Source organism: Squalius cephalus (assembly GCF_949319135.1).
Source record: "Squalius cephalus genome assembly, chromosome: 18".
In the NCBI taxonomy this organism is placed as follows: domain Eukaryota; kingdom Metazoa; phylum Chordata; class Actinopteri; order Cypriniformes; family Leuciscidae; genus Squalius; species Squalius cephalus.
The window spans coordinates 14,941,560-15,085,738 of NC_137139.1; the positions used below are offsets into that span (position 1 = coordinate 14,941,560).

General features: G+C 38.4%; 4 protein-coding genes across 13 annotated transcripts; 2 read left to right on the plus strand and 2 right to left on the minus strand.

Moving 5' to 3' along the window:
• Nucleotides 1-2,252: 2,252 nt before the first annotated feature.
• eif4e3 (eukaryotic translation initiation factor 4E family member 3) lies at nucleotides 2,253-8,663 on the plus strand. The gene is made up of 7 exons (XM_079850123.1): nucleotides 2,253-2,608; nucleotides 3,797-3,869; nucleotides 4,338-4,432; nucleotides 5,646-5,706; nucleotides 5,873-5,939; nucleotides 6,487-6,642; nucleotides 6,823-8,663. Exons 1-7 carry the CDS (start codon nucleotides 2,433-2,435, stop codon nucleotides 6,867-6,869), a joined length of 675 nt encoding a protein of 224 aa, XP_079706249.1. The 5' UTR covers nucleotides 2,253-2,432; the 3' UTR covers nucleotides 6,870-8,663.
• A 387-nt stretch (nucleotides 8,664-9,050) lies between these two features.
• On the plus strand, nucleotides 9,051-54,151 carry foxp1a (forkhead box P1a; the record flags this gene model as incomplete). 4 transcript variants are annotated; one of them, XM_079849666.1, is made up of 17 exons in its annotated part: nucleotides 9,051-9,389; nucleotides 27,991-28,142; nucleotides 31,322-31,435; nucleotides 36,904-37,041; nucleotides 40,269-40,358; nucleotides 40,651-40,777; nucleotides 41,425-41,590; nucleotides 46,696-46,800; nucleotides 48,557-48,644; nucleotides 48,908-48,991; nucleotides 49,103-49,310; nucleotides 49,495-49,571; nucleotides 49,734-49,835; nucleotides 49,922-50,043; nucleotides 50,116-50,179; nucleotides 50,747-50,910; nucleotides 52,861-54,151. In XM_079849666.1, the coding sequence occupies exons 2-17, from the start codon at nucleotides 28,005-28,007 to the stop codon at nucleotides 53,018-53,020; spliced, it is 1,947 nt and encodes a 648-aa protein (XP_079705792.1). In that variant the 5' UTR covers nucleotides 9,051-9,389; nucleotides 27,991-28,004. The 4 variants fall into 4 exon arrangements, with proteins under 4 accessions (XP_079705792.1, XP_079705793.1, XP_079705795.1 ...); XM_079849667.1 differs by having other exon boundaries at nucleotides 9,288-9,389; nucleotides 40,654-40,777; XM_079849668.1 differs by lacking the exons at nucleotides 9,051-9,389; nucleotides 27,991-28,142; nucleotides 31,322-31,435 and adding an exon at nucleotides 31,951-32,071.
• Nucleotides 54,152-55,313: 1,162 nt separating this feature from the next.
• Nucleotides 55,314-108,005, minus strand: tns2a (tensin 2a). Of its 6 annotated transcripts, none has more exons than XM_079849661.1 (28): nucleotides 107,697-108,005; nucleotides 90,051-90,156; nucleotides 88,842-88,879; nucleotides 75,834-75,872; nucleotides 74,980-75,018; nucleotides 74,415-74,464; nucleotides 73,012-73,195; nucleotides 72,866-72,916; nucleotides 72,627-72,749; nucleotides 72,166-72,230; nucleotides 71,089-71,172; nucleotides 70,876-70,988; nucleotides 70,587-70,647; nucleotides 69,224-69,299; nucleotides 68,965-69,094; nucleotides 68,386-68,451; nucleotides 68,046-68,162; nucleotides 65,358-66,809; nucleotides 64,999-65,158; nucleotides 63,875-64,863; nucleotides 62,991-63,122; nucleotides 60,433-60,528; nucleotides 59,772-59,849; nucleotides 58,588-58,665; nucleotides 58,341-58,509; nucleotides 58,140-58,208; nucleotides 55,937-55,966; nucleotides 55,314-55,737 (listed from the first exon to the last, which is right to left on the minus strand). In XM_079849661.1, exons 1-28 carry the CDS (start codon nucleotides 107,937-107,939, stop codon nucleotides 55,596-55,598), a joined length of 4,980 nt encoding a protein of 1,659 aa, XP_079705787.1. In that variant the 5' UTR covers nucleotides 107,940-108,005; the 3' UTR covers nucleotides 55,314-55,595. The 6 variants fall into 6 exon arrangements, with proteins under 6 accessions (XP_079705787.1, XP_079705786.1, XP_079705790.1 ...); XM_079849660.1 differs by having other exon boundaries at nucleotides 60,433-60,531; nucleotides 107,697-108,004; XM_079849664.1 differs by lacking the exon at nucleotides 107,697-108,005 and adding an exon at nucleotides 99,574-99,717 and having other exon boundaries at nucleotides 60,433-60,531.
• Nucleotides 108,006-118,457: 10,452 nt separating this feature from the next.
• eif4ba (eukaryotic translation initiation factor 4Ba) lies at nucleotides 118,458-140,608 on the minus strand. 2 transcript variants are annotated; one of them, XM_079850124.1, is made up of 15 exons: nucleotides 140,532-140,608; nucleotides 138,684-138,824; nucleotides 135,554-135,759; nucleotides 134,081-134,197; nucleotides 133,547-133,601; nucleotides 133,294-133,437; nucleotides 129,792-129,911; nucleotides 128,814-128,990; nucleotides 128,484-128,724; nucleotides 127,073-127,161; nucleotides 126,670-126,913; nucleotides 125,244-125,281; nucleotides 124,814-124,943; nucleotides 124,109-124,181; nucleotides 118,458-119,379 (listed from the first exon to the last, which is right to left on the minus strand). In XM_079850124.1, the coding sequence occupies exons 1-15, from the start codon at nucleotides 140,542-140,544 to the stop codon at nucleotides 119,302-119,304; spliced, it is 1,866 nt and encodes a 621-aa protein (XP_079706250.1). In that variant the 5' UTR covers nucleotides 140,545-140,608; the 3' UTR covers nucleotides 118,458-119,301. The 2 variants fall into 2 exon arrangements, with proteins under 2 accessions (XP_079706250.1, XP_079706251.1); XM_079850125.1 differs by lacking the exon at nucleotides 124,109-124,181.
• Between the last annotated feature and the right edge of the window lie 3,571 nt (nucleotides 140,609-144,179).

A 144,179-nucleotide genomic window follows, 5' to 3' on the forward strand; every position in this document is an offset into this window, starting at 1 on the left:
TGTTTCAGACTTTCACATAGCATCTTCTTTAGGTTATAATAACTTAAAAAAATCAAATCCAGACTTTGATTTTCAAAGATTTACTATAAAAACGGAAAAAAAATTCCCAAAAATGCAATAAATTCATGACTTTTTTTTTTTTCCAAAATGCAATTAATCCATTCAATCAATATAAAGTTATTTTTGATCATATTGCCATCGCAAGAAATATCTCCTTAACTTTTTTGATGGCAATCAGCTCACAAAAACTGATTTTGCACGGGCACTTTGCACTGCTCCCTGAATTGAGGCGCTTATTCATTTGTGGATGTAAACTGAATCTGTAAGTCAGCTATGCTGTTTACTTCTGAATATTATATTTCATTCTGGTGCGCTTAACGTTATCGCTACTGTGTAATAGTAGCCTATGCTATTCACCAACTAAACATATCCTATTCAATGCGTTCACAGTCTCTTTCACGGGCATCATTTGTAGTTGCCTATTCACAAACTGTTTGCTCAAGCATAGTGTTTTCTCTGAGTTCACTGTGTGCTTTCTACCATGCACAAATAAAAATGTCACTGAACTTTTGCTGTGTAATTGTAACAATGAGCACTCAAACACACCAAACCAACAATTACTAAAAACACACACAAAAACTGATTTTGCACGGGCATTTTTTGCACTAGTCTATCTATAAATTACAGAAACGTCTGTCTGTCTGTCTGTCTGTCTGTCTGTGTGTGTGTCTGTTCCTCGCATATCTCTCGAACCGTTAGTCCGATTGATTTCAAACTCGACAGGTGTCTCGCCACGGGCACGAGTAAGTGCAGTGCCAAGTTTGACATTGTTTGGATGAGAAATGCAAAAGATATCGTTAAATATATCATTTTTAAAAGGTTGTGGTTTAAAAATAAACATTCTGACATTAGAGAGTTGTATCGGTCAAAGAAGCCCCAAGAAGGTTGTGGTTTAAAAATAAACATTCTGACATAAACACTCAGTCAGCTACACTGTTTACTTCTGAATATTATAGTTTGGTTCCCGAACCTGATAAATCCATCTATCTATAAATTACAGAAACGTCCGTCTGTCTGTCTGTGTGTTATTCGCATATCTCTCGAATGTGAGATAACCACTAAATGTGTGAAAACCACTATTTTCTGTTTCAAACTTTCACATAGCATCTTTAGGTTATAACAACATTGAAAATCAAAATCTGGATTTTAATTTTTTAAGATTTATTATAAAAACGGATTATTTTTTCCCAAAAATGCAATAAATTCATGACTTTTTTTTTTTTTTTCAAAATGCAATTAATCCATTGAATCAATATAAAGTTATTTTTGATCATATTGCCATCGCAAGAAATATCTCCTGAACTTTTTTGACGGCGATCAGCTCACAAAAACTGATTTTGCACGGGCACTTTGCACTGCTCCCTGAATCGAGGTGCTTATTCATTTGTGGATGTTAACTGAATCTGTAAGTCAGCTATGCTGTTTACTTCTGAATATTATATTTCATTCTGGTGCGCTTAACGCTATCGCTACTGTGTAATAGTAGCCAATGCTATTCACCAACTAAACATATCCTATTCAATGCGTTCACAGTCTCTTTCACGGGCATCATTTGTAGTTGCCTATTCACAAACTGTTTGCTCAAGCATAGCGTTTTCTCGGAGTTCACTGTGTGCTTTTTACCATGCACAAATAAAGATGTCACTGAACTTTTGCTGTGTAATTGTAACAATGAGCACACACCAAACCAACAATTACTAAAAACACACACAAAAACTGATTTTGCACGGGCATTTTTTTGCACTAGTATTGATCAAATCTAGTAGTTTAAATGTAAATAAAATAACAAAAACAAAAACAAAAACAAAAATTGCATTAAAAATAGAAAAAATATTATCAAAATGAAATAAAATAAGTTTTCTGGACAAAATGTAAGTATCGTTTTTGGGCTTCGGGTCATTTTGACCCGCGAATGAAGGATTTGTTACAGGACGCGTTAAAGAATGTTGGTAATCAGACAGTTGACTTCCATAGGGGGGGAAATACGATGGAAGTCAATGGGTGCCGTCAACTGTTTGAATAACAACATTCTTTAAAATATCTTCTTTTGTGTTCAACAGAAGAAAGACAATCATACAGGTCTGTAGCAACATGAGGATGAGTACATGATGACAGGATTTTCAAATTTGGGTGAACTATCCCTTTAAAACATGTCTGTATGCTTTTATTTTGAAGTGTATATTATTTGAGGCAGAGTGCGCTGTGTGTGACTTCACCCTCTGTTGTTGTTGTGTCGGTGACGCGGCAAGTCCAGCCGGCCGAACTGCAGATGAGTCAGCAGCATCAATAATCTGCTATCTTTGGATGTGGAAGTTAATATAGATCTCCCAGCAAAACACTCACATAGCGATTAGAGGTAATAAAGCAAAAAAATGGCGGTTCCTGCAGCCCCGAACCTGCAGCTGAACACGGCGAGACAAAGCAGCCCTGTGAACTCTACAGAAAACAACATCCACATCGACGAGAGAGAGCTGGAAAACATCACCAACAGCGTCGAGGACGGCACCTCTCTGCCTCTGCACTCGCCCTGGACCTTCTGGCTCGATCGGTAGGGTGATGTTGTCATATCACTGTTATAATGGATTCGACTTTCTTCATTCACAAGCCTGTTAACAAAGGCCCAAGATTTAAATTTCTCATTTTTTTATAGTTAATCTGACTCTTTTCAGGTTCTAAACGAGCACATCTAACACCATTACATGGTTCAAGTGCCTATATTTAGTGTTTGTAAGCTTTCTGGCCTCTATAATGCAGAGCTGATATAATAACTTAGTAAAGTAGGTCGAGTCACCTGTAGGTCATGGTTGTTATTTAATATCAGATATCATGTCCTTTCTGAAGCTCTGGAAATCATGTAGCAGTGTAAGTTAATACTGTATGGGTGTACCTCAAGGCTCTGTCATGAGCCCAGTTAAGTTTTGTTTTGTTTGATATTTTTCAAATGTAGGACACTGTCAATGCAAATCAACTTATGAGATTGTGAAATGGCCACATCTAACGTTATGTTGATTGTTAATTTGCATAAAGTTTCATTTACACTATATAATGTATCTGAAAAAAATGCTGTAAACCTTTGATAATGTAGTTTCTTTTTTCTTCAGCTTATCTTCCGTACAATTCTCTTTTGGTAATGATTTTCAAAGGGTTGAAGTCCTATTTACTGACTGACATTTGGTTGCCATAACGATTGTGAAAGGCTTGTGTTCTGTCTCATTACATGATCACAAGCACTTGACATTAGACAGAAGATAAAACCCCTCAATGAATCTATGATTTATGATACAGATATGGGTGATGTGCCCAGCTTAGTGAAGCACATGTCTTATTGAAGGGCTAAAAATGAAACTTGTGTTATTATTTGCTCACACTCATGGCATTGCAAAATTATATGACCTTTTTTTTTTGCCTGTGGAACACAAAAGGTGAATTTCTGAAGAATATCCTGACCTGACCGCTCTTTATCACATAATACGAGGCTGTCAAGCTCCAAAATGACAAAAAGCACAGCTCTTCACAGCAACCAGCTGTCATTTTGAAGCGTGACGGCACCAGCTCTCATTCGCTTTCATTATCCTGGCCACTCTTGATAATATTACTCAGAAATTCACCTTTGTTCCACAGAAGACAGAAAGTCATACAGGTTTGGAACGAGTAAATGACGACAGAATAAAAAATTTGATTCTTTAAAGCTATTTGTTAACATACACCTTGTAATTCTACTTTATTTATCTTCCAGGTCATTACCAGGTACAACGGCAGCAGAGTGTGAATCAAATCTGAAAAAGATATATACCGTCCACACTGTACAGGTAGGTGTTGCACTTTTAGTATTTTTAATTTGCCATTTACAGCTAATTGAGCACAAAATGTGTGTTTTGCTGGACCAGCCTGAAAAACGAGTCGTTTTAATATCTATGAAGGTGTGGTGTGTGTTATTTCTGTTTTATTTCTGTCACAGTTTTCATTGTGAAATATGCAGATGTGGAGGCAGTCAGAATTTGACAGATGCTAATAAATTACTGATGTTTTTTATGTTGGTACTGATAATAAATATATCAGTATGATTGTTTTTTCCCTTTATTATAGCTTCAATTTGGATTTATATGCCTTAAGTGATATTAGGAATCAAAACATTATTATTTGCATTAATAAACAACACAATTAACTGTTTAATGCTTTTGCAAACTAGCAGAAATGGGGTTTTCTGTTAGAATTGGAAAAATATTGTCTCCCATACATTGTGCATCATCTTTTTAATTTTTTTTTATTACATACAGAGTTTCTGGAGCGTGTACAACAACATCCCTTCTGTGTCCAGCCTTCCTCTGAGGTGTAGCTATCATTTAATGCGAGGAGAAAGAAGACCACTATGGTGAGTTTGATTTTCATGCAAGAAAATTCAGCCAATTAAAGGGATAGTTCACTTTGAAATTAAATTTTGGTATGTTTTAGCTTACCTCAAGGGCATCCAAGATGTAGGCTAGGTGTCTTTTTTTCCGCAGTAGTTTCAATTTTGATATTTTTAGGTCAAACCGTTCTTGTCTGACAGTCATATCATGCAGGTCTATGGTCACTGTCTCAAAGAGCATGCACAGAGTCCAAATTAAAACAATTCCCCATCGTCCAAATTAAACAATTCCCCATCGTAAGTACACATTGATGGCCTAAGACACGAAACGAGCGGTTTGTGTGAGAAAACGAACAGTATTTATATCGTTTTTACCTCTTATACACAGCCACGTCCAAGTGATCTGAGGGCGCGAGCGCTTCCTGCTGTGTGACGTGTGCGCAGACTGGTGCATAGATATATATACACTAGATGTCGCCTTGGCTACGGCAGTTCATTGGAACGAATGCCGTAGCCAAGGCGACATCTAGTATTGTTTAATTGTTTAATTGTCAGATCACTTGGACGTGGCTGTGTACAAAAGGTAAAAACGATATAAATTCTGTTAGTTTTCTCACACAAACCGCTCGTTTCGTGTCTTAGGCCATCAATGTGTACTTACGATGGGGAATTGTTTAATTTGGACGATGGGGAATTGTTTAATTTGGACGATGGGGAATTGTTTTATTTTGGACTCTGTGCATGCTCTTTGAGACAGTGACCATAGACCTGCATTATATGACTGACAGACAAGAACGGTTTGACCTAAAAATATCAAAATTGAAACTACTGCGGAAAAAAAGACACCTACATCTTGGATGCCCTTGAGGTAAGCTAAAACATACCAAAATTTAATTTCAAAGTGAACTATCCCTTTAATTACTTTTATTCAGCAAGGATGCATTATTGATCAAATACATGCTGTTTTTGTACTCTCTATTCATCAAATGATCCTTAAAAAGTGTTTCCACAAACATATGAAGCAGCACAACCGTTTTCATCTTTGATAATTATAAGAAATGAGCATCAAATCAGAATATTAGAAAAATAAGCATATTACAAAAATAACAAAATCTCACAGACCCCAAACTTTTTAACGGTAGTGTACATTTCATATCTGTCTTTAGTTTTGGAAATGTTTTTAAAGCAGTTCACATAAACCATTTAGTTGAATATATTGTTCTCTATGTCAACACAGGGAAGAGGAAAGCAATGCAAAGGGAGGCGTTTGGAAAATGAAAGTGCCAAAGGAGAGCACAGTAAGTCTGTTTATTAATGGTTTCAGTTCAAGCCTAAAGCTTTTTGACTGTTTAGACTGCATAATGTAAATACATAAAATTCACACTTCACAGATTCAGTATTTTCCTATATCGTTTTATCGCTGCCAGATTGTCATTTTATTGCCCGTATCTGTTTTTCTTACAGTCAGCTGTGTGGAAAGAGTTGCTGTTGGCTACGATTGGTGAACAATTCACGGATTATTGTGCATCAGGTGAGTGTAGATATGAGTTTTATTAAGTTATTTATATTTGTTTGTTTTATTGATATCATTTAAGCCCTCTGGTGCTCCTCATTTAGGGGTCACACTCATAATTATCCCGGTGTAGAACAAATATTACTTTTTTTTCCCAATGTAATGTATTTTTGTTTAATAATATTTTTTATTTAATGTTTTGTATTTTATAGGAATTGTATGGTGCTAAATACGATTTATGCAATAATTATGATGTTTCCACAATTTATTTCCATTTAATTTTCCATTCATTTCTATAGCAGTAATTTTTGACTGCGAGGTGTACAAGTGTGTCTATTTTTTTTAGGACTTTTTAACCTTTTTGAAATAATGTCCACAATTTTCTATTTAATTTTTGCCACAAAAGTCACAGTGTCATACCATTCCGATGAAGTACACATTTCTTTTTTTAACATTTTAAACATGCATACATTTTTTTTTTTTATCAAAAGTGACCAAAGAGCACCAGTGGGTTTTAAAATGAATAAGAACTAATAAAGAATAATAATATCTGTCTGTCTTTTAGAGGATGAAGTTGTAGGAGTGAGTGTCAGCGTGAGAGAAAGAGAAGATGTGGTTCAGGTCTGGAATGGAAACGCCTCTTTTGCCAATGAGGCAAACGTTTTAGGAAGAATCTACGAACTTCTTCCACAGATATCTTTTAAAGCAGTATTTTATAAACGTAAGTGTCAGTGGTTTGCATTCTTCTCACTTAATGTCACACTGTTTATTGTTAGAACATGACATTAACATTACATTTGTTCCTAAGAAACCGTAATGCCGTATGTTTGATACGTTTTTTATTCGAATTGTATTCAAGTGTAAGAACAGTGACTGATTTAAAACTTCTTCTTTTTTTCAGCACACGAGGAGCACCATGCATTTGAAGGTGGTCGCTCAAGACATTAGCAAGCTTTGCACATTCGTCACGTTTTTCCCTCTTTTTGGACTGATCCTAGAAAATGGACTGAAAACGGAAGACAAAAACAAAAGAACTCTTGGGTTTTGTAGTTGTTTGATATCATAGGGAATGTTAAAGCCCTGTTTTTAAGTTGTAAGCGTTGCAGATGATCCCTCCAAGCTTTGCGTGAGGAGTTTTCTCACACCAGGTATTTAGGCGATATCAATAAAGATCACGTAGTAGCATATGTATTATAAATCATCACAACAGAGCAATGTTGCCAATTGTTATCATTCCCCCTCCCCTATTTCTAGGTTTATTGATTAAATGTGCAGTCCGGTGACAGTTGCTGCTTGTCAAAATATATACTCGATGTGTTAGACATTTTTATTTGAAGAGTTAGAGCGTCCATTAGGATCAAACTCTTAGGGCTGTTTTCTCAGACGCACATTAGGCATAACCTTAAACTAAAAGAAATAGTCCAAGGCTAAGCTTAATGCGTTTCTGGGAAACTATTTTTTATGCAAAAGTATTGCACATTTCTCTTTGGAAAAAAAAAAATCTCTTTGGCTTGGAGGTTAATGATTTCAGAGCAAATGTAAGTGGGTGTAAGACAACCTTGGTTGCAACCGTTAATATACAGCAAAATGCATATGCAATTCCTCATTTTCACCCCTGACCTGAATATTTAAGGACATTTAAATAATCCTGAATTAATCACATGAGGGTAAAAATCTTGCATCTTGCAAACGGCTTTGCTTTTATGATTTCGAAAAACTGTATCCAGACCTCCTCTTGTAGTATTTTATGTAAATGAAAGCTGTTTTAGAATGGCGTCTGAGCACTGTTGAACTTCTCTTTTTTTTTTTTTTTTGGTTACTGCGTTGTGGTTTGAAATCCTGCATTATGTTATTAACTGTAGCCCCAAATCCCATAAGTGTCTCGTCTTTGTCAGAATAGTCCAAATGCTTAATATAAGTCTTTTTTTTTTTTTTTTTTTACGTACGCATTTGCTCCTAACTGCCTTTTTATTCAGTATAATCACACTGTGTCTTGTTTCAGAGTGCTTATTATTGTAGTTTGTTTTATTGTGTTTGGATGGATGGTTATGTTGGAAAACCTGAGTCGAGAGGGGCTAGTGTAGATATTGTCAAATTATGTAACTGAAAATGACTTGTGTAATCAGCAGAGCATATATTTTTTAGTTTTTCAGTACCAAAGAAATTTCCTTTCTGTTCTCCTATGTTATAATTTATCATGTCCTGCGTCCTTCTGCACAGGCATAGAGGGAGTTACAACCATGTTTCTTATGTTTTTCTTTACCGATGCTTTTTTTTTTCTTCTTCTCACTTTCTGCCGTGTCTGTGTGCCGATTTTATTTAGGTTTGTCAAGCCCGAAAAGACCTGCATCACGAACCAGGTCTCTTAATGCACTAAACGAAGCACAATTATGAGTTTGTCCTTCATATGGACAGGGATGTGCAAAATAACCTGTACATGCAGCTGACCTTTCATATTTAAGCCTTTTCCTACCTATCACTCATCTCTAAATGAGATGTGTGAGTTCTGATGTGGATTTCTGGAGCATTTGTCGGTTTTCCAGGCTCCCAATCAGGATCTGAAACCTCAAACTGATTGTCAATCTTCTGGAATGGTGCCTTGTGTTCTCCCAGGGTTTCACTCATAGAATGTTTTGGTTTTCTCTATGTATTTAATCAGTTATATTATTCTTTTTTTTCTTTCTTTCTTTTCTTTTGCTTATAGGTTTTGAAATATTGAATAAATACGAAGCAGAATTCGAAGTATGAGTATTGCAGTTATTTTCAACATAAAATTGTGTCTTTTATTTCAATTGCATGCACTAATGAAGTTCTTTATGTGGTCTGCAATGAATGAAGAATCCTGTAATTGTGCACAATTTGTTCACCGCAAGGTGGCGCTGTCCCTCCGTCAAACGCAATTTCACGTCGTCACTCGTCCGCATCTACATTACATTTAGTCACTCCACATTTCACCAGATTTGTGGAAGCTCTTTAGATTTTATTTTACCCCCCGCTCGTGTTTAGCATGTCATTGATTAATGTACCATGAAAGGACTCATATTTGATCTTGTGCGCAACAGTCTCCTTGAGCGACGAATCACTTCAGCCCTCAGCAGCAGGTGGACGTGACGTCACGCCTCTACAGCTACTCTGAAACATACGACAAAAAAATCTGTTTAGCCTCGACTCACACAACAACTTCATCCCATTAATATCGTTTAAGGTTTATAATTCAACGCTCGCTGTAAACGGCACCGTATACGTGCAAAAGCTGTTTGCGTTGTCCGTAAAGTAGTCCCTAGGACGCGCACTGCGGATGAATACACTTGTTTACATTGTGCTGCACGCGGCAGTGTCGGCCAGCGCGCGCTGCTACGCGAGCTTCATGGGAGAGCGACGCACTGCGCTTCACAGCTCGCGAAAGTTCGTTCCGCGGTCACCGTGAAAGTTTTCATTTCTGCCCGTTGAGAAACCATTTCATCCCCGGTGAGTTTATTCTTTTTATCAAGTTTCTTTCTCTGTGTTCATTCCTAATTTACATGTGAGGTTGATTTGCTAGTTATTAGCCTTATCACAACTAACGGCAGCGCTGGAGAGTAGACAGTCAGACAGGAGGGGCAGCTAATTCAACGCTCTCCACAGTTTTATCGCCATTTATTTAGTATTTTATTACAGGTAATTTGCCTTGAACAGAGTCGGTGGCTTACATAACACACAGTTATTGTCGTAGGACAGTGTTTAAAGCCCTCATGGGAGTGTTAGCTGGCTAACATGTGCCTTTGGTTCAGTTCATGTGGAGAACAAAAACAGCTCGAGTAACTTCAGTTCAAGACAGTCTGTCTCTGTAGTAAATCACCTCGTCTTATCACTGTTTTTTATTATTAAATTGTTACGACAACAGAACAAATATCAACACAGCTTGCATAAAATATATGTATTGTACATATACAATCTTATCAATAAACGAACGTACAAATTATACATACATTAATTTGACTATCATAATATACGTACACATACATAATTTTTTCGGACAAAATGAATCAAATAAATACATTTAGAATAAATAAAGCATCCTCGTCCATTCAAACTTGACTTTTTTTTCCTCCACACTTATTATACAGCCTATATTGGCATTAGTCAAACATAATTCAACTGAGTGTTAATCCTAACTGGGTGGTTTGATTTTGGTCAGCAGGTTTAAACAGGGACTCACATGCAGGATAGAGGTGTAACTTTGGGTTTGTCTCAATCTAGTGAAGCTCCTTCCTAGACAGTATTTTTAGGCACCTATAATGCCTCAAAGTGCTGCCTAGGCTTGCAGAACACTAGGCTTTCACAGCCACTATTTCTTTTGTTTGCTCGGTGTGCTCAGTTTCGTTATTCTTCATGAGTGTACTAAGGAGTTAAAAAGTTCTCCTTTAGTTTCACTGTTTGATGTTAAAGTTGTTGAAACTACAACAAACAAAAAAAAAAGCAACGCCCCTTGACAGGTTTCATTTCTCCTTTTGCCTCTGAGCATTTACAATTCAGTTAATCATTTGTTGGAGCTCTTATACGGCATCCCATTCTGTCTTTATTACTCGAGTTGTCTGTTCTTAAACCAGGTGTTACCTGCCCTTAGGATCAGGTTCCCTCACTTTAGTCCATTGTGAGGATCTGTCTATTCAGCACAACTGGAAAACACTTTCAGTAAGGCATTCACGAGATTTTAATTTCTTAATGCAGGGGTTTCCAAAGGGTTTTTTTTTTTGTTTTTGTTTTTTTTTGGTCAACCAAAACCCTTAGCATAAAATATTTACTTGAAGTTCACCCTGAGATTTTAAGTTAATATTTAAACAATTTAATGACACATGTTCACAGTTCACAGTAATTGGTCACATGACATGCAGGTAAACAAAATATTCAATCTTTTTATAGTTTTTATTGTTTTTAATGTCTCATATTCACTCCTTACAGGAACCGACCAAGGTGCAATACAAATATTTGTCTTATTCTTCACTTTCAAACATTCAAACCCTCAAGCTTTTAACATGTAAAGTCCTCAAGCTTTTATTTGACGGAATATTGTAGGAAGGGTGTAAACTTCTTTCCCTAAAAATGTTTGACGTAAGTAAAAACCTAAAGCACACATTTCCTTCCCAATTCCCACTCTGAAAACACAGAATGGCCACGTTCACACAGCAGCAGAATACTGTTGTCAGCCCTGTATTTGACTCCTTAAAGGAGAACTCCGGTCAATTTTAACATTGAGCTAATTTTTTTGTAAATTTGGAGTGCTGTCAGTACAGAGAACAACGACAGAAATCGGTGTTGCCTACACCGTGTTATCCTCTTTTTAATATTTGCACCCTGTTGACTTCAATGGGGCAAGTTTTAAACCTGCTTTTAGCCTCTTAACATCCTTGATGTGTCATTACAAGTGCACAGCCATGTGAGTGATTCCTTCAGAGTGAACACGCGGTGAATCTGACTGCAGTAGATGTGAAAGATATGAATAAAAATGATGTTAATTCGGCCAGCGCACATACCTGTATTTACTTCCTGTTTTCGGTCGAAGCCCACAGTAGTCGATTGTCAAGTTCACGCGTGTGATCATAGGTAGCTAAGCAACAGTGGAGAACTCGACAATTGACTACTGTGGACTTCGACCGAAAACAGGAAGTAAATACAGGTATGTGCGCTGGCCGAATTAACATCATTTTTATTCATATCTTTCACATCTACTGCAGTCAGATTCACCGCGTGTTCACTCTGAAGGAATCACTCACATGGCTGTGCACTTGTAATGACACATCAAGGATGTTAAGAGGCTAAAAGCAGGTTTAAAACTTGCCCCATTGAAGTCAACAGGGTGCAAATTTTAAAAAGAGGATAACACGGTGTAGGCAACACCGATTTTTGTCGTTGTTCTCTGTACTGACAGCACTCCAAATTTACAAAAAAATGAGCTCAATGTTAAAATTGACCGGAGTTCTCCTTTAACACACTTATATTTACACACAGTTCAGTTGTATATGGGAGTGACACCGCATTCTGTAACCGAACTCACACCTGTACATTTTCAGGACAACCACATTCTTGGGAAACATGCCCTGTGTGAACCGAACCGGACTGGACAGAGTTGTCTGTCTCGTCATATGGCGGGAGATAGCCGCTCCGGGTTTTCATGAGTGGTTTTTATGTCCACCGGAGCGGCTCCCGTCAGTTTTGTGTTCCACATGCGACTCAAATGCTCCGCTCCGCTCTCCTCTCAGATATAAAAGCTGGTGTCAGTTAATGAAGAGTGACTGTGTGAAGGGAGCCTATATAAGCTGCATGCATATGAACCAAGGCTGCACAATATATCAAAATATCGCAAATGTAGGCTATATATTGCGATATGCATATCGCAACAGCTTGCAATAACTGGGATCATGATAAAAGACTAAGAGAAAATCAATCACTGGCTAAAACCTTTGTAGCTTTAATAAGAATCAGTATATATTTAATTCACACAGTGATAACTAAGCAGTGTTTAATTTTACATTTGATTATTCAGTTTCTGTTGTTAAATAAACCTAATGTAGGATAACCTGAACCCCTGAACCCCGTGGTTTACACTGATGTTAAAATAACACTTCTTATGTGTCAGTAAAACACTGCTGTTCACTTTCAGAAGTTGTAGGGATGTTTTCTTGTCACTAAAAGAATGTGAAACATGTATGTAGAGTATATAATTTAAAATATATTTTAAAGATAGTTTAAGTTTACTTTATCATATCGAATATCACATTATTTAACGAGTTATCGCATTTTTCTTCAACATCGTGCAGCCCTACTCCCGCTCTTCACTCTGAAACTTCTACTACATAAACTAAATCACAGCCTTTGATTTGAGCATCTCTATTTGATAAGATAATCGCTATTTCAGTTTTATTTCAATTAATTGTGCAGCCCCATTTGTTTGTAATGTGACAGTTTAATTAATCATTAGCTTTTCATCAACTCTCAAACCCCCTGCGGTTCCCTCCTGAACCCCAGATTGGGAAACCCTGTTCTTTCAGATCTTTCTCCTCCAGGCATTTTTCTATATCCTGGAGCTTCGTCACATTGCTGGCAAACCTGTTTTGTCCCGTCTGGTGTTTCACAACTGTGTTATTGAAAGAGTTTTATTTTACTGTAAATAAAGTCTATTTAAAAAGAATTTACAAACTGCACACTGCCTATTTCTGTCTGTTGCTCTCAGTATCTGACTGAATTATGTGGCGACTGACAGATTTTGCCATGATTGTGTAATAACAGCTTCAATCACTTGCGCAAAAGTGATGCCTTAATTCTTAACCTCCCCCACCTCCTGCTACACAATGAATTAGATGGTCAGAAACCGGTAGTGTCAGTGTAATAATCCGATTAATGATTAACAGTTTTCTAGACATGTCTCGATAAACACTTTTATGGCATATCATACTCCGATGTCTTTCAGTGATTGTTGTCTGCACAAGAAACAAAAATCTACAGGCTACTACATTAATTGCTATATTGCACCTGTTAAGACAAAATGGTGTGATAGTTGAAAGGAGCGCCACGAGTTTGAGAGAGTGTAGGAGTAAGTGTAATGCGGTTTGTTCTTTCCGAGGAAGCGGCACGTGTGGCGCTCATAGGCGTGGATGTGTAGATGAACGTGACAGATATTTCCTTTTTAGGTGGGAGTGTTAGGTTCTGTTTCCCCTTAAATTCTGGCATTACTGAGGGTTTTCCCCTCAGGTGAAGGGGTTTCAGACGAGTGCGCTAACATTGAGCAAACATTGTTGTGGTGAGGAAGTGTAATGGCTGGTCGCTTGGCTGGCCAAGGTGACAGGTTCTTTCTTGGTTAGTGTTATTCAGTCAGTACCTTTTCCCGTTAGCGTAGTGAATAAGCCTAGTCATTTGTGTGGGTTATTTCTTGAAGCAAACGAAACTTATAGCTCATAATGTATGTGCATAATAATCAGTTTCTGAAAAATAAGCGCTAGTTGTCCTTGTGGGCTGGAAAGGTGTTGCTGAAGAGTTGAGCAGGAATTGCTTGTCACTCTTCGCTGTCTATTGGTGTAATCTATGGAAATGGTGATTATTCTGTTGCCCTATCTCAACTGACTCACACACCTATTCAAATGTTCCGGGACAGTAAGTGTAGTTATGCTTATGCTATCTGTGTTTGCCACCCTGGAGAGTTTGAGCACTTGGTGCACCACTGATGTGATCTATAAAGGAGCATACGCCGCAGGTCTGTTTTATTGTATGAATTGTTTGCTCGAGGTTAACGGTGGGTCATTGGGAATACTTTAGGTTGCATCAAGATTTGTGGTGTATTATTTGTATTTTATTTTATATATATTTTTTCTCTCAAAATGAATATCATTTTTCATAATGGACATTATTATGTTATGATGCTTAAATTTACTTGTAGCATTAAATACATTAAGGTTAGTTTTTAATATTTTATACTAGTACCATTCAAAATTTTACTTTTTTTTTTTTTTTTTTAAGACGTCTCTCATGCTTACTCACCAAGGCTGCATTCATTCAAACATTCAGTAAAATGTAAATGCAAGTTAAGAGGTTAAGACAAAATGTTAATTGATGCAATCTATAGTCATTTATATATATATATATATATATATATATATATATATATATATATATATATATATATATATATACACACAGGGTTTTTCCTGGCTCAAAATGAGGCGGAGGTGGTAAAATCCTAATAATGTATTCTAATAATAAGGTAATTAAATTTGTATTTTTCGTAGATCATCATATAGCCTAATGTGTTTCCCACATTATTTTAGTGGGTGGAGCCTGGTACCCCTAGGGGGGTCCGGGGGCATGCCCCCCCGTGAGAAAATTTTACATTTTAAAGATAAATTCATTAATCTGGTGCACTTTGAGTCACCCGAATCCACTGTTAAAAATAAATAGCCTAATCCACCCGCAAACCGCCCATATTCTTTGATTTAGATATCTGCATCTGATCATCACATTACAATTATTCAAATTCTCAGTGTTAAGCATGATAATATGGTAACATATCACACTGAAGTAGGCTGATTAAAAATTAACATTTATTTAAAATAAAAGTTCTTCTTTTGGAAGAATTAGGCTACATTTCCTTAATAGCCTAAACAGAGACTTTACTCCCTTCAAACTTAAATTGTCAATGTTTCATTACATCACTGTTGGAAAACACTCAGAATAATTTTTTGTACCTTTTATAAAGGGCATTTTTTCCATAATTTTATTAAATGTATGCTCCATCTTTCATTTCAAATTCTTAAATTTGATCAATATTCAATTAAAATAAGAAGACACTAGGCTGTTACCAATCAAATTAAATAATTTACATTGAAAAATTATAACTGTATTAAATGAGATTATTTTAAATATTTTTGAATATACAATAAGGAATGTTGAAAAGAATATACTTTGAAACTAAACCGCCAGTAGGAGGTGACAGGCGACCGTCTTAATGAGCGAGTCATTGAGTCATTCATTCAAACGTTTCGTTCAAAAGGCTGATTTATTCAGAATGAGGCAGTTTATGAATGGGTAATTGAATCTTTGACTCAACCGATTCGTTCGAAACGCTGAATCATTCTGTAATGAAACATGGCTGAGTGTTGCTGTGAGATGCGCTATGGTTCTGCTGTGATCTCTGTTTGGAACTATTTTCGCTGCTGAAACAGAACAAAAACAGTCATTGCGTCTAAAATGTAAGTGACTTAATTTGAAATCAGTCTCGGTTTCAATCTTGATGGCATTCAGGAAAACATCACTCTGGTCGTGTGTGACCTAGGCTATATATTGTTTCTTAACTATAATATGTTATAAATAACTGCGCGAGCCTAAACAGCGCAACTTTGTTACCGTCAGTACATTAGGTAGGCCTATATTAGGCCTACTATCAGCTATAGGCTATCAATCACCACTTACAATAAATTAAATAAAACAGAATAATTCTCACGTATTCGGTTATTTTAATCAGGGCATGTGTCCAGATGGGTTACAATTCTCTCTCACTTTTCCCTTCAAAAAAAGAAAGAAAAAAAAAAAAACGTGTCCCGGACAAGCGTTATTATAGAGTCCTGATATGTTTCCCTTGGTTGGGTTTCCCCGAAGAGAATTACGTTGTTGAAAACGAAAGTAAAAGAGTGACGCACGTTCATTGCATTTTACCGTGATGAGAGTTCCGTGTCTTTATTAAACTCAACTCAGTGTAATGATTTATCTGTCATCCACCCTCGATTAATTGGAATGGAATGTTTTTATTACTTGGCTCGCCCGACCCGCGGATTATCCGCAAACCGCGCAGCACTATACAGTTTGAGAATGGACACAAACCGCAACAGAACCGTCACGGTGGAAAAAGTGTCTCTGACCCTGACTGTCTGTCCGAGTTTTGTCAAGAGCCGGAGGCGGCACGAAATTTGACGGAGGCGGCCGCCTCATAATTCTCTCTATATATATAAACTTTCATGTTGCGAGAATTGTTGAATATTCTTGAAATGTTGAATAATTCATAAAAAAAATATTATTCATCGTGCATATTCATTATCGTAACATACCGTATATCGGCACATGTCTACTCATAAAGACTCCACTTGTTTCATTGCTGGACTTAAAACAAATCACTTGAATGAATACTTCAGTGACTACATTTGTTTAAGAGTCATATGTCGCCACCTACTGGTGTAACAATGTAATTTATTCATTCTTTATTTGAAGCATATTCGAATAAAGAATACATTTTTAAAAATTTAGAATGTAGTATATGAATATAAATTATAAACAAATGAATTAATAAATATACAGCAAACTAGAGAGAAATATCAGTGCAAACATTATCAGGCCAACAGACAAGTAACTTTAACATTGAGATGTCAGATCACAAATAATAAATAAATATACATAATATGAAAAGACTGTTTAGCCCATTTCACACAGAGATTCCGGAAAATACACGGATGGTGTGTCCCGGGATCGTTTGATTTTGCTAGTTCCCCGTATGCTGTGTAGCATAGGTTGTAGAAAGGCCCGTGCGATGGCATGTGCGTCATCACTACGACACACCCCTTACGCCATTGGTCCTGGCTTTTGTTCACACAGGGCACGTTACGGGACTGATCCCGGCAATGTTACTAGATCCCCATCCCGGCATCGATATGGTTATCAATCCCGGGACGTGTTTGTGTTCGCACAGAAGGCACTCTAGCAATTTTACAGCAATTTCCCGGGATCAACGCGCTGTGTGAAAGGGGCTTGTGTGAAGCTGTTTCATACCTACATGACGACTGCTCTCACTGGATTAGCGGCAGCACTGACCAGAGGTTGTGTTAGACTTTCTCATTGTCCGTCACTTTGACGGACTGGGTCGTAAAAATGTATCGTCATAATTAACGTCATAATCTATTATTACCAATCAATAAAATGTTCATATTTTAAAGATAATAAGACTTTTTGCTTTCGTTCACATTTTCATTTTCAATCATGAACTTACAGGACGAGCATATAGGCTATATTATGCATTTTATTTATTTAAAGGGGGGGTGAAATGCTCATTTTCACTCAATCTCCTGTTAATCTTGAGTACCTATAGAGTAGTATTGCATCCTTCATATCTCCAAAAAGTCTTTAGTTCTATTATATTTATAAAAGAAAGATAGGCTGTACCGAGTCTTTCCGGAAAAAACCGAGCGTCTGGAGGCGGGCCGTGTGGGCGAAGCCAGAGCCATAGAGAGAATCCGTCGATCTGGGCTTTGTTTATAAAACATTCATCGTCGAAATGCAGGGAACAAACAGTCTACACAACTCGTTTTTGCCCCGGAAAAACAATCTGCATCCACTGTTCCTAACGCTGGGTTCTTTGGGAAGCTGAACATGGTAAGCTTTCCCTCACATCCAAAAACACACTTTGGAGACACTATGCAGCGCTGCCGATGATTTCCTGTTGAAGCGCGTTGATGTGCGCGGTCTCGCTCTCCTCTGGTCGACGTGTGCGCGGGCGAGCTTTTCCGGGAGAAATGCTCATATAAGGAGTTCCACTCTGGTCTACGTCATTAGATCCACGGTCGAAAAAAACCCAGCCGAAACTTGTACCAACCCAGAAGTATGATTTTCGGCACAGAAATTCTCCGTTATTCGTCCAAAATATTTTTTAAAAACTTTGGCCATGTTAAGCATGAGAATCCATCTCTTTAACACTGTAAACAACTCTGAATACATGAAACACCATTGTACCCCCCCTTTAAGAAAAGAACACATGAACAGACACATTTCATGTTCAACACCACACAAAGCAGATGAATGTTTGTTTTTTTCCTCCGCAGTGTCAGCGGAGGCCACTTAGACCTAAAGAATAGCATTTATCTAAAAATTTTATTTATATTAAATATAAATCTTTTGTAACATCACTTTTGATCAATTCAGTGCGTCTTTGCATGTCTTACTAACCCCAAACTTTTGAATGGTAACATTTTTGGACAAAATAGTATAAAATTGTAAAATTGGTTATCCGCCATAACTTGAAAGACTAATTATTGGCTTATCATTTTTGGCCAGATGTTTAATATTGGTGCATCCCCCAATATTGTTCAATATTAAAATCTAAAATCCCAACAATAATACAATGTTTTAAAAAGCAAAAGGACATAAATAACAAGCTACAGTCCCATTTGCTCATCTTATGTCCTTGGCAACAAAATGTGCTTTTCAGCCTTGGCTTTTGTAATCTGCACACTCTATTTGTGAAGTTTAAAAACTTAAATGGACTCAAAATCTTGCCTAATGCTTGACAAGCATTCATCACCCTTGATGTTCAGTCTCTCTGTAGAAACCACATAATTTCCATCTCAGTAAAGTGTATTTACATAGTAGTACACCTGAATGAAAAGCAGGCACTAAAGCAAACTGCTCTCTGTACTAAGCCTGTCACACATCTCCAAGATAATATTGTCTAGTCCTGTAATTTCACTTATGCAGCCTGCCTATCTTTTACTCGGCTTGTATCCGTACAGTGTGGTTTTGTGTATCTGCACAATTTGTCATGTGTTTGTAACCCGGCTATGAAATGTGATATTCTATGAGGGCTGCCTCTTCCATTATCTCAGAAACCTCTCTAAAAATAGACCCATGCATCCAGACACCATGCTATAGCCTAATACATAGTCCCATTAGCCCCTTCTTTTTGGCAACTGTTCCTATCAGCCTCGCCCTGCTGCCAAAATTTGGTTGAATGAACTCCTGATGCTCATTTTTAGCCGTCTACAGATCATTTGCTGTTCAATCATTTTTATACCATTTCAGCCGTAATAAAGTGTCTGATGTGAATGGAGTGAGAGCATACACAATTGTCATAAATCGCAACTCTCATGAGTGTTAGCGTTTGAAATTAGCCTTCCAAAAATAAGTTTTGTACAGGTTAAAGGTAAATGATTGATTGCTTCATAAAGTTCATGGAATACGGATGTCTTGTTAAACATTCTGGTTGTTCTGTTAGTAAGCACCTTCTTGAGTGGCTTTTAGGGTGTGTTCACACTTGGGATGTATGGTTCGATTAAATGAACCCTCTTGTGGTTGCTCTGTTTGTGCGGTTCATTTGAATAAGTGTGAACGCGGCCATCCGAACCCTGGTGCGCACCAAACGAGCGAACCGAGATCGCTGAAAAGATGGGTCTCGGTCCGCTTCCAAACGAACCAAAAAACGGGACATGATGTCACAAGATGTGCCCCTAAAAAGGACAGAATGCTCAAGCATACCTGTTTTTTTCTCATCAAAATCACGATGTGTCCCATCACAGTTCAGGACAGGCGTCAGAACCGCGTCTCCTCGCAGCAGATCTGTGTTTGTTTGTGTGACGGAGGAATTCCTGCCGCTGTTTTGATTCCTTTACACATTTTATAATCTCTTCACAAGTTCTCAGCTGGTCGAAATACCATCGAATGCAGGCTCGATACATACAGCGAGCTCATTTAGCCCAGTACACAGCATTGTTTTGGATGTTCGGCAAGTTCTGTCGTGAAATATATGTAATAAAATCCAACTAATCAGGTAGTGAACATATCCCTATGCCTTTAGGTTCTGTTAAAATTCAAATGTGAACGCTAAGCAAACCAGGACAAAAATGTTTTTGTTGTTGGTCCGGACCAGACGAACCAAGCGAACAGAACTACATGTGTATGAGCATGCCCTTATTCATCTTGTAAATTCTGTTCACTTGTGGTCAACGACATAATATTATCCCTGGTTTCCACTTGTACTGCCATAGTAACCTAGCCTGGTAATACCAAACTCTGCTACTTCGCTTTGCTTCGTAGACAGAGTCTGGAAGGGCATAATTGAAAAGCGTTTTCTTTCTTGCGGGGGGGTGCTTGTCTGAAGTTTAAAATCATTGGTTACCCGTAAGCCAATCACATAACGTTTGGTTATGACGTGTGTTATGCGCATGCTCAGCCGCATCTAACTTCCACTGTAAACACATGTATGATGCGAAAACAAAACCATCGAGCGAAATACCGGAGTGACCATGGCTGTGAACGACTTTTGCAGATTATGTGAAGTAAATCTACACATCCACGGTACAATCAGCGTCTACGTCACGGCTCTCAGCCCGCCCTCTGTTCGTTGATTGGCCGGCTGTTTTCAGGCCGGAGGAAAACGGGGAAAACGGTCGCTATCTCAGACTGAGTACAGAAGCGAAATGAAATTGAGCGGAAGTACGAAGTCTGACGTAGTCAGGCTAATAGTAACCATGGTGACAGACGTGGACAACTGCGTTACGTCTAGGCACGCTCACGCTTTTGTTGTTTCGTTCGAACATCACATGGATCATGGCAAGCAGACTTTGGGACAAAAGGAGAACTAAAACGAGGATCAGTATCAGTGTGGCGTTTTCGAGATGCCGAGAGCTTCGCGTCCGCGACTAACTTCGACTTGACAGAGACGCCACTCTTGCATGTACTTTATTAGACAGGTGAGCAAATGTACATAAAACTAATCAATGTTATATAGCTCAACATGATGAAATGTAAGAATATGATCAGTAGGCCTATGTTATTTTAATGTTGATCTGGTTGCCTAAATTGAATCACTGGGACATCCAAAGTCATTAAAAAGCTTCTAAATGTATCTAAATTCAAAATTTTTAGAAAGTTGCCAGCCAGCATTTTTGATCATTTTCACAATTTAACGGACCCTAGAATATTTTGTTGTATGAAAATCTGAACATGCAATATATCAAAAGAAAGAACAGAACTTTTAAACAAAAAAATATAGTATAAAAAATATAGAAAATAGTTTTTTTTTTCAAAGAGTACTTCCGGATAGGATTCAGAACGATAATCAAAACATAGATGGAGTAGATCGTTGTGTTGTAATCCATCAACACCTCCAAAGCTTCACAGTCCTATACCTCTTTGTGAGTTCGACATTTTATTCAGTAAACTTAGGCACTTTTGATTTATATGCTGTTTAAAGGGATAGTTCACCCAAAAATGAAGATTATCCCATGATTTACTCACCCTCAAGCCAACCTAGGCATATATGACTATCTTCTTTCAGACGAACACAATCGGAGTTTTATTTAAAAATATCCTGGCACTTCCAAGCTTTATAATGGTAGTGAATGGCGGTCCTGATTTTGAAGCCCAAAAAAGTGCATCCAAGTAATCCATCCGACTCCAGTGGGTTAATAAATGCCTTCTGAAGCGAAGCAATGTGTTTTTGTAAGAAAAATATCCATATTTAAAAATATTTCAACAACAAAAAAACAAGCTACCGGCAGACAGCCCTACGCAAGTCGACTTACACCAAAAGAGTAACCCCTGACGCGATGAATGACATAGGATGTTGAGTAGCGTAAACTTTGATGCCTCTCATGGTTCAAACAAATAGGGCTGGGCAACAAACTCAAGCTCCTCTTCTCTTCTTTATCTTTAAAAATTCTTGCTTTAGACTTCTAATTCGTGAGCGTTTTTTTGGTTTTGCTCTATCCTCTGCTCTTCGTCAATACTTCATGCGTCGGGTCAGAGGTTAGGCCTACTCTTTTGCCGTAAATCGATGCATACGGCCGTCTGTCGGAAGCTAGTTATTTTAGTTTTTTAAGTTTTAAATATGGATATTTTTCTTACACAAACACATCTCTTTGCTTCGCTGGTTTTTGTATCCAGAGATTCTGTGCTATTTCAGAAGATGCATACCGGTAATAGTGGCCCCTACCATATTACAGTGAAAACACGGATAGCTGGAAAATTCAGTCAATGGCGGGGAAAGAGATAAGTGTAAGTTAACAAGCATTGGTGGAACGTATTAAAGGATACTTGATTCACCATCACCATATTCCCTCCGATCACATGATCCAGCGCGTGTGTGTGTGTGAGAGAGAGAGAGAGAGAGTATGCAAATGTGGTAAAGGATACACATGGTTTACAAAGATCTGTGAAATAATAGATACTTATTCTGAATGAAATTTGAGGCAAAAGTTTTTGTAAAGATTGTGTAGACTTGTGCCTTTTGAGTCCATATAGACTCCTATATGGAGCATATGCAGTAGTCAACATTTGAAGTGGATCAAAACCTTTCATCAAAGTTATACATGAATTTTGAACAATACCCATTGTTGTCTTAGGACAACTTTGATGAACATTTTTGATCCACTTCAAATGTTGATACTGTAGTAAGTACAGTACAGTCTGATGGTGGTATGTCAGTCATGCTGCATCTGGCGGAAGAAGTAAAAATATCATATTGTGAATAATTAGCCAAATGTATACCTAGCCAAATATTTTTTCTTTTCCTGAACTTTTTTTCTCCTGTAATCTTCCTGTAATACAAGCTCTTTTTCCTCCACATATTGTGCCCCTTTTTAAACATCTATTTATCGAGTGATTGATTAATTTCTAGACTATGCACAAGGTGTTTGCTTGTTGTTGTTTTTTTTTAAAAACTGACTTGCGCTTCATGTTCAGTGTAATTTTCTGTAACAGAATAGCCCGAGGCTGTCTGTTGATGAACTGGTTTTTATTTTTGAGTCGGAAAAAAAAAGATACTTGCTATAATGGAGAATTAATAGGTAGAATGAGTCTGATGAATTTGTTTTCTTTATGTAATTATTTGGTCTACTGCGCCTGGGCATATTAATTGTCCAGTTGAATGTTCAATTGCATTATGGGTAATAATAACCCCCACCATCCTCGGACCTAGTTGTAATTGCACAACAAACAACCTTTTTTGTTGATGTTCTTGCTAATTTTATTACTCTAATTCATTTTGAGAGCCACATCTTGATGCCACGTCATATTAAGCACCTCACAATCTAACTCCTGATATTATGCTGAGAGCTTGAGAGTGTGTTTATGGCTTTGCTTTCCTCCCTTTTTGTGTTATGTATCAATATCTCCTCATTGAGACTTCAAAGGCATTCCTTCAGGTCGGTGTATGTTTTCCCTTCCTGACTGTTGAAGTCCTTCGAGGCTTCACCTCTCCCCTAAAATCTTCATGTTCGTGTTGCTTGTCAGCTAAAGTTTGTGTCTATGGGAAAATGAGGCATTAGGAATGCAGAGGAACGTTCATGAGATGAAGGCCTATCATCTGTACAAATATACAGATGCCAGTGTAAGTCAAATAAACAGAAAACATTCTTCAGCAGTTACACTGTTGACAAGCTTTTGTTCTCTTTCATGTTTCTGACAATGTAAGAATGCTAAACCCAAACAAACGTCCATTAGCGTTTCTTTTAAACAGTCAAACAGGCCAATACTGGTTTAGATTGGCATTTTGTAGTTATTTCTAAGACATCTATTTACAGCAAACATGCCTGTTGGCAGCCTATGACAGAATAACACAGTAACTCAGAGATTCATGTTTTTTTTCCCACACTTGTGGACAGGTTGAATTACATTGTAATGCACTCATTATGTGCACTGCATGTTTCAGTACATATTTGACATGTTTCATGCACCCTAATGTTCTCTGAGTTTCGAGAAGCAGGATATTTGTGCAATCAGCGTTGGATGCCGTCTTGCTCCAGATTTCCTCCTCTGTGATCAATGAAGTGCTTCCTGCATACATTTTACTTTTTCTTTTATAAATGGATAGTAGTTCTACATGTATTCGTCCTGAACCGCCAGCGTACTGATGTCATGGTTATTCATCACACAGCGAATACACATATTCACAGGTGATCCACACTCCAATCCCTTCTGGGGTGCGCACGGTAATGCAACACTGTTTGCTAACCGTCACAACAGGAAATCTTGTTTGTTTGCTTTATTTTTCAAAAGCACAATGTTTTGTTTTTATTGAGTGTACACAAATAAAAACAGACTTTACAGTTTCGAATGATGTGTTACTCTTTTCTGTATGACCATAAATGACAGTATTTTAAGTTGTTTCCACTGATATAATGAGACAAAATCATTTGGCATTGTGCCGATTCGTGTGATGGAAGTGCAGTGATGAAATATGCGTGTCCTGCTTCACTCTGTTGCCTCGTGGAAAGGTGATGTAGACTCAGATGTAGATGGCAATTTTTCTCTCTCATCTTTCCGTGATTTCTTGAAGCGTAATATTGAGCTTTGTGCACCAAATGTTAATGAACTCACATGCGCAAAGAAAACTAATCTCTGCACAAGTTTTATTTTTCATTATTCTATTTATTTTGTACTTTTATGACACAAGATGTTTTACAGTTTTGTAGCTGATTGTGACCAAATACCTTTTTGTTTTTTATCAGTCCTACAACAAAATATGATTTATGCAAGAGTGCACTCTGTTTACTGCTTAGTGCTTGATACTCTAAAAGAGCCTGTACTGTATCAACTACCTCAGGGGGGACTAATGCCACTAGGTGGAACAAACTGTAATTTGCACTACAAAAATAAATGGGAAAAAAACTAGCACTGGGGATTTGTTGCTATTAATGGTGTACCGAACTCGTATCAAACCGTGACCCCAAAACCAAGGTACATACAGAACCGTGACTTCTGTGTACCGTTACACCCCTAGTAGTTCCGGTCCTGGATGCTGATTGGTCAATTCAGTGTAACAAATTGCTTAATGAAATGGTTTGTCGCCAAGAAACAGAAGTAACAACCGATCTTTTGTTCTTTATTGTGATCCAAGTGAAATGGAATATTGAAATTTAAAAAAATATTAGGTGGGACTTGGTTCTGTCTGTTGGATGTTGATTGGATGGAAAAAACGTATGCAATTATGAATTATTCACAGTAAAATCAATAACATGCATTTAGAAACTGGGGCAAATTTTGACAATTTTTATTTGGAATTACAATGTAATGTAGTGCCAGTTTTAGAAAATGAATAAGGCACTAAAAGTTAGGGATATATTCAAAGGTTAAAGGGGTTGCAGACACTTTGCATCTTGCCTAAAAAAGAGTTGTGTTTTAGTATACAATGCACGATGCCTTTGTTGCATCAACCGTTGGGCCAATTAGGATGTTTTGTTAGATAATCCTAATTGAAATGAGTGACAAAGTAGTTCACACAAAGCACATTGTGATATTGCTGTAGTGACTCCACCTCTTGGGGAACATGTGGCATTTATTTAAGCTTTAATACTTTGGATCACCTCTTTTTTTACACTGGGAAAAGAGTATTAATTGCTCCATGTTCCATGTATTATGGACATGTTTAGTCCATAACTTCAATGCTAATTATTTTATGGACCTCAACACCATACACAACCTCACACCAATCTGAAATGTGTCCTTCGCCAGTGAAAGTACAACACAGTGTCTGCCAGCCGAAACAGGCAGCGGCTGTGTTAGCAGCACTAAATAACAAGCACTCAAATCCCACGAGCTCTGTTCTGGTTCACATTCATGTCAGGAGAGGGGTTGCTTGTTTGTCTAGAGATTTTCTTCGCTGTTTACTCTAGCTGTGTTGCTTTTTGAGCCGTTCCCCCGCCCTTCCCAGCTGTTTACATAAGGCCCTCCCTGTGTATTATGGCACCTGCCAGATCTGCAGATCGTACCACCTGGTTAATGTTAAATTGCTCCAGAAGGAAGATGTGTTTGTTAATAAACACCAAACCCAGGGCCCCAGTGTTTACTGTAGTCATGGTGGCAATCAGTTATTTAACAAATATCGGCCCCTGCTTGTGTGGGAGAGTGTTTAACTATGTACGAACCAGAGAAAATGCGCAACCTGCCAAAGCAGAGCTATATGAAGCGCTTGGGGTTGAAAGAAATGAGTTTTCTATGAAGTTATGATCTGTATTCTTATAACTTCAGCTTTCGTATGACTAGTTCACCTTTAAACAAGTGGACTGGGCTGGTTTCTCGCCATCATGAGGATTGGATAAAAGGAGAACCTTTAGCATATCTTTGTTTTTTCAGCAGTACGTAGCCCACGCAGTTGCATTGTCTTAAATGGTTATTTTTAAGCTTCGTGGAAGGCAGGCAGACAGGTTATACCAATATTCATAAGAACCTGTCCCTTGCAGTTGTGTTTGCTGAAAAAGTAATACTTTTAACTTTTTGTTTTTCAACAATAGTGCTTTGAATTGATTACTTTTTTATTCAAATAACGTACAATATGCTGGTTGATTAATCGCAATTGATCTCAATGTCAATATTTTCCCTCAAAGACAAAAAAAAAGAGATTATTCAAAGGTAAAAAGTGACTTTAGAAAACGTTATATTGTCAGTATATACTTTATGATTTATATTCAATATTATTAGTTTTATCATATATATATATATATATATATATATATATATATATATATATATATATATATATATATATATATATATATATATATATATATATATATATATATATAGCTGATGGACATTGTGCTGCGTTGTCATGGGAACATATTAGGTGAAAATAATTAGGAAATTACATTGTCTTTCGTTGCTCCCTTCGTCAAGTGCGTTCCAAACGTCTACATAATGTACACTAGTGCCCTGCTCCCTCAAAAGTCCCCACTTCAAGGGCTCTGCCCATCGAGGGGAGTAGGGCATAGGGATGCCCACGAGCAGTAAGCACGTCCCAGCCGAGTTCGTCACTTATTGGGGTCCCCTGGAAACATTTCCGTTGTGGTCAATGCTATTTGCAGCGTGTTTGTGAGTATTTGGAGCACACAAGTGTTGTGAAACTGATGAAGATGTTTTCTTAATTTGTGGGTGTTTTTCTATTTGCATGTTTTCTTCAGTTGCAGCGCATTGAGCTCTCTCGGCCACCAGAAAAATCACATTAAAATACGCACACAGGAATCGTAGTTTTAGAACAAGTTTGAATCGATTTTCTATTCCCAACCCTAGTCATGTGGCACAATTAATTGCGTTATCATAATTGATCACAATAATTAACCCAGCCCTAGTTACTAAAGTAACATCAGCATCTCTGATATTGAAAGTGAAGTACAGTTACAACTCAAGCCTTTCTCTTTGCTGATTGTATCAGGCTGAGAAGAATGTTGTCTTTGTTCGTGTCAGTTTTTTGTAAACACACTGATGAGATCAGGCTGTTTCACACAGATGTTTGTCGACTTTAAGGAGATAGATGCAGGATATTGATCGTCAAGGTCAATACAGATATTTTTTTCTGATTTCAGTCCTTCAAAATGCCCCTTACCAAAGACAAGGTGCATATGAGAAAAGGTTTCCTTTTAATTTCCATTCTGCTCATATAGTCCTATGATGTCTTTCTGATTTTGCTACAATGCTAACCTTTTATCTTTAACTGTGAGATGGTTATTTCTTCTAGTAAAAGCTTAATTCAGTCCCAGCAGCACAATATAAGATTCGCCTGAGTGAGCAATTGTCAGTTATTTGCGTTAACATGTCTGTAGGCATCAAATGCTTCGTTCTCAGAACTCTTTGTTTATAATGCATTATCATATTTGTGAACAGTACAAACACAAATGTTTGTGTTTCGATGTCAGCTCTGCTGGCAAAGTGCATGTTTTGTCATGATCTAGTCTGTAGGCTTGTGTGGGGGGAGAAGGAAATAAAATAAAGGAAAAGGCTTTCCAAAGCATATGTCAGAAGAAATTTGTTTTGCTGGCAGCTGTCTGATTTTTCTCCTCCTGTATTTAAGGTTGTCGTATCGACATGCAGGAGTCCAAGACCGATCAAACAACCAATAGCAGTCCAATTGGGCAGGAAGGTCAGAGCTCAGAGAGCGAGAAGAGGGTAACCAGAGAAACGTCTTCATCCCCATCATCCACAGCCCAGACACTTCAAACACAGGTAAGGACCTAAAGCTGACTGAAAATACATTAGCTACAAGTTTCTTTTGTGACTTGGAACTAGAGCTAGGCACACATTTTCAGATTATTTATAAATGACATTTGAACACTTTAATATGAATCCCTTATTTTGTAGTGCTCCTCTCGTCCTGTAGATCTTTTCCAGTCTGCAATGCAGTCTGTGCTTCTTGTAACGCTTCTGGTGTCGTTTTTTTGCACTCATTCTAAGCGTTGTGACTGTTCATACTTGAGATAAATTGTCCTTGCAGGTCATGTTAACTCTGGTATCTTTTCAATTCCCTGTGTGCTCCTCAACTGAAGTTTATTGTGAATAGCGCTGTATAGTACAGGTTCATCAAGTCAGTGTAACCAATTGATACTTAATTTAATACCACCTAAACAGTTTTTGAAGAGGTGACATGCTGTCATCTCCTTTTCTGTATTTTTGTGTTTTATTTACCTAGTATTTCGCTCAAAAAGCACAATTGTGTCATTTACTCAACCTCATGCAATTCCAAACCCATAAGACTTTCGTTCATCTTAAGAGCACACAAGATAATTTTAATATTCTCTTTTTTGTTCATCCATTGAAAGTCCATCCATCAAAATGTTCAAGCCTCAAAAAAGTAAAGTACTGTAAATCGAGCAGAATAATTCAACTGCGTCTGAAAACACATAGCTACTACATTTGAATATTTTTTTTTTATATAGTATGAACATGGGTAGCATGAATGAAATTTGGACATACTACATCTGCCATGTTGTTACTGTCACGTGACCTACCAGAGTCAGTTGTGTCACTTCAATGCCATTCATAAATCCTCTCCTGTAGTCTCATGGAATAGTAAAGTGTCCATCAAATGCACTGTTCGGAATAGTAGTAGGGCATCCGGGGACTTTTCGCCTGCTGTTTTTCCGAATACTGTGTGTTCGGACATACTTCTCTTTTAGCGTACTGTTTTTCGTATGCTATATAGTAGGGAAGTATTGGATTTCGGCTGCAACTCAAATCTTCTGTAGAGACACAATCACTTTATATGAACAGATTTCATTTAAGCTTTTATTCACATATAAACATTGATCAACATGCATACATGGAGCACATCAAATAAATAAAGTTATACAGTGATAAAAATGGTTTAAAGTGTAATGTTTTTGATTACATAGTTCAATGGATGATACCAGAGAATATCACAAGTAACTTCATGTGTGTTCAGGCTATATTTTGATAACATGACATAGTGGTACTTCATCTGACAGGAAAATCCCTTATGGAATTTTAAATGCGGGTTTTGGATTATTGATTCCGATTCTTATCGATTCCCAGTTTTGATTCCAGTATGGTAAAAAAAATTAAGTCAAACATTTAGATTTTAGATATTGAGTATTTGATAACAAAAACAAAATTTTGGGGTGCACTTGCTCCTTTTAAACTATGCAAATAAAGTCACAATCCACCTTATGCACTGTCATAAGGCACAAATGATTCGATATTGAATCAAAATTGTAATTGAGCCGGAAACGAATTGTGAAATCTGTGCCGATACCAAGCCCTACATGAGACTGACATGTTGAAAATGTTCCAGGAAATGCTTTCTCAAAGCAATGAAGTTTTTATAGGTATGTCAACATTTGTTACACAATAGCTTTGTTGCCTGTTAGAAAAATTGAGCAATTCTGAGACACACCCGTGTTAAATAATTTAAATCATTGACGTGTCTTATGTGAATCGGAGGCTCAGTGCTTTCAGCTCTGTCTTTCAAAAATAGTCACTGTCATTAAAAATCGTACATGCTTTTATCTCTATGTGGATGTGCACATGATGAAATTGTGACAACAGTGACTAAGTGCAGCAGATTCATGCTGAGAGCACCCACACATCTCTTCAGTGCCCCATGTTCAGATTCCAGATGTATGATGTCACCTCTGGAGTATAGGCCAGACAGCTGTGGGTTCAGGGCACCGTCCTGTGTTTAAACAATGAGAGAAGGCTCTAAAAAGCTCCTGTAAATGCTTTCCCATGTTGTTTTCATCTCCCAAGGATTACTGTGTCATGATCTGTCTGCTTTCCCTTTTCTTTTCACACTCGTCTATTGAAGTCTCCCATATCCGTTTGCTCATCTCTCCACCCTTCTTTTTGTAAAGGGGAGTTCCACAGGGCCAGATGTTTGACCCTACAGAGGTGTAAGAGGTCAGATCCGAGAGGACGGTCCCACCGCTGTGGATATTGTTCGCGTTCATTATTTGCATTTCTCTTTCCTTGATTTCTATCTAGAGGGCCTCACAATGGAAAATAAGACAAAAGCAACAGAGAGAGTGAGAGAGACATCCTTTCATCAACTTTTGGAGACCTCTCATTGCTTTGGCACAGCTGATGTATTTACTTTGTTACTGTTTCCTGACAACTGTTTTTTCCATTTCAGAAGGCGTATTATGTTCTGGTTTAAATAAAAGAGCTGGTTTAGATTGTCTCATGCAAAGAATTATGCTAATGTTTTTACAAATGTTACCATGTGATAGTCTTCAGAGGAATGTATGATAGGATCCAATCACCAAGGGACTGCTGCGGCTGTTAATAGTCAAAGGTTGAATCCTCTGCACTTTGTGCAATGCGCGCAGTGTGTGACTGTTATAGGTGGATGTTCACAGGTTATTATAAAATAAAAATATTGTGCAATCACTTCATTTTTTTCTGTGAGGGCTTGTCAAGAGCGTTATGGCTGTGGTCCACGTGCAATAATAAACCATAATTTTATCGCTTGAATATTTCCAGTGGAGCTCTCCTTAAAGGTATAGTTTACCTAAAAATTTAAATTCTCTCATCATTTGCTCACCGACCGTCACGTCATTCCAAACATGTATGGCTTTCCATACAGTTTTGGTTAATGCATATACCACATGCATATAATGGTTTAATGCATCCTTGCTGAATAAAAGCATTAATAACTTTTGAACAGTAGCATATATTGTGTGCTCCACAAGATGGTGAGTAAATGATGATAGAATTTAGATTTCTTGGATGAACAAGCTTTTTAATAGTTTGACGGGAAATTAACTTTCATTAAAAAACCTTAACTACGAAATATGTTTGCATCCGTGCTTCTTGAAAACAATGTGAGTGATCCTGGGAGAGCAGAGCTGCTCAGAAACCAATCAGAAACTTGTTATTGTTTTTTTCAGGCACTACAAGTTGCTCAACAACAGCAGCAGCAGCAACAGCAGCAGCAGCAGCAGCAGCAGCAAGCGTGTGGTGAAAAGTCCCCCAAGAGCACGGAAAAGGAGACCGACGCGCAGGTAGAGCCGTGCCCTCCTCCACCCGCACCACACACACCTCCAGAGAACCTTGCTGTTTACACTATTACACAAACCGACTTGTTTATGCTGCCTTCAACAGATCATAAACAGATGGTGCAATGAAGGGTGTTTTATTATTACATATTTTTATGATGGAAGATTACACGTCCTTTTTATTGTCTTTGTAGCCTATTGTAAAACGAGTATTTTCTGTCTTGTCAGTTAACAGATAAGGCTGTACTACTGAGGAGAATTAGACAGCTGTAGAGTTTAGCCACAAACAAACACTCTATATGCCACCCAGTTCACAGCTGCCTTTATTTATTCATCATGAATGTAATGCTTATTACATGAGTCTCATGTGAATGCAAGAGGTGGAACTAGGGTTCAGATAGTCAATAGTTCAAGGCAACGTGCCACTATGGCAAGTGTAAGGGGCGGGGTTACTAGCCCGAACCACATGACTGGATGGTTGCGTTAGATTTGAGATCCTAGTGAGAGTGTTATTGGAGGGGGAGGTGGGTTGGTCAGCAAGGCTGGGTAGTTGAAAGAACAGTAGGGAGGAAACTGGCACTCTGACTAGTCTTCAAGAATTCTGCGCAGCTCTCTGTTCTTACCGCCAATGGAGTTATCAAGGTCTGTGAGTATTGAGGCGAGCTTTGCTAGTTTACTCGGAGAGGGAAAGAGATATAATGTTTGCTTTAGTGTGTTCTGGTATTTGATGTCTGTATCTTTTAGTCTGTTTGAGTTTTGTGGGTGTTTTTCAGGCTGTTTATTACCACTGTGCTTTTATATAAAACTTTTATTGCATTTTCCCCAACCAATTTGCTTTTAAAATCTCTAAATTACTGCAATTCTCTGTAATTTTCTGTATGCTCACATTTAAATTTACAGATCATGATTTCAAAAAGCAGTTTGCTGTATTCATTTGTTGATTAATTCTTAATTGAGTGGTTTTGTATCATTTAATTGCTGACATTGTAGAATAGCATTGTTTCAGAATTGTTCCTGAACTTTCTTTCTTTCTTTCTTTTTAGATTTAAAGTGTGAATGGGAACTAAGTGAATGACCACTAGGGTCCATAATATCTGATCTGACATGAGGCTGAAAGCTTTGAATGTTCACTGGGACATTTTTTTTGTGACTCACTATCTTTAGGCTGTCATTTTGTTCCTTGAATTACTTCTCTTTGTCTTTTAAAGGCTATGTTCACAGAACTGTGCCTTTTTCCCCTCTTGTTTTTTTTTCCCCTTGCCTTTGCAATTTATATTTACCCAGATGCACAGTGCAGGAAAGAATGTTATTTTTACTTTTGGGTGGGGAACCACACCAAAATTGTTCAAGGTATTGGAGGGGAATAACAACAGGCTCTATTTGTTTTTGGGCTGCTGAAGCCTGTTGATTTATGGCTTGTGTTTTCAGAAGCGATCGCTTGTTGACATGTATTCACTCATGGGGAGTTGGTTCTCTGACACACTGGCAAGAACAATAACAACAACAAAACAATGTTTGGACTTGTCTGTTGTCATGGAGACAACACTCATTAGTGCTTACTGTGCCCCCGAGAGAGAATATTTACATTAATATGCTGGCATGCTTACATTCTTCTTAGGCTTTAAAGTATTTCTGTGTTGAGACTCGAAGGCCTGGTATTTTTCTTTTCAGAGCTCTTTCACAAGCAAAAGCATTTTTTTGTTTACTTTAAGTTACTTAAGTTACAGTATTTCTGGTTCAGTTCTTTCAAAGGAGCAGAATCGGTGTAGTTTACAAAATAAGTCATTTTTCAAGGAAAATCTTTGCCTGCAGTGTGTGGTCACGTATACAAAAACAGCATATAGGATTGGGAACCAAGCACTGACTCCATTTGTGGTTCTTAAATGTGTATTCTTCTGTTGATGAAGCGAGAACACTATAAAACAATACTCCATGGCAGAACAAATCATAAGTCAGCTTGCAATATGAAATATCACAGTAAAAATAAACTACACAAATAAACATGTGTTAGTTGCATGCAACAACAGTCAACTAGGAAAGCACTCATGAATCAGTTGTAGCAGTTACTGAATTAATCTGACTCGCTCACTGAACTGCAAGTCATTCATTTCAGTCATGTCCGGACCAAGAGCTGATAGGGCCTACTGTGTTGTTTTTCATGAGACTAAATCAGCATGATTACTCTTGACAACATTTATTAAACATGTATTAAAGATACATTCTAAAAACATTTTTTAAATAAATAGCTATATACTTCAAATATATTACAAAATATTTCGTTTTTTTTTTATTATAATAATTGTATTTTTATGCCACCCTTGTGCTGTGTTAAAGTCTATAAACACCTCTTAAAAGTATTGCATTTAACGTGCTGAAATATGAAACGAGCTCATAATTTGGCAAAAGCGGTCTGTCATGCCACATTAAACAGCGCCAAAATGGTATTTATTGCTTGATTAAAATTGACTAAATTTGAAAGCTGTCAGAGTGCTTCATATCAGAAGCAACAAAGCTTATTGTGATTTATTGGATGGGAGGCGCTACAAAGTTCTGTTCAATCATTAACTGAAAACAGCATAGACTGAAAGATCGATTCTTGGGATTCAAGATCGTTATCTGTTCTTCAAAATGAGAATGTGTCCTATGTACTAACATTTAAAATAATTATTTTATACAATGCACTTATTGTGTCCATACCTGTTTTTACAATGTACTTATATTTTATTATATTAAAAATACCTGCATGTAGTTACAGCTGTAATTAATTTCTGTAAATACATCCATAATGACACAGTTGACCCTTCCTTTACCCCTTAACCCACCCTTAAACCTAACCATACCACCAAACCTGTCCTTACCCGTATTCCACCTCAATAGCAGCACTAGTGTTTTGTAATGCAACATCAACACAATAACTACACTGTACTTATTTTTTGATGTAAGCACATAGTAGTTAAGGACACCAATATTTTAACCCAGCCCTAATAATAATCATTAATGGAGTCAAGGAACCAGAATCATTAAATTCCTTACAATTGCCATTCGCTGTGGCGTGTGAAGATGTTAAGCTAGGTCTGTCGTCAATGTAATATATTGCTGTCAGACACAAAGGGCTTTTGATCACACGTGAAGCAAGTTGGAAAAGAGCAGCGTGAACATTCTGCTAAATACTATCTCTTTTTGTGTTCCATCGACGAGAAAGTCATAGGAGTACAATGTCTAATTCTTACATTTTTCGATTAACTGTTTCTTCAATTGTCAGGATTTTGGGCCATGATCTTGAACACACACACACACACACACACACACACACACACACACACACACACACACACACACACACACACACACACACACACACACACACACACACACACACACACACTGTATGGGAAAGACTTGTTAGTATAACAGTCAGCTGTTATTGTTCTCCCATAGTTGCAGTATCTCAGTCCAGAAGTATGTTTATATGAAACTGAACACAGACTTCTTTACTGGAAATTTGTGTTTGTTTGTGTTTCACAGACTTAATTAAAATGCAATCTCGAGTTTTGTTTTTACAGTTGCTGTGTACCCCAGTATGTATTATTTATACGAATCCGTAAATGTGACTTTAATTATTCTGTTTATGTTTATTGTAAACATCTTAAAAGCAGAGAGAGAGAGTGAGAGTGTGTGTGTGTGTGTGTGTGTTTTGGCTTGAGATGTGGTAATTGCTAGAGGCCAAGTGATGCATGGACTAACTCATTGTGAATCCAGTGCATTTACATTGAAAACACTCGCCTCTGTTGTGGGTATTTTTGTTTTTCTGTTTTCGTTGGTAGCATTTTTAATGTCAGTGTTTGAGCTGCTGTCAACAAATGAATAATGTATTTGTCTTTTTAATCTTGACTGGTTGTTTGCCTCAGTTTATGGGCAAATTAAACTGAGATAACTGAAATGAATGCTTGTGAGAGATGTTTTTTCCAATTGTAGGCACAGGGGTTTGTCCTCGCATTTTATTGAGGACTGTAAGCCTTGTTATTTTCAAAATTGTTTGTGTATTTGTTTACATGGTCTTGTTGATGTTGACCGTTGAGGCCCAGAAGACTTGGAAACTATTCCCTGAATGTCTAAACAATAAAATATACAGAAAGGTCTGGCAGAGTCTTACTCTGGTATCTCTTTTTAGCGTTTTAAAAGTGTTTACTATCCTTGGGGAAGAGAACTGAAATTGGGTTTGTTGAAAGCCCTTTGTTCTTGGAGTTCGTGATTTACTTTTTTACATCACAAGGTATGCAGCGTGATAAAATCAATCTCAACCAGGATAATAAATGTCTTCTTGACATCCTAAAGCTCATCATATTGTCTGTCAAACAATCAGTGTGTTGCTAGAAGTAGAGACCCACGCTCCTGCAAAAATGTTTCCTTCTCCCACTCCCACCCACAGCATTCATGTTTCGTCCCGCTCCCGCCCGCAAAAGCCCCCAGGTAAAAGTATTGATTTTTTCCCCCAGTAAATCCATGAAAGTTCCATTAAATAGTTTCAAGTTACTTGTCACCTAGCCACAGCCTACACATCCCAGCATAAACTGAATGAATTATTATATGTTCATAATAAATATTTTTTTATTAAAGCATCTACATTCACAAACCACTGTTAACTTTAACAGAAAAGCAAGCATAGGCTTTTGTATGCGTGATTTAGATACCTAAATAGTCTTTCTACAGAATCAAAATTCAATACCCACCACAAGCTATCTGATTATTTTCAGATCAACGTTAAAATGCCTTGGTATTAGTAAAAAAACACAGTCGTTTATGTTTTAAGAGAATATAAATGAGTGTAACAAAACATTGGGTGTTCGTCAAAATAAATATTGGTTCTGTGATGATGTTAATAATTACTGGCAATCTTGAAGAAAAATAGACAGCCGTTCACTGCACTTGGCTGGATAATTGTATTATATTTAAGTTATTTAAAAACAAGTATCAACTCAACATTAATCCTAACTGGAAGAAAATGCACATCTCATTTTAATCACAGACCTGCCTCTCTGTCAAATTCTTACAGCACTGAAATTAGTAATAATATATAACTAATAATTAAGACTATGGCAATAATTTAAGTAGTTTTTCTCCACATTTGATTACTTTTTGATTTTTGTTTTTAATTTATTAATGTTCATTTGAATATTTAATACTGTTAGATCTGCAGGTACTATTTACTTTATATATTTGTGAATTGTTTATTGGATCTTTTTTAATTACAGACTGTTTAATTAGAAAAGCTTGAAGCTTTTTTATTTGATATACAGCATATGTTGTTAATTATATTAAATGCCAAGCAGCGTTTTACTTTTCGTTGTGGTATTGTCTTGAGAATCATGAAATTTCACTGGTATTGGTATTGACTACTACATTTATGGTTTTGTGAAAATCCTAATACAAACTAGTGTTTGATCAATAATGAAGTGGTGTGTGTGTGTCTGTAGGTGTCTTTATCAGTGGGGATGATAACTCCTCAGGCCATCACTCCTCAGCAGATGCAGCAGATTCTCCAGCAGCAGATCCTGAGCCCTCAGCAGCTCCAACTGTTACTGCAGCAGCAACAGGGCCTCATGTTACAGCAGGTACACACACACACACACACACACACGCATTGGGTTTTTATGTTATACGAAGACTCTCCATAGACGTAGTGATTTTTATACTGTACAAACTTTACATTCTATCCCCTACCCCTAAACCTAACCATCACAGAAAACTTTCTGATGTTTTACTTTTTCAAAACAACAATTGTTTAGTATGATTTATAAGCCGTTTCCCTCATGGAGTCCGAATTTTGTCTTGAATCTTGTGGGGACACTGGTCTTGACAACATAGGGAATATCTAGACCACACACACACACATATCAGTTTTCCCAATTTTTTTTTTTTTTTTTTTACTTACTAAATTGGTTCTCAACCTTTTTTACTCAAATGCCCCCCCCCCACCCCCCCCACCCCTTGTAACCGAAGAATTGTGTTTTTTATTATTTAATTTTTTACATAAACTGGGAACTTTGATCTATTCAATTAATGTATCTATTTTATTAAATTTAATCTGTGATTCCAGAAGTTGTAAGAACTGTATGTTTTTCAATTAAAAACAGTATTTGAGGGTGAAAAAGGCTGTATGATTTCAGTTAAATTTTTTAGTTTTTTACATTATAGTTTAAATTAGACATTGTTTTACTATAATAGTACAAATGATTATGATAATTATTATATTAATAATAAATTGAAATACTTTATAGTCAGCCCCCTTGGAAGTTTGCTTGGGCCTCCTATACCCCTCTTCCATCAGAATGGTTCATGTTCTGGAGCCAGAGCCTGTTCTTTGGCCGGGCGAACTGGAGCCTGTCGCGAACCGACCGTGTGTTTCCACAGACTTGAGGAACGAACGCGGATGTAACGCTACTGTGTGTTGTTCTAGTGAACCAGCAGCTCGTATAATCTGCAGGTTCTCTCATCTGTCCTTTTTGGAGATAAACTGAAACTGAAAGCATTGATTCACTCGCTCTCTCACACACATCGATCTCTCTCACGTATATAGTTTTATATATTTAGATGTAAAGAGAAATGTAGTGCAACGTTATTACATTGCTCAACGAGACAGCGCCAGTATTTCTCCGCCCCACTCCCAGGCTCCGTTGGAGAACAGCAAGTTTTCAGGGCCGGAGTTGAACCGTTCTTTCTGGCCCGGAACCCCCTTTTCTGCAGTGGAAATTAGGGGTGTAACGATATTCAAACCGAACCGAAAAACCACGAAACACCACCCACGATACGTATCGCGATACTCTCATGGCGTATCGAAGTCGCCCCGCCCCCTGCTGTCCCGGCCCAGCGGACCTCATGTCTTATGTGTACACAACGAATACAGCGTTATAGCCTAACCACCATTAACACCCCATAATAGCAAGCTCCGTATTTTGTTACTTTCGATAGTAAGCAAGGTGTAATCTTTCAAATTCTGTCTATTTGTTCACGAAATTCAAACAATAAATGCCGTTTTGGCGCTCTTTGATGTGGCGTGACAGATCACTGTACTAGCTCCTCATTTAAAGCGGCAGCGCGGAGCGCGAGTAAACGTGATTCTCTTCCTCAGTTACAGAATAAACATGAATGGACACCTGAAGGTATGTTAAAAGATACAGTATACTTACTGAAAGGCATCATAACTCGTGTAATCAATCAATCAATCAGAGTTTCAGCAGCGGAAAGACGCCAATAAAACGTCTTAGTTTGTCACATAGCCTTATATTTACCTCAGGCAAGTCATTCAGTGCCCACAGCTTGTTGGTTCCTAAATGAACTCTTGCACTAAATAAATGCACTATATTAGCCTATATAATATATTTTACTTAACATGGTAATGATTGATATCTTGATTATTTAATGTAGCCTATGTTTTAAATATCTGTCATAAAAACTGTGTAAATATTTATATTTCAATAACAAATTAGAGTAGAAAACATGTTAATGAGAAAACTGCCTTATGTGCAGTTTACATGTTTTCATACAATGTGTTGAGTGATTATTATATCTAAAAATAAATAGTATCTGAAATTAGGCTAAAAGTCTAGGCTCTGTTGTTAACCTTTAAGGTTATAGTAATGAGTGGGCTCCCTATATAGTTTACAGCATTATTTAGCAGATCTTTTTTTTTTTTATCCTTGCGAAAAGTTTAACTGTAATTGAATTATTTTAAAGACAAATACAGAATTTGTTCATTAAACCACTGTAAAAAAAAAGCAGCAGCAATTTTAGCTTTCTAAACCCCCCACCCCACTGAACCGAACCGAACCGAACCGAGATGTCAAAACCGTGGGGCGTACCGAACCGTCAGTTTTGTGTATCGTTACACCCCTAGTGGAAATGCACGGAACGGTTTGAGAACGGATAAAGACCAGGAAACCCGCACCGGAACCGTGTCGGAGGAAAAGGGGTAATAGTTGGCCCTGGCCCCGGCCCCCTGGTTGAGAACCACTGTGTTATTGCATTTTTACACTAAAGCGTTTGTGAAACAGTGGCCAAACAAAATGGGTTTTGCTGTGCCACATACTGATACGTAAAGAGAAGTGTGGCCAATACACTGCCAGTGAGATGTACACAAAACTGTGGAAGTTATCAAACACTGCTTTTACTAAACATTTACTCAATCTGCTTATGTATTTGAAAACGGATAATGTACATAATACATTGACAAAGCTAATGCAAACATAAACCAACATTGACAAAGCAAAGCTAAATTGACTACCACTTCTGGTCATCAGCCAAGCACATTGATGAGCCAATGTGATCATCTCAAAATATCCAAATTATAGATTATTACTTGACATGGTCAATACTCTCAGGCTGCATCCGAAGTCGCATACTTCCCTATTATATAGTAGGCGGAATACAGTATGTGACAAAAGAAGTATGTCTGAATTCACTGCACTCATAAAAGAGTAGGCAGAAAGTACCCGGATGACCTACTACTTCCGGCAGGTTCTGCAGTGTGCATACGATGGACGCTTTACTATCCCATGAGGCCACGGGAGAGTATTTAGGAATGGCAGTGAAGCGATGCAAGTGACGCTGGTGTGTCACATGATAATGACAACATGGCGAATGCAGTACATCCAGATTATATTCATACTACACAGTACACACAAGTCGTGAAGTAATTACTTATTCAAAATAAGTACCTACTCAAGAGAGTATGCGATTTCGAATGAAGCCTCACTCTTTCACTAGTGAGTAAACTACCTTGGATAGATGTGTGACTTGTTTTCTGGTGTTAAATGTTTTGTGTCCTCCCTCTGTGTCTCAGCAACAGCTTCAGGAGTTCTATAAGAAACAGCAAGAGGAACTCCACCTGCAGCTCCTGCAGCAACAACATGCTGGGAAACCCAGTAAAGAGGTAAAAACATCGCAATTTAAGACCGAGGACCATCAGAGCCATTTGCTGCCCTTGTCCTCAGCAATCTCTGCCAGATTACTGTCACACAGCCAACTTTTCACTAGCCACATTTTTTTCTTTTGACGGCTTTATGCGACTGTACTGTGAGCGAGTGGGGACACCGGCTGTGGTGTCGGCAGCTTTATCACTTGAGTGAAAGTGCCGGCTGTGCGGTGATACTATGAGTGGATGAAGACCCCAGCAGTGACTGTTCTGTGAGTGTCAAGTGTCTGTCTCTGTATCCCTCTAACAGCAGATGATGGTCCAGCAGATGGCTATACAGCAACAGTTACTCTCCGTTCAACAGCAGCACCTGCTCAACCTGCAGAGACAAGGCCTGTTGTCTGTCCCGTCGGCTCTTGCCAGCGCACTGCCTCAGGGTAACAACACCTCACTGCTGCACTGTTGTTGTTAGTAGGCATTCCTGTTCAGATCATTTCGTTCATTCCACTCAACTTTGTTGCATCACCAACGTTTCTATCACTCATGTCCCGTCAACTTTCTATTCATAAAATAATCCTGAAAATAATGTATACATTTAAATGCAGCCTTAGAGCATATTTTTTTAAAAATCTTATCGACCCCAAACTTTTGAACAGTACTGTGAACGCTGCTTTTCAGGGTTATTGTTTTCTCAGAATAGCTTTGTGAAAGGGATCCTTGATTTTTGTTTCATACATGACATATTTGTTTATTAATGTTTTATTTGATTGAACCTTTATTCAACCAGGAGAGAAACCTTAAATTATAATCTCTTTTTAAGGAATATCGTGGTCAAGATAGGCAGCACATTAAGTGTTTCATTTTTAAATGGCTTGTGTATAATTAAACAACATTAAAACAGGTTGTTTGATGGTTTAAGATGTTCTCTTGCTGAAATGTAAGAGATTATTTGCAGTCCAGTAATCCCATGGCTGTCAGAGGTTAATGATTGGTGCTTGGATGGATTGGAATAGACAGAGAATCGTAGATATAGAGGTCTTATTAGTTGTCTAGTGATCTAATAAAGGCAGTGTCTTACTCACAGGCCTAAATCCTGCTGAGCTTCAGCAGCTTTGGAAAGAGGCGGCAGATGCACGACAGGAGGAGAAGAGTAGAGGAGACAAATCCCCCTCTCCTCCCAAAACTCAGATCCTCAACCACCACTCCAGCACCAACGGACACCATGTGCACCGACCCAGCCGGAGAGACAGGTATTTCATCATTCAATCGTTTTTTTCTTTTTCTTGAGCCATTATTTTTTTGCATACAAGCATGTGCCATTTATTTCATCATCATGTGTTAATATTTGCTCTTGACGCTCTCGCTCTCTCTCCAATTTCTGAGCTCAGAAGAGTAAATGAACAACAGTAAACTGAAGCACTGTGGTAGCACTGCAGGTTTACTAGCTCACCAAGCTCATCCTATACGAGATTAATCAGACATGTACACAACACAAACATATTACAACTTACATCTGCACAAAAGGACACAAATGAACTTGACTGTTCTAGTCAGAGTGTGTGACTTCAGTTGTTGATGCGTTCTTCCAATTTATGACATTCTGTTTTAATAGTTTTCTCATTATAATTACCTCAAGGTACAACCAAAAACCAATCAGAAGCAAAGAAAAATATACTTTTATATATATTTTTATGTCACACGATCATCAATATGTCGGTGAGATTTTATACTAAAATTAATGCTTTAATTCAGCAAGGATATATTCAGCAAAAATGACATTTATGATGCTACAAAAGATTACTATTTCCAATAAATGCTGTTCTTATGCATTTTATATTCATAAAAGAATCCTGGAAAAAAATTATCATGGTTTCCGCAAAAATATTAAGCAGCGCCACTGTTTCCAACATTGATAAACAGTAGTTTCAAAGAAATGTTTCTTCAGCATCAAATCATCATATTAGACTGATTTCTGAAGCATCATGTGATACTGAAGACTGGAGTAATGATGCTGAAAATTCAGCTTTGATCACAAGAATAAATAGCATATTATAATATTTTAAAATAGAAAACAGTTCTTTTTAATTGTAATATTTAATAATTTTACTATTTTTACTTTTTTTGATCAAATTAATGCAGCCTTGGAGTGAGTATAATGGCTCGTTTCCACTGAGCGGTACGGTATGGTACAGTACGGTACGGTTCGGTAAACCATGAATCGGCTAGCGTTTCCACTGCCAACAGTACCCTTACTTAATAGGCGTGGTGTAGCCTATGCCGGAAAGAAGCGATCGACGTCATTTTCGCGCGAAGAAGAAAGCGACATAAACAACATTGGATGACATACAGCAGATCTTGTTCTTGTTTCTCGGCGTGTTTGTCACCGTTTCTCAATAGCAAGATGCAAAGTTCGGACTTGCCAAGTCCAACTCAGGAGAATGACTCCCGAAGATGCAAGTCCGATAATATTCACTGCATGAAACATTAGCCTATTTATAACAAAACGAAATATAAAACACAACCCTACCTCTTTTCGTTTAAATATAAAATTAAAATATTAAACATTTTAATATGGTCCAGGCAATATGTGCATTTGTAGTAAACAACAGATGTTGCAGTAAACAACATTACAGTGATCATCTTCATTCTTCACTGTAATAAAATTTAAAATGACAAAACTCAGCCCAGTCTTTTTTTTGTTAAATTTCAGTTTTAGCAATATTAGCCATTATAAAAGTATAAGTAAAAGGTACAAGAAGCTATACAAATAAAGCAAACAATTCAGTCAAACATACAAGGTCAGCGCTCTAGTCTAACCATACAACGGTAAAGTTAAATAGCTTAAATATATAAAGTTATGAAACTTCACTTAGCCCTTAGCCAAAACGATTGGCCAGGGAACAAATTATAGATTCACGAGACCAAACATCGCCTGTTAGATATACACAAGACGAATTATATCTCATGTTTAAACAGACGTTGGAGTCGGCGGCAAACGTCAGAACGACTAGCCGAGGAAAGGCTGTTACAGGCGGGGTAAATGAGCGCCGAGCGCCCGGTGATCGCCTGGATCTCACAACCTGGATCAAATTTTCATAAATCTTTATAAATAAACCACAGATTTGAGCTTTAAACAACTACATTCTCGCCTGAAAAACTCTTAAAACTACATTTCGTGACACAAAAACAGTAGTATTATATTTCATCTGCATATTAAAAAATGGCACTTCTTATGTTGTCATTCCCCTTCTTGTAGCACACGCAAGTGACGATTCTCTGTCAACCAATCAACGTCCTGCAGTCTAGCTCCACCCTTTAGTACCTCTCTGTGCTAGGTACCCCAATGGAAGGGTACCTAAAAAGTGGTACGGTACGGTTCGGCATTTTGGTACCATTCACAACTTTTGACAGTGGAAACAGAAATAATTGCGTACCGTACCGCTCAGTGGAAACGAGCCATAAGAGACTAAAAAAAACTCAAGAACATAAACTTTTATGTTATGCTATGCTATTGTACGCTATGTCATGTTATGTTAGTGACAAAAAAAAAAAAAAACGATCTTAAAATGACAGTAATATCGTTTATTGCAATTATTTTTTGGATATTATTTTGTCCAGCAAAATTAGTTGTCGTGACAGCCCTGACAGTGAGTATGTGTCACATGTAACATTAGTATTTGATGACCAGTCAAACCAGTGGATCTCACAGTGGAACCCAATATGTTGTATAAGAAGTAAAGTGTTGAAAACAGTTGTCAGGTGTTTTAAGAGGGATTAGTCTTCATGGCTGTGTGAAAGGTGTCAATCTGTGTCAACGTGTGCCCTGCAGGCCTTTCTTCATATACACTCACGAAAACACCTCCGTCTTTGTTTTCAGAGGTCTAAACCTGTTTGTCTATATGTTCCAGGAGCTTGTTTGCCGAAAGCACTTGACTGTTGTCAATCCAAAACCTGTGACTGTGACTTTGTGAACTTTGCTTATAGAATGTATTGCTGTTTGTTGACTGATTTGAACTTGTTTATGCATCTGCGTGAACCCATTACCCAAGCAATTGGGGTTAAGAACCAGCAGCCTTCTGGTTCCCCAACCCCGAGTCTTAACCACTACACCACACTACCCCGTTAACAATAAACGCTCGGATTACAGTAGGTGCCATCGTGTCCTGGTGTTGCATTGATGTGGTCTGATATGTCAGCAGAGCCCTCTTATGGCCCGCCTGTGATTGTTTGCATGATATTGGTGGAGGGTGAGAGCTCAAGGACTGTATGGTCAGTTTCATGTGTCATGTAAACTCCTGCCCGCCAGAGAGACGCCTGCAACTAAAACCTTAAGTGCAGCCACTGGCACCAGAGAACAAACCCTTCACCCCTTCCAGAAGACCACGACATGCGGGCATTGTCTATCCATCTCTCCTTCTGGCTTACTGAGTGACATGCAAACACTCTCACGCTGATGGACTGAGGGACCAAATGTAATCAATCCTTTAAAATCTGTCCCACTCCATCTTGATACGTTACTACTGTAGCTTTCTCTCCCGAGTGCTTTTTCCTGTGAGGCGAGTGTTTGACATTGGGCTGGGATCTCCATCTGCAAGAACAAACAGTTCATTGCGCGCGTTTGTTTTATTGTGTCTGCTTGCTGGCTTATTTGATTGTTCAGTGTTATAAGGATGGAAATAACAAAGTCTGTTTTAATTTGTCATGTGTGAGTCATCTTCCTAGTTGGGGTTGTGTTCAAGCACTGAATGAGAAAAGATGCCCGCATTAGACCTCTCTCGTTTTTTTTTTTTTTGGTGTTGGGGAAGGAATCTGCTGGCAGAGACACACAGGGCTCTCTTAGGCGTGTAAAGGAGAGGGTCATGGTCAAAGGACACAACCTCTCTTGATCCCAAACAAATAAAGCATTCTTGACATTTTTCAAAGTTCAAAAATAAATCGTTTTCTCAAACAGTCCACTGTTTGATACAAAGTCCCAAACATGTCCTGCTACTTTCTCAGCTGGAGCTGAATTGAAGAATAGAGCTTTATGAAAACATCTGACAAAATCCTGTCTGTTACATTTCAACCCAGTATACGATTTTGGATTTAAAAAAATAATTTCCATATGGAAAATACAGCATATCTATAGGGCCATTAAAGATTATTCTCATGAGAAATGAAGCACATTTTCTACCCATATTGTTAAATTCAGCTTTTTCTCATCGATTATTCTCATTACTTCAAAGCATTAATTTTACTGTACCACAATATTGTCCAAAAGTTTGGTGTCAGTACGGTTTTTTTTTTATTACATTTTTTTTATAAATTGATGCATGAAATTGATCAAAAGTGACAGTAAAGACATTTAAAATGTTACAAAAGGTTTCTATTCTGAACTCTCTACTCATCAAAGAATCTTGATGGTTTCTACAAAAACATTAAGCAGCTAATTATGAGAAATGTTTCTAGAACATCAAAATTAGAATAATTTCTGAAGAATCATGTGACACTGAAGACTGGCGTAATGATGCTTAAAATTCAGCTTTGATCACAGGAATATATTCAAATTGAAAACACCTATTTTAAATTGTAATATTTCACAATATTATTGTTTTTACTGTATTTTTGATATATAAGTTTTGTCACATCACCGTAATGGTGCTTAATTATTATAATGGGAGTTTGGGAGTAGGGCGAATTCTGAGGAAAAATATTTGAAATCATATTCAGAATGATCTTAATTAGATAACTTGGGCATCACCAAATTACCTGATGATACGTTGCGATACATATGTCATCACAACGAAATGCATCACAATATCGTTAATGGATTGAGACTGAAACCGAGTCTGTCGCGTGAGAAAGACGCTTGTCGGAGAGAGCATGAATTTGCAGTATCAGTTTCAATCTCTCTCTAGCAGTTTCCTTCAGCTTTTTTTTCCATACCACATCTCCTAGAAGCATCTCTGAGCACACAGTCAGAAACTACGGTTCAGAATTTATGCAAAAATGCAACCTTTGTGGAATCAACTGAAGGAAATATACATGAACGCAAGTACCTCAAAAGATTGATTTCCATTTAAAGGATGCTAAATAATTGTGTGAATGATAAGCCCAGGCGTGTTCTAGACATGCTTTGTGAGATTCACAACTTTCTGAGATCACAGATGTCCGAAATCTTGGAGATCGAGGACAAATGAAAGTGCAACAGTGTGATTATGGATGAAGCAGAGCCATGTGGGTCACAGAGTCGCTCAGTGTCACAACATACTGCACGGCAGTGACATTTTCCATTGCAAACCTGTATTATTAACATGTAACGTACCCAGAACTCAAGCTTCAGATTCTGTATTTATTGTCTCTGTTTTTGCTTCAGTTCTCAGGAGAGTCATTCTCAGAGCGCACATCCTCTTTATAGCCACGGCGTGTGCAAGTGGCCAGGCTGCGACGCAGTGTTCGGAGACTTCCAGTCATTCCTCAAGTGAGTCAACACTCTCATCCTCCACGTTTTATTATGCTGTTTGTCCTGTTGCAGATCTGTGAGGAGGAGCTGTATGCGGCTGTAATCTAATTACCATTTCTGAGTGTGCTCGCTGCTCTTTTAATGCGTTTCTATCCCTTTTACTCTGTTTGCTTGTTTCATGTTTTTTTGTCCCTTTTCCCTCCTCCCACCTCGGTTCGCTTGTATGTAAGTATGTATATACCACCCATGTGTCTTTATTTTCTTTCCGTTTCCTTCTCTCTCTCACTCTTTCCCCTGTGGCGGTGCAGCCGTGGGGCCCCTCAGGGTTGAGCTCAGTGCACTGATAAACAGAGTACCCATGGTGATCCTGGCCATCCCTCCCAAAACAAACAACAGGAGGATGTTTATCTGTGCCCCTTCCACTGACCCTGACCCCTGCTCCCAGTCCGAGGCCCCGCCCTGTCTATTGCCACAACACTGCCTTTGTTCCTCAGCTCGGTCACAGTTCCACCATATAAAAACATGTTTCTAATGATCACATCACACTGAGACTCACGTGCCGTACCTGAGAATAAGGTGTTTAGATATTGTTTTTCAACCTTCATGAATATGCATTCTTCAATCATAAATATTGCATTGCTTTAGTTTTCACCATGTAAAAATATCTCCCTCTCTCTTAATTCAATAGCAAATGCATTACTGTAATTTTTTGGTAATACAGATTCTCAAGATTATTTCATGGATAAATGTGCTTGATATGCGATTAATTGTGAATATTTTAATTACAAAAATATTTTTTTCAAAACGAGTTGTAAAGATAGTTGTTTGGATGAAAGCCTTGCACAGATTTTCTTTGAATACAGCACCCTCTACTTCTCAGTAATAGTATTGCATCCAGAACAATCATTTTGATTAGTAATGTATGATATACAAACAAATCATTCTTCTAAATTGATTATTTTAATTAGTTATTCAAACTCTCACTTAGCTTGTTTGAAAGTAAAAAGCTGAGGTGATTTGATTTATCATTATTGCTACATTTATGATGTCAACATGTCATACACTACGCGTTCAAAAGTTTGGTGTCAGGAAGATTTTTTTTAATTAATACTTTTATTAACTGACAGTAATGACAGTATTCATCAAAAATCCTTAAATTGACCAGGGTTTCCACAAAAATATGAAGCAGCAGAACTGTTTTCAACATTGATAATAATCAGAAATGTTTCTTGAGCTGCAAATCAGCTTTCATGTGACACTGAAGACTGATGTCAAAACAAAATTTTCATCATTATTCCAAAGGAATAAATTGTTTTAAAATATATTAAAATAAGATATTTTTAAATGTATATTTATACTGTTTTAGTTGTATTTCTGATCAAATAAATGCATCATTGGTGAGCAGAAATGACTTCTTTCAAAAACATAAGATCTTTCAAACCACAAACCTTTGAACACTAGTACATGAATGATTCGCTAAAAGGAATGAAACTACTCAGTGGTGATATTGTATTATTCTGCTGAGTGTGTTTTCAAATGAAACTAGATTTATTTGCAGAGACAACTATAGACAAGGCTGGGCAAGTTTATTTAAAAAGCACATTTCATGCACGTTTTTTCTTGCACTTTGAAATACCACTAAGACAAAACTCCAAAAATGAAAAGAAAATAACACATTATAAATAATTTAGTGCTATCAATGCACATGTTAACAGATGTGTTTTAATGTCTTGATGTATACTGAACGTCTGCATGTGTCTGTTGTGTTTTTCAGGCATTTGAACGGTGAACACGCTCTGGATGACAAGAGCACAGCGCAGTGCAGAGTTCAGATGCAGGTGGTTCAGCAGCTGGAGCTGCAGGTAAAGCTTCACAAACATTCAGCACAACTGCTTTTTCTCCAGACACAACTGCTTCTTGATATGCTGATATTTTATTCTGATTAGACTAAAGAGATGTTTGTTTTCTGCTTTGCATGCAGTTAAACATCCTGCTCTAATCTGAGCTCTAATCTTTTTCCTGCTCTGTATGTGCTGAATGTACACATGAAGAAAGAATCCACCATGTGAACGTTAGACAACAGAAAGCTCCATGTTTATCAGTGGTGTTTGTGTTTGTCAAACAGCTCACTAAAGACAAAGAACGCCTTCAGGCCATGATGGCCCACCTCCATGTCAAGTCTACTGAGGCCAAACCAGCCCCTCAGCCAGTATGTCACTGCGTTTACCATTCACTCTGTTTGATTATAAACACACTTCTGTAGTTCTGAAGATACACTTAAGATCGCTGGTGAAATAATAAACTTTCAAATGTTTGTTAGGTGAATCTGGTGTCCAACCTCACTCTTGCCAAGGCAACCGTTCCAAAAACCACTCCCTCCATGAGCCTGTCCCAGAGTGCCACGGCCCCGTCGACGCCCCTCACGTCGCTCCCCCAGATGCCCTCCGTCATCATCCCCACCAGCCTGCACAGCATGGGACCCATCCGCAAACGCTACTCGGACAAATACAACATGGCCATGGACCAAGGTGAGATCGGTGACCTCTCGCCCACTGTCAGTGTCAGAGCCAGTATTACACTCACTGTAGTGTAGTTATCAGGGCTCTACAACACGGATGGCCTGAAACCAGTGTAAAGGCCTGTTCGCACAAGGACGATAACTATAACGGTTGCTTTGATAAATTAGCAGCACCTCTCTCTTGTGTCTCATAGATATTGTGCAGAATAAGGAGTTCTACTTGAGTGCTGAGGTCAGGCCTCCATTTACTTATGCAGCTTTGATCCGGCAGGTAAGAAACCCTCATGCAGCTCTTGTTACCTCACCATCATTTCTGATGAGACTGCCATCAACCAGGCTGTCTGAGATATTTTAGTTAAACCTTTACTTTTATCTTTCATCAGCTGCTGTATGAGAGAAGTGTGTTAATCTTGTTCCCTTTTTTAATTTATAGGCCATTTTGGAGTCTCCAGAAAAGCAGCTAACACTAAATGAAATCTACAACTGGTTCACTCGAACATTCGCGTATTTCAGACGCAATGCGGCAACGTGGAAGGTAACTGAAAAGATTCACTAAAAATATCAGTCTTGATTGATTTCCTGTGCCCTGGATCAGTTTGTTCATTTCTTCTGCAATCTCAGAATGCAGTTCGCCACAACCTCAGTCTTCACAAGTGTTTTGTACGAGTTGAGAATGTGAAGGGGGCCGTTTGGACCGTGGACGAGCTGGAGTTTCAGAAAAGGCGGCCACAAAAGATCACTGGGTAAGTGCGCATCTGACTGCAACGTTTTCATTTGCACTGGTCATTTAATGACGCTGAGGTCTGTTTCTTCAGATCACCTCTGGTGAAGAACATCCAGTCCAGTCTGGGTCAAAGTCCTGCCCTGTCTGCTCTGCAGGTACGGACTCAACTGAGATTCATTCATATCTACACTACCATTCAAAAGATTTCTCTCATGGCTGCGTTTATTTGATCAAAAATACAGTAAAAACAGTAACATTATGAAATATTATTACAGCTTCAGACAACTGTTTTCTCTTTGAATATATTTTTAATTCCTGTGATGCAAAGCTGATTTTTCAGCATCATTACTCTAGTCTTCAATGTCACATGATCTTTTAGAAATCATTCTCATATCATGATATGCTGCTCAAGAAACATTTCTTATCAATGTTGAAAACAGTTGTGCTGCTTCATATTTTTGTGGAAATCGTTTTTTTTTTTTTTTTTTTTTAGGATTCGTTGATGAATAAAAAGTTCAAAAGAACAGCATTTATTAGACAGAGAAATCTTTTGTAACATTATTAATATCTTTAGTTTCACTTTTGATCAATTTCATGCATCATTGCCGATTAAATGTATTGAAATCTTACTGACTCCAAACTTTTGAATGGTAGTATTAATATATAACTTGTTTGGGATACGAGTGTTATTTTCGGTGATGTTAAACAGTGTTTCTCCTCAGGCAGCGATGGCGGACAGCAGTCTGCCCCTATATGGCTCGGCATCTATGGGAGCGTCCAGTCTGAAGGCCCTGACCGGTGCGCTGCATGAGGACACGAGTTCTCACGATCATGATGAGGGCTCCCGCAGCGACTCCAGCCTGGAGCTCTCTCCTCTGCCCACACTGTGAGTCCACTGTCCTGCCTGTCTAATGTCACTCACGTAAACCCTGAGAACACTCACTGCCGGTTCACTGAAACATTCAAATAGGCAATCGAGTTATTTAAATAGTGTGTCCACAGATCCTTAAAGTCTTGCATGCAACCGAACTGACACAGCAGTGCAGAGTTAGATTTAGTTTTTGCTCGTTGCTTTTTGAAATCATATAAATCTGTCTAACACATAAAAGTGATTTAGGACAAGGATATCACTCTTGTTGTATTGCTATTTATATTCCCAAAGAAAAATGTATTATTATTACTATATTTTAAGTCTTTTAAAGTGCCCCTATTATGCTCTTTTAAAGATGTCTCCTACTATAGGTTTATATGCATCCAAGGTCAAAAAACACTTTAATATATATAATATACATTGCAGCATCATCTCATTTCTCACAGTGTTTGAAACGGTTTGATGAAGGATCCAGCCTCTCTAAACCCCTCCTTTCCAAGAGCCTACTCTGCTCTGATGCACATGTCGGAATGAAACGCTTATTGCCATATCAGAAGTTCAGCTCTTCCTCAGTGCTTGATACACAGTGATATGAGCGGTAACAATTGTGTCGGTTTTACCGTATCAATTCGAGTTTGATTCCTCATCCTTTGGAAGTTCACGCAAAATGGATTTGCTTTGGCAGAGCAGAAAACAGTGTTTTCTCGACATGTCAACAACACAAACCAAACTCTTCCAGTCTCAGTTACAACTGTTTGAGGGTCAAAGTAGATGCTGTTCATGAGCGGCCAATGAAGATCATAGAAAGGAATCACTGACAACTCGTTTCAGCCAGTTCAGACTCAGCTCTTTCTTATTAGAAAACAGTAACTTGATTTATCATGCACTTTTATCTTTAAAACTTTGCAGACCTTTTACATTCACAAACAGATTTATTACACATACATTAGGCAATATGATAAAAAGCGTTCATAAATGTGACAATGTGAAAAGGGTCCACTGTTCAGTTGTATAGATCAGTGTTTCCCGACCACTAGTGTGCCATGGAAAATATCAAATTCCAAAAAATAAATAAAAATAGATGCTACCAATAAGAATATATTGTCGCTGTCGGGCAGAAACCTTCTGTCTATATTTTGTTTAATTTTTAAAAAAGATAAATGCTATTGGTCATCCTTTACGTCTGTCTGTGGGTCTTTGCCATAATGTAACCAAAAGCATTTAAAAGAGGTTGTGACTAAACCTTGTAACTGCATTGGATCCTCAAACTGTCAGTCAAACCTCATAGCTCCGCCCCTCCTCTATGTGAATGAAGTGCCACGCACAGTTCAGAGGTAAATAAAGAACTGTTTGTTTAAGGACAGCGTTTTCTTTACTTAAGAATCACTCTATAAAGGCAAATGTTTTTTGTATTTAAGAGTCTTAGTCTGGTATTTGCAGTCTAGTTAAACCAAATTTAAATATCCTGTGCATAACGCTTCATCTTCTACATCATGAGATTTTGGCCAAATATATTCAACAACAAGAAAAAGTGCGCACCCACATAGCTACAATAAACTTTAAAAACCTGTAAGTTGATGAAAACATCATGTGATGCACTTGTTCCAGTGACCCAAAACATGCATTCGCTGGTCAAAGACCCCGTAACTCCATTTGAGCTTGATCTTCAAGAACATGTTAATATGCAAGTGTCTGACCATATAAAGCCACAATACCTACTTTGACAACACATTGTCCCTGTCGGCTAGAAACCTCATAAGCTCAAGTTTCACTTTAATTGTGAATGCTACTTTTAATATAATATCCAGTTTTAATATTCCATTTGAAGCAATGCATGTTTGTGCAATTTTGTGTCGTAGGATTTTTTTACTTAGAAAATGCAGTCCTCAAAACGGAGTATCTATACCAGTTTCATTTGTGCTAAAGTGTAAGATCTTGATTGATGCGAGCTGTGTGTGTTCACAGGCATCAGTCTCAAATTAAAGAGGAGCAGATGGAGGCCGAGGACTATAATGGCTCCATGTCTCCAGAGACAGAAGACCAGCACAGTCCAGACACCAACCACAACCCAGAGTACAGCGAAGAGCCGGGATTCTCCTCGCCACCTCACGCCTTCCACTGCTGAGATCAGACTCCTGACGCAGAAAAGTTACAGCTGCAACTTTTCCTTTTGGGAACAACCCTTTATTTATTGTTTCGATTGACCTGTTTCTGTTGTATGCAATGGTTTGACCTCACTGGTACTAAAGGGCTCCTCTGTGTTTGAAAAGGCCGCCCGTCAGCTTGCGGAGGACAATGAGGGCGCTGTAGGCCACACGTCATCTTTGCTTTGTATATTAAACACTACGGCACCTGAACTGAATCAAACGCTCACCTTGAAGGGAAGGCGGTTTCCCTGTCAACCGAGGAAAAAGATTTATTTAGCTTTCCACAAAATCTGTTCACCGCAGCTGTGAATGCTGAATGAAAAGCTCTTTATCGTAAATGCGAGTTTGAATCACCTCAGCCTCAATACTGTAGGGTTAGTCGCCATCGATGGCCCCGGCCGCCATGACGGTAACGTGTGGCCTTCAATTTCGGGCCACTTATCGGTAGAATGGAAAATGAAATTGTGAATGTCTATCTTTTTTACCTCTTGTTTTTTCAAGATAAAAACAAAACCAAAGGGGAACATTTTATAACCAGCACTTGATGATGAATGTTTTTCAATTGTAGTTTTTGATTTGTTTTTCACTTGTGTGTACAGAAGGTTACTGTATTTCCATTATCCAAAACATTTACGCAAACAAAAAGCCTCATCCTCAACAGTCCCAATCATTCGGTTACTAGTAAAGCTGAACCAAACATTTCCGTATTTGAGTAGAGCAACTATTCTCTTTTTTTTTTTTTTTGTAGAAAGAATCAAGTTACCAAAGATTGTGAAAGATGTTTTAATGTTGTGTACCCTGTTTACATTGTCCCTTTTGATATGGCCAAGACTAAGAAGTCTTCACTCGAGTGGATTAGATGAGTATCGGAGGCGTTTAATGTCGCACTCGTGACATTTGAGCAGTTTGTAAACCGCAGTCGTTTGATTTGACAACGTACCACAGAGAAAAAGAGTTGATGATGGAAATAATGCATAATTGTTGACTGAATATCTTGTTACACATGTCCAAAAGAAATAGATGGCATCTATTTCAAATCAACTATTTCAGTTTGTTCAATACTTCTGAATAAATGGCCTTATGATTAATAAATTCTTGTATAAAATGTGAAAAGTGTCAGTTTTTTTCATTCTAAATGTTTATAATTATAGATTATAGTTTCATTTATACAAATGTCTATACATTGTGTGTGTATGTATGTATATATATATAGAGAGAGAGAGAGAGAGAGAGAGAGAGAGAGAGAATAGCGCATTAGAATAGAAATAATTCACATCATGAATTCGGATTTGGTACCATGACTTTACATTTATTATATTTTTCACTTGTGCATACACTGAAAAAATAGCATAAGATAATTAAAAAAAAAATCCTTTTATCAAAATCCTTCCATGTAGTGTTTTTTTTTTTTTTTAAACTTTCCAAGTCAGCTGCATGTGTGAAAATATATTACTACATACAAAGATCAATAAGAAAATACAGAATACAATATATTAAAAGTTGTCATAGACGTGTCTTACTATCTGTCAAAAACAGCAATAACTCGTTGATACAGGCAAGTAAAATAAATGGCACAGCTTAAAGTAACTGAATGAGTACATGGCCACACGTCTTTGGTTATAAACCGCTTCTGGAGATCATGAAATCATTATGCAAAACATGAAATACAGAATGAAGGCAGAAACGTCCACCTGTCCTGTCAGTTTAAAGACCGATTACATTCCAATATAATGTTCTACTACACCATACGTCAGGCACAACGGTACAGCATGATGCGTGACGGTCAGCTGACCAGGCTATGGTTCATACACGATGTGGCTGTGCATAACATACACCACACACAAAAGGGGACAAAATAAAGTCATTTTCTTCCTACTCAACAGGCAACCGAATTCTCTCTGGGTAATAATCACATGACCATCAGCCTTCCACTGTGACATCATACTACATGACATATAAATCTTTCTTATACTGGAACCCCGCGTCACGATTACGCCATGTCTGGTCCTCCATCTCAAACGCTCTGAAACTTCCACTATCATTCGCAGACACCGGGCCAGATTCAGAAACCATGGCACCTCCTTTCCAGTTAAAAAGCAAAAACGCACTTAAATTTGGTGGATTAATATAATACATATATATATATATAAACTGATGATTGTCTTTCTGCAGAGGCTGTTTTCTGTGCGGTTCGTGCATATATATCATTTATTTTATTCAGGGGTCAATGCAGTGCCTAAAATGTACATATTTTAAAAATCTTGGTGACTATTTTATAAAAAATCATTTACAATCCCACGAACACCAAAAAAAGCTCCAATAATGCGAAACCACAACAGATGGTTGGCTTTTAGTTTGGTTACATTCTCTATATTTTGGTTTGAATGCGTTTTGGTCTCGGTTTAGTCAACAGTAAAGCCGCTGTCTTTGCCAAAAAGTTCCTGCAGTCTTTAGTTGTGAAGCTCTTAAACTTGACAGAAGGTGCGACATCAGAGTCTTGTGATGTGCGGCAGTGTGTGTGAAGATAAGCGCTCCCTCCTCGTCCCCGGGGCTCTAGCGTCTCTGCGGTGCCAGCATTACTTTGTTAATGAAGTTGACGATGGCGGTCGCAGGCTGTTCGGGATCCAGCTCTGCGAAGAGATGGCAGACGTTCTCCACAACACTGCCGGGCTTCTTGGCAACAAAACCAAAAACTCTGAGAGGAGGTAGAGAGATACGCAAATGAGTGATTGAGGATAAAATATCAGTCGATCCAAATCCAAACAAGGAGTGAACGGACAGACAGGAAGATCAGTACTAGAGTAAAATAACATGCACATAAGCACATAATCAGAGGAAACAAGCTGTCACAACAGTCCAGACAACACACACACACACGTTTCATTTAGACTTACTTAGAGGTTGTGCTGTCTGAGTTAGTCCACCTACGGCAGCAAGAGGGAGACAGAGACAAGACTGAGGAACAGACTCTCTCACACACACACACACACACATGCGCGACGCTGCTGCAGCCACACATGAACATGCTCTCAATCTCAGGTCAAAGCATACATGCAAGTACACAGCTCCTGCTGTTCATACTTAGCCTGTTCCTAGATTGCTGTGGTGGAACCATATGTGCGCTGCATCTGAATTCCGTTCTGACACATTTCCGATTGCAATGATACGTGAAATCGAGCTTGTGTAGCTTGAAGTATTTTCGTTCATATACTTGTATATGCTGAGTATGCAGCGGTTGTAACACACACACACACACTCTCTCACTGCTTTGGGGCTTCATTTTCTTTATTTCTACACATTATAAAATCATATTTTGTATATTACGAAATCTAACGTGAGAAGTAGTTTTCAAATTTGCCCGTATTCATCCATTTTTTGGTGGCTCACCCAAAAGCCAAATGCTGTTTGATCCTGTAACATCTGGTTTAATGTTACTGCCTCAAATTCTTTAGACGCAAAACTGGTGGCTGTCTGCCATGAAAGAGCTTTTACAAAATCAAAAAAATCACAGAGCCCAAACTATTTACGGGGTTCAAAGTGATGGTCTAAGAAAAGACGAGTGTTTTGTCTGCACGGGGTGGGGTTTACATTTAATGAGCCCCAAAGATTGTGTTTTACATGCTACTGAAATTATAAACATAAATGATTAAACAAAAAACATTTACTGTATGCACACACAGACGGAGCAGCCCAAAGAGATTCATGCACTACCTGATTAGATTTATGTGTACTACTTCTAGGCAAGCAGCTGTTAAACTCAACTAAACAATGCAAAACTTTCTTTCTTAAAAAAACAAAACACAAAATCTAAATAAAAAACAAAACATTGCTAAAAAAAACCCCAAAAAAATCCTATATCCAAAAAAAAAAAAAAATATATATATACACGTTTACCTTCCTATAATTACAGTAACCTTAAAGTGCCTCTATTATGCTTTTTCAGATATTATCTTTCATGTAGTGTGTCATATAGATGTTTGTGAATGTAAAAGGTCTGCAAAGTTTTAAATATCAAAGTGCACGATAAATAAAGTTTTTTCCTAAAAGAAAAAAAAAATGATTCTGAACTGTAATCAGAACTGACAAATCTGCATGATGGCAGCCTATGATCTTCATTGGCCACCCATGAACCGCATCTACTTTGACCCTCAAACACTGTAGTTGTAGTTGAGACTGGAAGAGTTTGGTTTGTGTTGTTGACATGTCGAGAAATCTGATCTGATCTGACCAATCAGAGCAGAGTAGACCAATCACAGCAGACTGGGCCATCTGACCAATCAGAGCAGAGTAGACCAATCACAACAGAATGGGCCATCTGACCAATCAGAGCAGAGTAGACCAATCACAACAGACTGAGCCATCTGACCAATCAGAGCAGAGTAGACCAATCACAGCAGACTGGGCCATCTGACCAATCAGAGCAGAGTAGACCAATCACAGCAGACTGGGCCATCTGACCAATCAGAGCAGAGTAGACCAATCACAACAGACTGGGCCATCTGACCAATCAGAGCAGAGTAGACCAATCACAGCAGACTGGGCCATCTGACCAATCAGAGCAGAGTAGACCAATCACAACAGACTGGGCCATCTGACCAATCAGAGCAGAGTAGACCAATCACAGCAGACTGGGCCATCTGACCAATCAGAGCAGAGTAGACCAATCACAACAGACTGGGCCATCTGACCAATCAGAGCAGAGTAGACCAATCACAACAGACTGGGCCATCTGACCAATCAGAGCAGAGTAGACCAATCACAACAGACTGGGCCATCTGACCAATCAGAGCAGAGTAGACTATCGGAAAGGAGGGGTTTCGAGAGACTAAATCCTTTATTGAATCGTTTCAGTGTCAAATGTATATTATGAGAAACAAAGTGTTTTTGACCTTGGATGCAAGTAAATTTATTTGAGTCCTTCAAAACAAAATTAGGAACCTTTAAAATAGCATAATAGGGGCACTTTAATGGTTTGTAATTACTTTGGATGTGGAATGCACTGCAAACTTGGAATATTGTTATTGGAATACATATAGAGTAGTGTATGTAGAGTAGATATATAAACCACCCCTAGCATTTCTGCCACTACAATCTCACCTCCTGTCTTGTGGGTCCACGCTGCTGAAAGTCACGCTGTTGATTGGATAATGTCTCCTGAAGAACACCCTGAAAACCCAAACCTCTCACAGTCAACTCGGTGTGACAGTAACAACCTGTCCTCATTTCTATTGCTCAGAGAAAACTGAAAAATGGTATGGTTATACTTTCAAAAGCAAAAAGGGGGATCGGTGGGCGTACCTGCGCTGACTGTCTGTCAGTGTAATGCCCTGGGCTGACACCTTAAAGTGGACCACAGTCGCAGAGGGCCGGGGGCTGCGTGACATCGTGGCCCCTGTGGCCTTGGCGATAGCCTGGGGTCCCGTGAGAGACTCGGTCTCCACTGAGTTCAGGTACAGCACGTTGCAGGCTGAGGAGAGACACCAGAGGTTACAGACGTCACAGTAAGAAGTCTCACATGAGGACAGATGTGCTGGTTCACACTCACCTGCTCCCTGTTTCAGAAGGTCTGCAGCTGTACTCATGTTACTGACTGGCTGAACCTCTAGAACTTCACCTATCGGGTCTGAGAGTGCAACACAATCATTCATAGACCGGCTCTGAGATTCAAACACGGCCATTTGTTTAACATTCTGACTCTTATGAGCAGTTCTTTTGATGAATCAGTCAAAAAAAAAAAAAGACTCGTGAGTTGTCAGTTTGAATCGGTCAGACGAATTTGTCAGATCAGTTACTTATCTAAAAGTCAATCACAAAGAAGTTATGTTTGTTTTAATAAATGGCATTTTATTAAAAAGGTACCGTTTTATTTAATTTGTATTTCTATAGTACAGAATGTTGTGGGAAACACCAAAAGACAGGTTTTTTTTTTATTTATTTTTTAAGCATTTGTTTCATATGGAAGCTTGTTTCCGCCACTGAATAATAAATAAATAATAATAATTGCGACTTTTTATCTCACAATTCTGACTTTTTTTTCTCACAATTGCGATATATCAAGTCAGAATTGTGACTTTTTTTCTCAGAATTGCGAGATATGAAGTCAGAATTCTGAGAAATAAAGTCGCAATTGCGAGATATAAAGTCGCAATTCTGAGAAATAAAGTCGCAATTGCGAGATATAAAGTCACAATTCTGAGAAATAAAGTCGCAATTGCAAGATATAAAGTCGCAATTCTGAGAAATAAAGTCGCAATTCTGAGAAATAAAGTCGCAATTGCGAGATATAAAGTCGCAATTCTGAGAAATAAAGTCGCAACTGGGAGATATAAAGTCAGAATTGCATGATATAAAGTCGCAATTGCGAGAAAAAAAATCAGAATTCTGACTTTATAACACGCAATTGCGACTTTATTTCACGCAATTCTGACTTTAAATCTCGCAATTCTGACTTTATAACGCAATTGCGACTTTATTTCACACAATTCTGACTTTATATCTCGCAATTGTGAGAAATAAAGTCAGAATTGCGAGATGTAAACTCGCAATTGTGAGATAAAAAGTCGCAATTATCTTTTAAAATGTTTTATTTTGTGGCGGAAACAAGCTTCCATAGTTTAATGCATTACAACTCTTCACAAACTCTCACTTCACATTGAGTGCATGTTGTGGCTGTGCTTTCATCATAGTGATATCTCAGCGTGGCGTGTTGATGTGTGCTGTAGTGTTTACCTTTCTCTGGGATGCGGAGGGCACAGGGCAGAGAGATAGGCGTAATGGAATGCTGATACACCAGTGCTGAAAGACTCCCTACCGATGACAAAACACACACAGAGCACCTCAATACTTCAACATTATTTACCTTAAAAACTGATGTGCCAGATTGCAAAAGCAACAAAATGAAGCCAGTCAGCAACTAATCGCAGGCATAAAAGAACTTCCTAGCTTTCTAATCTCAACTTCTAAACCTCACGACTGTGCGTTCACTCTTTATGAAGCAGCGTTATGAACTATTTGGTAAATTCAGCGTTCTGTTAAAGTACATGACAGAGATATCATGGAGATTTAACAGTATTGCTTTCTGAATACCTTGCATGCATGGAGCGAACTGATCCTGCACTCAGATATCGCAGGAAAGTCATTTTCACACTAACCTGAGCTCAACTTTCAACTTTATTCAGCCTAGCTGTTCTATTAACTCCACATTTGTACGTCTATTGGCCTTCCAGATCAGGTCTAACATCTTCATGAAGAAAGTCATACAGTTTTGAAACGACATGAATGATGACAGAATGATCATTTCTGGGTGAACTATCCCTTTAAGCTCTGATTTAAACCAGGACTAAGCTTAATCAGTGTGTCTGGCGAATGAGAGGATTCTTGAACTGCTCACCAAAGTAGGGCTCGTTCTGACAGCCCTTGATCTTCACTCCCCGAGGCCCTGTCTCAATCAGGAAGTGTCGAACCAGCTGTTCCAGAGGGTCTCCTCCTGCTAACAGACAGGACATTACATCTTCAATGCAAACTATGATGCTAATATTGGTTGTATACCAAACTATAACGACTTTTCAAAATATTGCATCAATATTTTGATTAATGGATATTTAGATCCACATACATCACTGTTTAAAGGTGGAAGTCATACAAAGCATTCCCAAAGCAGTTCCCAATGCTAGTTGAAAACTACCAAAATAAACAGTGCACAGTGTTCTCGTTTGCGCTCGGTCTGGTGTTAATTATTGCAATGAAGCACAAATCAATCAAATCTATCATTCCCTCTGTCTGTATGGCCTATAAACATTCAAACTGCAGTTTTAAACTTTTTTCAAAGCTTTCAGAAAAAGGCTTTGTCAAGATAATTCAATTCAAAGTTTGTCTTGACTTTTTTAGTTACAAATTAGTCACATTGAATTCATTGAATTCATTTTAAAGGGGAACTATTTCAACTTACTAAAACCATTTAGAAATCATTTGGATGGTTAAATAACCTGTACTGGTGAAAACGGTGACTTTCCCCGCTCCCCCTAGTGTTCCCAGGCGGAAAACCAACCTTGCAACATGGGGACTAACGTCCCGGTAAGTAGGAAATAGGAAGTCTCGTGAGAAGCGAGAACGAGCGAGAAACACAAACTGCTTTATGGCAATTCGACATAAACACACATGATACTGTGTATGATGTACACTCACCTAAAGGATTATTAGGAACACCATACTAATACTGTGTTTGACCCCCTTTCGCCTTCAGAACTGCCTTAATTCTACGTGGCATTGATTCAACAAGGTGCTGAAAGCATTCTTTAGAAATGTTGGCCCATATTGATAGGATAGCATCTTGCAGTTGATGGAGATTTGTGGGATGCACATCCAGGGCACGAAGCTCCCGTTCCACCACATCCCAAAGATGCTCTATTGGGTTGAGATCTGGTGACTGTGGGGGCCATTTTAGTACAGTGAACTCATTGTCATGTTCAAGAAACCAATTTGAAATGATTCAAGCTTTGTGACATGGTGCATTTTTCCTGCTGGAAGTAGCCATCAGAGGATGGGTACATGGTGGTCATAAAGGGATGGACATGGTCAGAAACAATGCTCAGGCAGGCCGTGGCATTAAGATGCCCAATTGGCACTAAGGGGCCTAAAGTGTGCCAAGAAAACATCCCCCACACCATTACACCACCACCACCAGCCTGCACAGTGGTAACAAGGCATGATGGATCCATGTTCTCATTCTGTTTATGCCAAATTCTGACTCTACCATCTGAATGTCTCAACAGAAATCGAGACTCATCAGACCAGGCAACATTTTTCCAGTCTTCAACTGTCCAATTTTGGTGAGCTCGTGCAAATTGTAGCCTCTTTTTCCTATTTGTAGTGGAGATGAGTGGTACCCGGTGGGGTCTTCTGCTGTTGTAGCCCATCCGCCTCAAGGTTGTGCGTGTTGTGGCTTCACAAATGCTTTGCTGCATACCTCGGTTGTAACGAGTGGTTATTTCAGTCAAAGTTGCTCTTCTATCAGCTTGAATCAGTCAGCCCATTCTCCTCTGACCTCTAGCATCAACAAGGCATTTTCGCCCACAGGACTGCCGCATACTGGATGTTTTTCCCTTTTCACACCATTCTTTGTAAACCCTAGAAATGGTTGTGCGTGAAAATCCCAGTAACTGAGCAGATTGTGAAATACTCAGACCGGCCCGTCTGGCACCAACAACCATGCCACGCTCAAAATTGCTTAAATCACCTTTCTTTCCCATTCTGACATTCAGTTTGGAGTTCAGGAGATTGTCTTGACCAGGACCACACCCCTAAATGCATTGAAGCAACTGCCATGTGATTGGTTGATTAGATAATTGCATTAATGAGAAATTGAACAGGTGTTCCTAATAATCCTTTAGGTGAGTGTATTACCCACCTCGGTAGACATAGCTCCACACGATAAAGTTGGCCGGCTCCGATAAAAACAAATGCACATGAGCAGCGGTAGAAAGGGGGAGGAGGGTGCCGCAAGTGAGTTTTTTTACAACAGTGTTGTGAAATATACGCCCCACAGCTGTAGGGGGAGCTCTCAGAGAAAACATGCGACAACAAACGTGAAAATCAGCGAAGAAATGGCTAGAGTTGCCAAGTTCCCCTTTAATTCTTCGAATTGCACTTCTACTTCCTGTTTCATCCTTAATTCAATTTATTTGGCATTCTCAGTTCAATTCACACAAACCTATCAAGCAAGGGTTTGAACTTAGGTCTTTTTTGAAGACAATCATCGTTTTTGTAATTCCGTTTGGTCACGGTAGAAAATGACACACTTCAGCTTTAGCTCTGAATTACTGTGATGTTTAGCTCTGCTAGAGTACTTCAGGTGCAGTCGTGTGTTTCCTGTGCAGACAGAGAGCTTTGGGAGCAACACTGAAGCAAGATAAATGTTTGTGTGAGGAAATGACTGCAGATGTGGCGTACCTTTGCTGCTATGGTTATTGACGTTGGGGGGTGGGCTGGCAACTTTCAGGGCCAGACCGTAGGCCCCCTGGAAAGAGTTACTGTCTCGGATGAGGAAGGCCCCTGGCTCTCTTTCCTTCAGTGCTGCTATAGCTGTTGAACAGAGACAGGATAGTTTAATGAGACATCGCTATTTAAAAAAAGGATCCAAGCATATGGAAAAACAATCTGCAATTTGCTGCACATGTAAAAACACTACAGCACAACAGTAAACATCACTATTAGTATAGTAGCTCATAGTTAGGGGTATGAAGAGTGCAGCAAACAGCAGTAATCCTGGGTATTGTTACACATTTACTGACACATTTCATATTTTTGTAATAATGTCCATTTTGCTTACATATGAAAGAAATTCTTCCTCAGTTATTGCGATAAATTACACAGGGAACCTTCTAATTTGGTACATTAAGAAAATAATAATTTGAAAAATTAACATCAGGGCCTATATAATACAATTGTATTACTATTTATTTAACAGATGAGTTCATGAGTTTGATTGGACTGGACTGATTCATTCAAAGGACAACCTCGAAAGAGTCAATTTGTTCATGAATCGTGAATTCTCTTAAAAAAAAAAAAACAGTTCATAAGAGTCATTTATAAGTGAATCAGATAATTCTGGCTTCATTTTGTTTTGGACTCACTAAAATGAACCAGTTCATAAGCCCACAAGGGCAACTCAAACTAAAGAAATCTCAAGCCATTATTTTCCAGTAAACTTCCCTTTAACTCTATGAATCGAGATCCACATTTTTACTCAGCCCTAATCAGCAACTGATTAAGAAGATACCTCTAAACTGCATATATCATATAGTTAAATATAAGGTCCAAAGTGGTTGTCTCACCTTGCTCTCTGGAGATACCAGGTTTATACCAAAACCGAGAGCTGTCCTGCACGAATTTTACACTGACACGGCTGCCCATCTCACCCTCCACGCCAACTTCTCCCTGACCAGCATTCATGGTCAGCTCTCCTACTGAAGGTGAGAATGTAACGTGGTGCTGCCCAGAGGCGTGATGACTCATGGACCCCCTCAGCGTTCCAGGCCTCCCATTGGGCGAGCCTGGCTGCCCGGATGGGCGGCGTTTCTCAGGGAGAGGAGGCTGTGGGACAGAGGTGGCTGGGCACCCTGAGTAGGAGCCTGGTGGAGGAGATGGGGTGCAACAGGCTGGAGAGATGGGGAAGGTTGGAGTGGAGTTGGGGCTGCCGTCTATACTGTGCCCTGCAGGAAGGGAGGTTTCAGAGCCCAACATCAGCTTCCTGCCCAGCGTGGCAAATCCAGGTACTGGGGGTTCAGGGGAGGGAGAACTCTCGTGGTCGCTAGTGGGTGGATGAGGGGACGCAGGGGCAGAAGAAGCAGGTTTATCTGGTTCTGGAGATGGTGATACTCCATTGCTATGCAAGTGAGCTGGGATGGACTCGGTTGGGATGGGAGAGGAGGGACGTGGTGAATGTGCTGGTTTAAAAGTCTCAGTTGATTGTGGTACCATTTCCCCTGTGGGTGGCACTGTAGCAGCAGCAGGCGAGCAGTTTGTCTGGGGTTGGGTGGATTCTGATGGAGATGTAGAGGGGGCAGGGTTTACTGCTGAGATTTGTGGGGTGGGGGGTGTTGTAGGCGGGGAATGGGTGGAGGGTTGTTGGGCAGTGGTGGGTGTGGCAGGAAAAGGGTGTATCTCAGCAATCTCTTGATTGGAAGACAGTAGAGTTTGACGAGACCCTGGACTAACACTGTTGCACTGTAGGGCAGATGGGTGCGGCCTGTTGTGGGAGTGGGCCAAACTGCTTTCACTGCTGACCTCTCTTGAGTCATACTCACGGACACTCAGGATAGGACTAAAAAAGGAAGAGGAAATTAACACGGTATTAAAGTCAGAAGATAACATATTCATCTACTGCAATGGTAGACCAAAGTTCCAATCCTTCTCCAACAGCAACCCAAATCTACTGATACATGCAGGAGCTTGTTACCTCTCCTGCGTTCCCAAAGGGCTGCTTGTGTGGACTGGTGTTGGAGGTCCTGAAATATCAGAGGGTGTTGAATATGGAGCATGTGGATCTCGATGTGTCTGCCGCAGGGAACCATGGGTAATGTGACTACGCCAGCCTATGCTATCTCCGCCAGGACAATCTGATAGGGATGGCATACATTAAGACCGAAAAACAAATTTTATCATGCAAAGATGAAATTGCATGTAGAGGAAGGTTATACACATTTCTTTCATTTTATAAGATGACCCAAAACATGTTTGCAAAAGCTTCAAAATTCAAAGATAGTCCAATACAAGGTAATAAAAGAATGTAATTGTAGCTGTCAAGTCATTTCTCACCTGTATTTGTGTTAGAGGGGTACTGCTGAGGATGGGGGTCTGTCTGGTTCTCTGTAGGTCCGCTGGCATGGTGCACTGGGCCAGGGCAGGAGGCGGAGGGTGGTGGAAGAGGAGACGTGGACTCAGACTGGTAACCCGAGGCATATCCACGGCTCTCTGAGGGTGACGGCTGGTAAGGGGAGCAGGGGCACGTCTGGTGCGGTGTCTGGTACCCACTGGAGCTGCTGCTGTATTTGAGATCAAGATGGGCATGAGAGTGTGAACGGGAGGGTTCGGGGTATGCGGGATGGCCTGCAGGGAGGGGATCGAAGTTAAATGCTGGTAATTCATGACCGTGAGGACCGTATGGGGTTACGGTGGCCCTTCTGTGCCAGTATTCTGCCTCTCGTTCTCTCTCCCACTGTAGTTCTGCTTCTCGGTCTCTGTCCCAGTGGAGAGTCATTTCTCGTCCCCTCCTTAGCCCTGCCTCCCGATCCCATATATCCGTCCCTCTTTGCATATCGGCCTCTCTGCCCCGTCTTAACCCTGTGTCCCGGAGAAGCTCTGCCTCCCTCTCCCAGTGTATTGCCTCCTCTCTGTCTAAACGGAGAGTGTGGAAATCATCTCGTCGTAGACAGCAGTCCCGACAGGGGCAGACAGGCGTCACTATGCCATCTACCATCATGACATCGTGATAGGGACCGCTAGGTTTGGGGTGATGTGGATGGTTGTGGTGATGATGGGGGTATGGAATGTACTCATCCGCCCTGCAGAGCAGTCGGGGAGACAGACTATGAGGATGGGTGCTGACCTCCTGGGACGGATATGGACACAGGTGGCGTGATGGTCCCTCTGTGCAAGTGCGATGAAGGTAGTGCTGTGGACCTTGTTGGCGGTCCCAGAGCAGGTCAGGAGGCGGCAGGGTTTGGTGAGGAAGGGCACTGTGGTGTTGGCAAAGCCCTATGACAGATGGCATACCTGAAGAAGGAGCCCCTGTTTGTCCATTAGTGGTGGTGGGACGATCAAGGCAATAACCATTTGATAAGTGGTGGAGTCCATCGCATCCAGGCTCAGCACAGCGCTGGGATCGGTAGCCCACCCGGCATGAGCATGAACGACCTAACCTCAGTGACCCAGTCCTTTCAGGAGGCAAGGAATCCCCGTCATCCAAAATGGCTGTCTCTCGGTCACGATCCCTCCCTCCATCGCCTTCAATCCCACCCAGTAGGCGCTCAAGATCCTCCCTCTCTTGCTGAGTAGGCGGGGCCTGTCGAGTTGGTTCATCGAGCCGGTCAGGTGGGACAGATGAGTGTCCAGAATCAGTGCTGACAGACAGAAGCTGACTTGGCCTTTCCTCAGAGCTCCTTGCAGGGCTCCCATTGGTGGACAGCAGGGAGGTGGAGCCTGCAGCACGGCGCTTTTTAACCTGTGCGTACAGGCTGCCATCTACAGGTCCACGTGTGTGTGCAATATCTGAAAGGATTTATGAAAGAACACTTTTATATTTCCCTGAAGCCCACTGTTATTATTAATCAAGGTTCATTGCAGCAAAACATCATTTAGTTTCATGCCTTCATTTCCCTCCTCTCTCTGAACTTTAGAATTAAACAGGCTGTTTTTGCGACTGTGCCTTTAAATCCTTGGCACGTACTCTACTATTCAAAAGTTTGAGGTTGGGAAGATTTTTTTTTAATGTTTTTAATGTTCACCAAGGCTAGATTTATTTGATCAAAATACAGTTAAAAAAAAACACACACACAAAACAAACATTACTATTGTGAAATAGGATTACAATTTAAAATAACTGTTTTCTATTGAAATATATTTTAAAATGTAATTTATTCCTGTGATGGCAAAACTGAATTTTCACGTCACATGATCCTTCAGGAATCATTCTAATATTCTGATGACACTAGACTTCTTTAGTGTGTAATGTTGCTGTTTGAGCATAAAAAAGCTCTGCAAAGTTACAAAGCACAAATCCACCCCGAAGGCAGTTATTCTCTATATCAGTAAGCACTGTTTCTGAACTTCCTGAACGCATCAATAGTAGTCTTCAGTTTTCTTCTGGGAATGACACGTCACAAGAATTCCCACCCAAAGCATACACAAAATCCAAGAGCACTCCAAGACCGAAGCTGCCCATCCCTGATGTAAATGTATTCTAGTAGACCCCATAAACAAAATGATGAACGAGTAATATAAGAACTCTTAGCATAAGAACCCTTTAAAATGACGTTATATATATTGCAACATTACATTTTTTCCCCAATTTGTCAGTAAATAGATTAAACAGAGAAAATTATACATTATTCATTTGAAAAAGTAACAAGTATTAAGGTGAAAACTCAAAATGTAGCATGTTACACATTACTTTCAAAATTTTATTTTTAAAGAATGTGCAACACTTGTATGCTTTTACCCTAATGTTGGTTATAATTGGCTAACTTATAATTAAAAACACCTCTGCATGTGTAAACATGACCATTTGTTGATGTGCTTATGGTTGTGATGTCAAAACCATGACAATTTTTTAATTACCCAATTAAGCTTAGTTTCAAATAATGCTCTGGCTAAACGTAAGTGTACTGTATGTCTACATAGTATCAACCACTTTTATTTCTAAAGAAAAAAGGGAAAGTCCTATATACTATCTACAGAAGGGCTGAATAAACACCAGTGCGTAGTTGTAAGAATGAATAGTTGTACCCTCTAGGCTGTCCTGATATCTCTGATTGAAGTTCTCATACGAGTCCCAGCGCACCACCGGATCATTCGTGTTATAGTCCACGCTGACAGCTGGATCATTCCTCTGGGTCACTCTCCCTGAATCACACACACACACACACACACACACACACACACACACACACACACACACACACACACACACACACACACACGTCTGCATTAAGACCACATTACATGGTGTTTCAATTGGAAATACTGTGCGACAGCTCAGACAAGAAAATTGTTTGTCAAACAATTTCATGGCAATTAAACAGTTAGTAAGATCTTAATCTGCAGTTTGATTAAGGTTTTAAGTTACCTTTGATTTTCTCAGGCCCAGATGAAAATACAAACTCCACTGTGGCATCAGAGGGAAATTTGTCATCTACAGGAAACAGTGGGAATTGAGAGTGTTCATCATTAGGAGACAGAAGACCCTTTCCAGCTAATAATATTTATCATTAATAATGGGATTTGTAAATTCATATTAGTATATAATATCCTCTCCAAACTACACACTGCATTAATGTTTTTGATTATAACAACGATTCATATCCAGGAATTTTCCCAGAGTTTTACGAGCAATTGAAGTTGCCTCCCATGCTCATATGTGAAACCCACAGAGAATCTATTATCACGTAAAAATCTGTATCTCATCTCAATTACACAGCTGTGGTGCGCAGGTGTTACCCAATGGGAATGAGGGCAATAATTTACAGCACAGCTAAAAGAACACAGACCACTGAAATAAAAAACACATCATAAAAAACCAAGCTCAGCTGATATCCCAAGGCCATTTCAGCCCAAGGCGGTCAGAGTTGGACAGACGGCTCTGGTTTTATTGTGATAATATATGAGTTTGGCATCTGACTCTTGGCTTGTCCCACTAAGAACGTACCTGAACAAGCTTCATCCAGTTCCCCTTTGCCGAACCAGAGCTGAGCTCCATGAATGGTGCATGTGTGAAACTGCAGTCGAAACACAGAATCCCTCTCAGCAGACTGAACCCGTCTGTGATAACACTTCACCTACAGGACAGACAGGTAGAGAGACCACAAAAGTGACAGAGAGCAAGAGAGGGAGATTAAAGTGATGGATGGATCTACGGTTTTGACAGTTGTAATATATCAGGGTCGGATAAAAACAGACGCACATACCATGATGTCTCCTTTCAGCAGCAGTGCAGGCTCAATAGTAACAATCAGCCGTCTGCTCCCAGAGCCCTGCAGATCACTACACAACACAAACACATATATACTCTTTAAACTAGATTTTCATTTCCTGAAGAAGATGTGAAGGGTTAAAAACTATCCTTCATGATTTTAGGGTGTTGCCATGGTGTTGCTATGCAGATGCATAAAAGGTTGCTAGGTTGCTGCTAGGGTATTTTGGGATGTTGTTAGGTTGCTGCTAGGGTAGTCTGGGTGGTTGCTAGGGTGTTGCTACAGCATAGTGGATGATTGACAAGGTTTTAGTATAGCATTCTAGAAGGTTGCTAGGGTGTACTGGGAGGTTGCTATGTGGTTACTTACTGGCTAAAGTAAAAAGTCTACCCACAAAGTATTAACACCCTTAACACTATATGTGATTTTAGGCTGCTTTTATTTTGATTTTAGGCTTGCTAGGCAGTTGCTAAGGTGTTTGAAGTTATTTTAATTTGTTTTCATGCAGTGCTAGTGTGTTGAGTGTGTTTGCTAGGGATTTGCTAGGGCATTCTGTGTGGTTGCTCGGGAGGATGTTGTTAGGGAATTCTGGGTAGTTGCTAGAGTAAATTGTTTAAATAGTTTGTATGCAGTTGATAAGGTGTTGCTAGGGCATTGTGGATGGTTGCTATGGTTTTCTGGGAGGTTTCTAGGGCATTCTGGGTGGTTGCTAAGGTGTTGTTAGGGTAATCTGGATGGTCACTAAGGTGTTGATAGGGCTTTCTGGGTGGTTGTTAGGGTGTTCTGGGAGGTTGCTAAGGTGTTGTTAGGGTATACTGGATGGTGGCTGTTGCTATGGCTTTCTGGGTGGTTGTTATGGTGATCTGGAAGGTTGCTAGGGCATTCTGGGTGGTTGTTAGATGGTTGCTTGTATAATAGGGTGTTGCTATACAGTTGCTAAGGTGTTCTGAGTGGTTTTAAATTGTTTTCATGCAGTTGATAAGGTGTTGATAGGGCATTGTGGGTGGTTGATAGGGTGTTAGGTTGTTGCTAGGGCATTGTGGGTGGTTGATATGGTGTGAGGTTGTTGCTAGGGCATTGTGGGTGGTTCAGGCCCTCCTATAATGAATGTCTATGGGATTTTTTCCCCACCAGGTGAAAACCTTAAGTGTGATTGCTTAAAAAAGTTGGAGCAAACCTTTTTTAAAGAAACTACAAAATGTGAGGCATCATTCTACGTGCCAAATTGTAATACTTACGATTAATGATTTGAACAAGCCCCTAAGTAATAAGCAGCAGTAATTGTAATATTTGTCCAAGCAAACACCTCTAATCATGCTTTAAATTATGTGAACGTCTCCAATAGATCCGCACTCACTATATGCCAGAAGTGTAGACGAGCTGCATGGACTGATAGATCTTCAGGAAAGGAAAGAAACCTGTCAAGAGAGTGAGGAAAAAGCGAGATATGAAGGAGGATTTGGCAGACTCCCTCTGAGTGTCTCTCCTCCACTGCGAAAGATTAAAACAAACTTGAAATGTGTGTGTGAATGTGAAGGAGGTTTCGCTTAACAAATGAATACAGCCTCACAGACACACATGACCTCATCGAGGGCTTATACAGTATATGAATGTCAGGGAATGATGTCAGGAAAACATTCACTCACCTCCATCTTCCTGGAAGCCGGGGATGGTAGGAATGAGGATCTGATGGAGGAAGAGAGGACTGCTGTTCATTTTGATGGCCCCTGAGAGCAGCCCTCCAAAGTAATAGATATACCTGCAGAGAGAGACATCAACGTTAACAATGAAAAAACAAGTATGTGAATAGCAATAGTCAATAAAGAATCAACAAAGATTAAGAATCAGGAACGATGTACCTGTTCTGAGAGGGTTGGAGAGAGGACGACACTTTATCTTCACAAAACTTCCTCATTGCCAATGTGCTGAGGGCCTGATCTGCCCTGTGTACATAAATGCAGTTGAAGACATTAGAGAAAAAGCACACCAACGACACATGCTGGTTTTAAAGACAACAACAACAAAAATGTATGATTTAAAATTTAAGCTGTTTGATCTGGACTAAAGGCCAATTCACTCTGCACCAACAGACACACTTTGTCTGGTTTTGTTGGATCAGTGTGTTACTTCCACAGACGATATGTGACCCTGGACCACAAAACCAGTCACATGGGTCAATTTTTTTGAATAAATAAGCTTTCCATTGATGTATGGTTTGTTAGGATAGAAATATTTGGCCGAGATACAACTATTTGAAAATCTGGAATCTGAGGGTGCAAAAAAATCGAAACATTGAGAAAATCGCCTTTACAGTTGTCCATTAATGTTCGCGATTGTGCTGTATTCACTCACAAAAACAAATGTTTTATATATATTTACACTAGGAAATTTACAAAATATCTTCATGGAACATGATCTTTACTTAATATCCTAATGATTTTTGGTATAAAAGAAAAATCTATCATTTTGACCCATACAAAATTTTGTTGGCTATTGCCACAAATATACCCGTGCGACTTGTGACTGGTTTTGTGATCCAGGGTCACATATATACAGTAGTTAACATTTGAAGTGGATCAAAACCTTTCATCAAAGTTATACATGAATTTTGAACAATACCCGTTCTTGTCTTAGGACAACTTTGATGAACTTTGATTCACTTCAAATGTTGACTACTGAATATACTGTACATATAAATACATTTGGACAATTTATTTAGTGATTGCTATCAGGATTGTGAAGAGACTTTCAACCAGCATAACAAAAACATTTTCTGGAACAAATCCCCTACCCTGCCTTTAATTCAGTTAGATTATTTTAATACATAACAAATAAATAAATAGCATTATTTTAGTGGAAGTTTGCTCAGGCCCCCTAGAGGGCTCCAGTCCCCTGGTTAAGAACCACTGATCTAAATGTAGAACAGATGAACTTACCCTGCTGATATCTTGCTGTAATGCATGTAGGCAGCAATGATAACACCTGTCTTTCCTTTGTTGCCCTGAAAAACAATCAATACTAATTAATACAACTGCTACATATAGGATTTACACTTACAATCTGTTCCAAATAAAGAAGGCAAACAGAGAATCAGGTTTTGAACTCTCTTGTACAGTCGGGTATAAAAGTATGAGACCACTATTGAAAAGCCAAACAATTTTAATTAATTTTAAAAATGAAACATGAATTTCCAAAATTTGACATGTATTACTGCTTCCTCATCTCACACAAACTAAAAACTTGTCAAACCAGACATCCTCTGAGGTCTGGCTTCATGTTATCATCTGTGGCGACTCTCTGCTGGGTGGTCCTTAAGGGTCATGTCAACACCCTTTAGTATTCTCTCAGTGCCTGTGACCCTGACATGAACTGTCCAATGACTACTATGACCTCTGACCTTACAGTGCAGAACGACCACATGATGGGGGTCGGAGTTCAGCCAGTTCTCCATTGCTTTGCACATGGCACAGATCTTATCCAGTGGAGGAGCATGCATATCTGGCCAGCCGAAGTCATGAACCTGAGGGAGAGAGACAGAGGCTTTTTAATCTTGGCTGGTGTAATCGCCTAATTGGGTCTTTAAAAGTTCAACCGCAAAGCAACTAGTGATAGAAACACATAAAAACTGAGCCTTACCTTCGGGTTTAAACGGGTGATGTCATGCCTTCGCTCAGACAGATTGAATAACTGTTGGATAAAAATGGACCGGAACAATGAAAATGCCTTTAACACAAGCTTCCTTCAGATGCAGACATACAATAAATACACACTGAGTGGCGTACCAGAAACTTGTCCTGGTGTTTGGACTTGAGCATGGCTGCCACCTCCCTGAGGTTGAGGCGGTACCGCTGTTCTTCCAGCAGAGGAGGAAAAAACACAGAGATGATCCTCTCCGTGATGTACGTGAGGTCGAAATCATAATGCCTCTCCATCACTCTGTCCATCACCCGATCCACACTGAAGCTCCTGAGAGAGAGAAGAGAAAACCTGATCACGCCAGCTTAATTAAAGATCCCGTGAAATGGCTTGAAAAGCTAATAGACATGAACTAAAAGCCACAAAACTTGTTGCTGGTCCAAGATGACCCACTAATACCTCTCGGATTGAGCAAGATGGTCTACCAAGTGTAAACCCTGTCTACCAGCTTTCAGACCAAACAATTAACCATCTAGACTAGTTTGGACAGCTAGAAACAAAAATTACCAGAAGGGATGGCTGGGAAATTTGAAGAAAAAAGGATGCATGATATGATAGATAAAATATGATATATGATGAGATATGATATGTCTGTCTGTCTGTCTGTGCATCATCTATCTGTCTGTCCGTTTGTCTGTCCATCATCCATCCATCTATCCATCTATCTATCTATCTATCTATCTATCTATCTATCTATCTATCTATCTATCTATCTATCTATCTATCTATCTATCTGTCTGTCTGTCTGTCTGTCTGTCTGTCTATCTATCTATCTATCTATCTGTCTGTCTGTCTGTCTGTCTGTCCATCCGTGCATCATCTATCTATCTGTCTGTCTGTCTATCGATCTATCCATCATATATATGTCTGTCTGTCCGTCCAATAATCATATATCTATCTCCATCCATCCATCCATCATCTATCTTTCTCTCCATCCATCCATCCATCCATCCATCCATCCATCCATCCATCCATCCATCTCTCCATCCATCATCTATCTATCTCTCCATCCATCTCTCCATCCATCCATCCATCCATCCATCCATCCATCATCTATCTGTCCATCCATCCATCCATCCATCCATCATCTATCTGTCCATCCATCCATCCATCCATCCAAAACTGCTGAAATCATCATCAAGAATGATGCGAAGTCCAGTAAATGTTATTTTATTGGATAACTGGAGTTTGTCCTGAGAGTTGTGTTTGATTGGACACAGCTGAGCTGTCTAACCACGCACCCTGACACACATAAGCTGTCTGCTCCTCACCACACTGCGGCCAAAAGAGATTTTTGACTTTTCACATCAAATCCGAAGGGAATAAAACCCTGCTGAGATGAGGTAACTTATCTGAGATAAGTAGAGATTAGCAGAGGAAATAAAGTCTCAGAACTTAAGCATTCTCCACCGATCCTGCAGCGATCAATGAACTTCATGGTTTGAGATTTGATGCTTTAAAAGCTTTGATTCTTTACAGCCAAACATACCTCGGGAGAGTGTTTCTCTGTTTACTGTAGGTCAGAGACTTGGTCGAGCCCTGTAAAAAGGACAAAATAAGATTAAATCCTTGTGTTTGGTAACAATAAATTCAATAAACTGTTTTGTCTAAGTGACTGTGTCAACTCTTGGTACAAAAGATTGTATTTTCTGTTTATTTAAACCATATTTCTTCTAAATATCTTTTCTACTTTTAAGGAGATCCATATGTGCGATATGTAAAATGGCAAATGCCACTAAGAACTGAAGCACTGTCTGAGGCCCAACAGCAAAAGAAAATGAAGAAGAGCATAACTTATTCTTGAGACAGTGGAGTCTAATGCAGACAATTAAATATTGACTCAATGGCTTCTGACGTCACAGCAAACAAAAAAAATACAAAAATACAAAATTATAAAATAAAATATATTGTGGTGACATTTTTGGTTATCATCTTGATTTAGATCTTAAATGGTCAAAGGGGTTGACCAAAAAGCTTGTGAATACCTGATCTAGAGGAAGAGCCATGTGTCAGTTGTGAGAGAGATAATGAAAAAATAATGAAACAGTTCTTACCAGATGCTGAATGTGTCTAGAGGAGGACGTTCCCCTTCGCTGCAGCAGATGAGAACACAGATATATGAACAGGGGAACACCACAAAAATGTCCCATATCTTTCATTCATTACTTCCAGAAGCATAATGCAACATTTATGTATTATCTGAACCAGGAGTGCAACTGGTGACCCCTCAAAAAAGTACAGGACACCCTTGATTACATCAACATACTTAACTAAATGAAACAGACTAGTAGCAACCTAAATATTTACACACTAATGAAAGTTAAAGTTACCCTGAGTTTTAGGACATCAATCACACAAATATGGTCTCAGCATTTCTAAACAGTAGTTTTGGCCATCATAGGCACTATGTTAGAAAATGCTGGTCTAGTTAGGCAGCTCAAAAGGTTTTGAGACACCAACAAAGTCATAAAACACTTTAATTCAGCTAATTCATGATTAGCACATTAATACACTATAATTCAAAGTTGAGGTCAGTAAGATGCTTGTTAAAGAAATTCATACTTTTATTCAGAAATTCACAATATTTCATATTGTGATGATAATTCACAATATTACTGTTTTAGTGTATTTTTGATCAAACAAATTCAGCCTTGGTGAGCATAAGAGACTCTTACTGACTCTTCAAAATTTGAATGAAGTTTTACATGCTTTTAAAACAGGAAAGGATAACAGAAAAGTCATTTTTGACAAGTGACCAAATGACAGTGTGAATGAAAAAGGAATAACTGAACAAGGAAGTAAATAATGAGTGAGCCAGCGAGTGGTATAAATGGAAGAAAAAAGAACAAAGATGATAAATGATGAGATAAAAGGAAGGAAACAAAGAAACATAGAAAGAAAGTCTTACCAGTTCGGAGGGCTGCGCTGGGATGCAGGCTGTGTTGATCTGAAACAGAGAAAAGGGACATGACTCAAACCCAAATTCTGCATCGCCTCCACCGTCCAACACGGATACATTCACTCATAACCCCGTCGTCTTTCCCCTCTCCATCCGTTTGTCCTGAGACGAGGGGAAGGGAGTGGTGAAGAGGGATCGGTTGAGATGGGGAGAAGGAAATGCTTCCCCAAAGCAACAGATAAGCAAACTATCTGCTGATAACACTGAGACTGGAGAAAAAGTGAGATGCAAGGGATTGTGGGTGATGGGCAGTAACCAAACACATTAGTGCGCACATTCCTCTCGGATGATTTCGTACAAAATAACAGGACACAACAACATAAATTGTGGCACAGTATGTACATGACAAGTCTCTTACACACCCAAACATAGACACACACCATGTTTACATGTCTACATGTTTTGCCTTGTGGGGTAAAGGGGGCGGAGGCATCATTAGTGTGGCAGGCGGGAAAACGTGTGTGTGTGTGCTGACATTCACGCTTATGTAACACGAAGCGCTCCCCCTCCCCGCACATCCGATTCCCTGCCCAATCCTGCCCTGTTTGTTTGGCCACAGGAAAAGGGCTGAGGCATGGAGAAGTCACTCTGAAGTGCACAGACACTACACTAGGCCTTGACCTACGACTGTGTGTGTGTGTGTGTTTGAGTATAGGGAGTGAGATAGTGAGTTATTAAAAGATTGTATGTTTTTGTTCAACAAGACAATGAAACATAACTTATGAGGCACTGGAGGATGGAGGGACTTGTTCGTTTGCGTGTTTGTGTCTCCGAAAATACATGCTGGAGATGCGTCTGTGTTTTCTTAAAACCAGATGAAATCAAAATAGGAGTTTTGTGGCTTTTAGCATGTCAGTTTGGACTGGAGTCATACATATGCTACCATAGCCCAAAAGTTAGCAAAATTTTGGACCAAAATTGGACCAAAAATCCTGATGACTCATCCTGGACTCGTGGGCGTGTCCTTAATTTTATCCAATCAAACACTCTCTTTATTAGATGTACAGAGCGAGTGATTAGTAGTGTGATGCTCTCTACTACACTACTCATATTTACAGCTTGTCGTTTTTCATTATGAATTGAACACCTGGATTACCAACTATTTTTGCCAAAATATGCGGCGTACAATAATACACAATCAGTGTACGTTACACTATCCTATACAGTGCAACGAAAGTACTGTAACTTAACCTTCTATTTCCAGTTTGATGAATAGATCAGATTTTCTGCTTCTTAGATTACAGTATTACTCGATCAGACTGCCAAAATTTAATTTTACACAAAATTTGATTAAAAATTATTTTTATTTCAGGATGATAACCAGACATCACTGAACTACACAAGCAACATGATGAGGTCATGTGATAAGTACACTACTGTTCAAAGGTTTAGGGTCTGTACAATTTTTCAAACGTTTTTGAAATAAGTCTCTTTTGCTCAATAAGACTGCATTTATTTGATCAAAAATACAGTGTGACATATTATTATAATTTAGAAGAACTTTAAAAAGCTGAATTTTCCAGCTTCCAGTCTTCAGTGTCACATGATCCTTCAGAAATCATTCTAATATCAATGATGAAAACAGTTGTGCTGCTTAATATTTTTATGAAAACCATGATACATTTAGTAACACTGTAAACTGTTTTATTTCCAGTTTGATGAATGAATCTGATTTATCAGCAGAGATTTTTAACATTTCTCATTATTTGATCCGAGATCTCCAGTGTAATTCTGTGCAGTGCACTATTATCCCAATAGCCAGTGTTTGTTCTCATCAGTGTTTTTGTGTGTTGCTAGGTGGGATCCCATTATGATATCAAGTTTCCTCTTTTCTTGGCTAAAAAGCTGCCGTCACATTTGAAGAAAGTCAACGATTTTGTCTCAAAACGCAATGCGGACAGAATTCAAGGATAATATTTCACTCCGGTGGAAAAAGACATCTTCCCCACGGTCTGCAAAGACAAGAAATGTCTCTGCTTCTCTCCCCACACACAGAGAGCTGCAGAACCTGCCTGTAATGCTGTGAGGGAAGAGAAGTGTTAGGTGAAACACAGTGTAACTATTTTTACCAGGTGTAAAAGATATCACTGCGATTGTGTTAAAGACATCAGCAATTACTGACCCTCACACTCTCTTAAAATCTGTCGCTATGAGCAGATGTTTCTTCTTCAAAGCCCCTATAGCTTTTTCATTTTCCTTTTAATTCCCTGGGAACATTTTCCCGCTTCCTGTGGTAACTTCCCCCTGCTTCCATCCATCTATTCCTTTTTTTCCTCTGCGTGTCAGTCATTCCATAAACATTTCCTCATCCATCCTGTTCATGTTTTCATACACTACTCGTTCACCCTTTCTCTGTAACTGTATTTTGGTCTTCCTTTACAAAAATGTAATTTACCTAAATACACTACCTTTTAAATTTGCATTTTTTTAAAGGGGTCCTATTATGTCCTTTTACAAAGTCTTGATTTTGGGGTGTACTAAAATATGCTTTTATGCTTGATTGCACATAAACACATTATTTTTCACATATTTTATATTATTACAGCTCCTCTCTCCCCAGTCTGTCTCAAATGTGTCGTTTATTTCCCGTTTCGATGAAGCCCCTCCTTCCGAAATACGAAATGTGCTGTGATTGGTTAGCTGGCCCAGTGTAGCGCGTGTTCGGGAAATGTCCTGTCCCTTACCGTAACTGTGAGTTTCATTGGCTCAGGTGTAAATATTAAGGATGGCGTCAATTTCATTCATGCTCGATTCAGACTTAAGAACGTTAACAACATTGACTCTGCAAGCATGGATTTCACAGGACGTTTCAGAGTGGTATGTTTTTTTTTTGTAATTTCGTATACATTTTAGATACGATGTAATCCACCATTTAATCGTGATACTTGTCGGAAAACGATGTTAATACAAACAGTAATCGATCACAAAACCGTGGTTAATTTCCCTAAGGGGCAGCGAACAGTCTTACAAAAGCTACAGTAAACACTATATCAACACTAATGTTGGCTAGCAGGCGAGCAGAGGCAAACAGCTCTGACCTTTGTTTACATCGTAGCAACAACATACAACTTATAATTGAATCTGTTAATAGAAAATGCAACTACAAATAATAAGACACTTTGTGATCCACAAATTGTCCCGATAAAGTTGGAACTGCTCCATTTCAGGAGAAGCTTTTGTGCGTAGCCTGCATTGTACTCTCTGGAAGCTGTTCTCCGTAAAATGTGCAGCACACAAAACTGCCAATGGGTGGTTGCCAGGGCGTTGCTATGCAGTCACTACTAAGGTGTTCTAAATGTTTTTTTTAAATCATGTTACTACTGTAAGTGATGGTTAGGATTTTCTTGATGATTACTTACAGACCTCATCAAAAAAGCTCAAGTAAAGATATATGTGTGTCTTTGGGATTTTTTCAGCTGTTTCATTGTCCAACAACAAGTCTATCTGCTGAGAGAAGTAATATCACATCTCTCCAAAATGAGAATTTAGGCATCACTCATGTCCTTAGCACAAATAGTGCTGGACGAGCTACACGCCAAAGGATTAGGGGTTTGTTCAGATCCCCAAGTATGAGATATAACCACTAATAAGTGCAGCAACTATGCTATTTTGGTGGTCACCATGGTAAATTTTTGTTGCCGCACAAGCCTGATCGTTCCTTTTGAATCCAAAATACTTCTCTCTTTCCTCTCGCTAATCTTTTTCCTCCTCTCCTCGCCAGCACTCTTTTGTTTCTTCCTGTATGTAACCTTCTTTCTCTCCCTCCATCGCTCGCTCTGACTTTCTTTCTCCTTATCCAATCCACACTTTCCGCTTTTCATTTTTCCCTCATTTAACAAAATGCCAATCCACTCCACCTCCCTCAGACCGGCCGGCCTGCAGCCAGAACAAACTCAGAATTCCATCTGCAAGACCAAATCTTACGCACGACTCCTGCAGCAGCCTTTCATCCCTCTATTCCTCTATTTATCCATTATTCTTTCTTCCCCTCCCTCCATATGTCTGTGCAGTAACAGCAGACCCCTGTTCTGTGCCTCTGTGTTCTGCAGAGAGCCCAGAGGAACATGTTCCCACGTGTAATGGGACGTTAAGGGTGAGGGGCGGTCCACAGGCGAGTCCACGTGCCAAGCGTAATACCACAGCAGCAGTAAGGAGGCTTTTTTATACGACAGGGACGTGTTTTGACTGTAAGGTGGCTCCACCGAATCAAAGCTCCAAACGAAACATGGCTGAGCTCATAACTGATTTAATATGCTCGGAATAAGACTCAATGTTTACGGTTAAACGGCAACTTTACACAGCCTACAGCATGTTTAAAGAATCGGATGATATTAGCGATTCTTTCATTTATCAGTATTGGTCGATATTGTAAAATTTGATTGTGTTGCTCATTTATCCTATTTTTTTATTGAGATTATCTTTGCCATCATCTAACTCTTACTTAAAGTTAATCTTACTAATGTAACATTTAGATTGATTTTGATTTCGTTTTCATGAGCTGTGTTTGAAATCGTCCTCTGTACCCTCATTTACTATTTTCTATAGTTGTCTTGAAGGAGTGAATGAAAACGAGTGAGTGAATTCAGACACTGAGTGTGTGGGAAGGGCTGCCGCTTTCGCAAAGCTTGTGTTTGCTGTTTAATAATCATCTGAAACGTATCAAACTGGCAGCTCCAGTAGTGATGAAAAGATTTATCTTGAACTCTGTCATGGAAACTATCATGTATAAACCTAATTAAACAATTTAATAATCACTTAAAAAGGAGTTTATATGATATTACGCTGTACCCACATTGGACCAGCAGTTTGGAAAACGGATGGATGGAAGATTTATCTGCGGGTCGCCATCTTCTGGCGAGACGCGGGAATTCATTCGGCGTGAGACTCTCACAGTGCATTATGGGTATTCTCTAGCCATTGTGTGTACATCAGTTGTACACTTGTTATTGTTGTGCATTGTGGGATTGAATGAGTGCACTCGAGACCATCCACTATGGTTTCGGACAACACTACAAATGGCTGTCCCCTCAAATATTGCCCTATTTAACGGTATAGGGGGCGATTTCAGACACAGCCACTTTTGTAGTTTTCCTGTGTTTCCTTTTCGTTTCCATGGTTTCTAGAATTTTGTCATTTGTTGTCATAGGAACTCATTGTTTGATTAATTTCATTCACCTGTTCCGTGTTTAGTCCTTTAGTTACTCTGTGTATTTATAGCTTTTAGTTTGAGTCATTCTTGGTCCTTTCTCATTTATTTTTAGTTGGTTGATATTCTCCTGCGTCCCAGTATTCTCCCGTGCTCCTACCTGTTTTTTCTTTTGGTTTATTGTTTAATAAAGTGACTGCTGCATACTGTACCCTGCCTCAACTACTCTTCCTTTCTGCAACTATGACTGATAAAACACTAATAATGTAACTGTTAAATGTAATCTTTAACAGATTTCAAAATAAATATCCATTTTTTATAATATACATTATAATGTTGTAATTCCTAAATAAACTTATATCATTTAAAACGACTGTTTTATTTGTACATTTATTTAGACCAAATATAGAAATTTTGACTTTATACAGTATCAGCACGTTCTGTTTATGTACTGTATGTACACTACCGTTCAACAGTATCAAGGTTTCCACAAAAATATGAAGCAGCACAACTGTTTTCAACATTGATAATAATCAGAAATGTTTCTTGAGCATCAAATCAGCATATTAGAATGATTTCTGAAGGATCATGAGACACTGAAGACTGGAGGAATGATGCTGAAAATTCAGCTTTGATCACAGAAATAAATGACATTTTAAAATATATTACAATAGAAAACAGTTATCTTAAATTTTACAGCATTTTTTATATAAAAAATGTAGCCTTGGTGAGCAAAAAAAAATAAAAAAGACAAGTGGTGTGTGTGTGTAGCAGTTTTACCCAATGAGATTAACAGGATTTTATTTTATTTTTATCAGAGGTTGTGAGTGCTTTGCTTAGGCTCAGCATCTAGGAAGTTCCTGGACTGATTTGATACGGTCATCCCAGTAGCAGCTGCTCCATCCGCTCCACACTCGTTTCCTCTTCGTAGAGGTGTGAGGCTTTTTAAAGAGTTCCTCGGAGGCAGAGAGGAAATGTCCCTTGTTGCAGTGTGTACACGTGTGTGTTGGGGTCTGGAGATGCATGTAGAGATAAAAGCGTGGACAGAGAGAGGAGGTGGTAACAAGGAGTCATGCTGTAAGCAGTGCAGGTATACAAGAAGGGTGGAGATGAATATGAGAGCAGAGGAAATGGAGAAAGGAGGGGGGAGAGATGGAGGGATGCGTGGGAGGAGAGTGAGGGTGGACGGTGGGCTCGGGTGTAAACAGTGTAATTATTGTGATTAGTCCGAGCTGAATGCAGAGATTTCAGGAGAAACGGATACTAACGTTGCACACGTTCTTCACTGATGACTAACAGAAACAGCCTTCAGTAGTGAGTGTACATCTCAGGAAACATTTCAAGAACGTGTCATGGTCATTTTCAAGAAAAATCGATCAATTATATTTTGCTTAAAGAAAAGCCTGTTTTAGGACCATCAAGGTTTCATTGTGTCCTTTTCATGAAAATCAAGAACCATTCCCATTACTGTAATGCAAACAAATGTGAAATAAACTGTAATGTGAAAATAAGAATGATATAGTAGTTTAAATCATATGCTTCATTATGAATATGATTCTGAATATTGTACAAACTTCAGTTTATGTTAACTGATTAAAATTGTATATTAATGTAAAAAAAAACAGTTTACAGTAATGAGAATCTAATGAGAATCAATGTCTTGACAAAAATAATATTAAAAAAATAATAATAAATAATAATAATTTATAACAACAATAATAAATATTGCTGTTGTTATTTAAAATAATATATATCTGGAAAATAAATAATAATAAAAATAATAATTCGTTTTATAACAATAATGGTAATCTATATAATAATAATAATAATAATAATAATAATAATAGTAGTAGTAATTATTATTGAAAATAAAATATCTGGGAAATATGATTATTATTTTTAATATTATTTAGATAATACATATAGAATTTATAACAATAACAGGGTCATACAACAATAATATTGCCATTATTGAAAATTTCAAATAAACGTGTAGAAAATAAATAAATTATTATTAGTATTCATTTATAACAATAACATTATTATTATTATTATTGAAAATAAACATGGTAAAAAACATTATTATTATTATTAATTTGTAACAATAACATCATTTATATATTACTTTTATTATTATTAAAATATAATAATAATTATTATTATTATTAATTATTGTATTGTAATTATCACAATAATAATAATACTTAAATAAACCTAAATAACTTAAATTGCTAAAAAGGTCATAATATACAAGTATATTTGAACCAAACCAGAAAATGAGCTATTAGGATATATGTGTGCATATCCCCTGACAGCACAGTCTAATGCATCTCTCCTTATTTCACTGTGATGGTGTGTGCGTTAACATGTTCTCAAGCCTCGAGCAGCTGTGAGCGTGTTAACACACAGTCAGCTTCAAGCAGATCCCACGAGATAGTCTGGGAATACACAGAGGTCTGCTTTCACACACAATATGATTACATCTTTTTATTTGGATTGATTCCCTACATGGAGATCGGCCTACTCTCCAAACTCCAGCAGACATAATGCATACATAAACCAGTCTGAGCTGTAATCATCTCCTAATGAACATCTTCTTCTCTCTCCTTTAGTCTCTCTAACAGGAGTTTCAATATTAGCTCACCCCTTCTATTGTCTTATTTCCAAACTAAACAGGAATCACAAATCTCCAGAGTGAAGCAGCCTATCAAAAAGGTAAGATATGAATAAACCCAAGTAAATACATTCCTTCCAAATATAAACAAAACTAAACAATTAACAGAATACAATCAGCAGATACGAGCAATGGAAAAATCCCACCTCTGCTAGCATGGCTAGTTGTTATGATTGTTTATACAATCATGGATGCTATAAAAACAAAGACGTGGACATGTAGAATGTACAAAAACAAAATTAGGAACTTTTAGAAAAGCATAAACACTTTAATGAAGGCCTGAAGCATCAATGCAATTTGAGACAAAAAATAAAACGGACTGAAATGGCACAGGCTTAAAAAAAATTGTGTTTAACTCACACTGTACACAATGTCAGCTTGATGTTTGCTTAATGAATCATCAGCTTGATCTTTTCATATAGCATCTGCCAAAACATCAGCTGTAGCTTCAGACCAGCCTTCGTTTTGCTATTGGAATCACGTTCCAGTTCTTTAAAATTACTGTTATAAGTCAAACGCATGAGTCTCGCAATTGGAGGACAGAAAAAGCCCCATGTTTTGAGATGTCTACACCTTAAATGGCATGACACCACGTCCTAGACTGCATCAGCAGTTGATACTATCATGGTTTTATACCCTGTTAGTTCTGTTAGTGTAGGTTTTTGGCATATATCTCTCCTCGTTACCCAACATTAGGAGTCGGATGTAATCCAGACCTCTGAGTCAGAGCGCCAACCTCTAAATGATGCAAAACGAAACTAGCACTGCTTTGGACAAAGCTGAGACACACACAGTTAGAATCATATATACACACACTGGCCTGGGGGAAGCTTGGGAAACACATGGCATTGATGAGCTTATAAAGAGGGGTGATGAAATGAGAGATTTACTGGAAGAGCCCACCCATTCACTTCCCTCATTTATATCAGTTCATATCCCACTTCTCCAGTACCATGACCAACACAATAGGAAATAGGATCCTCTTTCCTTGAAAAGTGGCAGGAATGATTCTTCCTCCATCTGACGGGCTACTCTACCATCTATTTCTCTTTTTTTTTCCCCTCTCTGGCCCCCCTAAATATTTTTTCTCCTCCTTCTACAACTCTTTTTCTCCATGGGCAGAATTTTCCACTCTGGCACATAGTCTAGTCAAGTCACCTTTATTTATATAGCGCTTTTTACAATACAGATTGTATCAAAGCAGCTTCACAGTGATAACATGAAAATAATACAACAAAGTTTGTTTCTAGAAGAAAATTGTGAGGGATTTGGAGCGCTCAACATACACAGCAACTTCACTTGACAAGCAATTGTCTTAAAAGAGTTTGTTGTTAGCATTTAGCTAAGTTCAAGGGGTGACACTATAGTAGCCATTGCACACACAAATACTGGTGAAATACTCTAATTTAAACATTTATTTAATAACCTAATTTATAATAATTTAACATGTAATCTTTTATTTATAGCGTTTTAATAATTTATTTTTCGCATCTTATCCGCCTTTTTGGATTATTTGGATAAGTTTGTTGAAATGCATTATGGGATTGCCTTCTTGGATGGATACATGTGATGGTGAAGAATTAAAATTTGGCTAAAGCAATATATAAAGACGCCTACCATAAAATGCTGCCCCTTGACCCCTTGTGTGCTTAATTGTATTGAATATGCAAATCTTAAAAGTATATATTTTTTACACTAGCAGATATGTTAATTAAATAAAAAGCCATTTAAGTTTACTTTAAAGTACATTTGAAATCATTGCTGTAATAACTTTTGTCATGCTTTAAAGAAGTGCACTTACATTGATGTGTTTTAACTGTAGTGTGTTATTTAATAATACATTTAAAGTTTAATATATTTTAAATGTACTAAATTGTAACTGTGTCATTACAAATATATTTAAATACATGACACACAAGTTTCAAAAGAAATTACATTAAATGTAATTTTAGATTACCATAAATGCTTGTCAGTACATTAGGACACTTTAACTGCAGTTCAAAGACAATACAAGTAATTATGAAATTACATGTAAAGATGTACTGAAGTCCTACTTAAAGGGACAGTTCACCCAAAAATGTAAATTCTGCCACCATTTACACACTCTCAAGTTGTTTCAACCCTGTATGGGTTTCTTTCTTCTGCTGAACACAAAAGAAGATATTTTGAAGAATGTTTATAACAAAACAGTTGATGTACCCTATTGACTTCCATAGTTTTTTTTTTCCTACTATGGAAGTCAATGGGGCCCATCAACTGTTTGGTAAGTAAATGATGAACTCGGGTGAGTAAATGAAGACAGAATTTTCATTTTTGGGTGAACTATCACTTTAAGTGGGTCAAAAAGCACTTTTCCATTATATTCAGTTCGCTCTCAAGTTTATTCTTTTATAGTAGCCTATATTATTTCCATAATAAGTACTCATAAAAGTACCTTTTCACAAAGGTAGACAGCACACTAGGTCTTTTTTACATGTCCTAGGCTTCAACAGATTTACTCTACAGATAATCTCAACTTTACAGCCTGAAACTTTATAACATCCTCCACAGGCGTGATCTGAACATGACAATGTCAACATTCAGTCAATTAAGCAAATTGAGCTGAGTCAATTTGACTTCGTAACAGCTATACGCTTGATCTTCAATGCTAAAAACAAGTTGAATATGAGTCAATCGCTTGTTAGTGGGCTGGAGGTTATTTCCTGTGGTTTAAAGGTTGTAGACGAGGGTGTATCACACCAGACAGTCACACAAACAAAGAGAGCAGTACTGACAATAATTCACTTTCATCTCTGTTTTCAGGAAATGCATTTCGGGAAAACAGAACCGGGGTTTTCCATGTAAGTGGGTAAAAGAAAAAACATTAACAGACCACTGAGGTCTGAGACTTTTGGTCACCGTCACTGTAGGCTACGCTAGCGGTGGTTAAACTATGTTTACAGCTTACAGACCAGACACAGCCAGCTCATCTCTACTGTACCACTCAAGTGAACAATTCATCCAAACAATGACGGATATAAATAGAAATAGTCTTAAATCAAAAGAGCAAAGAGTCAGTCCTGATAAACACCTTCGGCTGCCAGCTGTTGTCCTGGAGAAGGCTGGGATATTTATATTGGTTGGGGATTTTAAACAATGGCCCCACTTCAAAAAATCCACTTAAATAGACTATTTAAAATGCTATTTAGAAACTGAAGTGTCATCTCAACATCTTATAGTTATCGTCTTTGGTGTGAAAGGTCCTTTAAGCATCATAGATATGCTCAAGAATGTAAATTTTCCAATAAAGTGCTGTTAGAAGATGCTTGAGTCACGACAGAAGTTGAGGAAACATAAATGAGAAGAATCAATAATCGAGTTGGTTGGTGGACGATCACCCAGACCAATTCCTACATGATACTCAAGCAACAAACTACTTTATTGAGAAACTGCCATTAACAGGTAAAACATGGCCAGAGATCACATCTCAAACTGTCGTCACATTGTACTTCATAAGGAACTCTATAAGGACTTCTACGACTCAAGCGATTGGAGTTTAATAACTCCCCAATGTCTTCTGAAGTTAACTAGCCATTTGTGTCTGAGAGTGCTTCCTCTATAAAGTGTTTGGCTCCTTTCCCTTTCTCTATGGTCCACATATCTGTATTTCCAAAAGAGCGTTTAACATATGGACATCCCCATTCAACTCACAGATGAAGCCATCTAAGTGTGCAGCTCCAAATCTGTGTAAAATCCCATAAGGCCAGTGCTATGAGGAGGTGAATAAAAAACCATTCACATCTAATAATGAGACAGAGCCGAGGGAGGGGACAAAAGCTTAAGAGAGGAACATGAAACAGCTGAATGGCGTTTGAGTGGATTTTCTATATTAAAGGGCAGAGGAGAAAGGCTTACGTTAATTTCTGCTGTGCTGCATAAAACATCTGCAGGTTATACTCTGAAATGAAGTGCTGTTTAGGGTCAAATACAGTGTGTAATCATTTAAAAAGTGAGATTTGAGGTTTGCGTTGCAGGATTGCTCAGTGTTTTGTTTTTTTTAGTCTACGCTGCCTCACGTTTTCATAATATGGAGCAAGAGTTAGTCGGACCCTCCCTGAACCCATGACTTGGACCACTGCCATGGTATCCTATAAGAGGGCTTAAGTGTACTTGAAATTTGTCTTTGTTCTGTCTTGCGAGGTGCTAAGAGAGGGAGGGCTGGTCAACGCTAGAGGGGCCAATAAGATATTCAGTTTTCTTTCAAGTTGTGGTCTCTCGGGTGGACAGTCCCTACTAGGACAAAGATGATGACTATCACAGCCGACACTCAGGGCGCTGATTCGCCAAGACTGGTACATGAACTTGTCACTGAACAAGCACCCAGATGTCTAAAGAAGAGTGAGCATGCATGAATCAAGACACAGTCATCACTAGTATTTAGCTCAACCAAATCCACACAAGATACAAACTTAACACAAACAAGGATCATGCTATCTGTCACATCTGACACATACAAAAAGTACATTTTGAAGAAATTCCACTTAATCATTGAAGTACATCCATTGCACATAATTGAACCTAGTAATTACAGACACTTACACCTGAAAATGATCCTATTGAGCTCAACTCCCTGCATGATACAACTGTAGACAAACTCTCTACGTCATAAAGAGCGTTTCAGTGGTTTGGCAATTTGCTGATTGAATAACCATGTGCCATGTTAAACCACTCACTGTTTCTCTGCACATTGACCAAACTTTTGCCAGTGCCAAGGAGTGACGAAAAAAGTTATATAAAACTGGGTATCACAGTAGTTGCTCTATCCAAGGTCAGTAACTGTGAATAAAGCAAACAGCTCAACAGCGTGGTTTGGGAGTCTAGATCCCAGGGTGCTCCTCTGGAGCCGTGCCTGATATGGGTGTGCCAGCGCTGGCATCCATTGGCCTTATCAATGAGTCTTTCACTACGGCTGTGTGGTGCTGGGGTGCGGCTGCCAACACTGCCGCCCCAACACAGGGAGGCCTTCAGTGCGGAAACACAGAGAGCGAGCCTTTAACTACAGAAACTCCCAGTTTATACACTCATGTTAATCTAAAGAGGGAGTGAAAGAGACATTGATACATGAATACATTATGGGAAATGGGAAAAATGTTCTTACCTTGGCTTCGCATTTCTTGTGAGTGGCTGTTTTGCAGACTGTGGGCGGTAAAGAGAGAGATGTGATGGTTAGGAAGGAATATTGACTAGGTTTGATATAGTTTCATTAGGCATCAGTGGCTTAAGGAGAATCTTGGGGAACCCCCTAGACTAGTGAACTATTAGATTCATGGGAGTTTGAATCAGGGAGGAATAGCTGAATATCTAAATATCTAAATATCTGAATATCTGAGTATCTAAAATCTTTCTTCTAAATCTTTTTTCTTTTGATTATTAAAAATACCAATAAAAGTTTAGAAAGAAATAGTGTTATTTTAGTATTACTTATATACTATTATAGTATTTCTTAATATTTTTAAATAGCTTTTATTTATATATATTTACAGTTTTCATGTTAATTTTAGTTTTTTTTAGTTGTATTTTATTTACTAAAAACATTTTTTTAATTAATATAATTAAGTTTTAATAAAAAATAATTAAAATATGTTTTAATAAAATAAAATTCTAATTTTAGAATTAGTTTTAGTTTTAGCTAACAACATCACTGGCATGGAAAGATTTTGACAAAAAAAGTTTAAATTTTAAGTCACTTAAAATGAACTGTAAAACTGTAACAGGATTTAGTGTAAAAAGTGCAGTAAAAAATAAATATTTCTCTTCAGTTTTATACTTTATTTAAAGATAATTAGTATTAAGAATAAACATTTTCAAGATAATATTTAATTTCATAAATTATAATCTCTAATATCAAATAACATGTTATCTTTATAATAACACACTTCTGCTCAGCATTAATTCTGAGACAGAAATCCATCTATGTATAAATAAAAATCCCACAGTGATTTCACCAAGTGCAATATGTTCCTTGTTCAACATCTTTGTTGATCCTGGAACAACAATCCAAACAACCAATCAGATTTGAGGGACAAGCAGAGGACAAGTTTACAGTTTATGTCAAGATTAGGTTTACAACCATGATTAAGTGCTTATACATCAGTGTTATTCTGATTTTAGGGATAAGTTATGGGTAGGGTTAGGTTTAGGAGTAGGGATAAGACAAAATTTTCGGATAGGAATGTCATTCCACGATCAACATATGTTGATCCAGGAACATGTCTTACTCTGCAAAATCACGGTGACCCATTTATGGGTGTCCTTGGCAACATAAAGTGTTATAACCTCTTGCAATTAATGTTCAGATGTCACTCACCTCGACAAAAAGAGCCCGAACTCTCCACGCTCTGCCTGCACACCCCGCACTGGCGCTTCTTTTTGAAGGTCTTTTCTTTAAAGACGTGGGGCTCGCCCTTCCCCGCCTGGAAAACACAAACACAACATTTTTTTAAAAAAAAGGCTGTTTTTTACCCTCAACTCAAGCTTCTCTCTCAGTCACCTTCTGAAATCCTGTCATTTTGTCATTAGTTCACTATTTCTCCAAATAAATCTCTTGCTTTCTGCTCGGTCATCGCTACCGTCCGATTCCCCTCACTGACCTGTACTCTCTTGTGGATGTCAGGCCTCTGTCTCTCTTTCCTTGTACAGCAGCTCATCTTTCAATGCTAAGAACAAAGACAAAAACCCGACAAAACCTTTTATCTGAAAGTGACGCGACTGCGGTGAGAAACTTGATGAAAATGCTCTGAATCACTCTACGTAACAATCCTTATGTGTAGCGTCGGACTATAAAATGCCTCACGTCCAAGTGCCCTCCTCAAATGCCAATATGTATGTTAACACTTCTGATTAGGACCAAGACTAACAGACAGCACAATCGCATAATGCACCATGTTTGTACACTCGGTTTGGTTTGGTTTTAACTGTGTATGACGTCCCAGCAGAGGAACATAATGCAGCTTTGTGTTTGGATGTGCACTTTTCCATTTGGCAGAGAGGTAGAGGAGTTTAGCACTCTTTTCCACTCTCTCTCTCTCTCTCTCTCTCTCTCTCTCTCTCTCTCTCTCTCTCTCTCTCTCTCTCTCTGGACCCTGTTTGGACAGCTGGCGAGAAATGCAGCATGTGCCCGTTAGGTGCCATAGTCACTGCTTCAATGAGCTGGCACCATCACATACAGCCACTTGAGTCCTTCACTCTTCAGCCATTGTCTTGAAGTACAATGGCATCTCCAACTATCACCTGTGAATGCCCTCCTGCAGAACACATACTTAAAGGTGAAGTGTGTTGTTTTTTAAAGTTAAAATATGTTTTTTAAATCCAAGTTTAATGAGTAAAAACAATTAGAAGTAGTATTTATGATTTACGAATGAAATTTCCCTTTTGCATAATAAAATAGATGAAAAATGTGATCTCTAGCCAAGAAACCACATAGAACATTCTAGCAATGAACTAGAAACCAACCAGAACACTTTACTACCCACATTAAAACCCTAGCAACCACCCAGAACATCACAATAACCACATAGCAACACATCAGAACACCCCACTTTCCACATAATGACCCTAGCAATCACCTAGGAAATCATAACAAACAGATAGCAACACCCTAGCAACCACCCAGAGGTGCGTTTCCCATACAACGACGTAACTCGCTGCTTAACTACTATAGTATGATGCATCATTGAAGAAATCAACTATCTAGTTATGAGTCACGACTGTTTCCCAAAACCATACTGTCGCAAATTGGCCGTTCAACCACATTGGTTAATGATGTCACTCAGGTAGTTAAGTAATAACTTCTTCTAATGAATCTGTTTGAGATCGAATTAATGCTAGATGTTTTGCTGTAAATTACGGACATGGCATCTGAGGACTATTTCATTATTCTCAGTTGTTTTGCTTTATTTCTAGATTCAATCATAGGGTCCTACATACGTACTAGAGCACGTATGCACATGCTTTAAATCTCTTAAACTAAATGACGTAAATTACATTTGTATGTATTCTAAATAAAAGATACAGATTGTAATGGATGTCAGCTTGCTTATTTGGCTCAAGATAAGGATTTATTGAGTCCACATGTCATGCAAACAAGAAACTATGCTTCTAAACACAGGTCGAGAGCTGTTGTTCCAACCACACAACTTTACGCTGCTGTTTGCAAATGCTCGTTAGAACTATGGTTTCGTGAAACACGACTCATTTAACTATGCTGAAAACGACAGAACTTGCGACCATAGTTGGCTAACAATGCTTTTGGGAAACGCATCCCTGAACCTCGAACTTCTCACATAATAACCCTGGCAACCACCCAGAACATCATAACAAAGATAGCAACACCCTAGCAACCACCCAGAACCCAAAGAATATCATAACAAATAAATAGCAGCACCCTAGCAACCACCAAGAACATAATAACATCCTAGAACACGTTCAGACCCAAGCAACTGCATAGGAATGAGCTAAAACATCTAAAGCTTAGCATATTGGACCTATATAGTTCATAATAATAATAATATAAAAAAATGATTGATGTTAAGGAATTTTTTTGTAATATTTTATAATAAATAATTGGCAAAAATGGTACAGCGTTCGTACATCACTCGATGTCCAATGTAAAATCTGTTCCTGAAGCAAAACCACTTGAGAAGCAGAGGAACATCTGTTACTGGTCACTACATCTGTCACCACAGCCTGCCCTCTCCACATTGAGATGTCACTTTAATAGGGTCATAGCCGTTTGTCCCTTTGACTGTACTGTGACATATTCAGTATGTCTAATACGGTTGAGAAACCATAATATAATTGCCTAATAAGAGGAGCAAGTCTTTCATTCGCTTTGAGCAAACACTCAAGATCAGCTGCTTTCAGACGTTAGCAAATGCCCTGTAAATGTGCCCCATGACAAACGTTATGTATGTGTTATGTATTAAAGAGTCACATTTAAACCTCCACAGTTAGTAAGAAAGCCTACTTTCTTGGTTAATCAAACCAGATTGTCTTGTGTTATTATCCCTGACAGAGACAGAGACAGAGACAGAGAGAGAGTGAGAGAGTGAGAGCGAGATCTGATTTGCTTGGCAACTCAAGGAGTTCAGAAAGCTCACCCAAATGAAAATCATCAGCTGCTTTTCTGTTTCTCTTTTACAGCTCCTTAATGCTTGGATTTTCTCTCTTTCCACTAATTTCAGCTTCCAGTTTTTCCCATGTTGTACTTGATTCATTTTCCTTAGCTTTAACCAATAACATATAAAACTGTCCATGACAAAAAATGTAAAGAAAACAAAATCTAGTTGAAAACACGTGCTCAGTTGACGTGTATTCATGCTTGTTTCATATGGTTTTGAAGGTTTTTTTTTTAACCATTTTCAAGTTTAATCCCTCAAAAATTGTCAAATATTAATGAAGCATTAAAATGATACAAAGCCATTATTGTTGCAGATGATTAAATAGATGAATAATCTATCACTGACCTGCAGTATATTTTCTCTAATTAATTGTACTAAAGTTAAAATAAGTTAAATTGAAAGCCCTGGCCTAAACACAATATGGTAGTGCTTCGGTACTCACATAAAAACACTTTAAAAGCTTAGAAAGAAATCATTAATGCCACCTGATGGAACTAAAAGTTACTTGTCCTCTAATTAATTTAGTGTGCATGTAATTTAGCCCTAATAAAGTGAGCTTTCTGTGTGTCCTAGTGAGGTGAGCAGAGAACGCACATTATAAAGCTTACCTTTCCAGTGCTAAAGTCCACAAGGGTCAAGGACCCGACAGAAAAAAAGAATCAGCGTGCCATTACCTGCACTAAGTAACCCCACCCCTTTTAACCAAGTGTGCAAAATCACGTCTCTCAGGTCCAGCGCTCTCTGAGGTGTGACTGCACCACCCACCCGTCAACAGACTAACCTACTGCCCGGCCGACAGTGTGCCAAGAGCGGGTCGTCAGGGTAGGGACGGCCCCCGGGACGCGGAGCAGAGACAAGGAGGGACTGTTCACTTAATTTTGGCCATCCAGAACAGGCATGCCAAAGCTCTCCAGCAAAAAGGACAGCCTTTGAGAAAGAAAACCCTCCCCTTCAATCCCAAATGAAAGAACAGAAGAGGAATTGAACAGACAATCTGGACATAAACAGACATAGAAATGACAGAAAGCAAGAGGGAAGTCTGCATTTTGGGTGAAACGCACACCCTCGGACCAATTTTCCCATGATTCTTCACCTCTGCACTCTCCTCTCTTCCAAAAATAGCTCCAGCTTCAACAGATCCTCACATTGTGCGCAATATCCTGCAATGAAACGAACTTTGTGTTCCAGCCCAACTTGGACATTGGTACAAGCTCTAAATGGAAAGCCCTACAGGAACATACTGACATTTAGGGGTCAGTGACATATACAAGTGCTCACGATAAAAAAAGGGAAAAAAATTCAAATGGTTTTCAAATAACTTTGAAAAACATTTTTAATGAAAAAAAAAGTAATAGAAGTAAAAAATTAAAAGCCTGCAGAAGGCGTTTTGCCTGAAAACGCAAACTTTTTAAAACGGGTTTTAAAGTGCAAGAAAATGATGCTGTTATCTCCGTGTAAACTACAAAAACGTGAACTTGTGAAAACGGTGATGTCATGCGCTTGCGTATTACATGTTCAGTCTATAGGCACGTAGTGTTTCTTTACGAAGTGACATCGCCAACTACTGGCCTCGCAAGAAGCAAAGGAAAAACGTTTCCGTTTTTAGTACATCTTTGTCGTGAAAACGTTCCCCCAGACCAATCAAAACAAGCCACTGAGACACACAAAACATTCTGTATCTGTCCCTGTAGTTGAAGATCTAAATCAAAAAAGTTGGTGGTGGAGCCAGATGGTAAAGAATTTAGACCTCTAAGGTAAAGTAGAAGCAGCCCACAAACTTTGCTAAGATCTCACCACAAATGTTCTCCAATCAGCATGGCATTGATGCCCAGGGTGCCCCAAGGAGACCGTCCCTGCCATCATTCTGCTGGAGGTCGCAATAAACAAAAAGCATCTGCGAAACACCACATTATCAATCACAAAATTGTGCCTACGACGATGGTGGTCCAGCAACAGATGCTACCCATTACTTTTTCAAATCATAGAGACAGAGAAGCTTCGGTAAGCCGGCGCAAACAACAATTCAAGAAAATCAGAAGAATAAACATCAGCGGGCTGGAGGAAGGGAACTGAGATCTTACACATCAAACCGTCCTCAAGTGATGAGCCAATAAGGGAATATCCAAGCAACTGATTAACTGCAGCTATAACCTACACTTGCTGAAAAAGTGCTTTTAATGCCAGAGGAATTAGCTTTGCTGCCCAAAATATTCAGATGAGGTGTTTATAGTGGCATTCGATGTAATGGCACTAAAACCCTGTCATTTCCCCCACTTGCAGATTGTAGTCAACAAGTGGCTGTTTTCTAACTGTGCAAAACTCACAGTCACAATGCTATATGGGTGTGATGCAGTTTCAAGTGTGTTCTACGCTCTCAGAAATATCTTGTTAAATTTACAGTAAATAATAGTAGATTCAATTAGTGATATAATGTTAATATACCAACCTACTTGAACAATCAAAATATGCTTTGTACGTTAAAATGTACTGATAACCATCTTTAATATTAGGGTCACCGTGATTTTGCTGAGTTAGATGCATTCCTGGAACAATATTCCTGTCTGAAAATGTAGTCCTAACCCTATCCCTACCCCTTTAACCTAACCCTACCCATAACTTATCCCTAAAATCAGAGGGAAATGATAATTGAATAACACTGATGTAGAAAGCTCCTAACATAAACTGTAAACGTGTCCCTCAAATCTGATTGGTTGATTGGAATGTCATTCTAGGATCAACAAAGATGTTGATACAGAAACAGAAAATTATTTTCACCATGCATAATAATAGTAGAAGTGGCACGATAGAAAGCCACATGATTGAAAAGAGTTCATAAGAGGTCTGTCCATTCAACAAAATCACATGGCAATTTATAACTATTTTATATTTTGGCAAATTGGTGGCTAATTTGTATGAATTTGTGCGATCTCATTCACACGTTTTCGTACAATCTGCTTATGCCCCAGAGACGGGTAAGCTTACTTATTACTTTTTTTCTAACAGGCGAACGAAAATCGCCACCTCCTAACAACATAGTTGTGTTTTCCCGTGAGATCTGGTCAGGAGATCTTATATGCTCTGCACAGGGTCATTTTTTATTTATTTTTTTACCATAAATGATATGGTAATTCATAGTTTTTGCTTGCATTTTTTTAAATAGTAGGCTATTTTATATTCATTCATTCTGGTCCCCGGACGATTCATTTCCCTCCTTCATTGGTCCCATGCATGTTTTAAATATTCATCAAAGTCTGATTGCTTTAGCAAAGTATTAGAACATCTCTTCCCAACAAGCATCATTCACATTTGGAGCACAGCATCCTGGAGAGTGTTGAGCAATGAGCATCAAACCTTTAGGGTTAATACATATTGAGTATCTCAGTTGGGGAGTATAAAAGAGTGTTACAGGCCTCTTTCCTCACTGAGGGGTGGTGAAGGGAAAGCAAGGGAACCGTGTGTGTGAATACAAGTGTGTTTATAAGTGTGTGTGTGTAGGGTGGGACAGGCAGTGGAAGAACAGAGACTGCCTGTTCCAGTGATGAAGTCAGCGTAGCGCCATTACATACTTCCTGCGCTAATCAAATATGTCTCCATGACAAACAAACTGCGCAATGACCAAAACAAAGCACATGCAGCATTCACAGCGAACCATTTGTATTCATAATAAGCACGTCAGATTATTCAACTATTAGAATTGCTCATCAAAAAACGAATATATTGAATATTGGAGCGGACGTTGTGCGCCCTTTCCATGTCTACGATGGTTACGGCCCAGCATCCTCAGGATATGACGGGCTAAACTGCCCATCCTCTATTGTGCGAGTTATTATTTGCACTTCCTCCTGAAAGCCTGCCACCGAGACTTCACACACTAATCACACCGCAGTCTATTAGCGGCGGACCGTTATCAAGAACTTACTCTACTGCACAATGTTGTCGTGTTACTATATATAATCCAAGAGAAAGCTAAGGGAAAGTCAAGGGACTTCAAGGCTGCTCGATTCAATTATACAGGCAATAGATAAACTACAATAACACACATACTTCCGATTACTCATCAGGAATTCCTGTGGCGTGACTTTTACGTGAACCTTCATGTCAGTAAACGTTCGCACACTATAATCTAATCGTTGGCGGTCGGTTTCCAGGCTGTTATGATTGATATGATGTGAAACTTGAAACTTCAGAAAGAACCAAGTAAAACACACTAATCAGTAACCACACTCGTTTTATGACTATACATAAATGGCTCAATAAGCTTGTAAAGAAATCCCCCTGATTATGGCTTATATCACATAGTAATTACTTGCAACTTTTTTTACTGCTCTAAAATCAACAGCAAGAATTATTAAAGTGTGCTGCTAAGTAACACGTCTATCTTACATATCTAGAACTCTTTTCCCTTTACAATGTAAACACTGCGATTCTTCAAGCAGAACGATTCATACACTTTACAGTTGGAGTGTGATATAATAAAGTTCGCACTACATCCGCTGTGTGTATTCAGGTGGATATATGTGTAAGCTGAGGAAGTCCATGCGAGGTCTGATATTAATTGACAGCTCATTGAAAGAGCATGTGAAAGAAAGAGAGAGAGATGCACACACTGCACAAAGTAATTATCATGTAGGTGGCAAATCATATCAGCTATTACTGAGCTATTAACATGCAACCAACCCATTGAAAATTAAAGCTTTTCCTACATTCTCAAAATTGTGGTCTTTGCTGTTTTAATGGCTGTTTTCAGAGCTTTATACAGTAGCAGAAGAACATCCTTCAGTGATGATCTCACACCAGATCCACCGACTCACAACATTGCATCCTCAGCAAAGACAACAGCATCTACAAAGTTAGTGTATAGTGCTAGTAAAAAAAACTTGATATTATCATGGCAATAAACCATGGTAATACGCTTTCAACTTTCAACAGGTGACTTGGTCTTATACGCTGTCATGAGAGAGAGAAAAAAATTAAAAATAAATGTAAAAATTTGTAAAATGTTATGTAAATTCCAGATACCGGTCAAAAGTTTGGAAAAATTAGCATTTTTTTATATATGTTTTTGAAAGAAGTCTCTAATGCTCTAATGCAAGACTGCATTTTTTTGATCAAAAATACAGAAAATTATTATTACAATATTATTACAATTTAATATAATGGTTTTCTATTTTAATATACTTTAAAATGTAATTTATTCCTGTGATCAAAGATGAATTAGAAATCATTCTAATATGATTTGATGCCTAGTTATTATCATTTTTTTAAAAAAAAGAACAGAATTTATTCAAAATAGAAATCTTTTCTAACAATATAAATCCTTACTATCACTTTTTATCAATTTAACACATCCTTGCTGAATAAAAGTATTAATTTATTTTAAAAAAGAAAGAAAAAAAATGACTTACCTCAAACATTTGAAGGGCAGTGCACATTGTTACAAAAGATTTCTATTTTATCTATATGCTGTTCTTTTTTTTATTAATCATCAAAGAATCCTGAAAAAAGTATCACAGGTTATATAAATAAAAAAACATTATTTCCCACATTGATAATAAATCAGAATATTAGAATAATTTCTGAAGGATCGTGTGACTCTGAACACTGGAGTGACGATGCTGAAAATTCAGCTTTGCATCACGGAAATAAATTATATTTTAAAGCATATTAAAATACAAAACGGCTATTTTAAATTGTAATAATATTTCACAATATTTCTATTTTTTTTTCCTGTATTTTTGATCAAATGAATGCAGCCTTGATGAGCTCAAGAGACTTTTTTCAAAAATATAAAAAAATAGTAGTGTGTCCAAACTTTTGACCTGTACTGTGTTTGTGTGTGTGTGTCTTTTTTTCTTTTTTACTGAAAGGAAAGTTTATTCAAAATATAACTTTAACAAATCGTGCAGGTTGATATACGCTCTATGAAGTGAGCTCACTGTTTTGAGACTCAGCCGTTGTCTCTAGTGAGGCGTTTAATGCATGATGACGCAGTTACTATTAGTTACCAGCTCGTGAAGTCATATGATGACTCTTTCTTTCTGCTCCAATTTTCAGCGCAGTTTCACCCCTGGCAAAGAGTGGGAAAAACCAAAGCTGAGAGTTTCCTCAGACTTTTCATCGACGACGAAACGCAATAAACATACAAACTCAAACGCTGGGCTCAAATTAGTCCTTGCCAGACTTAATTAGCAGAGTGATAAAACTTGAAAGAGTTTTATGAGGTTTTCATTTGTGGTTATGTTAGAGAGAGAGGGACTTCGCTCATGCTGGCTGCTGTGCATCTTGCCTGACATGCTTCATGCTGTTTAGCCATGACAGTGAACATGGAAAGAGAGCAGCAGCACCAACACCACCAGCAAAGACCTCTTATTCAAGTGTGTTTAATTACCAATATGGAATAAGAGTGTGTTGTTAAGCTCAGATCGAAACTATTGTATCTTTTTACAGATAAGCACACAAACTAGAGCACTTTTCTCACAAGCACTCACCTATAGGATGCTGTAATAGAGAAACTACGTATCAGATCGCTCCCATTCCAACATATTATTTGAATAACATGCATTCACTACTATTTAATAGAAATAAATGCCAAGTCATTTACACTAAATAGATCTAAACACATCTCATTTTAGTTGTTTTAATCTTTTTTTCTTGACATTCAAGACCTCTAGACATTCGTATAGCCATCTATACTGAATGAGAATCATTTACCTTACTCATGTTGTTGGAGAATATTCCAGCTAAAAAAGGTTTCCTTAAAGATTTCATGGGCTACATTCCCAATGATTCAATGGAGAAGCACTCGACTAACTGATGGAGTTGTTTTCTTTACTCTCAGTAAACTCGTAGTCTGGCGGTGTGGGAGGAGTTACAGCGGGAAAAGAACACTGTGGAATGTTGTTACTGGAAGCAAACTTTTCTGATTGGCTGCATCCTGTCGAATCGATTGTTGATTGGATGGAATGCAAATTAGACGCGCCTCTTTATGAATGCAGCGTGCTCTGCAATGCATCTTTCACTTATGACTTTTTCAGCATAATTATGCATTTAGACATTTATCACATTTTTGCTTCGAATATTCAAACATTTATTTATGACTTAATTCTATCACCAACTTAATATTATTATATTACATTTTATTAGGCTAGGATGTCCTTATAATAGTAAACTGCTGTATCAATCAATCAATCAATCAATCAATGGTGGTCGTCAGATATCAGTCTGAAAATCAGTGTGCTTCATATTCGTCCGCCAAAAAGTGTCACTTTGAAAGAACTATTGAAAGCACAATAGAGACATCAAGTGGTCACAAATAGAGTTACATCTGTAGTCGCATTCACAAGTGCTCTAGAGATGCAGCTTGTAAAGAGTAGTAGTATTAAAACGCCATTAAAATACTTAAAATGTCGACTTTGATGCATTTTTGAAAAGATGCAAGTTATAAACACCCAATAAAAATGTTATTTTCCACCCATACCGAACATCCCAGACTCAATGGTGAAACAGCCAAGTTTGTTAATCTTTTTTTGCACCAATTTAGAAACATTTTCAAACACTACATGATTATAATGAATGGCCTTCAATCTAAGTGATGAATGCAGTCCATCAGTTCACGAGCAGAATAAACACAAATGTGCTGCAATCGCACAAGTGAATGTGGCTTCCAGCACTGAAGCCCCAAACACTGTGTAAAATGTGTGTGAGTAATGCATTTAGGAAATAAGTTACGTATAAACATAAAATAGGCCTACGTAACGACTGACATAGGCCCATTAAACATCCAAACGTTTAAATAATCAATGTATTGTTGAATGTTTATGTGTATTCCTTAATCAATGTTCGTGAATAGTCTGAAATAGTAAAATGTGGGATAAAAAAAGTATCACCTTGCATCAAACACTGAACGTTCCCCTAACGTAACTTAGTATTTGGTTCCCGTTTGGTTATTTTTTGAGAACCAAATAATAATGTTCTAAGAACGTTCTTTTTAGGTTTTATTTTTTTGCAACCTAGCCTATATTACCTAACTAGTGAACATGCCCTAATAGTTATTTTTTTGGTTACCGGTACTATTTTGCAACCATACAATAACGTTCCCAGAACGTTGCATGTTATTTTAAGAATAGTGTGAAAAGCACATCATAAATTCTGTTTTTTCTATCTTCATTTACAAAAAAAAAAGTTAAAATTGAATTTTACCTAGTAATTTTGTTTTACTGTCTGACTGAATATTTGTTCTATTTCCGTTAAGAAAACTTTACTGGCTAACCAAAAACAAACCTTAAAAAAGAACGTTCTGGCAAGTTCTGCAAACCAAAAATTGGGTATTACTAAATGTATAAAATCTTAAAACAAGTAAAAACAGAGCAATTCACTGTGCAGGAATTGATTTAGGCCACTTTTTAAATATCTGGTTCAACCTCATTTACTGACATCTGTTATGACATCCTATTCAAACATTACACAGCTCATGATAACTTTTGTTAACTCTACAAAAGTAAATCCACTTCACCAGCTAATTACTCTTTGACCCGCCCTTCTGCTAATTTCATTGGTTACAGTGACAGGTAGGATTAGGGATAAGTGTTTGGTGTCTGGCGCAAAAGGTCTATGAGAACGATTATGCAAGCGATTATGTTTGGACTTTTTACCAGCCACAATACTGTATACTGCCATATCACAAAACATCAGAAGAGAAGATACAAGATGTTTGAAGTAAATCAATGTGCAATTATTCTAACAGAAAACCATGTAAAATGAGGGATGACAGGAACTAAAGTGATAGGAAAGGGCAAGGGGAAGAAATAGAAAAGTATCCGGTGGGGAGGGAAAATGATGCAATCCAATTAGAGAGAGTGAGAAAGGGTAAAGAGAGAGACACAGAGGCCATGGGAGTGTGTGCAGACAGGATGTGGAGGGCACATGTTTGAGGAGAGAGGGGCCCTGGAGCAGCCACAGACTGGGAACACTAGAGAAACATGTCCCGTCCCACTCGCCAAACCATGTGCATACGGATACTGTTTACAGAACCAGGAGAGAGAAGAAGAAAGAGATTTATGTGTCTAGAATTCACTTTTAATAATGATAAGAGCATTTCCTGTGTGCATGCTCTCACTTTCTCTCTCTCTGTTCTAGTCATATTTAAGGTTAGCAATTTAAACAAACCCGCCAAACACCAACTATTACATCAATTAGCATGTAATACATAATATATTATTAACAATATATTATTTATAAGCTTTTGTTTTACCCTTGTTACAAACACTCAAATCTATGCATTAAGGCAGTTGAAAAATAGTAAAAAAAATAAATGACGACTCAAAAAATAAGGACATTTAAGGTATTGTCCTTTGTTATTTCCCTACAAAATGTAAAAGCTGAAATCTTTCATGAAAAAAATCAACCCTGCTGGTTCATAAAAATGCATGTAGTTGAAGAAACATCCAATATTTACTCTGATTTTATATGTTGTGGAGGTGGAACCATGTTTCAATGGAGCCATGTTTCTGCCGCACAGAGGAGACTTGTGTTACCGCAACACCTACAATCACTCAAACTAACAAAACGGGAAGTCCTGGATATTTGGAAACACCTGTGGCTAAGTCAACGCGTAGACATGTTTATACTTTAGGCCCTTTTCAAATGAAAGCGCTTCGAATGTAGTGAAACGCATATTTGTCGTGTGGTGATGTAATGTTGTCCAACAGTTTTGGATGGAATGTTAAAGGGAGAACACAAACATTATTAAAATGAGAGAGAGAGAGAGAGAGAGAGAGAGAGAGAGAGAGAGAGAGAGAGATGAGAACATGCAGAAAGAGGAAACAGAGGGAGGGGTGAGTGCAGGAATGACTGGGTACGAAAGAGCCAAAGGCTGATTAAATACAGCTGTGGAGGGAGATGATGGAGATAGATAGAGAGAGAGAGAGAGAGAGAGAGAGAGAGAGAGAGAGAGAGAGAGAGAGAGAGAGAGAGAGAGAGAGAGAGAGACTGAGGCAGGATGGACTGAATTTCGGGGGGTAGAGGGAGTCAAAGAAGAGACATGCTGGAGACAAGATATAAAGACTTAAGAGTATGCAGACTCTAGAGAAACAGGCGCTGGGCAGGAATGGCTCCACTTTTGTTGACTTTTAGAAAACCTTTTTATTTTTTTTTTATTCTAACAAAAATGCTGTTAATTTTATGAAACCATTATAATTTCCACAGCCATGTCAATTCCATCACATCTCAAATAATGTTGTTTAATGGATTTCTATGGTGGAAATTACATTTTAAACATTTTTTTAAAATGCCGTTCTTGCTGTGAAATTAGCCTTTGCCATTTTATGTATCCTAAATACAGATGATCAAATAATGTATATGCATCAAATATGCATCATTTGACAAAATTGCAACTTGGTTGGAAATGATGCACAATTAAAAAATTCTGTTGACAAGTGATATTTAACTTGATTTTCGTCTGTTTTCTTCCAACATCATGTCTCATATTTAATCTGAAGCTCTTCACTGGCACTTTTGTCACGTTGGTAAACAAGTATATTAACTTTTGATAAAACTTTAAGAGTCAAAATGGTTAGTCATGGAAACGCCAACAGGAAATAATAATGTGGAATTTGTGAAACAAATTACATAAATGATTATACAAATGATTTTTGTGATTACTAAAAACTATCATTTTTAATGAATGGTTTAAATATTTGTCAAGGGTTAAAAAAAGGGGGTTGTGATGGAAATTACACCACAACAGAGGGAATAACTCCATTTCTGTGAAAAATTTTCAGAATACAAATATTACATTATTTTACTCTGTTTTTATTAGGTTTTAAAAAATTATATTATTATATATTATATTATAAAGAAGTCTGGGTTTGGGACAAGAGTAAAACAAAATCTATGTATTAAGTCATTTGAAAACAGTAAAAAATGGTACATATTTCAACAACAACAAAAAAGCTGTCATCTTTAATAAAAATCTGGGACATAAATGCCTATAGCAGAACTGATTTGTGGAGCACTGATTGTAATTTGTTTTTTATGAGTTTTATGAAACGCTGAATCATATCCCTCTTCTCATTCTCTGCCCATTTCCCAACTCGCTCCCATAACATTTACAGTACCCAGTAAACTCTGCAGACTGTCAGGGCGGTATTCCGAACGGTGAAGGGAAGCAAACAGAGGGATTTCGGAGATTTGTTTTTATGACCCCAGCACACTGGCGCTTTGATGAAGTGGCACTAAAAGGACAGGGATGGCTTTCCTTTTCCTTTCAAGTGTTTCCAGTTCACATTCCTCATTGCGCACACATGATTTTTCTCCTCTCACAACACACGCATCCTCATTCTGTCAGAGTAACACCCTGATGCCTGACCATCTACTTCTGAGAATATATAGATACACTGGAGGTGTGTGCCCCAATATTAGTTCTGTTTCATCGGAGTATGAAGGAATGTGATACAGTAGCAACATAGAAAGTAGAAAATTTGATTGATTTATGCTTCCAGAATTGCAATGTTTGTGTGCAAAACTCACCGGTTACAAGTATGTTGTGGCCAATGTGTTGCCAAATGGTTGGTAAGGTGTTCCAAGTGGTTGAATACATGTTGCTACGCGGTTACTAGGGTGTTCTGGCTATGGGTGGTTTCTATTGCCTAAATTTAAAGTCCAATTGCTCAGAAATGTAATTGCACATCTCTTTAACCAGCCACATCATTCATATGCATAGCACAAACTTTCAAGCGTGTTTGTGTTGATAATTTAAAATGTGCAAAAAAAACATGTTTATGACTCTGTATATGTTTAATACCAGCAGCATGCATGAGTGTGGGTTCCTTACGCTGAGGGGAAAAACAGAGCCTATTTATACATTGACCAGGCGTTTTCCTGTGTGGCGTTTATAGTGGATGCCTGTGGATTATGGCTGCAGTAAACTAGCGCTTGTTAAAGTTTCTGTCATTCCATGGATATTCTAGGAATATATCATAAGTCCCAATGAGCAAAGATAAACAAAGAGCATGGTTTGACAACAGCTGTTTTCAGATTGCAGAGAACACCGAAAACTCAAACGCGGTTTTCTAGACACTGGTTAGAACTAGCAATACACTAAAAATATTTGGTTAGTCTGCATCATCAATGTTTGTAGAATTGGCTCAAGTGAGCGCATCACAAATTTTGCAAAAAACAAAACAAAACCAGATCAAATAAAACAAACGAAATACAAAACAAAGCAAAATAGATAAAAACAACAACAACAAAAAAGATAAAAAAAACAATGTAAAACAAGATCAAAACAAAACAAAACCAGATAAAATAAGACAAACAAAATACAAAACAGCCAAAAAAGAAAAAAAACAAAAGATAGAAAACAATGCAAAATAAGAAAAAAAAACAAAAAAAAACAGATACAACATATATATAAAAAAAGCAAAATATGATAAATACAAAAAAACTAAAAACTAAAATAAAATAAATAAAAAACCAACGCAAAATAAGTTTAAAAAACAAAACGTGAAGAGAAACTGGCTTTACGTGCAAGTTCATATTCGCCAAACCCAAGTTCCCATGTCAAAGTGACCATCCAGAAGTATCGTTCTCCCTTACAGACAAAGAAGAATGACACAACAACACAATTCAAAAACACAGGGATGAGGCCTTGGTATTCGTGACACTAAGACAATAGCATCTCAGTGAGGGCAAGATTCTGACAAGCTAAAGCCCCTCTTTGTTAAATTACAAAAAACAGAAAGTAGCCAAGGGCAACGAATAATGCAATATGTAGTGCAAGGGCACAAATGATTGATTTGATGTGACAAGTAAGTAATACATGGGCGCAGCTTAAGGCACACACACACTACAAGATATTAGGGCCGATTTTGGGCCCAATTCTCCCCTTCCGACGATCCCAGGTAAAGTCCCGATTATCTTGATGGTTCTGCAGATTATCTTATCAGATTGTCCTATGGTGTGATGTGCGTTAAGAATGATTGAATCTGCTCGGAAGAATGTCGGAGCCGCCCCGATCTCGAATCGTTTAAAATGTCTTAGTTTCACGAATACCAAGGCCTCAACCCTGTGTTTTTGAGTTGTCATTCTTCTTTGTCTCTAAGGGAGAGCTAAACTTCTGGATGGTCACTTGGACATGGAACAGAACTTGGGTTTGGTGAATCAGATATCCTCGAGACAAACGCACATGCACACTGAACGAAACAATACACAAGCAGAAAGTGAGCTGACGGAAGAATAACACGACTTCATTCAAACCTTTTTCTTTTTTTTTCCCCAGTGAATTTTCTGTAAAAGGCCGTCCAAACACTGTTATCGCCATTTCTTCTTGCCCGTCGTCCGCCATATTAGTTTACAAAGTCACGTTTGATGGGAGAGATTTTGCAAGATTTCCCGTGTTCACAGACGGGACACTTGGTCACACCGCAGCACTCCACGTACTATAGTAACAAAACCGTTAAATCTATGCTTTTTTATCGTCAAGTTTGTGCTCTCTCACATTTTAAAAATCTTTTAGTGTGGGCCAGCCTTTAGTGGTTAAGTATCTGAAGGGTCATAGGTTCAGATCCTGCAAGGACTGATCTATGAAGCATCACCATGGGCTGTTCACACAAAAACCTTGGTTGCTCCACTGGGGCTTTAAAACATTAGATGAATGTCAGATTTGTTAGATAGATAGCATCATAAATGGGTTTTATGCTTGCATAACATAGTGTTTCATTATAGTCTCATTACCAGACCAAAATCCTTTTCTACGTGACATGATCATGCACTGATTTAGGAGTATTACTATTAAACTCTGCCACCACAGCAAAAGAAAAGGAACTGGGTTGGTATTAAAATGAAAAATGTCTATAAAAATAAACATTATGGTTACAGTAGTAGGAGGAAGCATTCAAAATACGCCACAGCCTTATGCAAGTTTGCTATTAAAATATCAACAGGACAGTGGATGGACTCTTTCGCAATCCAAGAGTGACATGGCTAAAATGTGTGTGTTTGGGCACAGATGCCGGATCTGTGGTGAAATATGAAAGAGTCATTGCTGAATAATTGCTGGGAGAGTCATCTAATGATTCCCAGGATCAACTACAACTTTCTGACATCATACAGAGGGCTCAAAGTTCCCACGCTGCAATGCACGTGAACGAGCCTCGGGGACCAGACCATTACAGACTTTCACTCTCAGGCATGTAAACACACAATCAAGCCCTCCTCAAGTTTTCCAGCCCTTCTTTGTCAGTGTCAACAATCAGGGAGACATTGTTACTCCAGAACACAAACGCTTATCCTTACACAAGGATCTGTACAGACCCATAATCCTAAGTATTCAACTTCAGCGTGTAACTCATCCCACACTACTTGTGCTACGGGTGTGAAAGATACTTCAAACCATGCTGCTTTTTGAGGAGAGGTGTGCTATTACTTTTGTAAGAGATCAGACTTATGATTTTTTACACTGTGTAGAATAAAATGGGTGAAAAACATCCCACAGACTTAAATCGAGAGAGAGATCCAAGTCAAATCTAGCACGAAAAATGTTAAAAACACTTTTTTTGTTGGAGTGGGCTATTTTGTCTTGGGGCCACCCAAAATACAAAGCATAAAACACACTTTTAGACACTCTATGTGTAGCAAGCATGTAAAGGGACAACATATACAGCATCTGATGCTGTCTTCTCTCATAACAACAACTTGCGTAACTTATAATTGAGTCTTAGGACATCAACAAACCCGACTCCTCACATGGGTTTCACCACAATCATTCGACATGGGAGCACTCAAGTAAACGCGTTCCCTGAACTCATCACTTTGAAACAGACTCTAGAAGTACCCACCTTGGTCAGCCTCATGTTGCCCCTGGACTTTGCTCTCTCCCTCCTTACAGACCCTCTCACGGGTACCGGATCTGGCTCGTCTCCACAGCTATCCGCACACAGGGCGCAACCCATATAGAGATCTGGACCCTGCTGGTCCGTCTCTCCTCTCTTCCCTCTCTCTGGATGAGGTTTCCCCGAGCACACAAGAGCAGCTGTTTTTGTCCGCTCACTCGAGGCCCTTCCCCTTTTCCTGGCTCTCATTCAAACACACACACACACATGTTCGCCAGTTCACACTCATCCGTCTCTCGTGAGCACACAAACTTAAACAAAGGTGAGAATATGCCTATTAAATCAAAAGTCTATTAGCACTCTGAAAGCAGCACGCGTACGGTCAGCCAAATGTACACAACTCGCCAAGCCAACATCTAGAGGACATCAGCCCCCACCCCCTACTATTCCCAGAAACACACACACCATTGTGCTCAAATGCTCTGTCTTTCAGACTGTAAACAGACGTATGTTGACTTTTCTTCCTTTATAGCTCATTTTTAGTGTTAGGAGAACATCAAATGATGCCTCAAATCATGCAGTTTGTTGAGGAGAGGTGTGCTAGTGCTCTTCTAAAGAATAAGATTTATGATTTTCGTCTGGTGGACGATAAAATGGGGAAACATAGATGTACATTCCCATAGACGTACATTAAAGGAGGGACTTGAGCCATATCTAGATACCGGAATAATAGAGAGATTTGGAACACCCTACTAATCACATAGCTACACATTAGTAACCACATAGAATCACTTAGCAATGCCCTAGCAACCACCCAGAACACACTAGCAATTGCCTAGCAATGCTATAGTAACCACCCAGGACAACCTATCAATCACCAGGCAATGCCACTGCACCCACCCAGAACACCAAAGCAATTACTTAGCAACACCCTATTAACACAGAATACCATAGAAATGCCCTAGCAACCACCCATAACACTTTAGTAATCACTTAGCAATGCCAGAGCAACAACCCATTACACCCAAAAAATCACTTCACAACACCCTATTAACCCAGAATACAATAGCAATGCCCTAGCAACGCCCTGGCAAGTAGCAACCACCCATAACCCTCTAGTAATCACTTAACAATGATATAGCAACCACCCAGAACACCCAAGCAATCACTTCACAACACCCTATTAAAGGAGAAGTTCACTTTTAAAATGAAAATTCTGTCATCATATACTCACCCTCATGTTGTTTCAAAGCTGTATGAATTTCTTTCTTCTGCTGAACAGAAAGGAAGATATTTAGAAGAATATCAGTAACCAGACAGTTTTTGGGTCCCAATGACTTCCATAGTATATTTTTTTCCTACTATGGAAGTCATTGGGACCCAAAAACTGTCTGGTTACTGATATTCTTCTAAATATCTTCCTTTCTGTTCAGCAGAAGAAAGAAATTCATACAGCTTTGAAACAACATGAGGGTGAGTATATGATGACAGAATTTTCATTTTAAAAGTGAACTTCTCCTTTAACCCAGAATACAATAGCAATGCCCTAGCAACGCCCTGGCAAGTAGCAACCACCCATAACCCTCTAGTAATCACCTAACAATGATATAGCAACCACCCAGAACACCCAAGCAATCACTTCACAACACCCTATTAACCCAGAATACCATAGCAATGCCCTAGCAACCACCCATGACCCTCTAGTAATCACTTAGCAATGCCAGAGCAAGCACCCATTACACCCAACAAATCACTTAAAAATGACCTAATGACCCAGAATACCCTAGAAATGCCCTAGCAACCACCATAGCACTCAAGCAATCACCAAGCAACCACCCAGAACACAGCAGCAATTACCTAGCAATGCCCTAGTAACCATCCAAAAACACCAGACCACCAAAGTAATCACTTTGCAAAGCCCTAGCAACCTCTCTGAACACTCCCTAGTGACTGCATATCAAAGTACTAAAAATCACTTCAGGTATCTTTAGAACTCTTCTATAGTTTGCACCACATCATCAAAATGTGACCTTTTGTTAGATTCATGATCAAAGTACGGCTTAGACATGAAGACAAAAGAAACAAAATACATTGTCTCTAGGAGCCACAGTGCAGAACATGCAACTCTTACAGCTCTTCCAACCTCAAAAGGATTTCTCATGCTTCTCTTGACTTCACTCATCCATTTCACTCATTTTTCTTTGCATATTTTCCCAGTATTCTTGTAGAGCAGGCCAGCTGAAACCACGACTATTCACCAGGAAATGATATGGCATATCAGACCACAACAACCAGCAAGGGAAGCCGCAGCTCTGCAGGGCTTTGGGCTGAGCTGGTATGCGAGTTGGCAGCGTTGATGTGTAGCTGCTGGGCTTAGGCTGTGTAACTGAGAACCTGTGTGAACAGAATTGGCCCTTCAGAGACGATTTACCCTGATCAGGCCTCCGAGAGTCAAACTCTCTATCTCTGCCTCTTTAAGAACATTTTTTTGTTGTTGTATGTTTTCAGTTTTCCTAAGGACCTTTTTTTCTTTTCTCAAAAGAGGATAAGAGATGGAGAGGAGGGGGATGGGGGTGACAGGGTGGCCTGTGGGACTATTAAATCGTACCCCTTTTAAGGCAAATTCCACTCGTGCCTCCTCAGCCCCTCTTGTTTCCCCTCCCTCCTCTTTTCCTGTTCTCTCTCTCTCTCTCTATCTGAATGCACTCATAGGCCAAGTCTCTACTGAATGCCAAAGTCCCTTTAACAACTTTCTCAGGTACATAGAAAAGATTTTTCTGCCTGAGTTCCGTGCTGTTGTTGTTCAGAGATCGCAGGTCCACATGAGACCAACCTGGAAACATCATCAATTGAAAATTCTAGAAAAAAAAATTCAACTAATAGATGCATTTGAAAAAACAAAAAAAACAAAAAAAAAACATCACATGCATCTGAAAAAAGAGATATGATTAAACTTGATCCATGTGAATTTTCAACCTGACAGAACGAGGAGGTCATCCTAAAGAAAAAACATGAATATTCTTTCATCATTTACTCACCTCAAGTTGTTCCAAACCTGTAAGACTTTCTTAATTCTGCAGAACACAAAAGATTTGTCAATGAAAGTCAAAGAGGTTCAAAACAACATTTACCAGAAAAGTCCATTTAATAATCCAAATCTGACTTTAATGAAGTGGTTAATGACCATCTCAGATCTCCCCAACCTTCACTGTTCATCCAAACAGGTATTCCCACTCAAATGTTGCTTACTGGGCCAGATAAAAAGATTAAAATTGCACACTTCACCTTAAAATCCACATTCTCATTTCATCGAGATAAGCTTAGACAAAACCATCGCTACTAAAGCATTTTTGAATTTATTAAAAAAGACAAGCCAGACATTTTTTAAAAGTAATGCGTCACCTTACGCAAATAGAGAACTGAGTGATCTATGGACTGTTTCTAATGAAATGTGTTTGTCTGATACACAGACTCTGGCACCCCATGAAGTCGATGAGCCTAGCATGCAGCCACACATTTTCCAACACCTGAAGTGATCGCAGCAGGAAAAACCTCCAAAATGCTATCAACTAAAAAACAGCCATTGCCATTAGCTGCCGAGCACTTTTTGGCAGGGAACGTCCTCCTGGCAGAGGCCTCGGCAGACATAATTCTCACTATCTCCTAATGGTGTGGGGAGGCTTTTCAAGCAGGGAAACAGAGGACAGAGAGACAACACACTATACTGACAAGATTAATTATGAACTGAATGGAAAGGAAGGGATTTAACATAGGATTCTGTCTGGACTTTGGAATTCTTTTTTTTTTTTTTTTTTATTCTGATTGCTGCAAAAGAAAGGAAAGGAGGAAGGAAGAAAATATAAGGAGTCATATGAGAAAAGCTGAAGAGACTGCTTAAAATAGAACGATAAAACAAAGACTGTATGCTCCAAAAAAGGAAAGATAAATAGACAGATGGGGGAAGATGGGAATCTAAGTGAACACTTGAGACAACGTTTTTAAACAAATGCCCTGGATTGGCCACTAGGCAAAGATAATACAAGCAATTGCAGATGAAAACAAATTAAAACTGAAATACTTAAACAAAACAACAAAGTCCACAGTACCACTGTTAAAGAGCGGACAACATGCACGTTACAAATACCTTAGCAGACACAAATAATAATGATAAGATCGACAGTACAAAATCTTGATTTCCTAATTTTTTTAAAGAAATTGAATTAAAAAAAAATTGTTATACATTCAGGGTACGCTTACACGACAACGACATGCTTAAAACTAATACGTTTTTCCTTAGTTTTCCGCGTACAGACGACACCATTGTCAAAACGATCCCCATTCACACGGATCCATAGCCTGGCAAGCCAGACCTACATCAAGATTTTAGGTCTGGCAACTCACCATAGACACGGCTCAATCCGAGGGGCGGGATAAACGGCTGTCTTTCAAATTCCCTCTGCACGCAATAGGGCAGCGCTTCAACCAACCAGAGCATTTTCCCAACAGCGGAGCTAACGTTAGTTGATAGATTCAACTTTTGCCATATCTGGCCAGCAAAACTACGAACACATCTTCCTTTTTTAAGAATGACTTAAGTGCCGTTCTTTGCTCTTTTCTCAAAGAAAAACTCCAAGTCCTCCAGAGTCGCGGCCAAAGCCGATATGAAAGACTGTTCGCCAGCAGCAGCAGCCATTCTTTGTTTTCAAGTAGCAGGGAACCGTCGCATTATGTCGTCATTATGTTAAACCCGCCCCGCCTACTCTATACACGATGTGATTGGCCTGACCCAATTTAGGTTTTTACAGCTCTGAAAGTCAACGGAGAGTTGCTAGACTACCCTGGCTGCAAAATACATTTTGCTGCCGCTAGGGTGCGTCTAGATTTCTAGGCTAACGGATCCACGAAAACGACTAAAAACGCTGTATTCTGCTGCCAGGCCATTAGATGGTGATGAAACACTATAGACTGAACACATAATACGCAGAGCTTCACGTTCTTGTTGTTTACATGGAGAACGTTTTCAAAAATGTGCACTTTGCAACCCGTTTTCAAAAGTTTGCGTTTTCAGGCACCCAAAACGCAGTTCTATAAAACGTATACATTTTTTTACGTTTTTTTGTTGAAAACGGTGTCATGTAATCAGCCCCTTAGACTTTTACCTGTCAGAAGGAAAGGTTAGATGGTGGGAAGACACTTTTGCAAGACCAATTTACTATAATTCTTTTCAGACTGTTTAGGGCAGCTCCTTTAACTGTCTTCCAGTTTATTTCAATTCTTTCATGGTAACTTTTGGGCTCTGTGGTGCAACTGCATCTGGCCAACAGGCTTGCAGTGCCGCACAAGAAGGAAAACAACACAAACCAAAGTCAGGATTCATTTTCTGAAAGTTGTTCTCTATAACTTACTCCCGAAGTGCCACTAGTGCAGGGTATATCTCCAACCCTAATTAAATACAGCTGAACCTGCTAATTAACTTCTTTAAAATGACTAGAATCTTCCAATGCTTATGTGTTGGGGCAGGTTAGTGCGAAACTATGCTGAACACAGGCTCTACAGGAGCAGGACTGGACACCCCTGGACTCGCAAGCTCAAAAGTGTTCTGAATGGGTAATCTCACTAATCAAGCCAGGGGTGTCCAATCCTGCTCCTTGAGGGCCAGTGTTCAACATAATTTTGCTCTAACCCCAACACATTTGCCTGATGATTCTGAAGACCTTGATTAGCTGGTTTTAAACTCTGCAGGACAGTGGCCCTCAATCTTGCCCTTAGAACACTTGTATGTAAAACTCCAAGGTGCTTGCAATGGTTCCTTTCATTTGGCCCTCAGCATGTGTTGTAATGCCTAAACAGATCATACTAGAAGAGGATGATCTCACAACATGACCCACCCACAGAGGGCGTGTGAGAGACTCTGAAAAGGCCACCTATTGTTTATACAAAGCCATCACCTCAACACCCTCAGAGTTTACAAGAAAATTTCCAAGTTTACCGCAGCGTATTTCACAGTCTCCTCCTAAACAAGTGGTCAGCTTTCACATACTGTCCTGCAATCTTCCAGGGCTTGGTTTGGTTCTTTATTTTTAGATCTTGACACTCTTGAGCATGCTGACTGAGAATGAAACCAATTGTGCCCAAACCAGGGTGGCTGCGAGATCTCAAGGACCATAATTTAGTCACTTTTTCATAAACAGGGGAGACTGGGAAATCTTGCCAAGTTCTAAGAATTGTTGCATCACATGCCAATGACAAATAAAGCAAATCTCGCTTTTCTCATTTAACCACATAACAATAACAGTCTCAAATGCACCACAAGTAGATCATATTTTATGTTAGTAAACTAGCTCTGCCAAGAACAATATTTTAAAGATATATCTGGGCAACAGAAGTGCTTGCAATTTGTTGGTTTCTGTAGAAAGCTATGCCCTGCTGCCAATTTAGGGCCACAAAAATGGCTTCCATATGTATGGAGACCAACTTCACCTAGTTAACCTAGGAATCTGTTAAAGGACAAGAGCAATCAGGCAAAAAACTTGTAGCTTCGGTCACTATACTAAATGCAATAATGCTCCCTCCAGCACTTCCAGTACACTAAGAGATCTGGGCGTAAATGCAAGCTATTCTACTTCTAAAATAAACAATCTTTAATTTTGCTTAACTATCAGCAACTTTATTAAGTTAAATAAAGGAGATACATTCTTGTGATTTGAGGGAACTTGGCTGCAAACTGCAACTAAAATAGCTGGAAATCAGACTTGAGTGCCGGGAAGGAAAAGAAAAATAGGCATCAATTCCCTGTGTCACTAAAGTAGAACACAAAAAGTTGTGCTCAAACTCAAGGGTACAAAAGGAGGATGTGCAGCATTAAGCTATTAATAGTGGCTTACAAGAAATGCGCAGTGAGGATGTTGGGATGCTACCATAAACATCCGGTGTGAGAGATCTAGTGTATCTGCACATGTCCAGAGTCAGAAGTATGAAGAGTCCAACATTAGAGAAGTACAAAAACTGCTAATGTAAAAGTTAATCCGTGTTTTTTTTTTGGATTAAAGTCAACATAAAACAAGAATTGGAACCCATTTTCCAATTCAAAGTGAGGAAAAGATTTTTTTTTTTTTTTTTTTTGTGATTGTGGAAACCAGATGATTCATCGTAGAGTTTGACTAATCACTTTAAACACGTGGTTGAAAGTGGCCTTGGTGATGTCATCAGAAAAAAAGTTGTTTCATTTTGATGAGATACTGCAAAGACAAAGAGTTTTAATCATTTGAATAACATTCACTGAAAAATCACCACAATAAGTGACATGTGAAAGCAAAGTATGATAACCCATACTCGGAATTTGTCCTCTGGCATTTAACCCATCCAAGTTAGTGCACACACATTAGGAGTATTGAGTAGTGAGTAGTGAACACACACCTGGAGCAGTGGGCAGCCATTTTGCTGCGATTGGGGGGTTAGATGCCTTGCTCAAAGTCACCTCAGCTATTTCCTGCTGGTATTGAGAATCGAACCCGCAACCTTCGGGTTACCAGTCGGACTCTCTAACCCTTAGGCTATGACTAAATCTTTGATTTCACTTTGTCTTCAATCTTGCCCAATAAACAGCTACTGAATGAAGACCAGGCTGCTGTTCACCACAGGAGAACTCCTCAGCTCAGAATAGATTGATACGAAAGGCAGAAACCGAAAGATGCTGAGAAAATGTCAAAGAAACACACCACATGCAGATGTACTGAGAACATTGAGTTCGTTCTCTCGTCTGCATCCCACGGCCCAGTCTGCTTCCTGTCAGGCTTGCTGTACTAAGAACAGAGACGACCCTTTGGGGCCTGGGCTCAGCTAATGAGGCCTGAAAGGCCGGGGTGAAGGGCACATTCTTTGGCCTCCGTCCAGCAGAAGGTCACAGGATGAAGGGGGTGTTAAAGGGACGCACAGCATGAGCAGAGTAGCATTTATCATGTTTTGATATGTGACGTCAAATGGTTCAGAGACACAATCTGTGCAAAAACAATCTGTCAGTAAAACTTACTTCCTGTATTACTCCCTTCAGTTACTAATTTAACTTTAATTAGCCATAATAAATCTGCACCAGCCTCTCAACATATTTTGAAATGAGTACTTAGTTACGCTTCAGGGTAAACTATTTATTAAAATCCTGTTGGATAAAGCATTCCCACTTTAATAACATCCTGGGATTAATGAAACTTCGTTCCACTGGAATTTTCATGGGAAATGATAATTGTCAGAAACCTCCAGCCCCCAAGCTTGTTTCTAGGATATATACACAAACACTAAGTGCTGGTGGTGTTGCAGACATCATTTCTAGCAGTATCAAGGCTCTGGGTCCTTTGAACATAGTGGCCAGCCAAAGTCAGACTGAATGACTGGTGACCTTTGACCTCAAAGTATGCCAATGGTCTAGGAGAAACAGAGCTTTGGAGTTAAGAAGCCTGCATTAGGGACCAAAATGAATACTCCCTAAGTGCCAAATGAGTACAAATACACTTAGCTTTGATATTCTTCACATGACTTAACACAGTATCTATCTATCTATCTATCTATCTATCTATCTATCTATCTATCTATCTATCTATCTATCTCCAACTTACTTATCTTACTATCTGCCCATCCATCCATCCAGTCAGTATGATGTACTAAATATTACTTTATAGTATGATGAATAAAGGATCATGCGACACTAAAGACTGGAATGAGGCTTAAAATTCACCGAAATATATTCAATTTTAAAACAGTAAAAAATATATATATATATTTTTTTTTATTGTATTAAAGCCACAGTATGGAATTTTTCTCCACTAGGGGTCGCTAACCTCTTTACAATAACAAAGGCGTAGTTTGATGACGCAACACATGCTAAGAATTATGGATGTTGTCGTCAACGTCAAGCCGACCGATCTAATAATGTTTATGGATGACTGAATACATCGATGCTTTTATCATGACTGTGATATGAAGCAGGTCGGGATTGCTAAGAGACAGCTATCAGCTCCACACGCGACGCGAGCTCCCGCGGATATAAAAGGAATATGGACATTTCATTCTACCGAACTACACGCGCAGAATTACAACTCACAGGTCAGTTTATTAGACAAATTAAACTTGTGAGGTAACGCAGCGCTGTTTCACTTGGTCTAACATTACACTAGCACACTAAACTGCATTTCAATGTGTTGAAATTGATGTGTTAGTTTGTCTATATGAGACTAGCAGTGAGCTAGATCAACATTAGAATAACATACAGATCATATTCTAACATTTTATCATTGTTGAACTATATAACATTGATTAGTTTTATATAAATGTGCTCACCTGTTTAATAAAGTACATGTAGGAGCGGTCGAAGTCTCGGACGTGGAGCTCTCGTTTATATACTGTCTATGGGAGCTCTCGGCATCTCGAAAACACCGCGCTGATATTGATTCTCGTTTTAGTTCTCCTTTTTTATCCAAAGTCTGCTTGCCATGGTCCGTAATGTTTGAACGAAACAACAACAGCGTGCAAATAGACATTGCGAACTCCACAGTTGTCTGCATCTGTCGCTTTGGTTAATCAGAGGGCTCTGCTCATAGCTCTGGTTACCATGGCAGTACGAGCGGAAATCATAGGCGGAAACCAGGGACAACGCGGATATGACGCCATTGACTGCGACAAACCGGAAATAAAGAAACGTCCCGTGTCTAAAGATTAAATTAAAATTTATTCTGGTTTGAAAGTTGTTGGAAACAGTCGGGATAATGTAAGTACACAACTAAAAAAATATATATAACATAGATATAGTGATTTTTGCTAATTTTAAAGCAAAAAAGTTACATATTGTGCCTTTAAAGGAGAACTCCGGTCAATTTTAACATTGAGCTCATTTTTTTGTAAATTTGGAGTGCTGTCAGTACAGAGAACAACGACAAAAATCGGTGTTGCCTACACCGTGTTATCCTCTTTTTAAAATATGCACCCTGTTGACTTATCTTGGATCCTGCTCTTGCGTATACCTGTATTTACATCCTGTTTTCGGTCGAAGTCCAAAGTAGTCGATTGTCGAGTTCGCGCGCATAGGTTTAGGTACCTATGATCACGCGCGTGAACTCGGCAATCGACTACTTTGGACTTCGACCGAAAACAGGATGTAAATACAGGTATGTGCGCTGGCTGAATTAACTTCACTTTTATTCATATCTTTCACATCTACTGCAGTCAGATTCACTGTGTTCACTCTGAAGGAATCACTCAACATGGCTGGGCACTTGTAATGACACATCAAGGATGTTAAGAGGCTAAAAGCAGGTTTAAAACTTGCCCCATTTAAGTTAAAAGGGTGCATATTTTAAAAAGAGGATAACACGGTGTAGGCAACACCGATTTTTGTCGTTGTTCTCTGTACTGACAGCACTCCAAATTTACAAAAAAATTTCTCCTTTAAAATTTCACAATATTAACCTTAAGTATTATATATATAATATGTTAAATGCAATATTTAGCAAAACTGTCCTTTATTGTTAATTGTTGAAAATTATAAGCTGTATTTTTGTATTGTACATATTATACAAAATAACCCTTTCTTCACAATGTTAGCAGGTTTGGCAGAACGTTAATTTTGGACCCTAGTGACACATTTTATTCATAAACATGACATCAGCTCAGAATGCACATGGCAAATGTGCTTTCTGTGGTATTTCTTCAAAGGGTGAAAATAATACTGAAGAAATTACAATCTTCTGGGATGCAACATAATCCACAATGTCCTCCAAACTGACTCAATGCAGTCTTTTATTGTTTTTAAGATGGTACAGTTTAAATCAATAAGCAATTCATGTCACTACCTTCAGATATATGCTCAACCCAAAGCTGCAGCAGTCTCTGTTGTTGAAACATTGAGATTAGGAGGAATACTTTAATTCCTATTGCACATCAGTCCAAAGGAGTGGCTTAAAAAAGTCCAAAGGATAAGTGCGAAAAATGGGAGACTCCTGCCTAAAGCAGCGCAGAGAAATATCAAACCGAAACTATCAGGTTCTGATCCGTTGCAGGCCATTATTCAGCGGCTATTATCCTTGAATATAAATCACCAGAACTGTCGGCCAACACGAGTTTAAAACATAAAACCAAGGTTTGTGAGATTTGGGGGAACAACGCAGGTCATGGACCCCTTCACTTGACCAGAGATCTCAGTAAAGCAGCTGCAGTTGAGCTTTCTTTCGGAAAGCTTAGGAAGCCCTAAAAGTCAGGGAAAACATTCATCTTGTGGCACTTTTCCCTGATTCTACACTTTCCCGCCACTTAACGTGCAATCAAGCTAACGAGAAATGCACTCAATTTATGATGTATGCAAGAGCAGGATCCATTTTATTTTGTATTTTAACCCTCCCCTAAAATGTATTAGTTATAAGCATTCATCCTTCCTCTTTTACTTCAAATATAGTCCTGTAATTTCCCACTGGGTTTTCGGTTCAGTCCTGAAGAGGAGGGGTTGCTCTAAAATGGGGTTTTTGCTCTCAAAGGGCTCATCTGGGTCCTTCAGTGCTGCATGAAACAAAAGCTGTAGGTTTAATTTGTAATTCAATGTGGACTGTCGTCCATGTAGTCCGTCCACCTCTTAATCTCCGCCGTGCTCCTCGTCTCCCTGCTCGCCGTCCATCAGCAAGGCTGCGTATTTACTGGCTGAGCTGAATTCCTGTTAAAACAAAAAGGGAATAGTGAGACGTGACCAAAACACGGCTGTTATTTAAGGTTTATGTGTGCTTCATGGTCTCTAAATCAGGTGATTTTCATAGAAATTGTTGTTTTGCATGCTCTGACACAGCTTAGTGGTGTAAGATACTGAGCTTTAAGAAATAAAGATATGTTAGTGATGGTTTGTGCCTATAATTGGTGTGATGAAAGAAATCATTTAAAAAATAAAATATACCAAAATACCCATTTTTTTTACAAAGTGTATTTTCTTAAAGTGCGTTATAGTGTCTTTTAAAGGGATAGTTCACTTTGAAATAAAATTTTGGTATGTTTTAGCTTACCTCAAGGGCATCCAAGATGTAGGTGTCTTTTTTTCTGCAGTAGTTTCAATTTTGATATTTTTAGGTCAAACCGTTCTTGTCTGTCAGTCATATAATGCAGGTCTATGGTCACTGTCTCAAAGAGCATGCACAGAGTCCAAATTAAAACAATTCCCCATCGTCCAAATTAAACAATTCCCCATCGTAAGTACACATTGATGGCCTAAGACACGAAACGAGCGGTTTGTGTGAGAAAACGAACAGTATTTATATCGTTTTTACCTCTTATAACACAGCCACGTCCGAGTGATCAGAGGGCGTGCGCGCATCCTGCTGTGTGACGTGTGCGCAGACTGGTGCATAGACATATATACACTAGATGTCGCCTTGGCTACGGCAGTTCATTGGAACGAATGTCTTTAAGGCGACATCTAGTGTATATATCTATGCACCAGTCTGCGCACACGACACACAGCAGGAAGTGTGCGCGCCCTCAGATCACTCGGACGTGGCTGTGTTTTATGAGGTAAAAACGATTTAAATACTGTTCGTTTTCTCACACAAACTGCTCGTTTCGTGTCTTAGGCCATCAATGTGTACTTACGATGGGGAGTTGTTTTAATTTGGACTCTGTGCATGCTCTTTGAGACAGTGACCATAGACCTGCATGATATGACTGACAGACAAGAACGGTTTGACCTAAAAATATCAAAATTGAAACTACTGCGGAAAAAAAGACACCTACATCTTGGATGCCCTTGAGGTAAGCTAAAACATACCAAAGTTTTATTTCAAAGAGAACTATCCCTTTAAGGTGTGTTCTCACTTGGCAGGCTTGGTTCTATGAAAACGAACCCTGGTGCGATTGCTCTGTTAGTGCGGTTCATTTGAATAAGAGTGAACGCTGCCATGAACCCTGGTGCGCATCAACCAAGCAGGCCGAGACCGCTGAAAAGATAGGTCTCGGTCCGCTTCCAACCAAACTCTGGACCAAAGCGATCTAAACAAACCAAAAACAGGATGTGATGCGACCCCAAAAAATGACAGAATGCTGAAGAATTCTTGTCATAAGAGATAGGCTGCCTATAACAGTTCGGTACAGGCATCGGAAACGCCGTCTCCTTGCAGCCGATCTTAATTTGTGTTTTTAACAGGAATTCTTGCCACTGTTTTGACTCCTTTACACATTTTATAAGCTCTTCTTGAGTTGTCAACTGGTAAAAATACCATCATATACAACGGTTTTGGATGTTTGGAAAGTTCTGTTGGAAATTATATACCATAAAAGACATTTTTTGTTTTTGTTTTGTATCTTTAGGTTCTGTCTTAAAAATGACACTGTGAATGCAAAGCAAATCAGGACTAAATGTATCGTTTTCTTGTTTGGTCCGGACCAGAAGAATCAAGAGAACTGAACTACAAGTGTGAACACACCGGTAGAGTCTATTTATAAAATCAATTTTTAAATAAAATTTCTTTTGTTCCTTTTTTCTTTAATTGATTTGTACGTTTAGTTTTCTCTATTAAAAAAAGCTTGAGACAACATATGAGAAAAAAAAATGCTTGCTAGCTAACAATTAGCAACCTCCCCACCAGATGCCTAAGCTATTTTCTGTGAATGTGCAAAACTTCTGCTTCATTAGCCACTATTGGTGAATAACTAGATGAATAACAAAGTGCAGTAAACTGTAAAACTATTTTGCGCTACAAAACAGTATGTTTATGATTATGATAAAAAATAATATGATAAATACCAGTGACCAGAGATAAAATCAGCATAACAGATGTTTTCACACGTTAAAAATGAGTATGATAAGCAAGCATGAAATCTTAAAGGAGAACTGCGGTCAATTTTAACATTGAGCTCATTTTTTTGTAAATTTGGAGTGCTGTCAATACAGAGAACAACGACAAAAATCGGTGTTGCCTACACCTTGTTATCCTCTTTTTAAAATTTGCACCCTGTTGACTTCATTGGGGCAAGTTTTAAACCTGCTTTTAGCCTCTTAACATCCTTGATGTGTCATTACAAGTGCACAGGTCATGTGAGTGATTCCTTCAGAGTGAACACGGGTGAATCTGACTGCAGTAGATGTGAAAGATATGAATAAAAATGATATTTATTTAGCCAGCGCTCATACCTGTATTTACATCCTGTTTTCGGTCAAAGTCCATAGTAATCGATTGTCGAGTTCACGCGCATTGGTTTAGTACCTATGATCATGCGCGTGAACTCGACAGTTGATTACTATGGACTTCGACCAAAAACAGGATGTAAATACAGGTATGTGCGCTGGCTGAATAAACATCATTTTTATTCATATCTTTCACATCTACTGCAGTCAGATTCACCCGCGTTCACTCCGAAGGAATCACTCACATGACCTGTGCACTTGTAATGACACATCAAGGATGTTAAGAGGCTAAAAGCAGGTTTAAAACTTGCCCCATTGAAGTCAACAGGGTGCAAATTTTAAAAAGAGGATAACACGGTGTAGGCAACACCGATTTTTGTCATTGTTCTCTGTATTGACAGCACTCCAAATTTACAAAAAAATTTTTTAGGTGAAAAACAAAATAATTTCATAGAGGTTGTGTCATTTGTTGCCTCAAAGATTTGTTTGTGGATAAAAAGGGGGGGGGGGGGGGATACAGAGAAAACTTCTTTTTTGAGGACATAGACTCAGGAAGGCACTAAAACCCACCTTTTTTTAAATATGATCTTAAATAGAAACTGAATAAAAAAAAATAAAAAATAAAAAAATAATAATATATATATATATATAACAAAAACAATAAATCTGCTCTGTTTATAGCTGAACATCTTTGAGGTATACGGGGCCTTTAAACTGCTAAACCTTTAAGTGCTAACGCTGTTAATTCCAGGTTATACAGGATAAACCCAGGACTACTGAAATAATGGCTCTTCAACACCTGGTTTATTTTTAAGGTCTGCTTCCATCTGGTCCATTAAGTTGGTTCATTTCACTTGCCGTGAAAGCCCCTTCGAAATGGAGTTCAAACTCCATGTGTTTATTTGAAAAGGTCTGTCATGGTGAAAATCCAGATGGACCCCAATGTGAAAACAGATCTGAGTGGATCTCAATTACGAGTATTTTTCTTAATTCAGAAGCTGTTGCAAGTGATGCAAGAAAAACAGACCACGGGAAATTCCAAACAATAGCTGAGATGACTGCAGGATTCATTCAGTTATAAGATGCCACACACATACAAAAGATTAAAATTAAGCATTAAGGCTGCACGATATTGTAAAAAACTGACATTGCATTAACGTTTTCTGCCATATATATTGCGATATACAGAATAGAAATACAGGAATGTTCACCAGATGACTCTAAAATGAACAGGGTGATTTTGTTGGTGAGCAAATAATTATAATTATTTGTTGGGGAATAAATAAAATAATTAAAAAAAGCTAAAATATTATTTTTTACTACTGAAGACATTTTTGAGTGAGAGCAAACCATGCACGATTTGGGAATGTATACATTTATTTATTATTATTTTTATTTTTTTATGTTCACACTTCTTTACGCTTTACAAAAACTAACACAAATCTAGAACATAACCCCAGTAACCACAGTGTAAACAAAGTTTTTAAAAAATCTCTCCACTTGAGTAGGAGTTTTTGACCAATATAGTATAAAATAATAATAATAGTGATTTTTATTGCGATTATTATTAAATATATTAACATAAGAAATATGTTGTAATATTGTACCTGGTGTACTGTAAAATCAAGAAATCAAGTATTTAATAACTATTTACATCCTAATTTTTTTTCATTTTTAAACATTAAACCCTCAAGCTTTTATTTTGACAAGTTGCCGGGAAATAATAATAATAATAATAATAATAATAAAAATGGATATATGTGTTGCCGGATTCATTAAATCACAGTCTACGCGATTTCACAATTTATTTCTATATATCGTGCAGCCTTATTAAGCATGGAAAACATCTGCATCTTTAAGACTGATCAGAGACCAATAATTTTACCATCTGTATGAGATGGAGGAGGTTAGAGGCCAGGCACAAACTTGGAATAGGGTGTCAAATGTAATGTTTTCACATATAAGCATGTATTGGAGAGGTTTGTGTCAGTATTCTCAATTCAACAGCTATAATTCAATGCTTGCATCAGAATTATGTGTCTAGACTCAAATAAATATTTACATTTTTCAAGTCACATATCTTCCAAAAAGAAGCTCACAATTACAGTCTGAGACCAACATTGTAATTTCCATTACAGAGAATGGAGCATCTAAAAAAAGGCACTAGTGAAAATATTCATTAAAGGATTGTTGAACAATGAAAGCCAGAAGTAAAAGCACAGGGAGCAGGGATCATGGGATCACACCCAGAGAGAGCATTAGCTCTGTCACTCACAGGGCTGGGAGGCTCCTCATATTTCTTTGGCTCAGGTGCTGGTCTGAGATCTCGCTCTCTTCTTGCTTCCTTTCTACAAGCAACGTACAACACACTGAGACAGAGTCTCACAAGTACTTCTACACTCATTCAGAAAAACACTCCAGAGCAGGGACGCACATCCCAGAGGAACAAAATATCCAATTGCTAATATTACAATCAATACTTGTTGAAATGCCCCTGCTCTGGAGCCATACACCATTTTTATTGTTCCTGAGGCCAAATGCATCTTGCCCAGAGATATTTGCAAATACTTGCACAAGTGAAAAATTCAAACATGTTTAAAATGTTGTTTGGTCAAACAGCCCACTGACTTTTCACTGTTTGTATCTTGTTCACAGACTGCCAGTCTGTGTTTTAGCCGTGGGGATTTTTCAGTGGCTTTCTTCATCACAAGTGACTGACTTTATGAGTGAATCACTGAATTGTCATTCATTGGATTTAAAAAAATTAGTAAATGAGACTGGAAAGATGCGAATGGACACAGTGCTCTATAGGCTAAACTAGCACAGAGACAGATTTGTCCAACCACCACCCATATATGATCAAAACTATTATAAAATCCAAGTAGAAAAATCTCATGATAGCAAATTACCAAAATGTCCTTCCAAAAGGAAGAAAAAGCTCTGCACTTTTGGGCAGAAGGGGTGCCAGAGGGCAGCTAACCTGTCTGTCTCCTTCCTTCGGTCTCGGCTGGCTGCGTCTCCACGACCCCTGCCTGCTCCAGAGCCCGAAGCCCCACCGCGACCCCGAGAGGGGCCCCGATCCCGGCGCACCCCATCTGCTTTGTTTTCATCTGTAAGGAGAGCCCAGTGTTCAGCAGAGGACAACTCTACTAAAAAAAGTAGTAGCCTCCATTAAGCTGTAGGCTTCTATAAAAGCTTTGAGCAGTTTACTGCTTTCAAACTGAACTTTTCTAAGAAGGAAGCCTCACGACAACTGCAAAACAACAAAACTCCCTGACGTCAATCCATTGTGATGTTAAGAGGGGTTTCCAGAAATGACTTGAGTGTGAAAATGTAAATATGGATTGAGCTGATCATCCACCAGCATTACTTTTCATGTCTCAATGGATCTGCACACCTATAAATCTTACCTTTAGTTCTCTGAGGAGCATCAGCTGAGCTCGTCACACTGAAAAATTAAGTACATCAAAAAACTAAAGTCAGAACAATTCAAAAGAGCTCTACATATATATATATATATATATATATATATATATATATATACACACACACATATTAGGGATGATCATAATTTACAGGTTAACTGTTAACCGACAGTAAGAATTTTGACCAATTAATATTATCAGGTAAACGTTTTTGAGTCACATATAAGATGCATTTTATTATTACATTCAAAAATAATGTGAAATACCGGTAAATAAAGTGAAATGTCTACAAACATTTTAAACACTATAAACATTTATGCTATTTTAGTTCCCCAGAACAAGACCGAAAATATAAGCAGCTATAAAATTACAGTGTAAAATTCTACTTAAAATTAAATCAATGTAAATCAACTGAATTGTTTCCTTATAACAGCGGAAAAAACTTGAAATAGTCCATAATTTATGGTCATACTGATAAGAGTAAGACATCATTTGAAACTTTTATTTTTGTACACTCACTATGAAAACAAAATTGTACTTCTGTAAAACAAAGAAAACAAACAGGAATTTCCGTGAACTTGTTTTTGGAGCGCGTCATAAAAACTAACTGATACTCTGCATATACTTCATTTCGTTAACCTAAATTTTGTGTATAGGTCTATTTATTCCTTTCATATAACCGTATTGCTTTTCTCAGTTCACAGAAGCGCTGCATGTGCTTGATGTGCTTGATGTGTGAATCCTTATGTTCTGTTGTTTATGCTGCTATTTGCGCATGTAAAACTGAACACCTGGAGGACAAATTGTGTTATTTTTAATGGGTCACAGATGCTTATCCTTATCCAGATGCTTGTCGGTTAATGGCTAATGATCGGTTAATGTCATGTCAGTGACAGTCAAGTCATTTATAATGTTACAAAAGATTTTTTAAATAAATGCTGTTCTTTTGAACTTTCTATTCATCAGAGAATCCTGAAAAAAATGTATCACGGGTTCCACAAAAATATTAATAGTAAGAATAATTGGTAACATTGGTAATAGTAAGAAATTTGCTAATTTTCTTGATCAGGAATAAATTACATTTTAAGATATATTCAAATAGAACAGTTATTTCCAATTGTAATAATATTTCACAATATTACTGTTAAATGCAGCCTTGGTAAATAGAGACTTAAACATAAAAAAAATATAAAAAAAACATTTAAAAAAAACCCTAATGACGGAATGGCTTCCTCTCCCTTGTAATCAGCGCCACCCCGTCCCTTAACTCGCCAAAATGTGTGATGAATTCATCACAAATTGCTTTCTAATCTGTGGGAAACACTGAAATAATATATTATAAATGATGCTAACAATTCTAAGTCTTTGGGTAATCTATATCTAGATATAACATAGCAATCCAGAGAGAAACCTTATGGGAGAAATGTTGCTGCTGGGAGAGACGACAGGTTTACTGTCACTCTCACTGGATCCTGCACTCATGGTGCTCCTCTTCGCCCAAGCGTTCTCCTTAGGTGGCGGCGCTGGAACAACTTTCAGTGGCAGCACCTCCTGCTTTAGAGTTATAGTCTGGCTTCCATGCGAGGACAACTCCTCGTCACGGCTGCTGAAAACCTCGTTTTCCACAGAGCGCTCACGCTCTCGACGCCTCGGCGCTGTCGGAGGGGGAGAAGGATTGGATTCTGAGGGTTTCTTTTTAATAAATCATAGCGGCAGTTAGTATGATGGTAGATTTACATGCTTCTTATCCATAAAGCCAGTTAATGTTTTGCTCTCATCTGTTCATGCATAAGGACGTGTCAGTGATCACTTACCCCGGCTCGATGTGCTTCCTGTTTGTGATGACTCACTTCCTGTCCGTGAGCGCTCGGTTGCTTGGTCTTCACTACGCCAGCTGGGATGCCTGAGTGGATTAGAAAATTAGAGTGAAAAAAAAAAAAAAATGCAGTCTTTGCTAGCAAGGATGTGTTCACACTTGGCAGGTTTGGTTCGTTTAAAATGAACTTTAGTGCGATTCATTTGAAAAAGTGCAAACGCTGCCATCCGAACCCTGGTGCGCACCAAACAAGCGAATCGAGACCCACCATTTCAGGGGGTCATTGTCTCCTTTCTAACAAACTTTAGTGCAGTTTGACTGAAATAGGTACGAAACACGGACCAAAGACATGTAAATGAACCAAAAACAGGACGTGATGTCACAAGATGCGATCCTAATAAGGACAGAATCCTCAAGCATCCCTGGTTTTTCTTGTCATATGAGTTACGTTGCCCATTACAGTTTGGTACACTGTTTTTGTTGTTTTTTTGTATCTTTATGTTCTGTGTTAAACATGACCGTGTGAATGCTAACGAACCAGGACTAAATGTATCGCTTTCTTTTTGGGTCTGAACTAAAAGAAGCAAGGGAACCAAACTACAAGAGTGAACACACCCTAAATTTCATGATCCTAAATTTGTTGATATCTTCACATGACAACGATTTAGTTGGTGGGAGATGAAAAATCGGATTAATATGCAAATGAATTAAGTCTTCTGAGTTAATATCACATTAATTAATACTATTACCTAGTTCTGGCATGAAAGTCTAGATGGCGCAGCTGATTGGTTGCTGTTGCATCAGCGGCCAATGAGCTGCAGCTCAACATTCAGAAACCCTCCAACTTCCCCAGCTCCACCTGTATAGATCTGCTACAGGGGTTAATTCATGTATGTTACATGTGCAGCAGCAGCTGCTTGTCTTGCATGCTCACAGCAATGTCTGTGAATGTATTAGCAGTAGCAAGTCTCGGTACTTGCTCTGCAGCAGCGTAGCAGATCTATTCCGACAAGACCAAATACATCAACATTGCCATCTCCACTACCATGCCAATCCCCCGAGAGTTGTCATGACAGAAATATAATTAACATCACACTAATTGACATTCATGAGAAGACTACTTTGAGTTACACGTGATTGTTTAAATTTATATTAATTCATCTTTAATACAAATTTTTAAAAACTTTTAAAATATTATTATATTATTTCAATGATTCTGAAGTTCAATTTTCACTGTATTGATTTCTGAAATTGTAGTGTAGTTCTAGTTTAACTCCTTAGTTTAAGTCCTAATTGTTCACTGTCCAGATATGAAAAATTAGAGAAATGTGAGAATTTTATGAATACTGTGCATTTACATATATGTTCAAAAATACTTAAATATAAAAAGGTGAAGTGTGTGAATGTACCTCTCTCTGGGCTTGCGTTCAGGTCCTCTGTTCTTGTCCTCTTCCAGCTGTCTCTGCAGTCTCTCCTGCTCTTTCTTAAGCCTCTCCTCCACCTCTCTCTCTTTAGCAGCCGTGTCCACTGGTTTGGCTCCTCCGAAGATGGACGCAGCTCGTCCTGAGGCGGTTGAAGGGCTGCTGCTCTGGTCTTCCTCTTTGGGAACACTGCGGGGCTTCAGGTTTAGCTTGGGCCTCTGAAGGGGACCTAAACACAGATGCAGTACAGTCTGTTTAGATGATCAGATCAGTTCATTTCCTGGAGTGACCCAGGCAGATGCGAGCGCATCGGCTCACCTCTGTCCTCGCGCTTCTCATCCCGTCTCTCGTATCGCTCTTCACGGTCACCAAAGCGTTCTCCATAGCGCTCCCCGCTGCCCCGAAAGTCGTCCCTCCGGTCGTCCCTTCGGTCGTCATAGTCACGTCGAAAACCGCTTCCAAATGGTCGACGTCCGCTATTGCGTGAATCATATCCTGAAATAACGACAAACACAGAATTAGGAAGGTTAACAAACTAGTGGCATTAGTTGTTTTCAATGATCAATGGAAAACCCTTTCCTAGGGAGCAAAGCTTTTTTCTGTTTTATGTAGATTACAGTTTTTGTTGTTTTGAAATGATTGTTCCATTCTTATAAGCTCATTTAAGAGTTTTCATTGTAACAAATCTTTAACCTCAAACCAGGTGCAGGATTTTTTAGCAAAAACAACACGCTTAATCCAAGTCGGCTTCGTTTTGAACCAGTGGCAATAATCATTTAGTTTAAATAATAACAATAACAGAGAGGTATGAAACAAATGGTACGTTTCAAGTCTTCCTGGGAAGTTTGTATTTTTGAGTTGGGAAGTCGTGTTTACGACGTCAGGTGCGTTCAAGTCACTTTCTTAGGAGCATGATGCTACACAAAATACAGTAAGGTTTTTAAACTCTACTTCTAGAAAATGAAGAACAAAGAATGTGCATCAGGTGTGGTTTGCATTTCTATGTTTTCAATTTATGAAGCCATTGTAAACTTTATTGCTACATATTATATTTATTACAATGCTATTATATCTTGTGCAGGCAATTATGTTGTAAATAAAAAGGCCTGACAATGTAAGTGCTAAATACCTATAAGTATTGTGGTATTCCGCCACGTTTCTCACTGACGCGCCCCAAACTCGTAAACTCAGGGCTAAAAAAAATCCCAGGCTTCACACTTGCATTTACCACGTTGTAAAAAACAGCCTCGCACAGACCTCTAGTGCAGAATTGAAATGAATGAAGGTGTTTTATACCTCTGTCGTAGTCTCTGCGCTCTTTTTCATCATAACGTTCCCGGTATCTGTCTCTTCCGCCATCATTACGATCGTTGTCCCACCGCTGGCCACGGTCTGAATCAAATCGATCTCGGGATCCTGAGAAGAGGATGGTAAAAATCCATCAATTTGAATCAAATGTTAAAAACTTAAATCTGGATGTATTTTATTTCTAAAATACTTAAAGTATTTATTTTACTCCCTCTTCAATGCTGTCCAATAATCAATTACTTAAAGGCACACTATGTAAGATTTTTGGATCAAAATATCTAAAAACCATTAGAACTACAGTGAGGAAAATAAGTATTTGAACACCCTGCTATTTTGCAAGTTCTCCCACTTGGAAATCATGGAGGGGTCTGAAATTGTCATCGTAGGTGCATGTCCACTGTGAGAGACATAATCTAAAAAAGAAAAACCAGAAATCACAATATATGATTTTTTAACTATTTATTTGTATGATACAGCTGCAAATAAGTATTTGAACACCTGTCTATCAGCTAGAATTCTGACCCTCAAAGACCTGTTAGTCTGCCTTTAAAATGTCCACCTCCACTCCATTTATTTTCCTAAATTAGTATGGCTGTATTCTCCCAGTCGATTAGTCGATTATTTGGTCGATACGTTCTGGCTCGACCAAAATTCTGATTGGTCGATTTTTTGCCGCGTTCATTTCATCAGTTTTGCCGCGTTCATTTCATCAGGTGGAAAGCACTAATTGCTAATGGGGGTGTTTTCAGAGCCCCCCTGTTTCACAGGTAACAGTCTGTCTTCAGAACACCCCCCTTGTTTTCACTTCTTTTGGATTAGCCCAACTCACCGGAGAAGATGGACAGATTGAAGAAAGTAGGCTACTAGAAGGTTTGCTGAATATTACTTGATCTGGTTTGTTTAATAAATATTATTTTTTTATTAAAGTGGACGTGCCTTTTGTGTTTAAGAGTAAAAGCTTTAAGTTAATAGTCTATTCGTGTCTCAGCCGCGAAGCTGAGCTCCTATGTTCAGCCCATAGACTGTAAAAAATAGGTTCAGCCTCACTCTGTGCGAGCTGCACAGAGCGGCTGAAATTATAATGTCTGTCAGTTATTATAATACATATGACAGAAACAGTTGTCTAAATTATGTTACATATTCCTCAAAAGTTCTTGTCATGATATCACTAGTTGACAACATAGTACTATTTTCGTAAATCATAGGCTCTGATATTGCGCAGGTGCACGTGATGCAACGCTGTCAGAGCCGACAGACTCGTGTGTCAGACTCATTTCAGTGCAAATTAATTACGTCAAAAACGATTTAATACTGCAAATAGCCTACTAGTTTTTTATGTTTATTTATAATTCATTTAGGCGGACAACAAGGCTACCAAGTACTGCGCACAGTGCGCAGCTAATTAATTTAACGTTTTTTTTCTAACGTCATTTTTAGTCGATTTTAGTCGATTTTTAGTCGAAAACTTCAGGACTTCAGTCGACCAAGATTTTCTTTGGTTGAGTACAGCCCTATAAATTAGATGCACCTGCTGCATAAAGACACCTGTCCACCCCATACAATCAGTAAGAATCCAACTACTAACATGGCCAAGACCAAAGAGCTGTCCAAAGACACTAGAGACAAAATTGTACACCTCCACAAGGCTGGAAAGGGCTACGGGGAAATTGCCAAGCAGCTTGGTGAAAAAAGGTCCAGCACATGTCAAGGCCCGTCTTAAGTTTGCCAATGACCATTTGGATGATCCAGAGGAGTCATGGGAGAAAGTCATGTGGTCAGATGAGACCAAAATAGAACTTTTTGGTCATAATTCCACTAAATGTGTTTGGAGGAAGAAGAATGATGAGTACCATCCCAAGAACACCATCCCTACTGTGAAGCATGGGGGTGGTAGCATCATGCTTTGGGGGTGTTTTTCTGCACATGGGACAGGGCGACTGCACTGTATTAAGGAGAGGATGACCGGGGCCATGTATTGCGAGATTTTGGGGAACAACCTCCTTCCCTCAGTTAGAGCATTGAAGATGGGTCGAGGCTGGGTCTTCCAACATGACAATGACCCGAAGCACACAGCCAGGATAACCAAGGAGTGGCTCTGTAAGAAGCATATCAAGGTTCTGGCGTGGCCTAGCCAGTCTCCAGACCTAAACCCAATAGAGAATCTTTGGAGGGAGCTCAAACTCCATGTTTCTCGGCGACAGACCAGACACCTGACTGATCTAGAGAAGATCTGTGTGGAGGAGTGGGCCAAAATCCCTCCTGCAGTGTGTGCAAAGAAAAACTACAGGAAACGTTTGACCTCTGTAATTGCAAACAAAGGCTACTGTACCAAATATTAACATTGATTTTCTCAGGTGTTCAAATACTTATTTGCAGCTGTATCATACAAATAAATAGTTAAAAAATCATACATTGTGATTTCTGGATTTTTTTTTTTTAGATTATGTCTCTCACAGTGGACATGCACCTACGATGACAATTTCAGACCCCTCCATGATTTCTAAGTGGGAGAACTTGCAAAATAGCAGGGTGTTCAAATACTTATTTTCCTCACTGTATATTATATATTTTGTTAATTTGTGTACTTACATTATCTCAAATGTATCTAAGAATGTTTAAATCCCGAGAAATAAGTGGTTTTAACCAGGACACAGACCGCATCCGTGCGTCGCCTATCAATGACATCGTGGTTTGTAGAAAACATGGAAACACCAAAGACACTTTAATATATTATGTGTTTTATTAGACAGGTGAGCAATTGTTTAGATACATTCAACGACAGAAAACTAATCACTGTTATACAGCTCAACACAGTTAGTCTTTTTGTTTATATCTCGTTTTCTTGATTTACTGCGAGTACCATATTTACCATGCTTAATATCGATCTAGTTCACTGCAGTGTGCAACAAGTGTCTCATATAGTAGCTGCTGAGCGAACGCACAGAGTAGCATTATAACAACTTTCAACACACTCAAATATATCTAATATGATAAAACAGCGCTGCGTTCCCTCTCATACTCATGACTGGAAGAAGCGGAAGCGTCTGCGGTATAACAAAAGCTCCAGTGCTCTCGAACTGAGTGTCGAGCTCGTCTCTCATTAGCAATCGCTCCAACGGCCTCATTCGGCTTTTGTAACTTTAATAAATCTTTAATACATTACCGGTCATCCTTGAATATGATTTCTGCCCGAGTCCCGTCGTATTTTCCACCAGCTGTAGAGGTGAAGACAACACCTCCCATGATTCCACGAAATGAAGGCGTCATCAAGCTACGCCTTTGTTTTGAATAAACGACCTCTAGTGGCGAAAAATTACATAGTGTGCCTTTAATACACTGTTGTAAATAATCTTATAATACATTTTGTTAGTAGCTTGTCATGTGGCATTCAATGACAAGATTATTATTTTTTGTCAAACTAAAGATACAAAGCAGTGTCCTCTCATACAATTGCTCCAACAAATACTTGTCGGATTAAGTAATTGCTTACGCTCTCCAAAAGCGTCATCCCTGCGTGGTCCGTCATCGGAGTCAGATTTAGGCCTCGCCCGCCAGTCAGAATCAGTCTTGTCGGGGCCCATGTCTCGCTCACTGCGGTTACGGTCCCGCCCGGACATGGATCGATCATCTCTCTCTGAGCAGGAGAAAACAATAATAATTGTGAATCATTTTTTGTCACCAACAATTCAAGTTCACAACTGCATTACAGTGCAAATTAACAGATCGGTTTCTCAGATCCACACCTTTCTCATTGGACTGGTCAGCGATGTCTACACGGATCCTACGATTTCCAAGGTTCTAGAAAGAGAGTAAAAAGATGGGGTTAATATGAAAATGCTACACTGCTGCTCATTACACAAACTGTGAGCATGTACCTTTATTTTGCACAAGTGTAACAGATAACATGCACCACCATGTGGCCACCATTGAAATAACCCAACCAACAGTGTGGAGAGGCTGCTTCCCCTCTCTGGATGAAATTTGGGCGCAATGGGTGGAGCTAGAAGGTCCAACCACACCCTAACCATACCCATAATTCTACCCCTCCACCCATTAGATCCACAGAGGTGGATCTGGACAAGGTCAAGCTCAACCCATGATGCCCAGAAAGGAGGAGCTGAACGTCATTTGGCTCTGCAGTGAGCACCACTTGACAGTGAGTGCTATAATACAGAACCATTTACGTACTTGCACAGGTTTTTAGGTAAAGAATAAGTTATATAATTAGTCATTAGACATACAACAACAAAGTAACATGACTGACAATTCGTTCTCACCTCTTCATTGAGACTGAGTGCCCGCAACAGAGAATCCACGTCATCGAACTCTGCATAACCAAAGCCTTTCAGCCGCTCTGGGTTACTGGGCTCTCTCGGGAGGCGAACTGCACTGATCTGTATGAATAAAAAATATATTAGTGCTCAGCAACGTTTATATATTTATGTTTATGTATATATATATATATATATATATATATATATATATATATATATATATATATATATATATACACATACAATTCTTCATGTTCTGTCCATAACGTTATTTAATGTGGCATGGCTGTTTTCTGGCATCTTGAAGCATATGTTGCATTATGGAGTGTGAAGTTAAAACTTAATTAAAAATGGTAAATTAATCTAATTAAAGTTGCATCTCAAGACCTCTGCATCCTGATCCCTTTTATTGAATTAGTTTTTGTACCCTCTAGCTGCTTTTGAACAAAAGGCAACGTTAGAGAGAAATGCTGGTTTCAGGGTTTATGCTGATTTAGACAATCTGCAAATTAAGTTAATTGAATTTAATTGAATTAATTGAGGATTATATGAACAAATACATTAAATATGAACAAAAAAAACAAAAAAAATAAATATGTGTTTGAAAGTAGTTTCTTATGTTCACTAAGACTGCATTTATTTAATCAAAAATACAGTGAAACAGTAATAGTGAGAAATATTATTACAAATCAAAATAACAGTTTTCTATTGTTTTTTTCTCTATTTTTTTCTATTCCTTAGATGTCAAAACTGAATTTTCAGCATCTTTACTCCAGTCTTCAGTGTCACATGATCCTTCAGAAATCATTCTTATATGCTGATTTCTTTTTATTATCAATGTTGAAAACAGTTGTGCTGCTTCATATTTTTGTGGAAACCATGATGCATTTTGTACAGAAAGTTCAAAAGAACAGCATTTATTTGAAATAGAAATCTTGTAAAATTTTAAATGACTTTACTGTCACTTGAATGGTAGTGTAAGTACATAAAATAATAACACACAATAGAATACAATATTGTGCAAAAAAAAACTAAAAAAAATTCTAACCCCTATACTAGTGCTGACACTGTTAATGTAAAAGAACATTCGACAGAAGAAAGTTTAGAGTGTTTTTATATTAAATGGATATACAAAATAAACTTTAGTATTTATTAGTATCTTGCATTGTTGGAAAAAAAAAACTTCTTTGAAACTACTCTCGAAACTCATGTTGCTGAAACTCAGCTGTGTTCTCAAAATATCTTTAAAATGATCTTTTCATACCCTATTTACAACAAGGTGTTATGAGACATGCAAAATAGCACAAGTCTAAAAACTGTAGCAGATGCTGTTTGGCAGAACCCATAACGCTCCCCTCAAAAACTCGCACCAGGGCCTCAGCTAGAATTTTTATAACTTGCGTGTGAAAGGGTTCAAGTATAATGCATGCGAAAATTCATTCCTTCTGCAAGCTCACAGGAAGAGAGGAAACTTACACTGAGTCCACGGAAGAAGTTTTTGATGGAGTCTTCGGTGACGTCATAGGGGAGGTTTCCCAGGAAGGCGGTGTAGGGGGGGCTTCGGGGCAGGCGGGAGCGGTCGATGTTGGGCTCACGGGCGGCACGTGGAGCCGTCGGCAGGATGGACCGATCGATGGGTGGCGCGCGGTACACATCATCTTCTGTGTGCCAGGCTGTAGTAACTGTAAAAGAAGTGAAGTCGATTAGGGATTGCTCTACCCTCATTTACTCACCCTCATGTCGACTCTGTAACAAGCTGCTCTTTCCCATACAATACAAGAAACAGTGACAAGGGGTTGTCAAGCTCCAAAAAGGCACCATCATAATAATAATCCACATGCATTATATTCCAAGTCTTCTGAACCCATTCGATAGCTTTCAGTGAGGAACAGATTGAAATTCATTTTAAAAGAATCCTAAAAAATGTGCATTATTAAGAGGCGTTGTGCTAGGTTTGCCATCAATGAAGGAAACACTATTGGTTCTTGTATTGAATGAGCAGAAATGGAAATGACACAGTGTGACTCTTCACACAGCTCTCCAGTAACTTTCAGCTTGGCACAGCAGTTCATTTCACATTCAAAATGCACTTAAACTACCAAAACACTTCATTCATGTCTCAAATCAACTCATTCTTCCTGAACATAAGCAAAGGTTGTCACCCAACAAACAAACTTAATCACTTTATCTTAAAAACCAGAATGAAACTCCCTACTGTCTAGAATTCACTGTATATGTTACACGTTTACATTTCAGTACAAAGTTATTTGTACTGTAGTGTATTTGTACCTAGTTTACCCCTTTTGTATAGGTGGTAATGAAACAAAGACTAACACCTATGTTCATCTAACTGTTTTTATAGTATTTGGAATATATTTCAATATGGTATTACTGTAGAAATCTAGCATATTGATGTCTTCTTCAGTTTTGTATTATGTTAGGTTTTGAACTTGTAGATCATGTACACATGTAAATTGGCCTGCAGTTTTGGGGGTGGCTGTGAAAGATTAAATTATTGAATGATAAATGGTTCACAGTTCAGCCCATAGACTACTGTTGTGATCATTGTGTGAAGAGTTTTGAAAAAGTGATCTAAGTATTGAGAAATGTCTCCTAATGACTGTAAAAAAAGAAAACATTTTTTTTTTTACGTATATAAAAAAAAGTACGTATATATTTTTACATAAAATTATACTTTTATGATTTATTTGACCTCTGGTCACTTAATTTTTTATTGAATGGAAAAAAGCAGCACAAACATTGTGTAAAACATCTAACTTTTTGTTCCATGGAAGAAAGTCATGAGTTTGTAACGTCTCAGCATTCAGAGAGGTATGTTGTATGCGATTGTTTTAACAGAAGGAAACGAGATATATTTTTAGTTTCAACATTATTTGTTCTTCAGAAATTCTTCTTTGAACACAGTAAGTATCAGCTGTTTGAAAAATTACCCACATTTGGTTTTCAACCATTGAAAATGGCTAAATTGAAGAATTTGGACATGGAGTCGCATATAGGCCCTTAACAATGAAGATTCCAAAAGAAAAGTTTATTAAGAATGAGAATCATGAGATATTGAGAGATCTTTAATACTTCTTTAGTTACAGGGATGCAAACTTTGAAAAAACAATATTTATGGCACTCAGACAGGAATGTTCTATGCAATTGAGCTGATAATTTTCTAGCTTCAACATTATTTAATTTTCAGATATGCCTCTTTAAAAGAAAAAAGTATCAGTTATATGAAAAAAAAAGAGACCCACATTTTGACCACTGAAAATGTGTACAATTTACTCATTGACCTGCATTGAGATTTTAAAATAGAGATAACAAAAGAAAAGTTTAAAAGCATATAAGATATCTTTAACACTTCTTGAGATACAGGTATGAAAACATCAGGCATGAAGTGCTTTTTCCCAGTTTTGAACTGTCACTGTTAGCATACAATGAAACAACAGATTTTACTAACAGACCTACCAATCTCAATGTAAAAAAAATAAAATAATGATGCTGTCATCTTCCTACAGTCATTTTTACCCCCCAGTAATTTGGCTCCAAATCTCAGGTGAAAATTGTCATTTTGACCCCCCTCCCTCCAAAAAGTAGTATTACTCAGTCAATATACATCCATTACATTTAATATTTTGGCTTTCTTCTTCATTTATGTATTTTTTTTCACCAGAAATAAAATTATATCTAAAAAATTTTTTTTAGCCGAGGATGTCAGGTTGAGTTAAAGGGATAGTTAACTTTGAAATTAAATTTTGGTATGTTTTAGCTTACCTCAAGGGCATCCAAGATGTAGGTGTCTTTTTTTCCGCAGTAGTTTCAATTGTGATATTTTTAGGTCAAACCGTTCTTGTCTGACAGTCATATCATGCAGGTCTATGGTCACTGTCTCAAAGAGCATGCACAGAGTCCAAATTAAAACAATTCCCCATCGTCCAAATTAAACAATTCCCCATCGTAAGTACACATTGATGGCCTAAGACACGAAACGAGCGGTTTGTGTCAGAAAACGAACAGTATTTATATCGTTTTTACCTCTTATACACAGCCACGTCCTATGGCATTCGTTAAGAACTGCCGTAGCCAAGGCGACATCTAGTGTATACGGTATATCTATGCACCAGTCTGCATACAGATCACTTGGACGTGGCTGTGTATAAGAGGTAAAAACGATATAAATACTGTTCGTTTTCTCACACAAACCGCTCGTTTCGTGTCTTAGGCCATCAATGTGTACTTACGATGGGGAATTGTTTAATTTGGACGATGGGGAATTGTTTTAATTTGGACTCTGTGCATGCTCTTTGAGACAGTGACCATAGACCTGCATGATATGACTGTCAGACAAGAACGGTTGGACCTAAAAATATCAAAATTGAAACTACTGTGGAAACAAAGACACCTACATCTTGGATGCCCTTGAGGTAAGCTAAAACATACCAAAATTTAATTTCAAAGTGAACTATCCCTTTAATGCGGAATGACCCAGATGATAGAATATCGAAATAGAAAATAAAGATTAAAAAAAGTACATTTTGAAAGCAAAGTGTCAACAATTCAGATGTGGTAGATGTGTAAACCCATGTTTGAATCTCACCATCTCCCTCCAGGTCATCGGTCTCGTCGGCCCAGCTTGTGGGCTTTGCGGGCGCGTAACTCGGCGGTGCATTTCCCCCGCTGTCCTCCGCTAAAAAGTCGGTCAGGGTAAGGGTCTTACCCTTTTTCTTATTCTTTTTAGCTGTCAGGAAATAAACAATTAGTATGTGCTGAAAACAGCATGAAAGGTCTTTCTCCATTACGCTCAAACACCATGACTTGGTAAAAATAAACACAAATGAGAACAAATGGGTTGTAAATATAAAAGTATGCTGTGGTGGTCTATACAAACATTTACAATCTAACATCATTAAGTCTGCAATTAGATGACAAAGTTAGTGTACTTCCTTGGCATTAAATATACAGTGTCAAGGGGAAATGTGGAGTAACCTGCTCTACATACTTTGCATAGACAAACTGAGGCATTTGGAAAACAAGAATATCTATTTCCATGCTTGACTCATCTGTTGCGGACTGGTGCGGTTAACACTTGGAGAGAGGCATTGTTGTGAGCTACTACATGCTTCGGGGCTCTTTTGTGACGAACTGCACTGTCAGGACATTCCAGTCCTGTGAAACTGAATCAGTGTTTACTGTAGGGCTAGAGACCCGCTGCAAAACCAAAACAAAGCGCTGAAGGTCTGACAACATTATCCTTCAGCTCGACGGAGGACGGAGGAGGAAAGAGTCTCTGAGTGACAACTATGAATTATGATTATACTGTCCCATCATACCTACAAAGTCAAAACACACTATCATTTCAGTAGTGAAGCACATTTGAACATTAAAAGAGGTTTAAAGCTTGACAAGCTTGTTTTTGTGCTGTTTTCTTTTAGGAAAGCTGCATGGGAATTTGGGGTGTGAGATCTCAATTAAAGTTAATATTTTTCTCCCAAAAAAGTACCTTAGATTTAAATATGAATGCATATGAGTTTGTTTTTTTTTTTGTCTCAGGGCAGTGCAGATACAACAATACAAATAACGTAAAAATACAAATAAGTAAAAACAAAAAATAAAAGTAGTATTCTTTGCTAAAAAAAAAAAGTAGCAAAAATACAATAAAAATAATAAGAAAAAAAATAAGTTAAAACAATAATGATAAAAACAAAAAAACGTACTAAAAATTAAAAATAAAAATCAAGTAGGCATTGAGGAGGGAAACGACAGTTATTTTTTAAACTGGACCTTCTAATCAATCAACAAAGGGTTCGTCCAAAAACAGTGACAACTGCTTGTCCCGGGACAGCAGAAGATCTCTGTCCTGAGCGTTTGTCCCGGGACAGTGCAGAAGACCAATGAGAGCAGCACTAACATAATAAATAATACTGGCGATCTGTCAGTTAAACGCGGGAAGGAGTTCAGTGACTGTATGAAGTTACGGCAGCCCCTCCCTCAAATCTGCGCCTGCGCTTGAGCCAACGGTTTAATTTAATTCTTGTAAACAGAGCAAAGAAATGTTGCATTCACACTAGGAAAAACAAAATAGTTACAAGGCAACAAAAACAACAGCACAAAGCAGACACGGGCTTGGCTGCACGTCCTTCATTTTCTTCACAGTTCATATGTGCGTTGAAACAGCGCTCGCGTGTTGTCTAAACAGAAAGTAAATAAGCTGATCAATGTTTTCGCATTTGCACATACAGCTGCTGCTGCAGTTTCGACGCAGCGTCCCTTCACAACTCAAGAGCAAGCTATTGCAATCAGCCCTCGCCGCTAATTCACCTCCGTCACGGTTGCGGCCATCTCGGACACACTTTATCCGCCACTGAAAGAAATCTCCCTGACACAAATGACACGTCGCACCCAAAAATTTCCAACCGGCCCAGGCACAAATCCATAAAATCCTCACCTGCAGCCGCCATGCTGGAGAAGGAGTGCGTGTCATATCCCCGGATGGGGGCGTGGCTCGATGCATGACGTCAGCGCGCACCCAGCGCTGCCATAGCTGTATTTACGTAGATCCACATTCAACCGCTTCAGATCCGTCGGAGTCGGAGAGTATTTTTTTTTTTTTTTTTTTAATGCCATGAACCAGAACAATACAATGAGACATAATCATTCAAAGTAAAAAATAAATAAAATAAAACAGTACCAGAGGACAATAAAAAAATTAATTAACAGAAAAAGGGTGCTTCACAACACCATACCTGCTTACAATGCTACAAGCACTAATTGCCTTTTTACTTGTGTAATTACACAAAACAGAACAATAAAGCATGAAATCAATTTTAAAGCGAGAAAGTTAGATTAGAGTCAGACCATTTCATTTTATGAATGTGAACCGTCACTCACTTTAACGGCTTTGACCGTTCCAATATGGCGGACGGCTTACGGCCCACTGAAACGGCCGCTAATAAGGGTGTCTATCATGTATATATTTCTATGAGCGCTGCGATCACGGCAGCCTGGGTAATGTAGGCTTTATGGATTGGGTTAGGTGGTTGTCAATGCACGTAAACAGTGTCTCCCAAAATTATTTGGACACATAGACCCTATTTAAAATGTATGAATACCATTGCATTAGATCAGGGGTTTTCAGACTTTTAGATGTAATGGACCACCAAATAGTGTAAGATCATCATCCTCATACGATGGCAGCTACTGTATATATTTTTATAGACCCATTTTATACTGTGGAAATTTAATATTAAAAATATTTATTTTTTATATGTTTTCACCTTATTTTATTTTATAACTTTCCCACGGACCCCCTAGCACTATGCCTAAAACTGCCTTACCCAGCTTGAAAACTCTTTATTAGACTGTAATAAATCTATGGTATTGACCAACAGAGGGCACTGCTCGCGATTGCGGCTTCAAATCATGTTATTATCATTCAGTCTTCCTTCAGGCTAATTACTTGAACATTTTACCTGAGAGCGAACAACTGAGCATCAGCATCGTGTCATCACTATCAGCTTCAAAGTAAGGCACATACTGTCACACATAAACTGCCTAAAGCGTTTTATTCATTGCTTATTAACTGTGATTTGCTACTTTTAACTACTTTTCATCCAAGTGAACAGAATAGTGTAACTTACACAGGGAAATCACTCACACAGGAGGCCATGACATCTTGTCCATTCTGTGGCCTTCAGTTGTTGTTTTTTTTAGCTTTTTGCACCATGAAACTTTTTTAAGAGTGTCAAGTTAGATATATTTCAAAATGTGTCAAGAGATAAATGTGTTCTTTAACATTGCGCTGACTTTGAACCGATAGCCTATATAGTGCGTGGATATAGCCTAAATATTAAAGTCACCATGAAATCAAAATCGAAAATTATTATTTTTAATGGAGTTTTGCAGCATTTAGTATAAATGCTTTCAATGATTGCACATCATAATTTTTTTTAATTAATGTGTGCCCTCATAATCCTTTTATCAAAATAACTTCCCCTCCCTCTTGCAGCTCATCTCTTCTCTTCTCTGATGACGTGTTTACTGCCGCGAGGGCGGGGCATCCTGTCACTCACATGAGATCAACAAATAGCAAACCTCAACCATCCAATCAATTCCTCATGGACAAAATCAAACCCCGCCCTGTATTTTTATTGTTCGAGAAGCAGTTTTACTCGGATATACTTCAATCACAATAGGTAAGAAAATAATATAAGAACTTGTGTTTCAGGCCTACTTTTATGCATGAACCATTCCCTTATAACGATAGGATTTGTTTATTCACCAGCAATGTATTTCTTTCAATCATTAAGTTAGGGCTAATGGGTGAACACCACCTATCTAATTAATATTCATGAGCAACGTGAAGTACAGCAGGAAGTACACATCTGAAGTACAGCATGCGGCCTATTTATAAATGTGAGGTCGTTTTTTTAGTATTTATTAGGGCTGTCAAACGATTAATCGCATCCAAAATAAAAGTTTGTGTTTACATAATTTATGTCTGTGTACGGAGTATAATTATTTTCTATATATAAATACACACACATGCATATATATATTTAAGAAAATGTGTTATTTATATATATATAATATTTATATAAAACATAAATTATATATAATATAAATATATATACACAGTATATACATGCAAATATTTCTTAAATATATACATGCATGTGTGTGTATTTATATATAGAAAATAATTATACACCGACCGTACACACACATGTATTATGTAAAAACAAACTTTTGTTTTGGATGCGATTAATCGTTTGACAGCCCTAGTATTTATATAAATTAACGCTTCAATAACTTTAACAAAGAATATGCAATGTTAACATATCATTAGTTAAAATACATTCAAATATTTATGAACATCATTAGATCATTTCGTACATGTTCATATTTAAAGGTTCATAAACTATTAATCTGTTGGGTTTCCCAAACTGAAGTTTGTGAGTTGATGAAAAGCTAATAATTAAATCATAAAATGTAAAATTAAAATAAATTTGAAAATAAAACAATGGTAAATACTAAAAAAAAATGTATATTTCATTTGTTTATCTTCATGTCATGTGACTATAACTAACCTCAGAGTACCGTGAACATGTGAATGTTTTATTAAATTATTGAAATATTAAGTTAACTTTTTAATTATAAATCTCAAGGGGTACTTCAAGTAAATACTTTTTCAAAGGGATTCAGCTGACAAAAAGTTTGTGAATCACTGTATTAAACTATACTTTTATTAATGACCAATGCAAGTTATTTTACAGTGTTGTGAATATATATTTTCATAAGGCAAAGGCTGCTGTTGTTTATTGCTGAACAGTGAAGGTGTCTAATCTTCTTTGTTTAGCTTTTTGGCAGTTCACAATGTAGTTTCTAAATGAATATAGAATATATGGATTAGTAATTAAAGAAAAGATTAAGAAAAGTTTATTTAAAATGGTTTAGATTAAGTAAACTTGAGCTGTTTTAGTCACATAAAACTGCATTTAATGTCAGCATAAAACACAGGGTGGCAGTGTTGTCATTGCCAGATAAGAAAAAAAATAAACCCATATTGAAGAACATTTGTTCTTTCCCGGAAAGCCGATACTATAAACCGCATGTGACGCACAAAGTTTCATGGTTAAAGTGTAAACCAGATGCTCAAGTGAGTGAAAGAGTCAATAAGTGCCTGTGAAGGGTTTTGATGCCATGGGATTGAATCTCATGACACCAAAAGTCATTCTTTTATCCTTTCACCTACTCAAAAGTCTTTCAGATGATGGAAAAAGGAATTAATTCGGCTAATATTTCAGAATTATTGCAGCAGGAAGCTGATGCCACATGACACCATGCCTCATTTGAGAGTAGGAATAAGCGAGAGGCCATCAGTCATGACTGCAAGACTTCTCCCCTTTTTTATTGGTTTGTTTTTACCCAAACTTTAGAGCAGTAACCATAGCAACGGCTTCTGCGTGTCCGATAAGTCTCTGAAGGGCAAGGCCGGAGCACGTGGGAGGATTGGGATGACGCCAAGCTTCAGAGCACATCCCACAGTTCGACAGCGATGAGGCAAAGGTGGCGCCCACATCCTATGCATTCTTTT

What these genes read in the sequence shown, in the direction of transcription:
- eif4e3 (XM_079850123.1), top strand. Translation starts at nt 2,433, where the DNA reads ATGGCGGTTCCTGCAGCCCCGAACCTGCAGCTGAACACGGCGAGACAA. An exon ending in GGAGAAAGAAGACCACTATG is followed by an intron (nt 4,433 to 5,645) that starts GTGAGTTTGATT and finishes ATGTCAACACAG; the next exon opens with GGAAGAGGAAAGCAATGCAA. An exon ending in AAGTGCCAAAGGAGAGCACA is followed by an intron (nt 5,707 to 5,872) that starts GTAAGTCTGTTT and finishes TTTTTCTTACAG; the next exon opens with TCAGCTGTGTGGAAAGAGTT.
- eif4ba (XM_079850124.1), bottom strand. An exon ending in TGACCAGTCCAATGAGAAAG is followed by an intron (nt 133,438 to 133,546) that starts GTGTGGATCTGA and finishes TCTCCTGCTCAG; the next exon opens with AGAGAGATGATCGATCCATG. An exon ending in GAACGCAAGCCCAGAGAGAG is followed by an intron (nt 127,162 to 128,483) that starts GTACATTCACAC and finishes TAATCCACTCAG; the next exon opens with GCATCCCAGCTGGCGTAGTG.
- tns2a (XM_079849660.1), bottom strand. Translation starts at nt 107,939, where the DNA reads ATGAGAGCCAGGAAAAGGGGAAGGGCCTCGAGTGAGCGGACAAAAACA. An exon ending in GTCTACACTTCTGGCATATA is followed by an intron (nt 69,300 to 70,586) that starts GTGAGTGCGGAT and finishes TGTGTTGTGTAG; the next exon opens with TGATCTGCAGGGCTCTGGGA. An exon ending in TGGTATCTCCAGAGAGCAAG is followed by an intron (nt 63,123 to 63,874) that starts GTGAGACAACCA and finishes TCTGTTCAACAG; the next exon opens with CTATAGCAGCACTGAAGGAA.